We start from the raw sequence: 139,286 nt of genomic DNA on the forward strand, positions 1-139,286 counted from the left end.
AACATGGAAAGGATTTTGAATTCCAGGAATTGTCTTTTTCAATGCAATTTCACTTTGAACTTAGACTTAAAAGCAAAATTTGCTGCCATGCAATAAATGCACTAAATTTTGCAAAAACACCCTCCACAAAAGCAATAATTGCGCACTCTATTCAATATAACAGCAGAAAGGACCTTGCATAAAATCATAATTACACATATAACCTTTATATTTACAAAAAGATCCTTTTTCAAGCAATTAAAGCACATGATGCATAATTTGATTCTAATTACCCTAAATTGGCTATTTAAAAATCTGGGCCGTCACAGACGGCCTCATTGGAATCGATTGTGGTGATCGGCTTGGCCTCTATCCATTTTGTGAACTTGTCAATTGCGACAAGTAAGTGGGTGAACCCTCCTGGTGCCTTCTTCAGTGGCCCGACCATGTCTAGACCCCATACGGCAAATGGCAATGTTATGGGAATGGTCTGAAGGGCTTGGGCTGGCAAGTAGGTTTGTTTTGCGTAAAACTAGCAGCCTTTGCATGCACGAACGATTTCCTCCATGTTGCGCAGTGCCGTTGGCGAGTAGAATCCTTGTCGGAAAGCTTTTCCGACCAGGGAGCGTGGTGCAGCGTGGTGTCCGCAAATCTCGGCGTGTATCTCAAGAAGAAGTTCCTTGCCCTGGGCAATGGGAATGCACTTCATGAGAATGCCAGTTTCAGACGGGCTGCGTTTGTAGAGCTCGACGTCGATGATGGCGAATGTTTTAACTCGTCGGGCTATCCGGCGAGCTGCGTTGCGTTCCTCGGGGAGGACTTCGTGTAGGAGGTAAGCCAGTAGGTCGGATCTCCAATCTATGTTGTATGCCTGGCTTGGGTCGGATTGGCCCGTGGCTAAGCAGAGTGGGGCCTCGGGTGTCTGGTCGGGGGCTGGGTCAGAGGGAGCGTGCTCTGTTTTCTTCGCATGGTCTGTTTCCTCTGCCCATGCCTTGTCTGTGGTCGACGGCTTTTCTCGCGCTAATGGTGCAGCCAAGTCGTTGACGAAAACACCACTGGGCACCGGCTTGCGCTCGGTGGCCATCTTTGCGAGAGCATCTGCGTCGGGATTTTGCTTCTGTGGGATGTGGTGTAGCTCCAGACCCCGGAATTTTCCTTCTAGCTTGCGGACTTTCTGGCAGTATGCATCCAAAAGAGGGCTCTCGCAGTTGGAGTTTTTCATGACCTAGTCGATTACCAGCTTGGAGTCGCCGTAGACATACAGGCGGGTTGCCCCGATGTCGATGGCTATGTGGAGGCCGCTGATGAGCCCCTCATATTCTGCGATGTTGTTGGATGCAGAAAAGTGGAGGCGGACCGCATACTGGAACTTGCCTCCATCTGGGGAGATCAGGACGACCCCGGCCCCCGCGCCGAGTCCCATGACCGACCCGTCAAAATAGAGGGTCCAGTACTCGTGAGAGATTTCTGGGGTCGGAGCTCGAACTTCCGTCCACTCGGCGATGAAGTCGGCCAGGGCCTGAGACTTTATCGCCATACGTGGTACGAACTTGACGTTATAGCCCATTAGCTCGACCGCCCATTTGGAAATCCACCCCATGGAGTCACGGTTGCGAACCACTTCTCCGAGTGGGAATGATGTGATGACTGAGACCTCATGTTCGGTAAAGTAGTGTTGTAGCTTCTTGGCCGCCATGATGACGGCGTAGAGAAGTTTCTGTGTCTGCGGGTACCGTGACTTGGTGTCGATCAGTACTTCGCTGACAAAGTACACGGGGCATTGGACTTTGAGGGCGTGCCCCGGCTCTTCCCTTTCTACTACCAGGGCGGTGCTGACCACATGGTTGGTGGCTGCTAGGTAAAGCAGAAGGGGTTCGCACGAATCTGGTGCGACGAGTACCGGGGGAGAGGATAAGAAGGCCTTGAGGCTGTCGAGGGCTGCCTGTGCCTCCTCTGTCCAAACAAAGGTGTCCAGACAAAGGTGCCTCACTCTCCCAGTCAGGCGATGAACCGACTGAGCGCTGCTAGGCACCCGGTTAACCTCTGGACGCCCTTAATGCCACGGATAGGACCCATGTTGGTGATGCCTGTGATTTTGTCGCGGTTGGCTTCGATGCCACGTTCAGACACCATGTACCCGAGGATTTTCCCTTAGGTACGCCGAAAGTGCATTTCTCGGGGTTCAATTTGGTGTTGAACTTCTTGAGGTTCGCGAACGTGGCGCTCAAGGTGGCGACTAGGTCGTCCGCGCGCGGCGTCTTGACGACAATGTCGTCAACGTAGATGCCCATTGATGCACGGGAGGGGACGTCCGTTGATGCCCTCTCCCGTAGTGTCGCAGGGCCCGCACTTGCGGCGCTGTCCCTCTGTCAGAGAGCCCTGTAGCCTATTTCTACACCGCAAGATAAGGGGAGCAGGCGTCGTGGAGCTTGCACGGGGGCCTGTCTTGACCGGCACGCCTGTCAGGCGAGGCGGCAATCTTGGAGCGCACGGCCCGGGTCGTCTGGGACGGCTCTGACCCAGGGCGTTAGGTCGGGGAGCCTCCACGTGTCCCGGGAGGTCGGGCTCCCAGCCGTGTTAGCTTACCAGCGAAGGCAGCTGCCTACGCTGGTTGGTGAGCCGCACTGCGCCCGGCCCAGGAGATTGGTTGGGCTGTCCCTGCCCGAGTCGAGCTCGTCAGGGATCCCGGGTTTACACCCCCGTCACGTAAAGTTCAAATTTTTTTTTGCAAAAGTTCAAAGCTGTTGCAGTGTGCTTATTTGTTGGTGTGTGCTGGCAGGAATTGGCTTGAAAGAGCAATCATTTTTTCCCATTATTTGCAAAAGTTAATCAAATTGTAGTACGACGAAGACTTATTACGTTGCTTGCTTTCTTTAATTTAAACTACATAGTTAAGCTATCCTTTTTTGTTCTTTGCTCAATCATATAATTTTACACTGTTATGTTATGCAAATTGATGCCTGCGAATCTCAACATGTTTAAATCAGCATGTTCATAAAGTTAAACACTATGTTTTTCCAAATTCTGTATATTGCGTTGAATATTTTTTCTCCCGTAGCAACGCACGGGCATTCTCCTAGTAAGAGTGATAATCTGATGAGCGTCATTCAGTATAATGGTAAAAATGTAAAAACACAGTGGTTTTGCCGCGACGAGGCTGTTGTTTTGGGAAGGGGGGAATTGCGCGCGTACGCCGCTGTCCGCTGACCCGCGTTTAGGGCCGAGCAAGATCTTTTTTAAAGGTAAGGCCTAGCAAGATCTGACCAGGAAACTATTGCGAATGAGGCCCAAAGAAATGATGCTAGAATTACATCTTGGGCCCATATCATTTTGCCCTTCAACACAGTTGGCCCAAATATCCTCTTTGTGTTTTTAGGGCCCCAATTGTGGTGTGAGTGTGATCTTTGCTTTTTTGAGCTGTAACACCCGGTTTATAAAAGAACATAAATCGAGCAATCATATACGTGCCAGGATCAAGTCACACGTATATACAACAGAATGAACAGTATATCATAGCACATATCACGTAAAAGATATAATAAAGCGAATACGAATGTTATTTATTACATTAATGACAAAATGTCTGATACAGCGGAAGCGAAGTACAAAATACGAATAAAGCTCTCCGAAGCTGAAGCAGGGCGCCACAGGGACGTCGACTGGGAGACGAACACCTAGAAGTCCTCGTAGTCCTGGTAGCGCTGGACGAACTCCCTCGTGTCGGCAGGAACTGAGCAGCAGTAGCGTAGCCAAGAGGAAAAAGTAGAGAAGAGGCAAGAGTGAGTACACAACTTGTACTCAACAAGTATAACACAAACTATGAGGCTCTAAGGTTGGCTGACTCAACTGCATTAGCTTTTAAGTGTTGGCAAGATTTTATTAAAGCTATTTACTACGAGTTGATGAATTACCATTAACCCAGTTACATAGTAATTAATCAAATTAAACATGATACTACTGAGATCCAAACCAAAACCAAGCCACCAAGGTAACCCCGAGAGGCACCTCCCTCGTCGGAAGGAGACAACCCCACTAATCAAAAGGAGGATCTGGGCCGCTCATAACCGTGAGCACGGCTAGTATACCAGTTCTACACTCTGCAGAGGTTGCATATCTTTACCCACAAGTCGTGAGCTACGCTAGTTGTTCATCACACTTCCTTAGGTGAGATGACTAGCGACTCACTACGAGGCCTTTACAAAGAATCCCGTTGGTAAGGAGTAACCGCGAGGGTGGATCGGCGACTATGGAGCAGGTCTAGTGGGCGTCAAGACACGAAGCACAGACGAGGCCACTCAGCACAAGGGCCATAGAAGCTTACCGCCCCTGCCCCGCAGGTAAGTTACTCCAAACCAAAAAGATCTAATTATTACGCCAAGTCTATCCCATTCTAGCCTTGTGGTAGCGCTGTTGTCCCAGGTTGTCGCTCTATGAACCGGTCCTTATGGAGAGTGGCCAACCAAGCACTAAGCACCGTGCTGGCCCCCTAAACCATGTTTCTACAAAAACCATATTTTAACGAGACGTGAGCCACCCAAGCACGAAGCACAGAGGGCCACTCTCAGAATTAAGTTCAAGTAAACCATTAATCAAATTAATTTTTTTAAAAAAGGACCAGACTGTGTTGTAGCGCGGCACCTAGCACAACTAACCGAAATGCAACCCAAAGGTATATATAAAGGATATAAAGTGGCTAGGAATGTCCTTATAGGCATACAGTATTAAAATGCAGTATGAAATTGTAATTAAAGGTGATAGGTTGTTCATGTTATACTTGCATTCCTCGTACTGCTCTGGCTGCTGCTCAAACTGCTCCGAAGACGGCTGCTTCGGGTACTGGTACTGGGGCTCCTCAGATGGATCAATGTCTACTCACGAACACATGGCCAAAACAATGCACAAAGATAAGCATACAAGCAAACACTAACAAAAACTAAGAAACAAAACATCAATACATAAAAACAGCACACTAAACAAGTCTAAAACTATTCTACGCGTTACAACGATCGCGTGGACATAAAGAACGCTTAAAACAGAGCTAAAACGCGTAATCTAGGCTAAAAACAAGTTCTAGGGGCTTATTTGTAATAAAAACGGGGTTCCAGGGGCTTTTCTGCTAAAACCGAGGGCCTAAAATGTAAAAACTGGAAAGTTTTAGGGTCTGACATGCAAAAAGGCCTAGCCAGGACGGCGGGTTTTATTATAAAGAAACTCAGGGTGCTAAGTGCTAAAAACAGGGCCTCTGCGTAATTATTTTTTTATACCGATGGACCGCGGGTTAAATCAGTGGAAAACCGGGGGCTCTTTAGAAAATAAGCCAGGCCGAACCGGTAACTTTGGATTACAGCCGTAGGATTCGGATCTGGCGGTTAGGAAACGAGGGGTTATGGATCTAATCGTGGCCGTCCTTCCGAGATCGGGCGGCCAGGGCGGTTCGGGCGTGAGTGCTCTGCACGGCGGAGCGAGGCGAGGGGGGCGCTGGGGTGATGGTGGTGGCTGCGGGTGGAGATTGGGACGCAGGGATCCGCGGGGGGGTTAATTAATGGGTCAGTTTGATCCATGCCACTCCAATTTCTTGAAATTGGATCTCATGTTGAAAATCATACCATTGAGTGGCATGATTTTGAACGTGACACCCAATTTCACGGAGTTGTGGTGGCATGAATCGAATTTTCCCTTAATTAATAGCCGGCAGTGATCCTAGATAGGCGGGCCGCGGATTGGGAGCCAGCGAGGATCGCGGCGAGGAAAGCTCGGACCGGGCCGTTGCTCCGTGGGATTTCCTGGCTCGGGGGAGGAAGCTTCTGGAAGAGGGGATGATGCTCGGGTGAGGCTGGCCGGTAGGCCTGCGAGGCCGGCCGGTCCACGGCGCAGCGGGGAGGAAGGCGGGCTATGGTGGTCCAACGAGCAGAGCAATTCGGGCGCGGGGAGGAAGGAAAGGGGAGAAGACAATGCCGACAGGTGGGCCCGGGGCATCGGTGGGAGGGAGAGCGGGTGCTGGCGGGGTTTGCTGGGCTGCGGGAGAGGGTGCTGGGCTTGGCGTGCGTCGCGGGGGAGCGGGACTGGCTTAAACGGACTGGGCCGGCGCGTCGGGGCAGGCCCGGGAAAGGAGTGGCGCGCACTGGCTTGGGCTCGGGCGAGCGGGCTGGCCGCGCGCGAGTGAGAGGGTTGGGCCGCGGAAAACGATGGGCCGGGTTGAGGTTTGGGCCGAGATCTTGGGTTGAGCTGGGTTTTGGGTTTGGGTTGTTAGGTTGGGTTTTGGGTTCCTTTCCTTTTCTATTTCTTTTCTTTTCTCCTCCTAATTCAAACAAGGTTTGAAATCAAATACAAATTAAACCACACTCGAACAATTAAAGTTATGCACCAGCATGAATGCAACACAAAAATTTTTAAATCTATGATAAAATTTTAATTACTTATAGAACAAAAATTGAATTAAATGCCATACTAAACACAATAAACCTTAGAAATTTAAATAAAGCCAATTAAATTTATTATTAAATGCTGGAATTTAAATTAGGGTGTTACAGGGGGCCAGCACGGTGCTTAGTGCTTGGTTGGCCACTCTCCATAAGGACCGGTTCATAGAGCGACAACCTGGGACAACAGCGCTACCACAAGGCTAGAATGGGATAGACTTGGCGTAATAATTAGATCTTTTTGGTTTGGAGTAACTTACCTGCGGGGCAGGGGCGGTAAGCTTCTATGGCCCTCGTGCTGAGTGGCCTCGTCTGTGCTTCGTGTCTTGACGCCCACTAGACCTGCTCCATAGTCGCCGATCCACCCTCGCGGTTACTCCTTACCAACGGGATTCTTTGTAAAGGCCTCGTAGTGAGTCGCTAGTCATCTCACCAAAGGAAGTGTGACGAACAACTAGCGTAGCTCACGACTTGTGGGTAAAGATGTGCAACCTCTGCAGAGTGTAGAACTGGTATACTAGCCGTGCTCACGGTTATGAGCGGCCCAGATCCTCCTTTTGATTAGTGGGGTTGTCTCCTTCCGACGAGGGAGGTGCCTCTCGGGGTTACCTTGGTGGCTTGGTTTTGGTTTGGATCTCAGTAGTATCATGTTTAATTTGATTAATTACTATGTAACTGGGTTAATGGTAATTCATCAACTCGTAGTAAATAGCTTTAATAAAATCTTGCCAACACTTAAAAGCTAATGCAGTTGAGTCAGCCAACCTTAGAGCCTCATAGTTTGTGTTATACTTGTTGAGTACAAGTTGTGTACTCACTCTTGCCTCTTCTCTACTTTTTCCTCTTGGCTACGCTACTGCTGCTCAGTTCCTGCCGACACGAGGGAGTTCGTCCAGCGCTACCAGGACTACGAGGACTTCTAGGTGTTCGTCTCCCAGTCGACGTCCCTGTGGCGCCCTGCTTCAGCTTCGGAGAGCTTTATTCGTATTTTGTACTTCGCTTCCGCTGTATCAGACATTTTGTCATTAATGTAATAAATAACATTCGTATTCGCTTTATTATATCTTTTACGTGATATGTGCTATGATATAATGTTCATTCTGTTGTATATACGTGTGACTTGATCCTGGCACGTATATGATTGCTCGGTTTATGTTCTTTTATAAACCGGGTGTTACATGAGCTGACAAATGAGCAAACTGAAATGTTCTCTCAATTCACAAGTAGAAAAACACTCCCTTTTCTAATTTGTTGTAGAAAACCCTCACAACTAAAAAAACAAACAATCCAAGGCATGCTATACAGACATGTTGTTGCGAAAAATATTGGGCATGTTTGTTTCCGCTTTTTGCTACGTGTTTGAGCCAAAAACGCGGAATAAACCCGTTGTTGGCGCAAAATCAGGACCGACACACGAGAGCACTAGATCGCGCAGCTCGAGGAGGAGCTCGATGTAGCGCCTCTTGTGTAGGGCGGTCGGTTAGAGGGACTGGTCAGACCGGTCGCCGGGGTGAATCGGCGACTACCGACTAACACTCTCCCGGGAGGGACTCCGTCAGGGCAGGCTCACGCAGGGTTGTTCTAAGATCGGCAGGACACTTAGAACGCCTTCAAACGTCATGGAGACGAAGGAAGAACAGCAGATACGGACGTTGGAAGAGCTGGGGTTTGGAGAATACAAAAAGTAATGCAAAGTAAAGAAAAGTAATATATTGATATGTTTTTGATCGATTGGATACCCTCAATCGGCCGTAACCCTTTATATTTATTGGGAGGGATGGTCTTATCCCATTAGAAGTCGAAACCCTAATTAATTTCATGTCAAAATACAACTCCTAACTCGGACTGGGCAGTCTGGACCGATCTGACTGCCCCTGCCAACTGGTTTGACCGGTCTGGGTCAAATTTTCTCGAAGTCATAACTCTCTCATTCGGACTCCAAATTGGACATTCTATATATGAATTTTGATCTACTCGACAAGAGCTATCCAATGGTGGAGTCTAATTTACATTTTGAACAACTTGGCCAGACCAGTCCGACCGGTTTAAGGGGCCGGTCTGATCGGTTTCCCCAGTTGTGCCAATTTTGGTCGTCAACATATGCCCCATGTTTTTTGGCAAAGCTTGCGTGCCAAAAAATATTCTTTTGGACCAAAATGGTCTAAGGACGATGATAAACATACATCGGCTATATTTTATCCTAAGGGCAATAAATATTATCGGCCATGACTTACTTCAAGTTAAACTGATGATGAAACAACTTGCTTTGGCCGCCATACTTTCTTCATAGTTGCTGATTTCGTTGGCTTAACCTCCACTTATTGCTCTATAAATTCTTTATTGCGCATACGTTGCAGCCTTCGTTTTTGGGTATGAGATAAGCCTGAGGGACACCACCTCGACTGTAAGTATCTTGAATCTTGCTTTGTGTCCATTCTACCCTCCTTGCTGCAATCAAAATTTTTTTCGACTAGATTATTGCTAGCAACAGTCGGTCTTTATGGTGAAGCATGATTTGGATACATAGGAGGATATCGAATGTAATATGATTGCATATGCATTCTACTATAATCCAAGGGCGCATAAAAGTAAGAATAAAACCAGAGAGTAACCGACCCATAATGTGCAGCAACATAATTATATTGATGTGGACAACAAACCAGTTGCTCTTGAAGTTTTGATGATGATCCTATATCCCTGGCTTCAACTGGTTGCTTCTTCTTCTTCTTCTGAGTAGCTCCTTACTTTTCATATTTGGCCAAGAATTCCTTAAAACTCGGCCTTATTTTGCTCTTGTGTAACATCCCAAAAATTCACCAAAGTAATTCACCCACTAAAAATTGTTTCAAAACTTTTTCCATCGCTGAGCTCAAATCCTTCCCACCGAATCCAGCTGTTCCAACATCAGTACCAATTGTCGTCTCCTCCTTGTTTCGCCTTCCCTCGTTCCGCATGGGCGTCGCTTCCCGCCGAAGCCTCTCACGACCGTCGCCGACCGGCCGAATGCCGCGGTGCACGCCTCGCGACCGCCGCCACGAATCTCGCCAACGCCCTCTATTTTCTCTATCTCTTTCTCTCTCTCTCTTTTCCTTTTTCTTTTCCCCTTCTCCTTCTTCCTTCCTCCTCCTCCTTCTTTCTCCACGCACAGCACACAGAGCAACACAGCACAGCACAGCACAGCACAGCACGCCGAGCTACCCATCGACAGCGGCCCTGCTTGCCCCGCCGCGTCCACGCCTCGCTGCAGCCCTGCCCGCCAGCCTCGCCGCCTTGTCGCGCGCGTTGTCAACACCGCCGTCACCTCAGCGCCACCGCATCGACCCCACCTCCATTGGCGAACTGCAGAGCACCACGCGCAGCACGTCGAGGTCAAGCCCCCTCCCCCTGCCCCTCCGCGTCGCTGCAGCTCTGCACGCCTCGTCACGCACGTCGTCAACCCCGCAGTCGCCTCAGCGCCACCGATCCGCCCCCACCTCAATTAACGCCACACGTAGAGCTGCCGGAAGCCGGTCACCGCGCGCCCCCTCCCCTTCGCCTCATCCGGCCTATAAATAGGACCTCCACGCAGCTCACCACCTCCACAACCACCGCCGCCCCTTTTCTGACTTGTTGTAGAAAAACCTCACAACTAAAAAAACAAACAATCCAAGGCATGCTATACAGACATGATGTTGCGAAAAATATTGGGCATGTTTGTTTCCGCTTTTTGCTATGTGTTTGAGCCAAAAACGTGGAATAAACCCGTTGTTGGTGCAAAATCAGAGCCAACACACGAGATGTAACACCCGGTTTATAAAAGAACATAAACCGAGTAATCATATACGTGCCAGGATCAAGTCACACGTATATACAACAGAATGAACAGTATATCATAGCACATATCACGTAAAAAGATATAATAAAGCGAATACGAATGTTATTTATTACAATAATGACAAAAAAATGTCTGATACAGCGGAAGCGAAGTACAAAATACGGTAAAAGCTCTCCGAAGCTGAAACAGGGCGCCACAGGGACGTCGACTGGGAGACGAAGCACCTAGAAGTCCTCGTAGTCCTGGTAGCGCTGGACGAACTCCCTCGTGTCGGCAGGAACTGAGCAGCAGTAGCGTAGCCAAGAGGAAAAAGTAGAGAAGAGGCAAGAGTGAGTACACAGCTTGTACTCAACAAGTATAACACAAACTATGAGGCTCTAGGCTGGCTGACTCAACTGCATTAGCTTTTAAGTGTTGGCAAAATTTTATTTAAAGCTATTTACTACGAGTTGATGAGTTACCATTAACCCAGTTACATAGCAATTAATCAGAATTAATCATACTACTACTGAGAACCAAACCAAGACCAAGCCACCAAGGTAACCCCGAGAAGCACCTCCCTCGTCGGAAGGAGATAACTTCACTAATCAAAAGGAGGATCTGGGCCGCTCATAACCGTGAGCACGGCTAGTATACCAGTTTTACACTCTGCAGAGGTTGCACATCTTTACCCACAAGTCGTGAGCTACGCCAGTTGTTCATCACACTTCCTTCGGTGAGATGGCCAGCGACTCACTACGAGGCCTTTAAAAAGAATCTCGTTGGTAAGGCGTAACCGCGAGAGTTAGGTCGGCGACGATGGGGCCCACCTCCAGGGGTACAAGCACGTAGCACAGACCAAGCCGGAGGAGCAGGGACCATTGAAGCTTACTACTCTTGCCCCGCAGGTAAGTTACTCCAAACCAAAAAGATCTAATTATTACGCCAAGTCTATCCCATTCTAGCCTTGTGGTAGCGCTGTTGTCCCAGGTTGTCGCTCTATGAACCGGTCCTTATGGAGAGTGGCCAACCAGGCAGTAAGCACCGTGCTGGCCCCCTAAACCATGTTTCTAACAAAAGCCAATTTTAACGAGACGTGAGCCACTCAAGCCACACAGAGTGCCACTCTCAGAATTAAATTCAAGTAAACCATTAATCAATTTAATTAAAAAGGACCAAAGTGTGTTATAGCGCAGCAACCTATCACAACTAACCAAAATGCAACCCAAAGGTATATATAAAGGATATAAAGTGGCTAGGAAAGTCCTTAAAGGCATACAGTATTAAAATGCAGTATGAAATTGTAATAAAAAGTGATAGGTTGTTCATGTTATACTTGCCTTCCTCGTACTGCTCTGGCTGCTGCCCAAACTGCTCGGAAGACGGATCTTGGCACTGGTACTGATGCTCCTCCGGTAGCTCAACGTCTACTCACGAGCACGTGGCCAAAAACAAGTCTAGCACAAAACATACAAGCAAACAAAGGCAAACACTAAGAAACAGTACAACAATACAATAAAACAGCAAGAAAAACTAAGTCTAAACTATTCTACTCGTTACAACGATCGCGTGGATATAAAGAACGCTAAAAACAGAGCTAAAACGCGTATTCTAGGCCAAAAACAAGGTTCAGGGGCTTATTTGTAAGAAAACTGAAGTTCCAGGGGGTTTTCTGCTAAAACTGAGGACTAAAACGTAATTAAACTGAAACTCTAGGGTCTAACTCACAAAAAGACCTAACCTGGATGGCGGGTGCTATTTTGAGAAAAGCCAGGGGGTATCTGTTAAAAAAACTGGGCACAGCTGCAATTATTTTTGAACTGCCTAGGACCGCGGGTCGATTTCGGGAAAATGTAGGGTCTCTTTTGCAAAGAGGCCAGGCGAAGGGGTATGTTTAGATCTGATCCGCTGATTCTCGATCCGGCGCCTCAGATCTGAGGGCTTCGGGTTCTAATCATGGACGTCGATCTCGGATCGGGCGGCTGGGTGATTCGCGGGCGACGGCGGCGGCGGAACGCGCCGGCGACTCTGTTTCGCGGCGGCGCGGGTCACTGCTCGCCGGAGTTTGGTGTTTCTGGTGTTCTGGGCTTCAATCTCGAGTGAGGTTTGGCCGGTAAGGGAGTACGCACGACAGCGAACCCTTCTGGGCACTCGAGGGAGCGGGTCAGAGCCCGCGTGTGGCATGCCGCAGTGAAGGGCGGCCCTAGGTCGCCGGTGAGCCGTGCTAACGCGGTTCCAGCCCTATTTGGGTCAGGCTTTGCTACTGGGAGCAACAATGTAGCACGGGGGAACTACCTTGGTGTCTAACACGGCCTATGGCACTGTAGGGCGGCGGTTCAACCACGGCGTGGCGGCCCTGCCCAACAACGGCGAGGTAATCCTCACACGCGCAGAGGGAGGGAGGAAGGGAAAACAAGCTCGGGAAGGTGCCTCACCAACGCGTGGTGCTGCAGGGACGTGCGGGCATCGGAGATCGGCGGTGCAGCGGCGGAAATCCGGCGGTGCAGGCGCGGCTCGACGGGGCTTGCACTTGGGGTTCTCGTGCGCGCGGGGCTGATGTCGTGGAAGGAGAGCGCGATGGAGGTCCTGGACCCGAGGCAGAGCGGCGGAGTCGGCTCGCAGTGGAGGAGGTGCTGCGGAACACCGGTACACGGCAGCGCAGAGGTGCTTCACACAGCGGAGCAAGGCGGCGGGGTGGTCAGAGTGCGGTGGCGGCGATGGCGTGGAAAGGTAGGTGCGCAGGAGGGTCCGCGGCCCAAATTAAAGGGAGCAGGGCGGGGATTGCGGCGCGGAGCAGTGAGAAGGGGATCCCGGCGATCTCGCCGGTCATCCCGGGCGCTGCAGTTGCGCGGAGGGGGAAAGGAAGGGGAAGGAGATCTGACGCTGGGGCCCGGGGTGTCAGGGGCGGAAAGCGGGCCGGCGCGGCGTGGAAGCAGCGTGCGGGGCAGGCCGGGTGCTGAGGGAGTGGTGGAGCAGGCCCGTGCGGCTTGCTGGGCTGGCAGCGGGGAGAAGAAACGGGCCGGGTGGTGAGGGGAGCGTGCCCACTCGGGAGATGGGGCGCCGACGCGTGGGCCGGGGTGCCACTGGAGTGTGGGGCCGCTGGGTCTGTTGGAGGGCGCTAGCGCGAGCGCGTGACGAGGAGAGGGTGAGGCGGACCGTGCGCGAGGCTAGGCTGAGCGAGCGGACTGAGAGCGGGAAAGGGAGGGAGTGGGAGCGGGCTGGGCCAAGGCGGGGTGAGGGAAGAAGTGGGCCGGGTTGCTAGAGGGTTTGGGTTTTGGTTTTGGATTTCCTTTCCTATTTACTATTTTCTTTCCTCTTTTCCATTTTGAGTCTAAAACAAACACACATGTTGGAATTCAAATGCGAATTTGAATTCAAACCACAATCACTCAATTAAAAACCATGCATCAGCATGAATGCACAAACAAGTTAGTGCTAAAATAAATTTTAATTACTTGTGACCCAAAAACTAGATTAAATGCGAGTCTAAACACAAAAATCCTTAGAAAATCGAATAAACCAATTAAATTTATTATTAAAGCTGAAAATTTGAATTAGGGTGTTACAAATCCTACCCCCTTACAGGAATCTCGTCCCGAGATTCTGGGCTGGCTAGCAAAGAGATCAGGATAGGTCTTCATCAACTACTCTTCCTTCTTCTGGCAAGTCCTCCGAAAAGACATCCGGGCATTCAGACACCACGCGAATACCATCCGTGGGTCTAGCCTCCATCTGATGAAGAAAACCAGAAGACTCCGTAGCACTTACTGTCACCTCTTGGTCATCAGATGCTGACAAGTGAATTGTCCGCTGAGCACAATCAATACGGACTCCCCATCTGGTAAGGGTCTCCATGCTCAAAATCACATCTACCCCCAAGGAATCAATGACGATCAAACCAGTGCGGAATTCTGCCCCCCTTATGACAATACTAACTCTGGAGCATATAGAGCATGTGTGTATCTGGCCCCCAGGTGAGGTAACTACCATAGCTGACCTCAGACACGAAACTGGAATACGATGCTGCTCGGCAAATGACTTGGAAATGAAAGAATGAGTAGCACCGGTATCGAAGAGCACCGTAGTTGGATAAGAGTTGACCATGAATGTACCAATAATCACATTAGGAGCCTCGGCCGCTGACTCGACCGTCACGTGGTTCACCTTCCCCTGTCGTGGCGCCCTGGGTTGGGCTGGGCGCCCCTGCTGTCCTGCCTGCCGTGGAGCCTGAGGTGCTGGACAACTTTTAGCATAATGACCTTTCTGCCCGCATTTGTAGCACATGCGGTGGCGGTGAATGGCGCTATTTCGTTGACCTCCCTGTGAACTTATCTTCACATCTTGCATTATTTCTGCTGCTTGCTCTTTGGACTCCTTGCGACCGCGTGGCTGGATCACATTCATAGTGATAGTCAACCCATCAACATAATCATAGAGTGCTTGGTTCCTGACCTGTGTATCTCTAGAGCATTCATGATCCTTTCTCTTCTGGATGGTCTGTAGCTCATCGACCAATGGATTATCGAGGAAAAGGGAATTCTCTACCAGCTGCTCTTGATGAGACCTCTTTCTCTTTGTACCGGAGAACAACCTCTGGTTCCTCCTAGTTGTGGCTTCATCTTCAGTTGCACGAACTTGACGACAAGGAACACCATAGAATTGGCAACACTGGCAAGTTTTCTCACCATCACCCATTGCACTGTCTCCAAGGTCTTTTTGTTCTGCCGACATCTGAGCTGGGGCAAAAGGAAACACAGATGGGTAAGGTCAAGGAAGAGAGGAAAACTCCATTATTTAAGGTTCTATCCTATTTAGATAACACTGCTCAGGCATTACTGCTGATAACTCCAGATAAATGTCACATAAATCCGGGAACTAGGAACTAGAGCATAACTCTTCGGTTTCGTCTGAGAGATTCTCAACTTCTCTTGTACTAGTTGTAGGCCGGGGTGTCACATCCCTACCCCCTTACAGAAACCGACGTCCTCGTCGGTGAATCTTTGGATATCACCTTCTCTTCACGCTATCCTTCTTCTCGACGAGCAAGACAGAAACCCAAGGCATGATAAGGTAGAGAGGATAGAGTGGATGGTTTTACCCCCAACGATCTAACTCATTTTATTAATTAATTAACTTTAACTTAAACTGATTGATTTTTTTTTTTAAACAATGCTTAACTACTAAGCTATGCAATCATTCAAAAATCCAAATCAACCATGTAGCATAATAACAAGCAAACAATTTCACGATTTAGCCGAGTTTAGCAAAAGACTCGACTAACACAATGCGTCGCAGAACGTGCTATCGTTTTATTATAAAAGGGTCACCTAGCTAACACTCATGGTGGTCAGATGACTGATTCAGGCCAAAATCTACGAAAACTATTCTTCAGAGAGAGAAAACAAGGCAAGACGGGTAGAAGTCATAGAAGTCAAGGGGTATAATAGTAAAATAGTTTCAGCAGTCAAGGATTGGTGAGAAGAAGTCCTAAAACTCGACCAGTTCTATCTAGGCTTCGTCCTACAGTCGATACGGCTTTGATACCACTCTGTAACACCCGGTTTATAAAAGAACATAAACCGAGTAATCATATACGTGCCAGGATCAAGTCACACGTATATACAACAGAATGAACAGTATATCATAGCACATATCACGTAAAAAGATATAATAAAGCGAATACGAATGTTATTTATTACAATAATGACAAAAAAATGTCTGATACAGCGGAAGCGAAGTACAAAATACGGTAAAAGCTCTCCGAAGCTGAAACAGGGCGTCACAGGGACGTCGACTGGGAGACGAAGCACCTAGAAGTCCTCGTAGTCCTGGTAGCTCTGGACGAACTCCCTCGTGTCGGCAGGAACTGAGCAGCAGTAGCGTAGCCAAGAGGAAAAAGTAGAGAAGAGGCAAGAGTGAGTACACAGCTTGTACTCAACAAGTATAACACAAACTATGAGGCTCTAGGCTGGCTGACTCAACTGCATTAGCTTTTAAGTGTTGGCAAAATTTTATTTAAAGCTATTTACTACGAGTTGATGAGTTACCATTAACCCAGTTACATAGCAATTAATCAGAATTAATCATACTACTACTGAGAACCAAACCAAGACCAAGCCACCAAGGTAACCCCGAGAAGCACCTCCCTCGTCGGAAGGAGATAACTTCACTAATCAAAAGGAGGATCTGGGCCGCTCATAACCGTGAGCACGGCTAGTATACCAGTTTTACACTCTGCAGAGGTTGCACATCTTTACCCACAAGTCGTGAGCTACGCCAGTTGTTCATCACACTTCCTTCGGTGAGATGGCCAGCGACTCACTACGAGGCCTTTAAAAAGAATCTCGTTGGTAAGGCGTAACCGCGAGAGTTAGGTCGGCGACGATGGGGCCCACCTCCAGGGGTACAAGCACGTAGCACAGACCAAGCCGGAGGAGCAGGGACCATTGAAGCTTACTACTCTTGCCCCGCAGGTAAGTTACTCCAAACCAAAAAGATCTAATTATTACGCCAAGTCTATCCCATTCTAGCCTTGTGGTAGCGCTGTTGTCCCAGGTTGTCGCTCTATGAACCGGTCCTTATGGAGAGTGGCCAACCAGGCAGTAAGCACCGTGCTGGCCCCCTAAACCATGTTTCTAACAAAAGCCAATTTTAACGAGACGTGAGCCACTCAAGCCACACAGAGTGCCACTCTCAGAATTAAATTCAAGTAAACCATTAATCAATTTAATTAAAAAGGACCAAAGTGTGTTATAGCGCAGCAACCTAGCACAACTAACCAAAATGCAACCCAAAGGTATATATAAAGGATATAAAGTGGCTAGGAAAGTCCTTAAAGGCATACAGTATTAAAATGCAGTATGAAATTGTAATAAAAAGTGATAGGTTGTTCATGTTATACTTGCCTTCCTCGTACTGCTCTGGCTGCTGCCCAAACTGCTCGGAAGACGGATCTTGGCACTGGTACTGATGCTCCTCCGGTAGCTCAACGTCTACTCACGAGCACGTGGCCAAAAACAAGTCTAGCACAAAACATACAAGCAAACAAAGGCAAACACTAAGAAACAGTACAACAATACAATAAAACAGCAAGAAAAACTAAGTCTAAACTATTCTACTCGTTACAACGATCGCGTGGATATAAAGAACGCTAAAAACATAGCTAAAACGCGTATTCTAGGCCAAAAACAAGGTTCAGGGGCTTATTTGTAAGAAAACTAAAGTTCCAGGGGGTTTTCTGCTAAAACTGAGGACTAAAACGTAATTAAACTGAAACTCTAGGGTCTAACTCACAAAAAGACCTAACCTGGATGGCGGGTGCTATTTTGAGAAAAGCCAGGGGGTATCTGTTAAAAAAACTGGGCACAGCTGCAATTATTTTTGAACTGCCTAGGACCGCGGGTCGATTTCGGGAAAATGTAGGGTCTCTTTTGCAAAGAGGCCAGGTGAAGGGGTATGTTTAGATCTGATCCGCTGATTCTCGATCCGGCGGCTCAGATCTGAGGGCTTCGGGTTCTAATCATGGACGTCGATCTCGGATCGGGCGGCTGGGTGATTCGCGGGCGACGGCGGCGGCGGAACGCGCCGGCGACTCTGTTTCGCGGCGGCGCGGGTCGCTGCTCGCCGGAGTTTGGTGTTTCTGGTGTTCTGGGCTTCAATCTCGAGTGAGGTTTGGCCGGTAAGGGAGTACGCACGACAGCGAACCCTTCTGGGCACTCGAGGGAGCGGGTCAGAGCCCGCGTGTGGCATGCCGCAGTGAAGGGCGGCCCTAGGTCGCCGGTGAGCCGTGCTAACGCGGTTCCAGCCCTATTTGGGTCAGGCTTTGCTACTGGGAGCAACAATGTAGCACGGGGGAACTACCTTGGTGTCTAACACGGCCTATGGCACTGTAGGGCGGCGGTTCAACCACGGCGTGGCGGCCCTGCCCAACAACGGCGAGGTAATCCTCACACGCGCAGAGGGAGGGAGGAAGGGAAAACAAGCTCGGGAAGGTGCCTCACCAACGCGTGGTGCTGCAGGGACGTGCGGGCATCGGAGATCGGCGGTGCAGCGGCGGAAATCCGGCGGTGCAGGCGCGGCTCGACGGGGCTTGCACTTGGGGTTCTCGTGCGCGCGGGGCTGATGTCGTGGAAGGAGAGCGCGATGGAGGTCCTGGACCCGAGGCAGAGCGGCGGAGTCGGCTCGCAGTGGAGGAGGTGCTGCGGAACACCGGTACACGGCAGCGCAGAGGTGCTTCACACGGCGGAGCAAGGCGGCGGGGTGGTCAGAGTGCGGTGGCGGCGATGGCGTGGAAAGGTAGGTGCGCAGGAGGGTCCGCGGCCCAAATTAAAGGGAGCAGGGCGGGGATTGCGGCGCGGAGCAGTGAGAAGGGGATCCCGGCGATCTCGCCGGTCATCCCGGGCGCTGCAGTTGCGCGGAGGGGGAAAGGAAGGGGAAGGAGATCTGACGCTGGGGCCCGGGGTGTCAGGGGCGGAAAGCGGGCCGGCGCGGCGTGGAAGCAGCGTGCGGGGCAGGCCGGGTGCTGAGGGAGTGGTGGAGCAGGCCCGTGCGGCTTGCTGGGCTGGCAGCGGGGAGAAGAAACGGGCCGGGTGGTGAGGGGAGCGTGCCCACTCGGGAGATGGGGCGCCGACGCGTGGGCCGGGGTGCCACTGGAGTGTGGGGCCGCTGGGTCTGTTGGAGGGCGCTAGCGCGAGCGCGTGACGAGGAGAGGGTGAGGCGGACCGTGCGCGAGGCTAGGCTGAGCGAGCGGACTGAGAGCGGGAAAGGGAGGGAGTGGGAGCGGGCTGGGCCAAGGCGGGGTGAGGGAAGAAGTGGGCCGGGTTGCTAGAGGGTTTGGGTTTTGGTTTTGGATTTCCTTTCCTATTTACTATTTTCTTTCCTCTTTTCCATTTTGAGTCTAAAACAAACACACATGTTGGAATTCAAATGCGAATTTGAATTCAAACCACAATCACTCAATTAAAAACCATGCATCAGCATGAATGCACAAACAAGTTAGTGCTAAAATAAATTTTAATTACTTGTGACCCAAAAACTAGATTAAATGCGAGTCTAAACACAAAAATCCTTAGAAAATCGAATAAACCAATTAAATTTATTATTAAAGCTGAAAATTTGAATTAGGGTGTTACACGAGAGCACTAGATCGCACAGCACGAGGAGCTCGATGTAGCACCTCCTGTGTAGGGCGGTCAGACCGGTCAGAGGGACCGGTCAGACCGGTCGCCAGGGTGAATCGGCGACGACCGACGAACACTCGCCCGGGAGGGACCCCGTCAGAGCAGGGGCACGCAGGGTTGTTCTAAGATCGGCAGGCCACTTAGAACGCCTTCAAATGTCACGGAGACGAAGGAAGAATAGCAGATATGGAGGTGGGAAGAGCTAGGGTTTGGAGAATACAAAAAGTAATGCAAAGTAAAGAAAAGTAATATATTGATATGTTTTTTATGGATTGGATACCCTCACTCGGCCGTAACCCTTTATATTTATAGGGAGGGATGGTCTTATCCCATTAAATGTCGAAACCCTAATTAATTTCATGTCAAAATACAACTCCTAGCTCGGACTGGGCAGTCTGGACCGGTCTGACCACCCCTGCCAACCGGTCTGACCGATCTGGGTCAAATTTTCCCGAAGTCATAACTCTCTCATCCGAACTCCAAATTGGACGTTCTATATATGAATTTTGATCTACTCGACGAGAGCTATCCAATGGTGGAGTCTAATTTACATTTTGAACAACTTGACCAGACCGGTCTGACCGGTTTAAGGGGCCGGTCTGACCGGTTTCCCCAGTCGTGCCAATTTTGGTCGTCAACATATGCCCCCCTGTTTTTTGGCAAAGCTTGCGTGCCAAAAAATATTCTTTTGGACCAAAATTGTCTAAGGACGATGATAAACATACATCGGCCATATTTTGTCCTAAGGGCGATAAATATTATCGGCCATGACTTACTTCAAGTTAAACTGATGATGAAACAACTTGCTTTGGCCGCCATACTTTCTTCATAGTTGCTGATTTCGTTGGCTTAACCTCCACTTGTTGCTCTATGAATTCTTTATTGTGCATACGTTGCAGCCTTCGTTTTTGGGTATGAGATAAGCCTGAGAGACACCACCTCAGCTGTAAGTACCTTGAATCTTGCTTTGTGTCCTTTCTACCCTCCTTGCTGCAACCAAAATTTTTTTCGACCAGATTATTGCTAGCAACAATCGGTCTTTGTGGTGAAGCATGATTTGGATACATAGGAGGATATCGAATGTAACAGGATTGCATATGCATCCTACTATAATCCAAGGGCATATAAAAGTAAGAATAAAACCAGGGAGTAATCGACCCATAATGTGCAGCAACATGATTATTTTGATGTGGACAACAAACCGGTTGCTCTTGAAGTTTTGATGATGATCCTATATCCCTGGCTTCAACTGGTTGCTTCTTCTTCTTCTTCTGAGTAGCTCCTTGCTTTCCATATTTGCCAATAATTCCTTAAAACTCGGTCTTATTTTGCTCTTGTGTAACATCCCAAAAATTCACCAAAGTAATTCACCCGCTAAAAATTGTTTCAAAACTTTTTCCATCGCTGAGCTCAAATCCTTCCCGCCGAATCCAGCTGTTCCAACATCAGTACCAATTTTCGTCTCCTCCTTGTTTCGCCTTCCCTCGTTCCACGTGTGCGTCGCTTCCCGTCGAAGCCTCTCACGACCGTCGCCGACCGGCCGAATACCGCGGCGCACGCGCTCGCGATCGCAGCCGCGAATCTCGCGGACGCCCTCTCTTTTCTCTCTCTTTTTCTCTTCCCTTTTCCTTTTTCTTTTCCCCCTTCTCCTTCTTCCTTCCTCCTCCTCCTTCTTTCTCCACGCATAGCACACAGAGCAACACAGCACAGCACAGCACACCGAGCTACCCATCGACAGCGGCCCTGCTCGCCCCGCCGCGTCCATGCCTCACTGCAGCCCTGCCCGCCAGCCTCGCCGCCTCGTCGCGCGCGTCGTCAACGCCATCGTCGCCTCGTCGCCACTGCATCGACCCTACCTCCATTGGTGAACTGCATAGCACCACGCGCATCACGTCGAGGCCGAGCCCCCTCCCCCTGCGCCCCACGTCGCTGCAGCTTTGCACGCCTCGTCACGTACGTCATCAACCCCGCAGTCGCCTCAGCGCCAAGGGACCGATCAGACCGGTCGCCGGGGTGAATCGGCGACGACCGACGAACACTCGCCTGGGAGGGACCCCATAAGGGCAGGCGCAAGCAGGGTTGTTCTAAGATCGGCAGGCCACTGAGAACGCCTTCAAACATTACCGAGACGAAGGAAGAATAGCAGATACAGAGGTTGGAAGAGCTAGGGTTTGGATAATACAAATATTGATATATTTTTGATTGATTGGATACCATCAATCGGCCATAACCCTTTATATTTATAGGGAGGGATGGTCTTATCCCATTAGGAGTCGAAACCCTAATTAATTTCGTGTCAAAATACAACTCCTAACTCGGATTGGCCAATCCGGACCGGTCTGACCGCCCCTGCCAACCGGTCTGACCGGTCTCGGTCAAATTTTCCCGAAGTCATAACTCTCTCATCCGGACTCTAAATTGGACGTTCTATATATGAATTTTGATCTACTCGACGAGAGATATCAAACGGTGGAGTCTAATTTACATTTTGAACAACTTGACCAGACCAGTCTGACCGGTTTAAGGGGCCGATCTGACCGATTTCCCCAGTCGTGCCAATTTTGGTCGTCAACACCCGTCAAACGGCCGGCGGTTGCCGCGTGTTCGAGAACCACGCATCACATAATAAACGACAGTTGCAAAATCGCGAAAAGCGGGTTTCAAGCCGCGTTCTGCTTGTACACAGCACGCTCCATCATCTAAAAAATCTGCATGCAAATTAAAGGGGTGTTTGGTTACTTAGGTCTTCTTATAAGTCCTAGAAGTCTTACCCCAATAAGTTCTTAGGGAACCAAACACCCCAAGGCTTCTTTGAGGTTTATTAGAAGCCCCCTAGAAGCTCGTAAGAGCAAGTATTATAATGGGCGAAGAGCAGGCTGAGAGTCTACGTGGACGAAGAGAGAGAAGGAGGTGGACGTGTTGCTATCCGCCCGCTCAAGCCGGCTGAGAGGCACTGCATCCACTACTATTGGTTGAGTTAGTGGGACCCGCCACCATCATAGCGCTCATCCCAACCGGCAGTCGGCGCCTCTACTAGCCATGCTCTAAGTCCCTAATAAGGGTTCTTTTTGGGGCTTATTGGCGTGGGCCCCACAAAAAACCTACATGCAAGAGGGATGCAAGAGGGAGACGGAGGGGGAGGGGATAGGGGACAAGTGCTATTAATTACTTAGAAGCTCTTTGAACTAAACACCTTTATAGGCTTCTTAGAAGAGCGACTTATGGAGAAGAGCGACTTCTAAGGCCAGTCTCAATGGGGTTTCATGTAGGGTTTCATGGCATTAAATATTATTATTTTTACTGACGTGGCAAGGAGAGAGAAAGATGAAATTTCATGGGATGTGAGGAGAGTTTCATCACCATGAAACTCATCTGGCACAGTTAATTAATTCGCAGTCTGAATAACTGTGCTCATGAAACTCCCTTTGAGACTGACCTAAGAAGTCTCGAAGAACCAAACACAGCCTAAAATACGAGTACTAACTGTAGTGTCGGTCACCAGTGCGCATGAATGAGCTGCGGGCAGCCAAGCTCGCTCACCCCGTCGTCACCCTGTCAACAGCTGTAGCGCAGCGTCAGCGCGCCCAGCATGCGGCGGCAAGCGCCGGATCACGCTAGCTCCAATCCACGCATGCAGCCTGCCTCCCCTGACCCCTGCGGTCGTCGCAGCAGCCAGCCAGCAGCGGCCGAGCGCGCGCGCCTCCTCGCGCCGCGCGCCGCGCCGCGCCCGCCCACTCGCCGCGCGCGCGCGGCATGCGTCGGCCACGCGTTGCCGCGCCCGCCAATGGCAGCGCGGCCACTCGTCGCGCACGCTCCCTGCCCGCTCGCCACGGCGCGCAGCACATGCCGCGCATGCAGCAGAAAACGATTAAAGAGATCGCTCGCCGGTAGCATCCAAAAGGCGGTCTCGGTTCTCGGGCGGGGAGACGGGGACGCCGATGCGCCCCGCCCCGGCTGGCTACCGGAGCTAGCTAGCTAGGCCCGTGCATGGCTGGGTTCCAGTAGGACGTGTGGAGGGGGGGGGGGGGGCTCCACTTCCACGTGTGGTGGGTCGTGCCCGAGGAGGGAGGAGGGTGAAGGCACCGGCCTTGCGTGTCCGCGGATGCGATACCAGCTGCGCAAGCCCATCATCTATCCAGCCGATCTAGAAGGGGGCAAATACATCTCTTGAAATTTTCGGGCTTCCGTATGCGCTCCCAATTCCCGACAAAACAGTAAAACTGGGATTCATTTGCTAGATGACGGAGGAAGCGAGATGCATTGCATCCAACGACGCATGCAAGCGCTCTTGCATTACCGCACGCCACGTGCTCGACGGCTCAAAGACTGTTCGTCACTAACTTTCATTACATGGAAGGGATGACGCATTCGTCAATCGTCATTGCAGCTATATCTAATAGATTTCTCTGGGAGTTTTTTTTTGTATGCATACTATATAAAGTCTACTATGGTCATCAATACGCGCGGTGATCAACAGCCGGTGTGTGGTGCTGGTTGTGACGGGCAAGGTTACCGTGTGCTACTAGCGCAGGATTTATACAAGTTGGGACTCAAGTTTTCGCTAACTGGAGATCCAGATCGGCCCTATTTGATCGTTCCAGATCAGTATTAAATCTCTTGTTCTGGCCCAGGAGTGAAGCGCTTGCACTTACTGGAGCATATACGAAGCTCGTTGGCGGGCAGTGCCGCAATACTGGCCAATGACACGCCTAGCGGCGCCCTCGCGACCACGCCATCAATGGCCCGCGCGCCAGCCAGCCATCCAGTGCCAGCAGCCCAGCCGGCGGAACGCGCCACGGGGGACGAGGCGCCCGAGGCAGCGCGGCATGGCGAACGCGACGGGCAGCCGAAGCGGCCAAGCGAGCCGCATGCATCGCCCCTCGGCCCTCGCCAGGGGTGAAGACTATGTATCGCCCGCGCTACAAATCCGGTTGCCATTGGCTGAAGGGAATCGTGAGGATTGGCACTTGATTTCGGCACATGTACAGAAGTATGTTCGTCTATAAAAGAGCGACAACGTATTTAGTAATATATTGATTGATACCAGTTCATCTCACAATTTTATAGAAAAATGTGCAGAAAGCAACCACTCGTGGAAGACATACAGATCTGTAACAAAGTCTCGAAGTCTTAGACGTATTTATTTGTTCTTTCCTTTCTTTTATTTTCATTTTTCTTTCCTTTCTAATTCTTTGTGTCTATTTATTTATTCCTTGATTATTATTATTTTTTATTTATTTTTCTTGTGGCGACTAGACTAGTTGATTATTTTGCATTTTCTTGTCTTTTTTATGTTTTGTATTTTTAATTTTCCTTTTCTATTTTCTATTCTTTTTCTATTTTCTATAATCCTTTGATGTATATATCTATGTTCATTTCTGTTTGACTTTATTTATTTTAAATTTTATATGGATATTTATTCATCTGATGGAAACTTATTTTATCATATTCTAAACTAATTTGTTTGAATTTGTAAATTGATTAGTCAGTGTGGGAAATAATTTATTTACTTTATATACTAACACGTAGGTGAGCGACGTATAATCACGTCCGAAAAAAAATAGAAGAAAGAATGGAATTCATGGTGCATACACTTTGTAGATTAAATTACTTGCTCATAAAATTTTCTTTTACTACATAGCTACATTTGTTCTTCACATAAAATTATTCTTTTATGTGTAACTAATTTTTTCACAATGCTAAATTATTTGTTCGCTTTGTCTATTAAATTGTTACTTGATGTTGATTCATTTGTTTATGATATGCATTTTCGGTTATTTATCCTATACAATCAAATGTTCGTGATGTCCAATATTTTGTTCGTAATACATTATTATTTGTTCGTTATGTTTTATTTTAGGAAAAAGTTTAATTTACTCCTCTCAACTATAGCCAAAGTTTGGATAACCCCTAAACTATAACTTGGTTCAATTTACCCCCTAAACTATGTCATTTAGTTTATTTTACCCCATAACACAATTTATCTTTTTTGTTTCTCCTTACACAAGTTGAATTTTAATTTCAAATTTTGTAGGGTAGTAGTGGACATCACAATGCATATTTAGAAAAAGTTTTATAATTTTCCCACATTAGTTTTCATATAATTTTGAACTCCAACAACTAATTTATTATTAAATATCCTAACCTATCAAAATAATGATAAAAAAATATGATTTATTTTTCTAACATGTGTTATGGTGTGTATTATCATGTTGTAAAATTTCAACTTAAAACTCCACCTATGCATAGAGAAATAAAAAGGATAAATTACAGTAGGGGGTAATTTGACCAAATGGGATAGTTTGAGGGGTAAAATGAACCAAAAAATAGTTTAGGGGGTTATCCAGACTTTGGCTATAGTTGAGGGGAGTAATTTAGACTTTTTCCTTTATATTTTATGTTCGTAGAAAATAATGATTTGTTCGTGTTGTTAAAATATTTGTTCCCAGTAGTCGAAATTAATTATTTAGCATTAAAAAATTATTTTTTAAAAATATCGTGGAAACATAGACAAGTGTGGTCTTGTTTTGAAGATCTTGTTATAAAAAAGATAATAGTGCAATTAGAATTTAATTTTAATGCACTGTTTAGGAATTATAAATTTTTTTAGTATAAACTGACTTTGTATATAAACGATATTTTCAATTTTGTCTTCACCTGCATGCATGCATGTGACAAAGGCACTATGCAGAAAAACAGACGAAGTAAAATGCGGTGGGTCTAAAATTTATTAGGTCTAATAGTATGTGCGCTCTCTCAAATCGGGAGGAATTAATCCCGCTTCAGGTAACTGTTGGCCCTAACGCCGCTGAAGTGACGCCTAAGTTCAGTCCCAACCTACACTCTATCATGGAGTTTAAGTCTCTTATTTATTGTGTTTTGCTGATGTAGCAGTATATTTATGGAAGAGAGATGGAGAGAAATCAAGACTCCAAGTCTTATTTAGACTCCAAGTCTTCACGTAAATCAAGAATGAATGTGAGAGAGACAAGTGGGCCATATAAACTAAAGTAACACATTTTGTATTGGAAAGTATAGTTTTTTGTGATGAAGTCTTTGAGCTTTAGACTCTAAATAGAGTCTGAACTGGGACTACCTAGCCGCGTCCCTCGCCACTCGCCTCCCCCCCGTCACCCCGTAGCATCCTCGCCGCCGCCTCCCACTGAACCCACCCAACCCAAGCCGCCCGCCCCTCCAAAGCGCGCGCCCCCGCGACTCGGCTCCGCCTACGTGTCGGCCGCGTCCCCGCGCGGTCGCCCACGTACCCCGCCCCGCCTTCCCACGTGTCCCTCCCTCTGCGCGCGTCCGATTGGCCGCCCCGCCCTTCTTAACCCGCGCTTTCCCCGGGGCCGAACGGGCCCCAACGTGCCGTGCTCCGCTCCGTCTCAGGGTCTCTCTTGTCACTCGAGTGATCGAGTCCACTGACCACTGACCCCGACCCCGACCCTGAGCCCCGTGAGCCCGCCGCAGCGCTGCTCGCCATGGCCATGGTGCAGCCGGCGGACCCGGCCGTCAAGGCCAACGAGATCCTGGCGCGGTTCCGCCCCATCGCGCCCAAGCCCGCACTGGCGGCGGCGGCGTCGCCGGTGGCGCAGGCCGCGGCCGAGGGCGTGGTGGCCGCCAACCGCGTGCTGTGCCAGCTCCAGAGCAGGCCGTGCCGCGCGCGGAAGCGCGGCCGCCCTACCGTCGTGCCGGTGTCCCCGAAATCGCCCGCGCAGCCGGCTGCCAAGCGGAAGAGGGCGGCGGCGCCGTACCCGCCGCTCCGGTGCGCGGCTGCCACCGACGCGGTGGCGACGGCGACGAGGGCGCATGTGTCGGTGGTCGTTCCGGGCAGTGCATGCCTTCCCCTGGCGTCGCTACCGCCGGCGGCCACGGTCGCCGAGGACCTGGTGAAGGTGGCGGCGGAGGAGAGGGACGTGCCCGTGGAGCGCGACCTGCTGCGGAAGCTGCTGGAGCCCAAGGTGATCTCGCCGCGGGCGGTGCGCCCCGTGTGCTCCACCATCCACGTCGAGTGCATCCGCCGCACCGGCGCGACCTGCACCGACGCCGGCCCGAAGACGGCGGCGGAGGTGGAGGCGGAGCTTGAGGCCGACGCGCTCCCGGCGGTGGTCTCCGACTCGGGCAACCGCGTCCGGCTGGTGAACGACGCGTACAAGGAGATGGTGGGGCAGCCTGAGTGCCCGTGGCTCGACGCCGTGGCCGCCGCGTCGAGGAGGATCAGCGGGGAGGTGGCGCTGCAGGTGGACGTGGCAGCTTTGCTGCCGGAGCCCCACGAGGTGCTCACATGCACGGCCAGGATCGAGTGGGAGTACGGCGGGAAGTACACCTCCATCATGGCACCGTGCGACGTCAGCCGTCTGCTCTGTGAGTCCAGGGACTACCTCTTCACCTGGAGGTTCCGCACCGCCGACGCCGACGTATCCGCAGGCCGCCGCTCCGGCGACGGCGAGGCAATCGATAGCTAGGAGAAGTTTGTTCCCGGATCTTGCGTGACGACGCGCTGCGGGGCGCCAAACCAAGTGCACAGGCTAAGCTGCATGTTAAACTAGACCAGCTTTCCTCTTTTGCAAAGTCGATAGAATGTAGACCCAGTTCTGAAATCTGCAGTACATATGAGATGATGACTGGAGAATACAAGGGATAATGTAACTTGTACTTTTGTGAAACTGCTCGGTGTCAATTTCTGCGTGACTTTCCGGTATGATAACGACAGGTTTGCTCATGGGCAACCGAGATTGGTCGCGGCTGGCATTTCATGGGTAGATCGATGGCCTCGTTTGGTTCGCGCTGTGCTATTCCATTTTATAAAAAAAATTCTATGCATGATAGTAAATAAAATTAATTTGCAAAATTTTTTCAGGATGAGTGTAATTTTTCGCGACGAATCTAATGACGGTAATTAATCAATAATTTACTACAATGATGCTACAATAACCATTCTCTAACCGTGCGGCCAAAGGTCTCATTAGATTCTTTAGAGTCACTATCGCTGGGTTCTGAAGTTTTTATAAACTGACTTTATTTGACACCGTAATTAGTGATCAAAATGTCACTATTTACTAGCACACTACAAACCAAACGGGACAGATATAGGCAAAAACAAGTAACAGCGTCATGACATGCTTTACCCTCTGGTTAAATAAAAAGAATCTACTTTCCTCATGATTGCTCCCTAGTTCTTGAGTGTCTTTGGTTATCTTTACTCTGCAGTACACAACCTCTTGTAGAAGTTATTTGCTTCCATCTTATACTTGTTGACGCAAAAGAAAAAAAATCGTGTGTCAACAATACTCCATGACATAACAGCGCTGCAGTACTTTTCAGAAAAAGAAAAAGAAATTATTTAACAAATAAATGGCATGTTGTCTTCTTCCCAATATGACCAACCAGGCAACCACAGGGGATTGAAATACAGGGACATCCTTGAACAAACATTTTGGAATGATATGTATTTTGTTTGATTGCAGCGCATGCTTATTACAAGTTTAATCGAGGCATGTTCTCGCTCTTACTTCACAACGGATACTGATGAAAGCAAAAGCAGTCCAGGAGGAGAACAACATCGTCTGAATGTCAGGCTCACAGTCACAGACTAGAGGTCTAGAGCTCAAGCTTGCTCCGGCTTCGGGGGACCTCTCCACTTGAAGTTCTCTGCGTAAGCCTTGGGCTGCATGGGCGAAAAACAATCCGATTAGTCACAACCAAGCCAATTAAAACGCTACCGACCTGGACGGCAGATATATTAACGCCAAACTTGCTAAATTATACTATTAACACAAAATCACACGTGCCAGGTGTGCAACATGTATCTCAAAGATGACACACACACAAAATGCAACTGGCTAGACAAAAGGTATCTCCTTAGACATCAATGATCAAAATATAATAGAATGAAACAGAGCGAGTGCTAGCAATCTAATCGTTTCTAAAAAGATTTAAATAGATATACTACTTTGAAATTTTCCGAATCTGGTCCAGCACTGGTTAGAAATTAGCTTAATTCTTATATTTCAAACAAAGTTAGTTTAATTCTTGCAACTGTACTACCTTAAACTCACCATAAAGTACAGCTCGCCCCTGGCAGCCGTAACAAAAGCAAAAGTCCAGTCAAACAAAGACTACTGGTAATGAGCCAGTTCCATCACCAGATTGGACCTGCGCCCGTACGGTCACTACAAACCAAAAGCTTGCACGTTGCATCAAATAATTGGATCAGACTTGACCAGCATACTAGGTAGAAGGATTATTGGCTTACTGTCAAACTTTCAGGGTATTCCACACACATGCGGATATAACTTTGATACTCCAATCTTATTTCTGTTTGGCTGTAGCAATTCACTGACTGCTTCTCAATCTAGAGCTTTGCAGAGTTTATCACATTATCAGATGTATTTGTGTTTTGTTGTTGTAATTTGCTCACTACTGGTTATTTCTAGATCCTAGCACAACAGAGTGTCCAACATATACCGCAAATGCCAAAGCAAAAAATAGCTGGGCTTGGGGATAGCAAGTCTAATTCTAAGCAGTACTATATGTAAGAATGCATGCACCATGAAAAAACTGCCAAAACAGCGGTCACATTGCATCAAGCCATCAACAGACACATAGATTCAACCTATATGGCAGCTAGCAGCAACCAGCTTGTCCTTATCCATAACCTGCTAACAAACAATAGGGCTTAAGAGTCGATGTGGATGGTAGACCACTTGCCATTGTTCCTAGTTCACACTTCACACACATTCAATGTATCTACAATATTGATGCCAAATTTGGCTTTTGCCAACCTCTGACTTCTCAATTCTGACAAACATTGAAGGACTCGAACTACTTTTGACCATGCAAAATGTGAACTCAACAAATCAGTCAAGTGCTACCATCATCAGCAGACTCTACCTATTACAAGTATGATGAAGCATACATTGAAAATAACATATACTGCAGTCCCTATGATAGAATATATAGTTGTACGGGTTGGTACTGCACTGAAGCAACAGAAAAAAGAAAGAAAGAAAGATGCCTGTCAACAATATAGAGCTGCAAGATAAGCATTCAAGAAGATGCACCAAGACAAACATTGTAAGATCTATATGCATGGTAAAAGAAAAGCTAACAAAGTCAATTAAGGATATGAGGTGAGACATACAGACCTTCAAAAGAGGTGTATGGCGTTTCCGAACCTGCAAAACAAAGAGGTAATGTAAGTACAGAGTCATGTATTTAAAGGTTCATTTCGAATTATTGGATACTTCAACTATGCCCAAAGGTGAACATATCTAAAAACACACACCAGAAACAGAAATATGACTTCAGCCTGCTTCATAAATAAAATCAAACACTATGAATATTCAACATCAACGCTAAAAGTGCCAGAAGAATTGGAAATTACACAGTAGGTTTTTAGAATGATTATCTCTTACCAATAGAACTTGTATCGAATTATATCCCCCATGGGGGCAATATATAGGTGTATAAGGAAAGAACTCTAGTAAGGTATATGTAAAGGACTCCATATTCCTAATATTATTACCAGGTCATAGTGCCATACATCAAATGAAGCTTTAGTGTTTAATGTTTAAATCTTGAAAAGATAGAACTTTAATATAAGCAGCACAGATACAAAACTACAAGCAAATAATTTGTATTGAAAAACAATTCAAAACTAAATTGAGAAAATAGCTGGTAGTAACATGTTTTGGACTAAATAAAGTTCACACCAGATATTGTCAACAACCTCATGTTCCACTAGCAGACTGAAATCAATATCTACTAGCTATTATTTAGAAATTAACACCACCAACAAAACTCACTATAACTGGAAACCGAAATTATATGCAATGATCACCTTTGAAGTCCATGTCCATCTGTACTTCAATATATGAACCCTGAACTGGTCTAGTTTGTCTACCATCACAATTACGTTGGACACTTAAGCGTCAGAACACTACAATTGCTTCCTCAAATTTTAACTATAAGGTTAAAAAAATGTAAAACCCCAAAGCTAAAAAAGTGCCATTCAAGCCTTGCTTCAACCATTCCAAATAGTTCTGAAGTAGCAGTCCCAAATAGAGCATTCTAATTTTCCAAGCCACCATTATGCCATTATCTATAAGGAAAAACAAGACCCACCACATAATTCCATCCATGTTTTTCAGCAAATGCCTTTGCTGACTCCGCACTGTCGAACGCAAGTCCTGCTTCACCAACATTAGCATATGGATCCCCAGTAGATGTCCACCCCATCAACGGGTTCTCCCACCTATCATGAATTCAAATGGCAATAAATTTGTCAAAAAAGGACAAGGGGGGAAGGGGCTTTTATTGATGAGAGAAGGATAAGACAACTGCAGTAGTTGGCCAATTACTTCATTTGCAGTTGTAAAATTAAGTAAGTTATGATGCTTTCCAAGGAACCTATACAAATATGCATTATATGCGGTCTCTGGACCAGCATCTGGCGCACCGGTCAAGAGGCATGTTGCAGTCACACAATTTTACAGAGATATTACCATATGATGAGCACGAACCCATCATTACATATTTACACCAAACAGACGCTAGTGCTGTAATGCAGTTTCTAAGGGTGAAAATCATCACACATCTATGATTGTACGAGTTTGTGAGTAGTGGGAAACCAAAACCATGGCACTTAACCCCAGAATAATAATAATAGTAATAATAATAATAATAATAATACTCCCTCCAGTCTTTACTACTTGATGTCAGGACACAAAAATATAATGTCAAGGGAAAATGGCTGGAAGGCATAATAAAACAATTCGATTATTGACATATTTCAGAACTGTGTGATGTCACTGAAGTTCCAGTAATTAATAAGAATACCAGAGAGAGAAAGCAAAGCCTCTCCATAACAATTGAAAATTGCAATAAGGTGTTGAGTTGTATAGTAATAGTAGAAAAGTAGCACTAATCTTTGGGTATACTCTCATTCCATCTAGAGGCCATGCAATTTTGTAGTGATAGTGTGATACTAAGTGATTCAAAAAAGGCACTTTAGCAGTACATCAACAATTGGAAGTGGGTAACATGTAACTGTAAGATAAAGGTATTCTGAATCTTATGGGTGCCTGGCCCTGGGTATTAGCACCTATACATTTATAACTAATTACATCAGAATATAAATCGAAGTATGTTTACAGGAGGAGGCTTGTTTTCACTCAATATCTATTAAGGTAGCCGATCTCACAGCGATAAAGCCTTAGATATGATTAATTCAAAGACAACAAAAAGGGATAAAAAAAGCAGAACAAGAAGCATACTTTTGGGTTGACAAAAAGTTAATTTTCCACCTCCCGACTTTGCCTGAACCTTGCTGGGATGCAGTCCTAGCAGGTGAATAAATTACAACCTGACAATTCACAAGGATAAGCTCACCAGTTCTGAACAAAAAAAAAAAGAAAACTGAAACATACACAGTAGCCAAAATGCACATATTATACAAGAACTAAAGCCAGTACACATCAGCAGTTCACACAAATATCTGTTCAAAGTGACCAGACAGCACTGCAGTTCGATCCAAGAAAAAAAAAAGGAAAACGAATCCATGCTTAGTATGGACCAGAATTAACAAAGCATTTTCCAACTAAATTGGAAAATAACAATTTATTGCCTTCTGGAGGGGACGAGAGATTTCCAACTGCTAAGTGCTAACCTACTGTTTGCATTCCGCACACGATGCAACAAATAGGGCCTGGCATGCTTGTCACTTGTCATGCAAAAACATTTAATCCGTAGTATGGGACCAGTGAAATGGGAAAATTGCTTCGATCACCAGTCAATGCTCCAATTACAATAACTGCGGTCATTTATCTCTTATCTGGGTCTCCAGCTTGTGTGATGGTCAGTATATTGATAAAGATTGGAATATTTAGTCTCAAAGTCAATCGAACAAAAACAGTGGTACATAATAAAAGCATGAAACAAAATAGTAATACTTTTTTATTAGAAGATACTAGGCCTGGGCAACAAAATTATAGTGTTCATTAAGTGAACTTCTTCCTATAAGATCGAACTCTGGTTCTGATATTTTATCTCAAGATTGATTTCACAAGCTCAGGTTTGTTGCGTCTTGGTTTAAATGTGTAACTAACCCTGCAGCTATTTTGTACCTATCCTGCTGAAAATTGGACAACAAACATCCACCCAGCATAATCTAAGCTCTGAAGATGTTCACTTTACTGACCCGCACCTGCCCTTTTTCATCACAAATACTTCTAGAAGCATATGCATAAAAACGCAAATTCCTGTCACAAAAGGTCCATGTAGAAAGGAATTGAACTGAGTCGACACCACAGGGAAACCCCCAATCTTCCATACATTCCTTAGGTCGAACTTCAAACCAATCCATAAGAGAACATAAAAAACGATTTCCCATCTCTATCCACTCAAACTCCAACGACAACCAATACATGGATCCCGTCCCAGCGTCCCCCATCTTGAGTCCAAAACATTCCCCAAGGCGCCCGCATCGGTTCAGGCGACTAGCATTTCTCAGACAAAAAACACGAGGGTAATGGATGCTGGGCGTTACCTTACGGCGGAGGTGCTCCTCGGGGATGCCGGAGACCATCCCGATCTCCCCCGGTTTGATCTCGACCAGGGCGTCGGAGGCCTCCGCGGAGACCATCCGCACCGGCGCCGGCGAGAGGAGCGCGCGGCCGAGGGAAGGGAGGCTCCGCCGGAGCGGGGCGGCCATCTCGTCGGAGCCGTACACCGTAGAGGAGGTGGAGGGGAAAGGAGGAGGCAGAGGAGAGGCGGCCTGCGAGTCAGCGATCTGGTCGGGTCGAGAGAATGAGGACGGAAAGGGTTTGGTCTTGGGCCTTTTAGCCCAGAGTTGTTGGATATTGGGCTCGCCCAATACAGTACACTGGGCTATGCCTTTGAGAATAGAAAAAAGTCTTATTTACCTCCTTCGAGTATAGGTCGAGTTTAGGTTTCCACCTTGAACTCGAAAACCGGATATTTTGCCTCCTCGAACTTGCAAAACCAGAAATGAGACCTCTCTGGGTGGTTTTCTCAGTGGTTTTCCTTTTTTCCTTTTATATTTATTTTGGATGAATCTTTGAAAAATCATAGTAAATCACAATAAAATCGTAAAAAGTAAAACTAAATTTTGTTGGACTCCAAAAGATTAGATCTATGCATTGAATATATTGTAAGATATAGTTGAGTAAAAAAATTATTTTTAATTTTAAATATATAATTTTTCTACAATTAATTGATATCTACATCTTTATTGGTCCAATTAGGGTGAAATTTTTATGGAGAGCTAGTAATTATATTCTTAATCTGCAGTAAAAATTTCATGATCATTGGATCATTTATTATTGACAAACTGAAGAGTCTGGTATAGCTTGGAATTAAACTCTTCAATTTATAACTTAGGCATACAAGAGTATGAAATTTTTACTATAGATCAATAATTTAATTATTAGACCACCATAAAAATTTCACCATAATTGGACCACATAAAATGTAGATATGAATTAATTATAGAAAAAGTATATATCTAAAATTAAAATTATTTTTTTAGTAAATTATATCATATCATATATTTATTTGCATAGATCTACTCATGTGGAGTCCAACAAAATTTATTTTCTATTTTGTGATTTTTTTGTTATTTACTATGATTTTTCAAAGATTTATCCAAGTTAAACATAAAAAAAGGAAAACAACTAAGAAAAACCACCTAGGGATGTCATATGTTCAGTTTCGCGAGTTCGAGGAGGTAAAATATCTTGTTTTCGAGTTCAAGGTGGAAACGTAAACTCGATCTATAGTTTAAGAAGGTACATGAGACTTTTTCCTTGAGAATATGTCATGCCTGTGGTGTTGGGCCGGTGGGAAAGTGGATGTGGATGACATTTTTAATGCGGGGGGATCATTTGGGCCCTGGCTAATAGTGTATCCAGTCACGAATAAGTAACGATAACACAGTGCCAAAACTAAAATTTTCACCACTCTTTTTTGTTAAGTATGAATGGACCACGTAGCAGAAGTGAACCACGGTCCAAATATTCAAACTTAATGTCATAAGAAGTGATTTGGAAATAAAGAAAGGGTAGACTTCAGACAAATAAAAGCGTCACTTATTTGCAATAGAGCAGTGGATTTCTCATTTCTGGACCTTGCATGGCCACTAGTTTGACAAGCAATTGTTTATAGTTTTTCTGCACACACATATGATGTATTGCTGCCACGCAGTCTACCTGCTAGTCAGTCCAATTTTTTTATAAAAAAAAAACCTAGTCACTGCAAAAAAAAAAAAAAAGAAGAAGCGACACAACCTTATCTGCATACACTCTTCGCTCGTGAGTCACCGAGTCCTGCGGACACACAGTCCGTCGAGAAGAAGGTTTGAAACAATCAAATCCGCCCTGAGCTGCAAGAAACCGGAACCGTCCTAATCATCAATTTGTTGCAATCGGCGGGCTCACCGAATTCCATTTTAATCAAAATGGCAGGATCCATCAGCCACCTCAGCCCTCGTCAGGGGCAGAGCCTAGTAGAGGCACCCCCCTTGCCTCGGTAGAATTTCCCTATGTTACTTGTGAATTATCATAGTCATTTGTATTTTGTCATATATGACCAATTATATCTATAATATATTGCATATATAACCGTTATTTCTGAACTGTTGAATTGAATTTCACTTGCTTTCTGAAATCGGCCCCCTACAATTACTCAATTAGCTTCATCCTCCGCCACTGGCCCATGCTAATCGAGATCCTAGCCTCGTTTTCTCGCGGGTCGCAGGCAGATGCAAGCCGACGTGACAGTCTCGCCAACTCGATCGATCGCCCAGTGATTTTTCCCTGCGTGTTGCGTACTTGCACACGCAGACACGCTAATCCGTAGGCTGTAGCCGCCATCATTCTTCAGTTACTGTCACCGCTTCCGTGCGAGGTTTCCGACTGTTCTTCAGACAGACAATTTTTCATCCTATACACGTCACGGAAACGACAGGATTCGTTAGCCTAACCGCAACGGAAATCCAGATCGCTGATTTCAGCTCAGGAACTCGATCGAGATCTTGTTCACACATGTTCCATGTGTTCCATTTGACCTGACGCCGAGGCCACATGGAAGAGCCACACACGCGCTTTCGACCCGTTCAAACACACACGGATTTGCGAGGCGTGATGATTTAACTAAGCCGGGGCTAGCTCAGAGTCCACGCCTTGGGCAGCAATCAAACCTTGGCTGGCTGCAGGTCAACAGCATCCTAAATCCTAAACCTGTGCATGAGCAGAAAATTTAGGTGAGTAGTCACTGGCCAGCACCGCCGTTGGGAAATCGTGAAAGTGATGCTGCGCCCTCGTGCCACTCGTGAAATAAACCAGTGTGGCCAATCAGTGGCTACTTCGGCTAAATGCAAGTTGGGGCAGTTTTGTCCTGACAACCATTTAATTTTGGATCCGTGCTTCATCTCACTGATCTTGTACTGAGACTAAAGACCGTACGCATTACTATACCTAAACACACAGACTCACCTTACATACAAATACCGCAGAATATAATTTCAAATCCAGGCTGTTAGGTTCTCCAACTCAATACGTCCGTGGTGATTTTATTAATCTCAAGGTATATGCTGGCTCAATCTCTCTAATAAAATACTAATAGAGATAGAATATAGTATGTGTCTTGTTGAAAACAAATTCAAATCATCAGCAATTGAGCATCCAGTCGGTTGGATGAGTTCGATGGGTGACCAATAGTAAGAAGTTAACGGTACAAAGAGATGCACGCCTTGGTCTGCTTGGGCAAGGCAGAATCATAAGAGACTCGTCATATAGCTAGGTCACGCTCCTGGAAAATTCCTGCATATGCTAATGAAAACAACGAATTCACCAAGTCAAACGTGGAAAACAAGCCATGGAAGTGAATTGAATAGTGTTTGGGCCCTCCACGGTTGACCAAGCAAGATCTGCCGAGCGGCTATCATCACGCGGCCGGGTCGCCCCAGAGACCGGACGAGCGACTCAGCACGGATGGCAAGGCGTGACGAAACCACAAGCAGCTGCTCAATCTTGCTGTGCTGCACCAACGGCCGGCCTCTTTATAAAAAGTCTCGGTCGCCCCTGACACGGCGAGTCGTAAACTGTATGCGAGAAATGTTGTTCTGCGGCACGGGTAGCTTCAGGGACGTCGACAAGGAGGAGGGCGCCGGCGGGAAGCCGGACGCCGCGGCGAAGGCGAAGAAGGCGGGCGGCAAGACCAAGGGGAAGGACAACCCCTACGCTTCGCGGGGGCTGCACAAGTTCTCCACCGTCCTGTCCGAGCTCGAGTCCAAGAAGGAGAAGATCCTGCAGCGCGTCGGCTCGGATGTCGACGCCGGCCACATCATGGTCCGGTTCGTGCAGTCCGAGGCCAAGGGCTGGGTGCCCATCGTCGTCAAGCTCCCGCACGAGGAGGAGCAGGCTGCCGACGCCAAGAAGAGGCAGAGCAAGCCGACCTCGCGGTCGTCGACGCCGCCCACGGAGCCTGCCAACCCCAAGGAAGACCCCGCTAAGGCCGCCCACGTTGCCGCCGCGGCGGTGGCGCCGCCGACGAAGGCAGCTGTGCCGGCGAAGAAGAGTAAGGCCAGCGGCGTGAGGTGGTCCTGGGCCTGGGAAAGGAAGGTGAGGCCGTGCCACTACTGGCCGCTGGTCATGGCGCTGCTGCTGCTAAGCCTCGTGGTGTTCGGGAGGGTGTTCTCCATCTGCTGCACCTCCATTTGGTGGTATCTCTTGCCGGTCTTGAGCGGGGAGGGAGCCCTGGGCGCGACGGGATCGCCGGCGCTGAAGGTCCGCAAGGATGTTGTCAACAAGACCGGCGACAAACTCGCTGTGGCGCTGCCTCCGCATGGCAAGAAGAACAGTTCTGGTGCTGCTCATGAGATGATTTCACCAAGAAGCCATGCACATCGAAAGAAGGGGTGATTTGCAGGGATGTCTTGTGCTGTATAGTTTGTAAATTTTGTGTAGTTGGGTGGCTAGAAAGATCAATTTTTCCAGGTTATCTTTCATCCTTTTTTAGAGTTGATTTACCTTTTTTTCGTGCCTGTAAAAATATGTAAATTAGCCCCTTCTTCGTGTGGCTACCCCCACAAAGTGTTCATAAAGGGTCATTCGGAGTAAATTTCAAATAACTCTTGATACCACATCATGGATATCCCACAAAGTTCAGCCTGCTCTTATCTCGATCATCTTTGTATGAATTCTGATTCATTCAGATCATAACAGTATGTCTCTTTTGCCGTGGACATATTGTCCTTTTTTCCACTCATTCGCCTGCCGTTGTACGCATGATCCATCTAAGAAGAACTTCTAGATTTTTTGCAACACTGCATGTGCGGGAAGAAGGGCGCGTGAAAAAAAAAGTCAGGCATGTGTACTTCTAGATGCTTGGAAGTTGGAAATATACAACCTGGTTGACATTCTAGACGAGAAGATTCAAAGCAAGTCGATGGATATGCACCTGCCACATCTGCACCGTTATTCCACGAGACACGTTCTCGACACCAATCCCAAATTATAGACTTCAGTGGGAACCTATTGCAGACAGGGATCTTAGCCTTGCGTCAGAGAAAACATCTCATCCTCTACACACGAAAGAGGTTATCCGAACCAGAGACTGCAGTTCTGGTATCTAGAAAGCTCCACCTGTGGGCTGTGGCTGTACCCTATCTGCCGTTAAGAGCGCACGTGTAGGCTTATCCATCCCAATTCTTATTTCTTATCATTCAATACTCTGAACTCAGATGCAATTGTCACTGATCAAGGAGCATGGGCTGCGCCACCGGTCCTCAATCTATCAAATTCTTAGACAAGAAAAAACTGTTGTGTTTTGTTGCGCTCTCTGCCCTCTGGGTATTAACCAGCACAATACTGATAGTCATAACTACAGATCAGTAACTATCAGAATGATTTTTCTGTTAGGTTAATTGACAATGAAAGGAGGAAAAAAAAGAAATCTGAGAATGAAGCAATACAATGGTACAGAACAGCCGTTTCCCTCTCCTCATGGAATAACAGTGTTGCTCATACCATACTCTTGCGTCATCAATCCTGAATCAAAACGAAGGGAAACAGCATGTTAAAAACTTTTGAGAACATAGAGACAAAAGGAATAAATACATCATATTTGAAATGAAACCCAATGAAATTGGCAAGATAAACTTCAAACAACGATGCCTAGCATCAGGATATATTGACCAAGAATTTGAAATGAAAGTATTTTACAGACAATTAACAGAGCAGGTGGTGATTTTACTAGAACCATGAAAAGTTAGACCGACAGATAAATTTGGCAGCTACCAACTACCATGCACACAATGTTTCGCTGAAGCAGACAACACATACCACAGAAGACTAGAGACTTTAAATAGAAGACTTGATCTGGTGACTTACCCTAAATCTCTTCCTATGATCTGACTCGATTCGGGAAGTGTAATGTTTCTTCCGGCCATGAACTGATGCTGATGCATCCCTCTCACCTAACCTGCTATGAGCAGGCTCATACTGAGCAATACGGAAGAAACCTTCGCGGTCCCAGGTCACGTCATAGTCTACTTTCAACCGTGATCCTTCCTTCAGAAACAGACTAAAGATCTCAATATATTTCCAAAAATACAGAATACAAACGATCATTAGATGTCTTGAATCAATTCTAAAAAGAAACAGTATTGCAAACATGTAGGTCACTTTAAGTGTTCTAGAAAAGTGAAGTTATCACTTTAAATGCGTGCCAAGGTAGAATGAAATTTGTTCCTTCAAAAGGCTCTCAGATAACACTTGCTAGAGCTGTATATGCAAGGAAATGAGCAGTTCCTGACAACTGTTGCAGATGTCAATCATCATACAAATACTTCTAACCAATGGTTACAATAGGTATAAGCATTTTTGAGCTTCTTGTGCCGTGATATCCATCCTTGGCTAATTTAAGATATCTGTACTCTAATTAGTACATGCTACTATGGCTCACTAGCTTTTCAGTTTATGCAGTACAAAGATAGGCATTTTCAAGATCATGAAATGGTTCTCCACAGGGTTCACCAGACATAAAGTAACAAAGGTAGATAATATCTAGCACTATTTGAGAAGGTTATGTGATTAATGTCACGCATGAGAAGTTGAGAACTTGAGAAGGGCACATGCCATGAAACATCCACACAAAATCACTGCTGGTAGACAACTGTAAACTGCTAATCAATCCTTATGGAATGATGAATCAACTTAGGTACCACAAATAAAATGGTGAAGCAAATGTTGCCAATTTGTCATATTGCTACATTATGTCCCCTAATAAGAAGGAAGCATTGAAAAATGATAGATAACTGAAAAAAAATTACCTTCTCTAAAGAACGTCCACATAACGCCTTCATTGCATCATGGAAGTCATCGTAGTTCTCAAATTGCACCCAAACTTTGCAATTGAGTCCAGATATGAGCTCCTTAGTAGAGACATCTTCTTTTGCTTCTAACTCATCATCATTTGCAATATTTAGGGTCCTGTCATTTGGATGGAAGAGTGTTGCAAGAAAGTACTAGGCCAAATAAGTACATGGACAGTAAAATGTACTGCAGAATCTAGTATTAACAGAGAAAAAATTATCATAGTACCTTGAGGGCTATTAAAGAAAAAGCTCTACGGATACAAAGTACCTTCAACGTTAGTAAGGGAAAAAAATTATATGAATACAGATACTAATGAAATATGAAGATCGAAGGATCTCAGTACCATAGCTTCAATGAAGCCAAATCACAGGAAATCATTTTGTGAAGGGCAAGCTTGTCAGCTTATTGAGAAGTAATATACTAATTGAGCTGTTTCTGTAATTTCTTTTCTAATTATGATCTAGAAATATGCTTCATAAATGATTATAATCATCACAAATTTATATTTGCTGATGTACATGTGAAGTATCATACTACCAGTACCACTGTATAGAAAACAATATGTGAAAATGAACTAACACTAACACATTGAGGAAGCTACCTGCTAAACTTAGATATCCTATGCGTATCAATTCAGTAGCACTGTGCACTTTTCTGGATAACATAAGACACATGAGAATAATGTTGTTCTACAAACAAAAGAAGAAGCTGTTGAGACGGACAAAATTGAATCGAATAAGGAGTAACGGCGTTTTAGATTTCTATAAGAGGCCAAATGCAGATCATGTCCATTTAGTTTTGATGCCTTCAGGCTTTGGCAGCTTCCATTTTTTATATCACTAATTCATTTGATCTGTAGCCTATTGACAAAAAAAAACAAGAACTAGATAAACAGTGAAAACGCAGGCACTGAATTATGAGCCAAACAAACTCAGAGAACACCAAAACCCACCTTATTTTACCAAGTGCTGAGAAAATTGTGTGCGTGACCAGCGTAGATGGCTTGGATGATACTCTTATTTCTGCAAACCACCTGGACGGCACACCACGGACAACAATCGTGTCCGGCCTTTTTGCTATCTTCCTCACCGGGTTCCCTGATACCAGCAAATGTCAATCCCAACTCCACCTAGCAGGGAATACCAAAGAAATACAACACAGGAACCAGTTCATACTGCTATTGAGTAGCTCGGAGGAGTAGAAATTCTCCCACGATTTCTTCATCACCCTGAAGTCATCGGACGGCGGGATCTCGACTGTCATCCGGAACTTGACTCCCTCCAGGTTGAGCTCGATGCCTTCGAGCTTCTCGACCAGGGAGCTCCGCCACTCGATGTACTTCTCCTCCTCCTGTTCCGCGGTCATCCCATCGGCCTCGCCATCGCCCTTGCGGGGGCGGAGGAAGGAGAGGTCGCGGACGTGGAGGACGCCAGATGCAACAGGTTCCTCGCGGCGACGCTTCTGGAGGTCGGGGAGGCGGTGCACGGAGAGGTCGGAGTCAGGGAGGAGCGGGAGCGAGAGAGGCGGGTCGCGAAGGAAGGCGAGGAGTGCGGACTTGAGCTGCCACTCGTCGAGGGGGCGGACGGTGAGGTCGGCGCGGAAGAAGGTGAGAAGAAGCTTGAGGCGCGGCGAGAGAGAAAGCCCGCTCGGGAGGAGCAGCGGTTCAGTCGCCCGGAGCGCCGCGGCGGCGGGCATGGCGGCGTGGCGGGTCGCGGCGGCGCCTGCCGGTCTGGGGTTTTGAGTACGGCTTCCGGGCTGGGTAGACGGGACTTGACCGAGGAGGTCGGAGGGGATGGTCCGATGGTGGCAAGATCTAAAATCAACGCTCATGATTTGAACCAGCGCAGACATAATCAAAGCCAAAGTTAGCGAGACTGTTCCTAATTGAAGTAAATAGTATTATACTTCAATTAGGAATTTATTGGTCCAAGGATGAGTTGGACGAGCACTATGAGAGTGTCTTGGTTCATTCATGTTTACTCACATAGTTTGGGTAGGTTCCTTATATTGGAGCATCAAGAATTGAGTCTCTTTGATTCAGCACATACATTTTTGGCTAATTGCATAGATCTAAGGTTTCAAAACATCACTCACCTGACCGAAAATGAGATGCGAATTATGTATCATATGACAATATTAAAAAAATGAAGTATGAGTGATGCTATTTAACTCATGTTTGATTTTTTTTATTTTTTTAGGCAAGAAAGCATGGCTGACTGCTCTATTTCATCTCCTACCCCGACCAGGCCATATTCCAACCAATTTTTTCTTTTTAATAACTTTTATGTCATTTTCTGATAAATATTTTTCAGAGAAAAAATTTAAAGGGAAAAGATTTGAGGCAAATGCAAAAAAAATTAATAAGAAAAATTTGAAAGGGAAAGATATGAGAAAAAAAATTGAAGAAAAACAGTCGCATAAAAAAGTTCAAGGTAAAAAGGTTTTTGTAAAAAGATCCATCAAAACAAGAAAAAAGTAATCTTGGGAGCTCACCGTCACCGCCCGCTGCTGCCACCCCGCCGTCGGCCCACCGCTGTGCCTCCCTATTGCCTCCTCGCCGCCAACCTGCCACCATGCATCCCCACCGTCGCCCTGCCGCGCCTCCCCACCACAATGGTATTCGGCTGATCTGATGAATAGTATTTGGCTGATAGAATGAATAGTATTATGTGAGAGTAAATAAGCCGAAACAAGCCGTGACAAGCCGAGAACCGATCAGCCGAACAGGCTCAATCGCCGCGCTCCACCCAGCCATCACCTCCGCTCCTAAGTCCCAGCGGCACGCACAAGAAAGGGAGTGAAGCGAAAGGGGAAGCGGAAGGAGTGAAGCGAAAGGGGAAAAGAAAAAAAGAAAGAAAAAGTTGTGAAGTGTGGAGTAGAAGTCGGACCGAGCGTAAGTTTCCGGACCCGTCTTCTTAAACCTTCAACGCATGATCCACCCGCACACATTAGGGATGGAACCATGGCTCGTTGTCTCTTTGTCATCTGATGACACAGATAATGTTCTACAAAACTGTAGAAAATAAGGCCTTGTTTGGTTCCAACTAAGTCACTTGCTTATAAGCTGAAATGTGAAAAAAAGTGATTTATTTTGCCAAACAGTACTAACTTATTAAGTCATCGGACTTATAAGCAATAAGTTGGTACACCCTTGTTTAAAACTTATAAGTCACCCTCTTCCCCCCTTTTCCGCATGGGACCCACACATTTTCTGCGTGGGACCCACACCCGACCCTATCGGCACCACGCGCCCTCGCACCCCTCGCTCCCCATCTCGTCGCCGCCACCGCTTCTCGCCCCAGATTCGGCCGCCGCGCGCCGCTCTCGGATCCGCCACCGCTCCTCGCCCTAGATCCGGACGCCGCGCGCTGCGCGAGCTCGAATCTGCGCGCGCGAAGGCGAAGGAGGGCGAGCGGATCCGTGTCGGAGGAGGCACAAGCTTGGGGGCGGTGCAGCGCGGCTCGCCAGCACCCAGGAGGCGGTGTGGGAGCGGCACGACACGGCGTGGGGAGAGAGAGAATGGTTTGAGAGGGAGGGAGGGTGCGGATTCGACCACCGCTCGCCAGTGGAGGGCCGCGGCGAGGAGGCGGAGGTCGTAGCCCTTCGGCCGCTCAGCCGGTGGAGGGGCACGGCGAGAAGGCAGAGGCTGAAGCTCCTCGGCCGCTACGCCGGTGGAATGAGAGAGAAGAGGGGGCCGGCGGATGGACCTGGAGGGAGGGATTCAGGAAAGCTCATAAGTTACATACAACCAAACGTACTAAACTTATAAGCCATTGAATTTTAGTCAGCTGACTTAAAAGTCACCTGCCTTATAGAACCAAAGAGGATCTAACTACTCCGTATTATGCATTGTCATCTACGGAGCTGACACCTCCACCACCCTGCCGTTGTCCCCAGCGGCTCCGCTCCCACTGGCCACTGCCGGCCTCACACTAACCAACTTCATCTTCTGTCGTCCACACCACACCGATGTCGTCCACTTGGAAAAAAAATTCGGTGGAGATGGTATGCAACTAGGCTTCCGTGCATACCGTCCTCCGATGTCGTACGCGTGGAGAGGCCTTCCATCCGACGATTGCTAAGAATCTAGCTCCCACATGTTTGGAGGAAGCTGCATGCATCGGCTCCTAGCCTCCTACGAAGCGTGAGAACACGACTCGGCTCCTGACCAACGATCCTTCTAGCAATCGACTTCCATAACCGACCGAGAAAAATATCATTCAACTGACTGAGGGTTTGCAAACGCATCTGCTATCGCACAACTGCGTCGGTGCCAGCGGCGCGGCAACGCAACTGCTCCGATGGCACGGCGACGTCCGGCCGTGCGTCCGCGCAACTGCTCCGATCCTCTTCATCATGCTCCAATTGTTGCGCTGGATTCTACTTGCGACACTGTTTAGCTTGGACCCTGAATTATTCAGAACGACGCGTTGGTTTTCTGAAGAATCCGACCATGAACGAAAAGCAGCGAGTACTACTCCCTCTTGATCAGCAGGTTGCAAACTCAACCTCCACAGACTGAAGAATTCAAGCTGCTGCAACAAGAACATCTCCATGTGCTCCCTCCTCCCTTAGAATCTTTGCATTTTCTGCTGAAATTTCTTCGTTCTCTGAAGAATCTTGAGACTGAAGAATCTTGAGACGAGACGAGGCGCTGCTAGCCACACGCGGCGCAGGGAGCTAGCTTTGCGGGGAGGCTGCCATGTCGCCGGCGCTCAACTGCGGCCACCCCAAGAACCACCGCGCTCACGCCGGAGGCCGTCAGCACGCAAACTGGCACCTACCTCCATCGCTTCATGTGGCTCGACGATGACGAGGTCGAGCCGAGCGAGGATGGCTGCCGTGCGAAAGCCTGAAGCCGAGGCGCTATAAGCCCAGATGCGGAGCCCTCCCGAAGACACCGTAGGATCTCCAGTGGACGACATCGGAGGACGGTATGCCCGGAAGCCTGGTTGCATACCGTCTCCACCGAATTTTTTTCCGTCCACTTTCCCTTGGCTCGCCGCTCTGCTCGCCTTCTCCGTTGCTCCTCCAGCTTCTGACAGACCCGTTTTAAACCATGGAGTAGAGAATAGAGACACTGGTTCGGTAGACTCTGACGCTCTCTGCACTGGCATCCGTTACCCATCCGCTACGCTTGCTTAGCGTACGTTTTTAATGGGAAAAACGCCGCAGCGGGATACGCCAAAGCGGCCGCTACCATAGCGAACGAGTTTCTCTCCGCCAAATGTAGCGATGTAGCGGGCGTCCGCTACGCCGGGCGCGGCCCCACCATGTCTCCGCTCGCGCCTCGACCTGGACCACCCGCCGCACCCGGGCCTCCGCTTGCCGCGCACGTGTCGTCCTGCCGCCCGCCGGGAGGAAGAGAGAGTAGGAAAGGGGACAGAGAGAGGATGGCCGCGGCGGAGAAGATGAGGTAGGCGGCGGTCGGCGACGATGGCGAGGCTACCGCCGCACAGAGGAAGTTGCCGGAGTGGAAAAGGAAGGGGAGCCGCCGCGCCTCGCGCGAGCTTCCGCCGCCACCCCGAGGCTGGAGCCCCTGCCCCCGCCGCCACCGCAGCTGGCGCCCGCGCGAGCTGGAGCTCCGCCGCTGCGGCCGGCGCGCGCGGAGGGTGCAACGGCCCGTCGCGCATGGGAGGGAGGGGGAAGGAGGAGCAGAGCCTCCTGGCGCGCTCGGAGGAGCAGAGCCGTCCTGCCCGCCGCCCGCTGCAGCACCATGGAGGTCGACCTCCGCCGCTCCAGCTGCTCACCGCCCGCGAGCGCACGCCCCCACCGCGGCCGCCCCTGTGCGCGCTTGCCCGCCGCCCACGCACGTGCTCGCTGGCCGTGGCCGCTCGCTCGCCGGCTGCGGCCGCACGCCGCAGCAGCATGGAGGTCGACCTCCGCCGCCCCCGCTACTCGCTGCCCGCGTGCGCGCATGCCCCGCCGTGGCCGCGGCCGCTCGACTTCCGTGCGGAGCACGGTGGGAGGCCGAGGGGAGAGAGGAGGGGCGCCGGCTGGGGAGGATCCTTCCAGCTTGCCTCCGCGCGCGGTCGAGGAAGGGAGGCTGAGGGAGGGCGCGGACGCCGCCGCGCCGGAGTGGAGCTGGGGGCGCATGCCGAGGGGCAGAGGAAGAGAGGAGAGAGGGGGCGGAGAGGGAGAAGGGGGGCGTCAGTGGGTAAAAAAAGTAAAAAAAATCTGACATGTGGGTTCCGTGGCTGGTAGTTGGTATAGAGGAGAGATATAGAGGATGAATGGCTGCGGGAGAACTGGATATAGAGAAGAGAATCTGGATGACCAGGACGGAATATTCTATTTAGAGTATGACGAGTGCGGACAGCCTTAGGCTCTCTGCACTGGCATCCGTTACCCATCTGCTACGCTTGCTTAGCGCACGTTTTTAACGGGAAAAAACGCCGCAGCGGGATACGCCAAAGCAGCCGCTATCATAGCGAACGAGTTTCTCTCCGCCAAATGTAGCGATGTAGCAAGCGTCCGCTACGCCGAGCGCGGCCCCACCATGTCTCCGCTCGCGCCTCAACCCGGACCACCCACCGCACCCGGGCCTCCGCTCGCCGCGCACACGCCGTCGTGCCGCCCGCCGGGAGGAAGAGAGAGTAGGAAAGGGGACAGAGAGAGGATGGCCGCGGTGGAGAAGATGAGGTAGGCGGCGGTCGGCGACGATGGCGAGGCTACCGCCGCACAGAGGAAGCCGCCGGAGTGGAAAAGGAAGGGGAGCCACCGCGCCTCGCGCGAGCTTCCGCCGCCACCCCGAGGCCACCAACGCCCCTCACGGCCTTCCGACACCGCCTCGCGCCCGAGGCCGGAGCCCCTGCCCCCGCCGCCACCGCAGCTGGCGCCCGCGCGAGCTGGAGCTCCGCCGCCGCGGGCGGCGCGCGTGGAGGGAGCAGCGGCCCAGCGTGCATGGGAGGGTGGGGGAGGAGGAGCAGAGCCGCCACGGCGCATGTGGAGGAGCAGAGCCGCCCGGCCCGCCGCTCACTGCAGCACCATGGAGGTCGACCTCCGCCGCCCCCGCTGCTTGCCGCCCTCCCGCGCGCACGCCCCCACCGCGGCCGCCCCCGCGCGCGCTTGCCCGCCGCCCACGCACGCGCTCGCCGGCCGTGGCCGCTCGCCCGCCGGTCGCGGCCGCACGCCGCAGCAGGATGGAGGTCGACCTCCGCCGCCCCCGCCGCGGCCGCGCGCGCCGCCCGCGTGCCGCCAGCCGAACTCTGCGGATCTCGACTTCCGCGCGGAGCACGGTGGGAGGCCGGGGGGAGAGCGGAGGGGCGCCGGCCGGGGAGGATCCTTCCTGCTTGCCTCCACGTGCGGTCGAGGGAGAGAGGCCGAGGGAGGGCGCGGACGCCGCCGCGCCGGAGCGGAGCTGGGGGCGCATGCCGAGGGGCAGAGGAAGAGAGGAGAGAGGGGGCGGAGAGGGAGAAGGGGGGCGTCGGTGGGTAAAAAAAGTAAAAAAAAATTCTGACATGTGGGTTCTGTGGCTGGTAGTTGGTATAGAGGAGAGATATAGAGGATGGATGGCTGCGGGAGAACTGGATATAGAGAAGAGAATCTGGATGACCATGACAGAATATTCTATTTAGAGAATGAATTTAGAGTATGACGAGTGCGGACAGTCTTAACCCCGCCGGCCCACCCCCAAACAGTCAAACACGAAGGACGAGCTCACTGGTGGTTCATGTTCATCCCTCGAAGTTCTCTCAAATTTTAGGCGCCTAGATTTTAGACAGCCAGGACGCCCGATCATACTAAAGTTTTTTAATGTTAACTAAAATTTAGCCTACCATATTAACACTCCTGTTTGGATAGACTAGTGCTAAAATTTAGCACTTAGAAACAAACATCCTCAAATTTGAAATTTTAATGGTGGCTTTCGTATCAGGCAACAAAATGACGAAGACCCATTCATCGAAAAAGTGCAGGCACAAGCACAATATCTACTTGGTGAACTCAATGGCCCATGTGTTGGCGTAGATGTAGGTCGCCTTGATGCCCTTGAACCCGACGCCGCGGACGAGCTCCTCGAACTCCCTTTCATACCGCTCCTTGCCGCCGGGGTTGTGCGCGAGCATGATCATGTCGGCGTGGAACATGACCTGCGTCTTGGGTATGGCCTCTGGGTTCTTGGGCAGGATGCACTCGACGACGATCACCTTGCCGTGTGCCGGCAGCGCGTCGTAGCAGTTCTTGAGCAACGTCGCGCAGTGGGCGTCGCTCCAGTCGTGGAGGATCCACTTCATGAAGACGGCGTCGCCGGAGGGCACCGACTTGAACATGTCGCCGCCGACGTGCTCCACGCCCGGGAACGGTGGTGGCGCGTCGGAGATGACGTGGGGGAGGTCGAAGTTGATCCCCTTGATGTGCGGGTAGCGGGAGGTGATGGCATGGATGGTGGCGCCGACGCCACCCCCGACGTCGACGAGGGTGCCGATGCCCTCGAAGCCGGTGTAGGATTCTAGAAGCTTCTTGGTGATGATGACGGAGTTGTTCTTCATGCCCTCGTTGAAGACGCGGTTGAAGCGCGGGTCCGTGCCGTGGTATTCGAACGCCGACATGCCGTACGCCTTGTTGAACGCGATGCCGCCCTCCAGCACTGCGTCCTTCAAATAGTACCTGACACAGGAATTGTTCGAGAATTTTTTTTTGTCAAGGCGTGAAATTAACAAGTTGGTTTATGAGCGCGTGGAAAATTGAAAGCAAAGCAGCTGATCACCGACCAGCTCTCCATTAGGACCTTGTCCTGGTTCATGAGAGCGAGCGCGGCCATGGAAACGCCGTCCTCGTTGGGCGTGAGCCACTTGCACACCGGCGCGGCGCCGTACCGCCGCGACAGCTTGCCGTCCTCCCCCTCCTCCACCTGGCACCTCACCACGTCGTAGGAGGCCAGCAGCCGCAGCATGCGGTCCACCATGGCCGGCGCGTCGGGGTTCTTGGGCGCGACGGGCAGCCGCGCCACCACCTCCTCGGGTGCCAGCGTCGCGGCGGGGCCTCCTCCCGCAGTCTTACGGGCGGCCTCCAGGACGTCGAGCAGGCCCAGCTCGATGGCGCTCTTGAGCGTCATGGGGAGGATGGACGACGACGCCAGCTGCAACGCGTACAGACACGCCTCCTCGTCCGCTACTGCGGCCATGTCGGCGGTGGCGGTCCCCATGGCCGGCCGGTTCGATGGCCGCGAGCTGCCGGCGACGGTGAGAGGACCGAGTGGCTAGCAGCGATCGATGGAAGTAGTTACCGAGAAAACTGGAGGTTTTCTTAGAACGGGTTGCACTCCGCACCTTGCATCTACATGCAAAACTAACGCTTATAATGAACAATCGTCTACATGCATAGTAATGTAGAATTTGACCACTTCTCCCATACGATTTTTTTTTTGTTTCGCTCAAATATCCTAATAAGTTGCTGACCAGGGGGGAGACGAAGAAGGGGGTGGAGAATTGGAGATGGCAGAGGACTAGAGGAGACGAAGTTTTTGGATTTACAACGAAAGTGAATAAACAGGTGGCATGATTTGGTTGCAGCATATGCAAATATATAATTTTTTTTTGCAAAACATAACAAGATTTCCTTTCATTCTCTACTAGAATGCTTTGGGAAAATTGGAATATTGCAGGGACCATAGACTGATGGACACGAAGATTCTACAACCCTGCTCCATGGTGGACAACCTGACCCGTGAGGACATGTACCGCAAGGTGTGTAGCAAGAAGTCAGGGTGATATTGTGAATCTGATTAGTTGAGTGCTAAAATCAGGGCTATACCGACAAATCCGTAGACCCTGTGTGAAACTATGAACTAGGGCCCTTGGCCCTTGCTTGCACTTTGCGGCTTACCTTCTCAATCAAACTGACGCCGGCAAACACAGCCACTGCACCAGCTAGGGCGCCAGGCCACGCGAGTGGAACGCCTGGGTGCTGCGGCATGCGAGTGCCTAGCGAAATTGGGAAGGCGGAAGTGCAAACATCGCGACTCGCCTCATGCCTGGCGAGCGGTGACGGCAGAAGCGAAAACGATCGCGCTACGATATGTGAATTGGAAAGAAACACAACGATCGAGCGCATGTTTCCTCTTTTGTGACATATTTGGGCCACAGTTTGTTTCGCATTGGGCTAAAAAACAATTAAAATAAAACCTACAATATAACTATACCTAATATACTGGGTCCCTAAAATTTGGGGATCCAGTGCGGTCGCATGGGCCTAAAAACGGACTTGCCTAAAATCTGCCCAACCAAAATTTAGATAAACCTAGAAAATTTGGCACTCGTTTAGTTGGAATCTAAAAGTAACCCACCTAACTAAAGTGTTATTCTAAAATTACCAAGATTTTCGTAAAAAAAAAGATTATCATGCCCACGTTTTGTTACGCTTACATTTTAATGGGAATGTATCTAGTGCAAACCATGGCCTTTGTGAAAACTCGTGCAAACCACAGCAAAAAAATCGTTTAAATTTACCAAAAAATCACACATGTAGATGATATGATGATACACAATCTTGTAAAATATCTTGTCCAAACTCGACTTTGTTTGTGAGATATAAAAATAACAAATTTCTAATAAAAATAACAAATTTCAAATCAGAAAGCTGTCCAGATGATTTGTTAGAAATTTGTTATTTTTATATCTCACAAATAAAGTCGAGTTTGGACAAGATATTTTATAAGATTGTGTATCATCATATCATCTACATGTGTGATTGTTTTGGTGAATTTAGATGACTTTTTTGCCGTGGTTTGCACGAATTTTTACGAAGTTGTGGTTTGCACCAGATATGTTTTACATTTTAATAGCCAGCCAAGCAGGCTCTTCCCGCATCTCGTATGTCAACAGCAAAATCCATGTATGCTAATGTTTCCTGAACATCCTATTGTGGGTGGGGCAACGACGCTCATCGATGCGATTTCCATTTCCCTTATTCCAAGTGAGTCAATATACCCCATCCTCGAGCACGCGTGCTCCCCCAATTGTACACTCACACAGCAAGAAGCAGCAGCAGCTGCTGCAGCAGCGTAGCCAGCCCTAGTAGTGACACACGTCGGGTTCATCGCCCTTTGCTCTGGCATGCTCGCTTCAGCGGCACAGGCGGGTCCGACAGCGCGCCGGCGACGATCTGGTCGAACACGAACTTGTTGGCGGCCTCGGTGAAGTGCACGCCGTCCCAGCTCACCCTCTTGGAGGGCACCTCGCAGGAATTCCCAACCATCACCCACGTCCCGTTCACCTGCTTCTTCCCGCCGCAGCCGATGCTCAGGTCGAAGTTGTACCGGCCGCCATGGCCGCAGCAGGCCAGCAGAGGGTCGTTAAAGCCTGCATAACATATTTACATACAACACCAGCAGATGAGGTTTCCACGAGCCCAATGTTCAGAGGCTATGCACTGGTTTTGTTTATCGGCCGGGGCGATGGCGCCTTACCGAGCTTCTTGGCCTCGCTGATCAGCTTGTACTTGGCGGTGTACACGTCGACGTAGGTGAACGCGGCATCAGGGTGCGTCTTCCGGAGGCTCGCCACGGTCTCCTTCAGCCTGAGGTTGAAGAGCTGCGCGACCTTGTTGTAGGTGACGGAGCAGCCGGCGCCGTCCATGGGAGCCGCGAGGTCAGGACGGTGGAGCAGCGCGTAGGGCAGGCAGCCGAGCGGCCCCGTGTTATGGATCCAGAAGTACCTTCCTCCGCGTGCGTACACAAACTGCATGTTTGCATAGATTCAAGTAATTAACATTTAGCAGAGAGCATCCATGTACAGGTGTGTGGGCGACCTCTGTCAAACAGCAATGAATGCAATTCAGTTTGTGGTTCGTGTTCTGAGAGCTGCAATGCACCTGGATTATAGATGTGAGCCTCTCCATCAGATCAGGGATTATGGCTTCGACTTCTGCAGTGCTGTTGTTAACAAAGTAGCTCGAGGTGATGTCGTTCTGGCCAATGTCGAAGGTGTAAAGAGCCTGGGAGAAGTATTCTGCCCTTGGCAGGAGCTCCCTGTAGATACCGCCTACATGTAGTTAACTGGATCAGAAATGCTAATGTTTCCTTAAAAAAAGGCTATACAAGAAAGAAAAGATTATTGAGTTTGAAATGGTACCTTCGTTGTTATAGACGTATTCGCTTCTGTTGATGAATTGCTCAAATTCCCAGGACTGCACGTCCAAGGAAATGGGGCTGAAACCAGAGAGGAGCAGCGATGTATTCTGCCGTCTGATTGACGAGCCGGCTGTCGCAAAATTGGCTCCCTGTGTGAAGTTGCTTCCGATAGAGTTGAGGTACGCACTGAGGTGAGGTATTCCCAGGCTTTCAGCTGCATTTGCAAACAAAAAGGATAAATAGCATAGCGAGCAGTGTCATTTTTCCATTTGATAAATGGTAACTGTCTCAACACTTTCAGTTTAAGCATATAGTATGGCTGAAAGCCTGAAACTCCGTAATCAGTAAGTGCCAGTTAGTAACCACATATCATGAATCACAAAAAACCTGATGTTACTAATTGCCACTCCTCACAAGTTGTGATGTACATCAATTTGGCCAAAACACTTCAAGTTGTCAAAAGATTGAGCACAAACATACACTGTGTGCTCATATTCCAGTGCTGTTTCCCCCAACCATAGGACTATACCAAAAGAAAAAAAAAGGCTACTGTCACCCTTTATCCTTCAACTCTGATCAGAATCTTTAAAGTGAAGCATCCATATTTGATATTCCTCCACTGCAACCCAAATCCGATTCCCCGATCATTCCCCATTCGTGCCAGTTTGCCCCCACTATATTTCGACGTACCTATCTGAATAAGGCTTATTTAGATCCCAAAATGCAAAATGCAAAAAATTTATAAATCGCTTGCATGGTGTACTAAATGTAGTCAAAAAATAAATCGCATTACACAAATGGACTGTAAATCGCGAGACGAATCTAATGAGCCTAACTATGACGTGATTAGGCACTAAATTGCTACATTAATGCTACAGTAAATATGCTCTAATGATAGATTAATTAGGCTCATTAGATTCGTCTCGTTGTTTATAGACGAGATCTGTAATTAGTTTTGTGATTAGTCTACATTTAATACTTCAAATATTAAAGATTCCTTTTCAAAAACGCAAAAATGCAAAGAGATCTAAACACACCCAAGCTAATGCTTCTTTCTGTCCTTACCCAAAATCAGCATCCCAAAAGTTGTAAAACCCAAGGAATACCGACATTCCCATTCTCGTTGTGCAGATCAACAGGAGATCTCCACTGAATGTATCTCCCAACAGCATGTCAGCGCCACTCGACCGTAAGCTGAAGATGCTTTACGCGAATCACTGAACTTTTTGTCAGATTGTTTGGGATAAAACTAAGATCGTGTCAGCACGCAGCTATAAACAATGATCCCCGCGCGTTCACGTGTTGGATGGAGACGGGGATGGGAATCATCATTGCCCTAAGCACGGCTGCACACCCTGACATGTATGAGCTCGAATAGAGAGGCACCGCCACGGCCATGCCGGCCCAGGTCTGGGAACCCGTCGTTTCAGGGTCAGGGTTGGCTTGGCTGCTTCTACATGGAGTTCGTGACCAACATGGGTTGGCGTGAGGGATCAAGCAGCAATCTTTGTCTGTTTGCTTCGTCGTCGTCGTGTTCCAGCGGTGAGGAGGAACAGATAAGATCGGAACGCGATAATTTGATGTACTAAAGTTACTGCTATGCAAATATGCAATGCATGAACATTTTCTTTCCACAATTTTCTCTCCAATTGCACGAAGGGCGGCCGGACGAATTAACACCGCATTTACTGGTCCCGGCAAGTGAGGGCGGTAGGTTCTGGTTGGCTGTATGGGTCGATGGGTCCCGGAGCGCAGCGTGCAATCATGAAGGAGAGGCGAGTACGTGAAAAGTAAGGAGTGCACGGTAAAAACACGCGCGCACAGCGCGGAGAGCCGGAGACCATGACCATGGGTCCATGGCGGCGGGTTCCGCAGCTCCTGTCAGCCGGCTGCCAGCCACTAGGTCGCCGAACGGTTCGAGCCTTCGGGGGAGCCGGTGAACGTGCACGTACCGATGAAGTCGATGACGAGGCGGCCGTCGCAGTAGCGGCCGGCGGGCATGCCGAAGAAGGTGCGGCCGTTGGGCGGCGGCGCGGCGCCGAAGAGCGACGAGAGGCCGCCGGTGTCGGAGTTGGAGTCGCCGAAGTTGAAGATGGCGGGGAAGTGGCAGTCCCCGCCGCCCGCGCCCGCGGCCCCGGAGGCCCGCGGCGCCAGCGCCAGCGCGAGCGCGAGCAGCAGCAGCGCGGCTGTCCTAGCCGCCCCGGTAGCGGCCGTGGCCGTGGCCATTTCCCCTCGTTTCTTTGCGCGCGCGTGCTGTGTGAGATAGCGAGAGCGAGAGTGAGGGCTGGGGCGCGGGTGGCGGTGGCGCAGCGGTGGGGCGAGTAGGAAGTAGGGTTGGCAACAGCTATCCGAAATTTGATGGGTTTTTACTCTATTAAGGTACGGGTCTAATCACTTTTCAACCCGCGGATATGCTAACGAGTCAAAAGTTAGATTCATCAGGTTTGCGGGCACGGGTTTGGAACTGTACAACCCGAACCCATGAACCCATGAGTTTTTTTTACCCGAGTCAATAGTCATATTAGCATGTATGCAAGCCCATTTCATAGCCCAATTTGCATCCCAATTCAGCCTGATCCAATGCGAATATATAAGAGACACCAGCCATCCCAAACCCTAAACCTCATCCATTTCCTCCCACGGTCCCACCCCCCCCAACAGCCGCTTGCCCCCAGGCCCTTAGAGCAAGTATTATGAGGGGTGTTGAGCCGGCTGGGTTCCTACGTGGCTGGAGAGAGAGAGCATGAGAGAGAGTGTGCGGGCGGCTGCCGAAATGCCCGCAGTGAGCCGGCGAAATCAGAAATCCTCTCACTGCCAGGCATTAAATACTAGTGGACTCCACCCCATGCATGGTGACCTGGCACCGCTCTCAGCCGGCTGCCGACGAATTCTATAAACCATGCTCTTACAACGGCGCGGCGCCCCTCTGGCGACCTAGCCCCACCCCCTCTGGGGCTCCATGTTTAGATCTTTACTCATAAATACTGTAAACAAAAAAACATCACATCAAATATTTTTACACATGCATGTAGTACTAAATAAAGTCTATTTATAAAACTTTTTGCATGGATGGGCGGTAAATCGCGAGACGAATCTGATGAGCCTACTTAATTCATAATTTGCAACAGTGATGTTACAGTAATCATCTGCTAATTATAAATTAATTAGCATCATTAGATTCGTCTCGCGATTTACAACCCATCTATATAAAAAAAATTAAATAAACTTCATTTAGTACTTTAAATTAACAAGATTCTATCGCAAATTTTTTTTGCGTTGTAACTAAACACGGCCTCACTTGCGTGCGTCTGCACGCTACTGCTGCAGGCAGCAGACTGCAGCCCTTGCAACGACGGCGGCGCGGGCACCGCTAGTTTACGGTTAACCGTAGGGAGAGGATCCCTACGGTCGATCTCGACCGTTATGTTTTTTTCCGTTTTAGGTAAACTTTTCTCGTTTTCTGATTAAAAAAATAAGAAAAAAAACACAGAAAAAATTTGAAGGGCGAAAAGTCAGAAAAAAAACAAAGGAAAAAAATTTGGAGGGTGGAAAAATTTATTGGCAGAAAAAAAATTTCTTGAAAAATTTTGGAGTTAGAAAAAAATTGAAAGAGAAAATTTTACAAAATCAATTGAAAAAAATTTGAAGAGGAATACTTTTACATCCAAAAATAAAAAACTCGAATAAAAATTTTTTTGTTAATTTTTTTGTATCAAACAAATAAAAAAAAGAAAAAAATATCGGCCCCTCCGTTCCCCGCCGCCGCCCCACATCCACCGCGTCGCCTCGCCGCCGGCCCCGCCGCGCCGCGCCTCCCCGTCGCCGCTCCGCCCCAAGGCAGGCCCGCCGCCGCCCTGTCGCTGCTCCGCCCCGAGGCGGCCCTGCCGCCGCGCCTCCCTGCCGCCACCATGGATCTGGCCTGGGGGAAGGGAAGGGGAAGGGGGCTCGCCGCCGCCCCGTCGCTGCTCCGCCCCGAAGCGGAACCGCCGCCGCGCCTCCCTGCCGCCACCATGTATCTGGCCTGGGGGAGGAAGGGGGAAGGGAAGGGGGAGGGGGCCCGCCGCCGCGCCTCCCCGCTGCCGCCCCGGTGCTGCTCCACCCCGAGGCGGGCCCGCCACCGCGCCTCCCCGCTGCCGCCATGGATCTGATCTAGGGGAAGGAAGGAGAAGGGAAGGGGGCGGGGGCGGGGGAAGGGGATGGGAGAGGCGCGGTCGCCATGGGGAGCGGAGCTCCCACGGCCGGAGCCGAGATCCAGGAGAAAAAGGAAGAGAGAGAGAAGAGAGCCGGGGCGGAGAGCTCAGCGGAGAGAGAGTGAGTGGGGTCCATCACGTGGGTCGGTCGTCGACCGTGAGTTGTTGAGTTTACGGTCACCCGCAGATTCATCATCGCGCGGCGGCGCCCCCCTGGCGGCCTGACCCCCTCCCGGCCTCCCTCGCTCGCGTGCGTCTGCACGCTGCTGCAGCAGGCAACAGGCAGCAGGCTGCAGCCCGTGCGACGGGCCCCCGCTCTCGCATCGCAGGGCTCGCATCTCGCCGTGCGCCGCCCGCTCGCAGGCCATCCTCCCTCTGCTGCGTCGATTTTCCGGAAACTGGTTCTACGGTTGACCGCGTGGTCGACACAACTGCTGCCCGTGCACGTGGGGGGCTGGTGGGCCACGCACGGCAGCTCCCTTCACGCCTCCCAGTTTCACTTTTTTTCCATCTTTCCTTTTCCATTCCGCCTTTTCTATTTCTTTTTTTCTTTTTAAATTTTGCTGAATTTTCTTTTGCTAACTTTTGTGTGTTACATTTTTTCCTTGAAAAATTTTTTGTTCCAGTTTTTTTGTTTCTTGGATTTTTTTTGTCTTGAAATTTTGTGTTCAAACTTTTATCTCCAAGTTTTTCTAAAAAAACTTTTATCTCCAAGTTCTCTACTTGAGATTCTTTTGCTCGGATTTTTTAGCTACAGAATTTTTTCATATAGAAAATTTTTCAGATGTTTCTTTCAAAAATTTGTCGCAAAATATTCTCATTCACTTTTATGGAATTTTTATATTTAGAATTTTTCTCTATCATATTTTTATACAAAACTAATCAACAAAATTTTCATTGCATAAAATTGTTATATATTTGTTTGATATATGCTGATATATTGTTTGAGTGGAGCAGGAGAACGAGACGACTAGGCTTAGACTAGGTGAGAGGTGACGTGAGGGGCAGTGGCCTGTCAGCCTAGGCTCTGTGTGCGCTCTTGTGACGTCAATGATTAGGCGGATGCTACAAGCAGAAAAAAAGATGGCTGAGTGGCACGCTGTCTGAAAATCGACTGTACGAAAGCCAAAGTTACGGGCGATCGTAAAATAGTCTCGCCCGTCGATTTTTGGTTTGTTCGATGACCGCAGTGTCATGTTTTGTTAACGGGCACGGGCGACCCGTGGGCGACCCGAGACCCGACGGGCATGGGTCTGGGCTTCAAAATGAATCTGTGATGGGCATGGGTATTTTAGCGGGTCTAATTCCAGCGTCACAGGCACAGGTAGGTGGGCAAAATACGACGGGTCTGTGACCGTTGCCAACCCTAGTAGCAAGCACTGATCCGTGCATAGAGATATGGGCTGGGCAGTGGGCACGCACGCGGTGCCCTGCCTGCTACTGCTAGACAGCGACAACCGATAGAGCGGGCGGGCGGCGCGAGCACGGTGGGACGAGATGGCGTGACATGACGGCGCGCCGCGCTTGCCTTGTCCGGGCCGGTGTGCCGCGCGCTGGTTCCTGGTGCTGGTGGAACACACGATATTGCGCGCTCACTGGCGCGGTGCGAGGCTGCAAGCCGTGCTCCTGCGGCGCGGGGCTTTCGTCCATGGGCCTGCGTCCTGCGACCGGGACACCCGGCTCCACCGAGTAGTAGCGGAGATTCTAGGACAGCCAGTCGACACGTATACCCACCTCTGGATGAGCATCGCAGAGACTAGGCCGTGTTTAGTTCCTGCCGTGTAATCGCAAAAAATTTTTGTGACGGAATCTTACTAATTTGAAGTACTAAATTAAGTTTATTTACAAAACTTTTTTGCACATATGTGTTGTAAATCGCGAGACGAATCTAATGATGCTAATTAATCTATGATTAATCAATAATTAGCGGATGGTTACTGTAGCACCACTGTTACAAATTATGGATTAAGTAGGCTCATTAGATTCGTCTCGCGATTTACAGCACATCTATGCAAAAAGTTTTGTAAATAGACTTCATTTAGTATTTTAAATTAGCAAGATTCCTTCGTAAAATTTTGTATTTTTGCGTTTACGGGGGTGGGAACTAAACAGAGCCTAAACGCTGTGGCCTGAGCTCGCGAAAGGGGAAACCGAATGCTACCATGGCTGTGTTTAGTTCTAAAATTTTTCTCTCCAAACTTCACTTTTCATCTATCATATCAAATCATTTACCTCATGCATGGAGTATTAAATGTAGGTAAATAAAAAAACTAATTGCATAGTTTTGATGTACACGACGAGACGAATTTTTTGAGCCTAGTTAGATCATGGTAGGACAACAATTACCACAAAAAAATGAAAACTGCTACATTGTGCTACAGTGTGCGGTGTAACATTTTTTATCACTATTTTACGGATCTAAACACAGCCCATCTTGTTGTTGGGAGGCTTGGATCTGACGGCAACCAGAAGCAGAAGCAGAAGCAGAAACTATGATTGGGCTGCGCACTACTAGCTAGCCTGAGTCCAGCCCTGGAACCACCATGCGAGCATCAATGGTGCAGTATGCCGCAAAGTAAAAGGGGAAAAATACGGTGGCATGTTATCATTTTTTTTAGCACATCACAAGAGCTTTAATAATTAATAGGGGTTACAATCGTTCTGGATAGCTTCCTCTAGCCTAGTCGGGAAGCAGTCCGACCAAAAGAACTCAGGATTTGACTCCGTGGGCAAGCTTGCACATACATGAGCCGCCACGTTGCCTTCCCTGTTTACATGCAAGAGTTTGAAACTGCTGAAACCCCTACCTAGCTCTCGGATCTCCTGCCAGAGTCCTGAAATGACGTTGCGACCGCCGTCTTCAGAACGTAGTAGATTTACCAACACCAAGTTATCTACCTCCAGGATAACATTTGCATGTCCTTGCACTCCAGCTAGCTGCAAGCCATCTCGTGCTGCCAATGCTTCCCCAGAGCGTCAGGGATATGCGAGTATAAACGAGCTGCTGCTGAAAGAAGGCGACCATCCGAGTCTCTGATCACAACGCCCCCTGTCCCGGTCGCGGAAGATACATGGAAGGCCGAATTAGTGTTCACCTTGATCCAATTCTCCTGCGGTTTGGCCCAGCGGCCCGGCACCCTTGTCGGTTTAACTGCAGGAACTTCAAGGCACAGGAGGTCCTCCACCATGGAAGCCACATGTCTTACTGCCGCACCCGGACTCCAACGTGTTCTCCCATGACGCCGCGCATTCCGTCATCCAGAAAACTTTCGGTGAAGTGGCTGTCACGGGATAGATCGGTAGCATTGTGTTTGTCTCTTCAATACGCCTGGATCCTGTTAATTGTTACCGGTCGATCAGACGTGTTGTTTAGTGTTTGGGGCATTTCTAGGCCATGAAATGAAAGTGATGGTTACCGGTGCAGGAAAACTGAGTGTAGATGAGAGAGAAATATTTATTTTAGAGGATAGAAATAGAGTACCATAAGTGCGTACAGTCTTAGAACTAGAAAGATCTTCTCCTTTTTTTTATACATGCTGAACTTGCAAAGTTTCTTGCTTATTGCTTTGTGCAATCTAAACGGTCTGCACTGTTTAGCAAAGTCCCTTGCTACTGTTACAGCTTTGGAAACGCCCGCTTTTCTCATGGTATTATAATACAAAGTCTCTTTTTATTGTTTGAATATTGTAATTGCTATTAGGAGATTTTTGGATCTACAGACTAATTTTTATCTGGATCACATCAGATGTTTTGATGTCAATTAGATGGACTAAATATAAGCTAGCTATAAACTAATTGCATAAGCTGGGATTAATTCACGATATGAATCGATTGAGTCTATTAAGGGCTGTTTGATTGCTGACCACAGCTCGCCACATCCTCATATGTGGCGGCCACAACCGTGGCGGTGAAAATGGGCGCCACAAACTGTGGCGAGAAATACGTTGGCTAATCAATAGAAAAAGTTGTGGCTGCCTCGTTCTACGAACCAACCAAACAATTGTGTTAGTTTTATGACGCCGCCACAAGTGTGGCGTGGCAAGTTGCACCCACCAACCAAACAACTCCTTAATCTATCATTAGCACATATTTATTATACTATAGCACATAACATGATTAATTTATGGACCAATGAGACTCAATGGAATTTATCGCCTCGCAAATTAGCCTCCATTTATGCAATTGATTTTCTAATTAATTTATATTTAATATTTCTAATTACTATCCAAACCTCCTATGTTATGGGACTAAAGTTTAGTCCGGAAGAAACAAACACCCCTATTTCGGTTTGACTTGGTTCTGCACTCTTGTTTTCACATAGGGTGTAGACTGTAGACATGTTGCCTCACCCTTAAAAAGGAGATGTATTCTTACTTCTCGAGGGAACGTTAACAATGTATTCCTTGTTTTTTCTTATAAAAAAATATTTCCAGGTTGATTTGTGGATTTTTGTTTGTGTTTCAATTTCATTGCAATGTCTAAATTCACCATTGGTTGTCTGCTAGGCCTAAATTATGGCCCTGTTTGGTTCGACGTGGCCATTCTAGAGTTCCTAGCGTGCACGTTTTTCGAGAGAAAAATCTCGCATGCATAGAGTACTAAATGAAGTCTATTTGCAAAACTTTTTTAGGGATGGATGCAATTTTTTTTGACGAATCTAATGACAGTAATTAATCGACGATTAGCTACAGTAATACTACAGTAACCATCCCCAAATCACGCGGTCAAAAAACTCATTAGAATCTTCAGGGTTCCTAGCGCGGGGTTCTGAAGTTGGTTTTGTAAACTAATTTTGTTTGACACCGTAATTAGTAGTCAAAGTGCGTTCTAGCCTATTTCTATACTATAAAAGTTGAAACAATTGAAACCCTTTCTCACCAAAGTTAGGCCCACCATACCCCACATGGAGGCCCCACTTGTCAGGCCAAAAGGCTTGACGAAAGGGAAGGGGAGATTGGTTTCGTCAATATTTTCCTCCAAAATCCTATTACTTTTTACACCAGCAATTTCCTATACCCACTTCTTGTACCCACATATTACTTTCTTTTAGCACACACATACTTTTCTTTGCACATATATTGGCCCATAATTCACGTCATTTTTTTTCTTTTGGAAGGATAATAATTGATATCATTGTTTATGGAAGGAAAAGAAAGAAGTGTATTAACGTATTACTTTTCTTTAGTATACGTATACTTTCCTTTGCACATACGTTAAACCATAATTCACATTAATTTTTCTTTTGAAAAGATAATAGTTGACATCATTATTTATAAAAGGAAAAGAAAGACGTGTATTATTTTTAGAAGAAAAATAAATGGCATTGTTGCTTGATGGTTTTGGAAGGATATTAATTGGCATCATTGTTTCATGGAAGGAAAATAAAGATGTTTATTATTTTTGGAAAAAAATAAATAGCATCATTGCTTGATGGAAGAAAAATTAAATATTATCATTGCACGATTTTGGAATGATATTAATTGACATCATCATTTTATAGAAGGAAAAGAAAGATGTGTATCATTTTTGGAAAGAAAATAAATAACATCATTGCTTACCTAGCATCTGACCGAGTGTCTCAACTCAATTTCGGATAGGCCACGAGATTGATGTCATAATTTGACATTTTGACTAGAGCACTAATTAAGGACGAACGGGCACCAAAATTTCACTTAATTTCATCCAGGTTTAAATCATCTTTAAATATTCAAACAAAGCATCTACACCATTAACGAATGGATCTTATGTATATGAAATCATTGCAGTGAATATTGCATCTTATGCTTAAGATGCAAATGTATGGAGATTTGACGAAAAGGGGTGGAGTCCTATTTTTTAATAGATGGAAAATGTTTCCACCCAAAAGTTTTATTTTTTTTCACCAAAAATTTTAACATACCCACCTCTTCTATCCGTAGATATCTTCCTATATTGTTCGCACGCGGCCGGAACACATGCATGGCGCTGATGATGGAGCTTGATTTGTTTTCTTTCCTTATGCACACGCACACCGTGTATGTTTGGCACTGTTCGGCTGCGCTGATCTTTTTTTGTCTGATTTACTGTAGCTACAGTACCAATGTAGCTGCAGTACTAGTACAGTATGTGCTCACACGCGTAATCGAGTTTATATCACGTGTATTTGCTACAGTAATCAGCCGCTGCAGTAACCAGCCGCTACAGTTTACATCCTCTCACAAAAACCAGCTGCTACAGTAAACAGCCGGGGCAAAACCACCAGCCGAAGAGGCTGGATGATACGCGCTTGATTTAAGGAGAAAGGAAACATGCATGGCCCAAGAGATAGAGAGAGGCAGGTGTGCGCTGCAAATGGAATAGAAAATAGAGAGAAAGGAAACTTGCATGGCGCACAGGATACATGTTTGGAAGCAAAACATATTCACGACACACGTCTCCCTTCCACCGGCGCCCACATCTGTCAATCAGCAATTCAGTACACGGCTTCCACGACACACACATATCCCATTGTTGTTCTGGGCACCGGCGGCCCTTGCCACCGGCACCCTCTGCTCCCCATCAGCACCTGTCGATATGTTGGCCACCGTTGTCCCTGACCACCGACGTCCTTATTGTAGGATCAAAAATATGGCCAGAGAGGGTGAATAGGTGATTTAAAATTTAAAATACTAAGACCGTTCATAGTGGAGGGAGCAAATGAAGGAGCAAATACGCTGTTTGACACTGTAGATGTACTGTTTGACACTGTAGACAGAGAGGGTGTGGGAAACGAGGAGGGAGCAAATTTGCTCTTGCTCCCTCTGCTGTGGTCAGCCTTAGTAATAAAAACATTTAATTAGTAATAAAAAAAACCCTACGTCATGTAACTACTAACTCTAAGAAAAACCAAACAGGGCCTATAGTCCGCCAGTTAGGGACCGTGCCATGGTTCAGCCGAACAATATCCGGAGTCCATCCAAACGGGTAACGTGACAAATAGGAGGGAACGCCCGCCACACGCTCCCCGAGCTCGGCGTCGCCAGGGCCCAGGGCCAAATGGCGGCACCCTCCGCCCCCTTGCTCCGCTCCCACCCCCACCGCCGAGCGCTCTTCCCCTCATCTCAGCGCCACCGTTCCGCGGCAGCGGCCGCCTCCTCCCTGCTTGGGTTCCCTCCCCGCAAACCCGCCTCCTCCCGCAGGCTCCCCTACACCGCGGTGCGGTCCTCCTCCACCGCCTCACCCTCGGCACCGGTAGAAGAGGCGGCAGCGGCCCCGACAGGCGATGCGGACGAGCAGGAACGGGTGGTGCTCCCCACCAACGAGTCCTCTGACCGCCTGCTGCGCATCCGGCACACCGTATTGTTTCTACCCATTCTCTCCCTCCGTTACAGTGCTTGAACTGGCATAATCGCGCACTTAATTTGGTCTCAATTTTCATCAAAACCCAGCCAATCCGTTTCCTGTACAATTTCGTGTCTCATTAAAAGTATGAATATGTAAGTGTCTTGCACAATTGCTGCTGTAGTGCGCCCATGTGATGGCCATGGCTGTCCAGAAGCTGTTCCCCAACTCCAAGGTGACCATAGGTCCCTGGATAGACAATGGATTCTACTATGACTTCGACATGGAGCCATTGACGGATAAAGACCTAAAGAAGATCAAGAAGGAGATGGTGAGCCTGCATTTCTAGCCTGAGCACGAGTGAATTGAACGGAAATGTCAAGTATTTGATATGTCACTGTGGACTTTGGTGTGTTGATAGGATCGGATCATCCGACGAAATCTCCCATTGGTGAGGGAGGAAGTGTCCCGGGAAGAAGCTCAGAAGAGGATTGAAGCACTCAACGAGCCCTACAAGTTGGAGATTTTGGAGAGCATTAAGGAAGAACCTATCACAATATATCATATTGGTTAGTGTGCTGCTGTTCAATTTGTGTCAGGGGCTACTAACTCGTATGATGCTTAATATCAGTAGTGATTGGTTTATTCTAACGTATATTGATAATATCTGCTGTGTCATGTAGGAGAAGAGTGGTGGGATCTCTGTGCCGGGCCTCATGTGGAGTCTACTGGAAAAATAGACAGAAAGGCTGTTGAGCTTGAGTCTGTTGCTGGTGCTTACTGGAGAGGTGATGAGAAAAACCAAATGCTACAAAGAATATATGGGACTGCATGGGAGAATGAAGATCAGTTGAAGGCTTACATCCACTTTAAGGAGGAGGCCAAGCGCCGAGATCATCGGCGACTGGGTCAGGACCTTGATTTGTTCTCTATACAGGTATATAATCTTGCGTCTGTCATTTCTGATAAAGCATATGATTGTAAATTCTTACTGGTGATTCATTAGTGATCACAAGCCTCAATCCTTCCACCAACCTAGAATGATATGAGATTTTGTGTTTTGTTGCTCTTCAACCCTTAACTTTCTGATGGTTTCTGTGTAGCTTTCATGCATTGGATATATATAAATAAAACGTGGTGTACAAGATCTAGTCTAGAATATCAGAATGGCTTTTTTTTTCTCGACCGTGCCTGAGCACGTTTTTCATTAAGAGGATATCAGAATGGCTCATTGATGCTTTTTTTTTAAACAACTTCATTTGATCGCAGTTCTGCAGTAGCCAACATGTATTGTTGTTTTGTTCATATCGTTCACTATTAGTTCCAATTCCAACACCATATCGTCCATGTCCTTGGTTTAACTTTACTACTCTATGACATAGGTATCCAGATTTGACTTATCAATATGGCTTGCATACTACGCATAAATGGTACATTTTTGTTAATAGTGATTCTTGCCTATGTATATTTTAATATTTACCAGGAAGATGCTGGTGGTGGTTTAGTATTTTGGCATCCAAAAGGCGCTATCATCAGGCACATTTTAGAAGACTCATGGAAACATATTCATTTGCAATATGGTTATGATCTGCTGTACACTCCTCATGTTGCAAAGGCCGATCTTTGGAAAATCAGTGGACATATAGATTTCTATAAAGAGAATATGTACAACCAAATGGATGTTGAAGATGAGATGTATCAACTGCGGCCAATGAATTGTCCTTACCACATTTTGGTATACAAGAGAAAACTACATTCATACAGGGATTTTCCCATCAGAGTGGCAGAGCTAGGAACTGTCTATAGATATGAGCTATCTGGTAGTCTGCACGGGTTATTCCGTGTAAGAGGGTTTACACAGGTCTTTCCCTTCTTCTAGTTCCCTCATACCACCAATTTATTTCTGATGGAATCATGATCTTTTCATACTTTTAGTTTTTTTTTTTGTTTCAGTCACATTTTTCCTTTTTGAATGACAAATGCTTTAAATGCTGTTGTGCATTTTTCTTCCCCATCCTCTATACTACATTTTGGGCCTTTTTTATTCTTTTTTGTGTGCTAAGATATACATTAGATGCAACTAACCGTCCATGTGACATATCGTTTTTTCTAGAAAATACAGCAGAGATTCTGACACCCAAGTTCTTTCTGTTCCTTTTAATATCCTTAAGTTATGGAATATGGATACTCTACTCCATTACATTTTGCTAAGAACCATAGCACTAAATGGGTGCTACTAGTTTTACTTTACCACTATGTTATAAGGTTCAAAACTGCTCTTGGTATTGTTTTTAATGTCTGTTTATGTAGGATGATGCGCACATATTTTGTCTGGAGGACCAGATACAAGATGAAATCAGAGGTGTTCTTGATCTAACTGAGCAAATACTAGGACAATTTGGCTTTAGATATTATGAGATAAATCTTTCAACCAGGCCAGAGAAATCTGTTGGCAGTGATGACATATGGGAAAAAGCAACAGTTGCTCTGACGAACGCGTTAGATGATAAAGGCTGGGAATACAAAGTTGATGAAGGTGGAGGTGCCTTTTATGGTCCAAAAATTGATCTAAAAATTGAGGACGCTCTTGGAAGGAAATGGCAGTGTTCCACTGTGCAGGTAAGTTATATATTTTTCTTTGCATAAGAAGAGGTACCCAAATTATTCGAACGAAAAAAATAGGATACACTAACTCTCTATTTTCATATATGTTATAGGTTGATTTCAATCTGCCTCGACGGTTTGACATTACTTATGTCGATTCAAATAGTGAGAAAAAGCGACCTATCATGATTCATAGAGCTGTCCTTGGGTCTTTGGAACGCTTCTTTGGTGTCCTGATTGAACACTACGCTGGTGATTTTCCACTTTGGCTTGCACCAACTCAAGCACGTATTCTACCTGTGACAGACAATGAGGTTTGATTCGTCTGCTTTGCATTACCATTTCCCTTCACCTTATGTTAAAATTGAAAGCATATGTTCTGTGATATTCTGGATTACATAAAACATGGAGTAAAAAGGCATCATGAACAACTCAGCACAAGGTATCAGATCCATTCTTGGCTGATTTCATGTAGGAGCGTATAAAAAAGTATTTAAAACAAGCACCCTTGATTGGGAGAAGTCCTGATTCTTTTTTGTCTATTGTACAACCCCTCTTCCTTATTTTTTTTTCGAATCGAGGCGAACCCCATTTCCATTGCAAACGGAAATACCAATATCTGATACAGAATGGAGGTAGAATAAGCAAAAGGAAAGGGGTGACGGGGAGGGTTCACAGAGAGAGACATCTGAATTTTGACATTCAAAATCCAGATGCTCAGAACCGAGTTCCGTCAGGGCTTTAGGGTTCCTAAAGCATGCCTCCAAAGTAGCAGCATTATTACAGACGTCAAGACAAGTTCACACGACAGAAAAGGCGCCACTGCGCAACGAGAACCCAGCCGCAGGGCAGGCCTGAACAAAAGACTGCAGGAGATAGGACTAAACAGAGCGAGAAACTAAAGTACGATCGTTGTCTTCTTCTTCAGACGAGTTATCTTGGGGGGCCGGCAAGCAGATCAACGGACCCCTCTTCCTTAATATTATTTAGATAAGATGTTTTCCCTTAGTATTATTTATGAAATCATGACATCTTGGTTTCATACTTTCAGTTGCAATACTGTAATGAGGTGGCCTCAGAACTGAAATCAAGAGGGTTCCGTGTTGAAGTTTGTCATGGAGAGCGCCTACCGAAGCTAATAAGGAATGCTGAAACACAGAAGGTGCCACTCATGGCAGTTGTTGGTCCTAAAGAAGTTCAGGCCAGGACCCTAACTATTAGGTCCAGGCACAATGGGGAGATCGGTGTGATGCCTGTCGATGAATTCATCACCAGACTTCAGCTTGCTGTCGCGAACAAATCTTCGTTATAAATCCTTTGATCCGCTAAGTTTCAGTCCATATTGTAGAGCATTAGATCCTCTGCACATAGACCTGTTCCCTCAGAAAATAGCAGCTGAGGTCTGGAGACTGCAGGAGCAGATCAACCATTTTTATGCATAGTTGTCACCACAGGTTCACAGCATCTCTCCTACAAAAATCCAACATACTATACTCTGTAAATATTTACTGAAAGGGATGCTTAGTTAACACATCCAGGTCGTGATCATTGGCCACGAGTATCATTGCTTGGTCCGCCACCATCTGATGACGGTGGTGCTATTTTTCATGCAATTCTTTTACAGCTTGGCCATCCTCGACTTCAAGGATTACACACTTCAAAGACCTACAGTATGTTTGGAATAAAAAATGCCAAAAAATGACATGGCGGAGCAATGATGCTCTGAAGTCTGAAGTATGCATCGTTCTTCAAAATGCATTTTGGATTTATGGAAAAAGGTCCACTGACATGTCTTGTTTGTTCATAGCCTCTGGCATCATATGCCCAAGGCCCAAGCACACATAAGTTGGTGATGGGATATTGAGATCGATGTCCAAACCTTTCAATCTTTGTGAGTGCAGCTAGGGGAATATGTGGGTCAGCTACAGCATAAAAGCAAAGAGAACCTCTAAAGCTTGCATTAAGATAGTGTTAAGAAACATGCACTACTACAGAATACATCATCGCCAACGCCCCATCACCGCCGGTTTGTTTCGAACCGGCGGTGATAGTATATCACCGCCGGTTTCAAATGGACCCGGCGGTGATGCTCTCGACAGCATCACCGCCGGGTCGTAATACGAACCGGCGGTGATACGTAAGCATCACCGCCGGGTTGTAATACGACCCGGCGGTGATGTGTTCTCCATCTATTTTTTTTTCATTCTCCCCTCCCTCACTCTGTCTCCGGTATTTTTTTCCTCCTCCCTCGTGGCGCCGCCCTCCTCCCCATTCCCATTCCTCCTCCCGCGCCCTCCCATGGCGGCGGCGCCGGCCCTCCGCCCCCTCCTCCTCCCTCGTCCTGCGCCCTCCCATGGCAGCGGCGGCTTGCCCTCCGCCCAATCCTCCCTCCTCCCACGCCCTCTCATGGCGGCAGCGCCCGGCCCTCCGCCCCCTCCTCCTCCCTCCACCCTCCTCCCGCCCCCTCCCGTAGCGGTGGCGGTGGCGGAGGCCTGCGCGGCGGCCATGGCGGTCGGATCCGTGCAGGGCATGGCGGATCTGCAGCGGCTCCTCCCCAACCTCGGTGCCGGTGCTGCTCCTCCCCAACCCTCGGGCCGGCGCTGCTCCTCCCCAACCTCGGCGCCGACGCTGCTCGTCCCCAACCTCGGCGCCGACGCTGCTCCTCCCCAACCCTCGGGCCGGCGCTGCTCCTCCCCAACCTCGGCGCCGGCGCTGCTCCTCCCCGACGTCGGGCCAGCGCATCTCCTCCCCAACCTCGGCGCCGACGCTGCTCCTCCCCAACCCTCGGGCCGGCGCTGCTCCTCCCCAACCTCGGCGCCGGCGCTGCTCCTCCCCGACGTCGGACCAGCGCATCTCCTCCCCAACCTCGGCACCGACACACTCTTCCCTGAGCTCCTCCCTGACCTTGAGCAGGTATATAAGTTCATGGATTGACAAAAGAATAGCGAGTCACTGAAATTGGTTGCAGATTGGTAGAATAATAGCATGTTACTGAAACTTTGGTTGCAGATTGGTAGAATAATAGCATGTTACTGAAACTTTGGTTGCAGATTGGTAGAATAATAGCATGTTACTGAAACTAGTGTTCGTGGATTGACAAAACCTAGTCTGAACCTATGAGCATTTGTCCATGCCTCGTATCGGTTGTGTTACTATGAGCATCTGTCTGTGCCCATGATGCTGTTTCTGATACTGTATATGATCTTTTCCCTGCCTATAATTTTTCTTATGTTACTCCTGAGCATTGCTTGTTTTCATATCTGAGGTGTTGGGCAATATGCTATGAAGGAATTTTACTTGCTATTAGCTAGTCAAATATAAGGCTTGGGTAGGAGGCTACCTGTGTCTGCGCTAAGGTATCTCAGGTACATGCTAGAACTTCATGTAATTGTGCTTTGTTGAAATTTATTATTTCAGGATTCAGAGAATTTTTTCCCCTGCAGGACAAAGTTCTTCTGTATGACCACCAAGTTCACATTTCCTATTAGCAAACAAATGGTTTCAATGATCGTAGCTAATCTTTTAGGAAGAAATGGGCTTCAGATTGTTTGGTGCTGCTGATTAGAGCTTGGAGCTGTTGCTGCCTTCTCTTGTGTGCAAATACAACACATTGCAAAGATTGGTTTGCCTTTCCTGCTTTCCTGCTTTGCAAAAGTCACAAGTGCCTATTCATTACTTAGTAGCAGTTTGTTGTAGTGGAATGGAATGATTACATTTTGTAACCTACATGATTGATTTAAGTAGAAAACATCTTTACATCTTCGATCCAGTGATTCTTTGAGATATAGTATCATTGTTGTCATTGTGCCTTGCTTGCTTTTTTTATGTTTAAGTAATTCAGTTAAGCTAATAACTGAATCTGCTTGTTCTTGCTGCTATAATTATATATTATATATGTTGTACAAATGATGCAATATTATTATATGAAAATATTTTTTTTGATGGGAAAAAAGTCTTCACCGCCGGTTCGTGTATTCAACCGGCGGTGTTGATGTCCCCATCACCAACGGTTCCAGATACGAACCGGCGGTGTTGATGTCCCCATCACCAACGGTTCTGGAACCGGCGGTGATGGCCCCGCTATCACCAACGACTTAAATCCAACGGTACCCAGAACCGTTGGTGATGGACTTTACGAACCGGCGGTGATAGGGGTGGCTGTAGTAGTGATGAAATCCATGCCACCAACCAATTAGACATATCTTATAGCTGAAGGAACTTGATTCTAACTATTGAGCTCATATCGCCACCAATCTTTTTCCTGTGAGAAGGAATGTGATTATTCAGGTCAATATTATTTTTAATACGATTAGCATTCACATTTTTGCCCATAGTGTATTGCAACCTTTTTGTCGTAGGCCGACGATCAAAGGGAAGTGAGCAGGGGGTAGAAAGAAGGATGAAGTGTTCTCCCCAGTTAAAAAGGCAAGTGTTCAGCTATTCAGAGTTCATAGTCCAGAAATGTGAAACAATCAAACGTGCACTGACGTTGATTGTGATGATTACCCAAAAGAACTTTGCATGAAATAATTGGCCGATAATATCTTCGATTTGCCTGATTGAAAGAACCAAAAAGCATGGACAGGTCCAACGAAGCCCAGCAATTAAAGGCAAAGCTGCTCTCAGTGGTCAGATCTAGGAATCTAGCCTATATATACGCTGCCACTACTGCAATCAGCGACCAAACACACACAAGAACTCGAGTATCGCAGTCTCGCACGTTTCAGTTCAGGAGCGGGTGTTCAGTCTGCAGCGCCAGGGGTTTATTAGTTATTACTCGCTCATTCACGCGCAGCAGCCATCGCTTTCGCCACTCCATGCTCTCACTGTTCGTTGCGCTGGCCACGCTGGTGGCCGCCGCTCGGGCTCAGCTGTCGCCGACGTTCTACGCCTCGTCGTGCCCCGCCGCGCTCGTCACCATCAAGACCGCCGTGAGGGCGGCCGTGCTGCTGGACCGGCGCACGGCCGCCTCCCTGCTCCGGCTCCACTTCCACGACTGCTTCGTGCAGGCAAGTCCAGTTCTATGTTGATCGCAATGCTCGGCTCGGCATGTGCCATGGCGGTCCGGGTGTACAAATCTTTGTGAACACGTCACGTCACGAGCTGTGCGTGCCTGTCTGTCTGTATGTTCCAGGGTTGCGACGCGTCCGTTCTGCTCGACGACACGGGCAACTTCACCGGCGAGAAGGGCGCGGGCCCGAACGCGGGGTCCCTGAGGCGGTTCGGCGTCATCGACACCATCAAGCCCTTTAATCAACATAGCACCATTTATGCCATTTCAAATGATTTTGGTGATCGAATGACAACACAATCAATGGGACTAATGGTTTTGTTAAGTGAACATTTCTAAATTCCAGAGATGAAGTAAAAAGGTCATGCAAAACAAAACACGAAGAAATAACTAAAAAAATGCTGATTTGGACGAGTTCTGCAGAAATCTGTAGCACCGGAAGAACCGATGCCTAAGCATCGGTGCATCCGATGGTTGTCGGAAGATCCGACGCCCTGGTTTTGGCACAAATTTGTGCGCCTCTGGAGATCAAGTAGAGAAAGAAGTGAAGCACCGGATGAACCGACGGTGTCAAAATAAGCATCGGTGCATTCAGTGTACCATGTTCCAGAGACGATATCAAGCGCACAAGAGCCAAGTCTTCAGCACCGGTTGAACCGGTGGGGCGTCGGAGCAAGGCGTCGGTGCAATGACGTCAGCAGAAGAGAAAGGTCCAACGGCTAGTCAAGTTGTTGTAAGAGACCAGTTGAACCGATGCCCCGTGATCGGATGAACCGATGGCTCTGCAGACTTGTCAGGAAAGTCCAACGGCTAGTCCAGTTGCTGAGAGAGACCGGATGTTCCGATGCCATATGGTCGGATGTTCCGATGCTTACGCAGAAAACTGGCCAACGGCGACAAACGGCTAGTTCGACTTGGAGGCATATATATATGAGCTCCCCGGCCATTTGAAGTTTGCTGGAGTCCCAAGACATCTCATACACACCCAAAAACACCTCCAAGCCACACAAGAGCTCATTGATCATATCCTTAGGTTTTAGCACTAGCTTTGTGAGTGTAAAGTACTAGATTAGCTCTTGAGTGAGTGATCAACCAAGGTTTAAATCCTTGTCCTGTGGTTCTAGAGTGAACCATCCTTGTATCTTGGTGCGCCGGCCATCCTTAGAGCTTTGGTGGCTCGCCGGCAAGTCAACGACCCTCCGGCTTGGTGTGGAGAGGCGTCGATGACATTGTGCGGGGGACGAAGACCCCTCCTTCATGGGCAATCTCCCTTAGTGAAGATCGGCATCAAGGTGACCGTGATTGTGTTCACGGAAGAGACTTGATTGCCGGAAAGCGATACTCTTAGTGAGTGCTTTAACAACGTGGACGTAGGGGCGCCTTTGTGGCAAACCGAATCACAGGATAAATCCTCGTGTCGAGAGTTCGCTTCCTCTCATCCCTCTCCCTTAGCTTCCGTATTTCATATTGCAACTTGTGTGCCTTTACTTTCTTAGTGTAGTATCTTGCTAGGATTGGCTATATGTTGCAAAACTCTTTTGGGATGAGGGTTTCACACTAAGGTGAATTGCACATCTAGATAGCTTGTGTTAGTTTAAATTTTGTGCAAACTAGTTGGACCCATAAATTAAGTTTTTAATAGTGCCTAATTCACCTTCTCCCCTTCTTAGGCTAGAGCACCCGATCACTTTCACTTTCAGCCCTGTTGGAGGCGCTGTGCCGCGCACCGTGTCGTGCGCCGACATCCTCGCCGTCGCCGCCCGTGACTCTGTCGTCGCGGTATGTTCGACCGTCCCAATCATGCAACCTCCGAGAGAACTCCAGTGAACTGTGAACTTGACAATGCTGGAACGTTGCGTGCGCAGCTTGGAGGGCCATCGTGGACGGTGGCGCTCGGCAGGAGGGACTCCACCTCTGCGAGACTCTCCACCGCCAACACCGACCTCCCCTCGCCGGCGTCCAGCCTGAGTACCCTGATCGCCGCATTCGCCAGGAAAGGCCTGAGCAGCACCGACATGGTCGCTCTGTCTGGTGCGTTCCTCACCGATCAATACATCACTGTCTCATCACCAAAGCGCATGAGCTGTCCTGGCATGGTCACCGACACGACCATGCAACTAACAATTCCCTGTGCCTCAAAAAGCGACGGCAGTGAGTTTGGCACCCTGCACAGCGTACTGGTTGCCGACATGCGAGCGTCACATTCTTGCAGGAGCCCACACGATGGGGCAGGCGCAGTGTCAGAACTACCGGGCCAGGATCTACAACGACACCGACATCGACGCTGCCTTCGCGGCGTCGCTGAGGGCCGGCTGCCCGGCCACCGGCGGCGGGGCGCGGGGGCGCGCCGCTCGACGCGTCCACGCCGAACGCGTTCGACAACGCGTACTATGGCAACCTGGTCGCGCAGCGGGGGCTGCTGCACTCCGACCAGGAGCTGTTCAACGGCGGCTCGACGGACGGCCTGGTCAGGAGCTACGCGGCCAGCCCGGCGCGGTTCAGTAGCGACTTCGCGGCGGCCATGGTGAGGATGGGCGGCATTGGCGTCCTGACAGGGAGCAGCGGGCAGGTCCGCCGCAACTGCCGGAGAGTGAACTAGCTTGCTGAAACGTTTGCAGAATGGCATTTCCATCCGAGTATCATCAACTGCAAATTTTGGATGTGGGGTGTGCGTGAACTTCTTTTTTTATTTTACCGTATGATAATTGAACTGCAAATTTCTGTGAAATTCTTTCCCTCCAAAGTGGGGCATGGCTTGGCTTTGTGTGAGAAGGTGTGTATTTAGTTCGAAAAAAAAGAAACACAAAAAGTTGCGGCAACAAATCGTGAGCTCATGGATTTGACAACTAATTCCTTTGATAAATAAAACCAGGAAAATGAAAAACAAATTAATTAATACTGCTGCGCCAACCGCTAATATAGATTCCTGCAAAATTTATTACGTGGAATCAAATAATTCTATGTACTCTGTTTGGAATATAAATTGTGTTACTCTTTAGAAATAAATAAATTCAAAAAATTTCTCATAAACCGTAACATATTTTAGAGAAGAAAATGGTAAGTAAAGACTTCTTAATGGCCGACCATATTTTGATATGAACGCACGGTCTCATATATCCATGGGAACCGTTTACGGAGAAGTAATTTATTTCTACTGCCCTCTCTTTAAAAAAGGTGTAGTTCTCGAACTGGCTGTCAAATTCAAATTCTGATTGTATTGAATTTCTTTTAAACCTTCGAAGACGTCACTTGTATATATTTTGATAATATTTTTTAAATACACATAAATTACTTACATAGATAAGAAAAATACCAGCGTGAATTAGTAAAAATGTTAAATTAACTTGCTAAAGTCACCTATCACAGATCATGCAAATAAACCTCCACCTATCCCGACACAATTGTTTGCTATTATCATCTAATCATATCATCCAATTATCTTCTAAATATCAACCCCAATGCGAACTTAACTAAGGGTGTGTTTAGTTAGTGAAAAAATTTGGGTTTTGGTACTGTAGCATATTTCGTTATTACTTGACAAATAATATCCAATTATGGACTAATTAGGTTTAAAAGATTCAGCTCATGCTAATCAGTTAGACTGTGTAATTAGTTATTTTTTCAACTGCATGTAATGTTCAATGCATGTGTCCGAAGATTCGATGTGATGGATACTGTGCAAAATTATTTGGGAACTAAACAGGACCTAAATAAACTCAAATGACATGGAAAGAAAAGATTTGACAGCATGGCAACACCAGAACCCCCGTTTGGTTCAGTTGCGCTACTCGCGCTACAAAAAGAATCTTACATGCATGAAGTAATAAACGAAGTTTATTTGCAAACTTTTTTATGGTTGGGTGTAATTTTTCGCGACGAATCTAATGATGATAATTAATCGATAATTGACTACAGTAATACTACAACAACCAACTTATAATCGTGTGGTCAATGACCTCATTAGATTCGTCTCATGAAATAGCGCAGGAATTGTGGAGTTAGTTTTATAAACTGTCTAATTATTCATCAAAGTTAATCGATTTTCCTGGGTCAGAAGCCCATGACCATGACGAAGGGGAAAAAGTCTACATGACCCCCTGAACTATACTGTCAGTACACTTAACCCCCCGAACTCAAAAACCGGATGTTTAACCCCCTAAACTTTGGAAAACCGGACGAAACACCCCCTGAGCGGTTTTGGATGGTGGTTTTGCCACCGTGGAAGCCATGTCAGCGCCACCTAGATGCAAACGTGGCGCGGGGCCCACACGTCAGTGCCCATATCTCATCTACTGTCTGTCGTCCCTCTCGGTGGCTCTCGTCGCCCTTTCCCGTGCCCCTAGCCGCAGGACGCCGCTCCTCCGACGCCGCTGCTTCCTGCGCCGCCACCGCTCCTCGAGCTCCGCCGCGCCCGTTCCTCGAGCGAGCAGAAGCTCACTCCCGCCGCCGCCCACGCCGGCCTGGCCATAGGCGGGGGAGGGCCTCGCCGCGGCGGGGCGCGAAGCAGGGGCCGCGGGCGGGCGTGCTCCACCCGCGCGCGCCGGCCTGGCGTGCCTTCTCCACCTCCCCGGCGGCGTCGCCTCGGCGCAGCAGGAGGGGCGCGGGCCTCGCGGGCGGAGGGAGCAGAGGGAGAACGAGGGAGGAGGGGGGCGAGCTCCACTGCCGTCGACCTCAGAAAGAGGGGCGCGGGCCTTGCGGGCGGAGGGAGCAGAGGGAGAACGAGGGAGGAAGGGGGCGGCGCCCCGCGCGGGCGTCCACGGCGAGCTCGGCCGCCGCCCCGCGCGAGCGTCCATGGCGAGCCGTGCCGAGCTCAGCCGCCGGCCCGCGCCGTGGCCCTGCGCCGGCCGAGCTTGAGCTCCAAGAGGGTCAGCTCCATGCTTCGCCACCGAGGCCGGCGCGCGCGCGAGCTCCAGCTCCGGCGACCGGCGTGCGAGGGAGCGGAGGGGCGAGGAGCAGAGGAAGGGCAGTCGAAGCACGGGAGGGAGGGCCAGGCGGGTGGCGATGCGGACGAGGGGTTGCGCCGACACGCTGCCTCCCTCCAGCCCAAGCCAGCTCACCGCCTCGCGCCGCCCTCGGCCGGCCCGCCGCCTCACACCGGCGCCATCGGAGCTGCCCGGCGCACCGCCTCCCTCCAGCCCCGGCCAGCTCACCGCCTCACGCCGCCCCCGGCCGGCCCGCCGCCTCGCGCCGCCCCAGCTGGAGCTGCCCAACGCGCCACCTCCCTCCAGCACGGCCCCCCGCCGGCTCACCGCCTCGCGTCGTTCCCGGCCGGCCCGCTGCCTCGCACCGCCCGAGACCGAGGTTGCGTCGGCGAGCCGCCTCGTCCATCGAAGGACAAGGCAGGAAGGGAAAAGTAGAGATGGGCACTGATGTGTGGGCCCCGCGCCACGTTTGCATCTAGGTGGCGCTGACATGGCTTCCACGGTGGCAAAACCACCATCCAAAACCGCTCAGGGGGTGTTTCGTCCGGTTTTCCAAAGTTTAGGGGGTTAAACATCTGGTTTTTGAATTCGGGGGGTTAAGTGTACTGACAGTATAGTTCAGAGGGTCACGTAGACTTTTTCCTGACGAAGGTCAAACAGCCGCCGCCGCCGCCACACCAGCTCGTGTGAAACCCCTCGAACCCCAACCTCTCGCACGGGGCCCACCATTGGCAGTCCTAAAGCCTACCAGCGGCAGCGAGCAGGGCTGCCCTGGAAGGCAACCGGCGCGTCCGATCCGCTGCCCTCTACCTCCCGAATCCAGAGGGGAAGCGCGATCGAGCCGGGGACGGGACGACCAGCGAGGCAGCCACCCGGCCACCCCCCTCAATTTCCGCAGCCCCGCCGCCCCCTCCCTCCTCTCACCTCCCTCGCCCCCCAAACCGCTCTCCCTCTCCCCCCAAATTCCAATCCGCAACCAAACCCCACCTCACTCAAAACCCCCGCCGCCGCTCCCTTCCGCGAGCCCCCATGGCCGCGGCCGTCAAGGTGAGTGACGGGGCCCATCGTTCCTGTCGGATTTCTGATGCGCATGCGCGCGGTGCTGATTCGGTGTTGGTTTTCGTGGTGTGCGTGTTCGTGTCGGCGCGGCGATGCAGGAGGCGAAGGTGCTGATGGTCGGGGCGGGAGGAATTGGCTGCGAGCTGCTCAAGACGCTCGCGCTCTCCGGATTCAGTGACATACACATCGTAAGTACCTGCTGCTCGCTTCCTCACTGTTTGTTGCTGTTCGACTCTGCGGGTCTAGGGTTGCTGCCTTGCTCGGCTCGGCCCAGGCTTTCGCGTTACCTCTGTAGATGGCGGCACAGCGGCTGGCTGGTGTCGTACCCGCCTGGTAGTGGGATCTGTAATAGGGATAGCGTTGACTCAGAGCTGAGAAGTGACCGTATACTGTTTAATCCACAAGCTGGCAATCTGCTGCACCACTGGAGTACATACCGTAGTGCTGGGGAGTGTACTCTTACTTGCAGCTGTGCTTGCTGGGGGCTGTATTGCCTTTTAGGTCACTCCTTGTTAGAATAATGCTAGCGGTCTTGCTCTTAACAAGCTCATCCTTTCCTGTCCTGGTGCTTATGTTTTTTTAAGTTCAGGAAAGTTTCAGTTGTTACATTAATTCTGTTTTGTTCAATGTATTTTATAAGCAGTTTATTTATGAATGGACACATTCTAGTCCTTGTACAGGCAACTAAACTGCACGAATCAATGTGTTTAAAATGGTCAAGTGCCCATGAGTATTATTTGTGCAGCTGTCTAGGAATCTTGTTATTGTTATTTTCTTGGTCGAACAAAATTTGTGATACGACTTATAAAAAAGCTATTCCGCAGCCAACAAAACTTACTGCATTTGGCTCTTGGCATAGAACCAGGTGGGAAAGTGATTCCGAATTTGTCCCCATCCCCATCCCAAAAAACAGCATCCATTTTTTTTGTCAAAATAAACTTTGCCTTAAATTAATTTTGGCATAACACAGGGTGATAAAATGAGTACTCATTCATTCTCCTGCATCTGTTCATTTTCCTCGTTTCTCTGCCATCTATCATATTGGCTACTATTATGGATTTATCGCCTTCTTAACTCCGACAGATTGGTAAGTATGCCTTTGTGAAGGTCATGTTCCCTTATTGCCGATGGAACTAATAAATCTGACTCTTTCCTCTCAGATGGTACACCCAAATAATTTAATCTTTCTCTGCAGATTGACCTGGACACAATTGAAGTTAGCAATCTGAATAGACAATTTTTGTTTCGGCAGAGTCATGTTGGGCAGTCAAAAGCCAAAGTAAGTTGCCTATATGATTAGTGTAACAGTGTAATTTCTGTAATAGCTTTGTTGTCTTCACCTGGTACTTATTCTTTTTCCTCATGCTGTTTTATCCCATTGGTCTTGCCAGGTTGCTAGAGATGCTGTTTTGAAATTTAGGCCAAATATAAATATAACACCATACCATGCAAATGTGAAGGATTCTAAATTCAATGTTGAATTCTTCAAGCAATTTAATGTGGTTCTGAATGGTCTTGATAACTTGGATGCTAGACGCCATGTTAATCGCCTTTGCCTTGCTGCTGAAGTTCCTTTGGTTGAAAGTGGTACTACTGGTTTTTTGGGACAGGTGAGGAGTCCGTATACTACAGTTAACTTGTGCTAGAACTTACAGCTTTATTTCATATTATTTTAGTATGTATGTGGTTTTAATTTGTACAAATGACACCTTTTGTACATATCAAATATTCAAGTATCTTGTTACATCTGCCAGTACCACTTATTGTTATGGGTTCTGGTTATGTGTCCTTTTCTTTGTGCATGTTAGAGTATATTAGGGATATCTCTATATTAGGTAGATTAGGATTGTATCCGTATCCTACCAGATCTGTAGGAGAGGCTTCTTGCCCTCTAAGTCATGTACCCCTATATATTCAGCCCCAAGGCTCAGGCTAATACAATCCATCAATTACGCATCTCTATTCTCTCCTACAGTGCACAGCAGTTTAGAATTGTTACCATATAGCATGTTTTGTCAGTGACACGGCCATAATGTTTATTACATGTGTTCATCTTTCTGCCTTAGTATACAAGTGTGAAGTTGTTGTTTGATTATAAATAAAATAATAGGAAAACATGAAGGATATAACATGAAAGAGAAGGATGTACCATTTAGTCATTGCATCTTAGTATACATATAATACGTTTCCTGCTGTATTCTAACTTTACTAAAGGTACTTTTGTTATTACATAATCATTCTTAACTGTGCCAAAGATATGCCACTAATGTTGATTAAATCAATACACCCTCCTTATTACTTGTTACCGCTCATATATTGCAGGTTACTGTTCACGTCAAGGGTAAAACAGAATGCTATGAATGCCAGCCTAAACCTGTCCCGAAATCATATCCTGTCTGCACAATTACAAGCACACCATCAAAGGTTACTTACTTTTCTTTTTCTTATTTGTTTCTTTTGTTGGACTGACTACTATGTTGTATATCCTCTCTCTTTTTTTGTTTTCATGTATTCATGCAAGACAATTTTCTAACATGTAGATTTTGTTAGTGAACATCTCGTGGAATGCAGTTTTCAGTAACATTGATAAATATAGGAAGGAGTATTTATGGCATAGTTTGCAGATGTTAAAAATGCTTATTCCCCCATATTTATAGATATTTAAGTAAGTTAAATGGAAGCTGGAAAGAGAATTCAATTGAATGGTTCTATTGGATTTAGTTGGACATGACTTGTCATGTTGCATGTCTCAGAATTGAAAAAAATGATCTGTATGCGTGAAAATGTGCATTACTCTTACAGGCATCACATATTTTGTTTTGTCATCTCTTTTTTTCCCGATTGTTTTGTCATCTCTAATGTGACTAAATTTTAAATGTCAGCCTGTTTGCCTGGTGACTTTGATAAGACCTTTGTGCATTTACAGTTTGTGTTATTGTGCATTGTACAAGAAAATCTGATTGGTTCTCAATTTTAGCATTAATGAGATTCCATCTCCTTGCAGTTTGTGCACTGCATTGTTTGGGCGAAGGACCTGCTTTTTGCAAAACTATTTGGTGATAAAACCCAGGATAATGATCTTAATGTGCGCTCAAATGATGATAGCAGTTCAAAAACTGATGTTTTTGAAAGGAATGTAGATGAAGATCTCCTGCAATATGCCAAGAGGATATATGATCATGTATTTGGCTACAACATTGAAACTGCCTTAGCTAATGAGGAAACTTGGAAAAATCGGAAAAAGCCAGACCCAATATACATCAGAGATGCATTGCCAGAAGACACTGTTCAGCGAAATGGTTCCTCTCGGGACCACAAGAATGAGGAGCACGAACCATCTGCTATGGTGTCCCTAGGTCTTAGAAATCCACAAGAGATATGGAGTCTTGCTGACAATTCAAGAGTATTCTTGGAGGCTCTGAAATTAATTTTTGAGAAAAGAGAGAAGGTCTGTATTCATTCTAGTTCAATGACATCGAGTTTTTCTTTATAAATAAACTATTTCAGATTTTTCTATTTTTTGTCTCAGGAAATAGGGAACCTTATTTTCGACAAGGATGACCAATTGGCTGTTGAGTTTGTTACTGCTGCAGCTAATATCAGAGCTTCCTCTTTTGGAATACCACCGCATAGCCTTTTTGAAGCTAAAGGTGTTGCTGGAAACATAGTCCATGCTGTGGCAACTACCAATGCCATAATAGCTGGTCTAATTGTCATTGAAGCAATTAAAGTGCTAAAGGGTGATTATCAGAACTATAGGTAAACTGCATTCGTAATCTGTCATATTGTTTTTTGCACCAATAATTTCTACCTTAAATATTGCTGTTCATTCCAAAGTGCGTGCTTTCTGTTTATGTTAGCTTCAGAAGAGTTATGTTGTGAAATTTCTAGACAATTTGAACTTGTTTTCTTTCTCATTATAATGTTATTTGTTTCATTTAGTTGCTTAATTGTTTGGGGCTTGGGTAAAATAAAAGTATTGTAACTTGACATTTCGTACTTTACAGAATGACATATTGTCTTGAACAACCATCAAGGAAGATGCTCTTGATGCCTGTAGAACCTTTTGAACCTAATAAATCGTGCTATGTCTGCTCTGAGGTATTTACGCCTTTCTAGATTTGTTATTATCACATTTATCTGTTTCTTCGTCACTGACATGAACAAAAACTGAATGCAACAGACCCCACTTATTCTGGAGGTTAATACTAAGACAACAAAGCTCCGGGAAGTCATTGACAAAGTTATCAAAAGCAAACTTGGAATGAACCTTCCTTTAGTAATGGTTGGTGCCACACTTGTTTTTGAGGATGGTGAAGGTTTGGAGTCGGATGAGGCTGCAAATTATGCTTTAAACCTCGAAAAGGTACTGTTCAAGCCAAGTGATTGATATGCCCTGTGGCATGTATTAATAAAGTTTTCTTTCTTTTTCTTTAGAAGTTTGCAACCCTTAGTTTTGTTCTTAAGTTAGTTTTCTTTTTATTTGCAGCCTTTAGTTGTGTTTATGACCATTGTAATTGATACATTATTGCAGGTCTTGGCGGAACTTCCAGCTCCAGTTGTAAATGATACAAAGCTTACGGTCGAGGATTTCCAGCAGGAGCTTAAATGCAGCATCAACATCAAACACAGGTTCCTTTTTTTGTGCCCTTTCTATTGACCATGCATCCTATAATTTCCATCGGTTCCATTTTTTAAAGATCTTGTTGCCTTCTCTGTGTATATTGCACTCTTTTAAAGAAATTTGAGCTACATCTCTTATTATGTAACTTGTTGCCTTATTTGACTAATCAATAAAGAAACCTCTTATGCCAGATATGTAACTGAGATATATCTACTTGACGGCAAAATTACTTTATATGCTTTATATACAAAGGTGGAACTGTATGTTGTAAACTGTACATTTGCACGTGCACTTATATTCATTTATTTAATGGCCATTGCAGGGATGAGTTCGATGAGGAGAAAGAGCCTGATGGAATGGTTCTTTCTGGGTGGTCCGGTCCAGTGGATAAGCAAATTACCAGTAATGGTGATAAAAGATTGGTTCCATCTTCATCCAGTGCAGATGACGTTGATAGTACAGCTGATGATTTATCAGTGAAACCTGGAATGAAGCGCAAGCTGAATGAAATCCTAGAGTCGCAGGAAAATTTTGATGCCCTCCAAAATAAATCTGATGTTGGTTCCAGTAGCGCACAAGTCGTTGAAGATGATGATGATGACATAGTTATGCTCGATGAGGACCCGAAGCAAGGCAAGAAAAAGAGATTGCAATAGCAACTCCAGAGATAACAGCTTTTGACTCGCGGCGTCATGGCTAACACATTATTTGATCATGACATCTTTTGTAACTTACCTATGCGGTGATGTGCTAGGCTGATGGTGTTGAGGTATTGGTAACAATGCCCGGATGCTTTTTTGGCCTTTTAGATGCTGTCTTGTAGGATTGTAATTTGTAGTGTTTAGGCACATGAGCAACTAATGCTGTTCTGACAGCCTGCTGCAAGATAGCAGTTATCTCATGAGCCTAAAGTTCCTTCGTTGGTGATGATTTTTGTTCAGTTAGGTTGACCTGTTAAACCACTAAGGTTTCATTCTGAAACCACTACGGTTATATTCCCTGGGTCTGGATGTCCGTTCTGATCCTGTAATATTTTTTAGAGATTTTTAGCGCCAGTGAGGCAGTGACCTGCGAGAATAAACTTTGAAGTGGTTCAGAAGTCATCTCGCTCTTCGTTTTCTGTTCAGCTTCTTGTTAGAAGATATCGGATTGATCATGCCTCTTTTTTTTTTCGAATTAGGCATCTTTTAATGAAATACGCTCGTTCTAGTCTAGTAGACGGTAGACCACAACCAATTCAAAAATAATGTCAGTGGAAGTCAGAAATCAGAATGATGCGTCATCTTGCAGATAATAAAAGCACAAATTTAGTTTCCGTCCCACACTGTCATTCAGTGCAATTATACAAGTTCTGCCCCCAAGAACAAGCTACAACAGGAAATCGGCATTTAACTTTGGTGGCCAGGGACCACGTTAGAGAAGCCTCATCCATCAAAATCGGCATCCCTAGAACGGGAAGACGATCCATCTGCATAAAAGAGTCCAAAACTCTTGACGCCCGATTCCAACTGGTTCAAACTTGAACGCATCTCACGCAGACCAACAGGAAATAATGAAGAAATTCATCAATGCAGAAAAATCCGAACCAACTTCCGGCCGCCGCCGGACTTCTGGATCCCGTTCAAGAGCGAGGCGCCCCTCAGGTGGCAGACGAGCGCGCAGAACGCGACCCCGAGCAGGAACGTAGCGAGCCGCCGGAGTCCGCCGCGTCGCGCCCTCCGCCCCCTCCCCATTACCTCGGCCCAGACGCCGAGCGCCTGCCCCAGGCCGGAAGCGTTCCAGGCCTCCGCGAGCGCCGCGAGCCTGTCACCGCCAAGCGCCAGGGAGAGCGCGACCACCGCGAGGTCCTCGGCCGGCGTCTTCCTCCTCCTACCAAACCTGAACCACCCGCCGCCGCCGGGGAGCACGACAGTGAGGGGGCGCGGTCGGGGTAGAAGGCGGCGGAGGGAGGTGGAAACGAGGCGGCGCACGGGCTTCGGCGGGAATGCGATTGGCTTGGGCTTCGCGCGGCGGCGGCTGCGGCCGCCGCCGTGGGCGGCGCCACAGTTGCAGCTGATGGCGGTGGAGACAGGGTCGGCGAGGGAGAGGCGCGGGGGTCCGAGGATCTGGGGTTGGAGCATCGTGTGAGCGCGCGGCGATGGATGGGTGGAGCGAGGCCAAGCCGCCAAGGCTGTAACCGTCTGGTGTTTTCCCGGTGGCCAATGCGCCGCAGAGGGGCTGAGAGAGGAAGAGGCTGCTTTCAAATTCGCATCCGTACGAACGCGTCGATTTTATAGGGAACAATTCAATTCCTGCGAAATTCGAGGATTTTTTATGATTCCTAAACGGGGCTAAAGAACCTCCATTATTGCATCTGGCATTGCTCAGGGCCATCCAGCCAATCAAATTGAGGATTGCTTGCTTGGGTGGAATTTGGACGGCTAGAACATTTGCCTGGTCCAGAACACCACCAATCCACCATGCTCGTAGATGCTCCAGGAAAGCTTGGGTGAACTTTCAAAAAGAAAAAAAAAGAAAGGCTTAAAAAGGGTACCAATAGCACATTTCTGCAGCCTTGATTAAAGTGCAAAACATCAAAAAATTGGCATGAAAATTCATTGATGAGCAATGTTCCGAACATCAGTATAAGAGACTAATTCTCAGTTCTCTACAATCGATCAAATACAGTTACGAAAAACATGTAATGTTTTTGGGTCACAAGAAATATGAATGGAGAACTTCAAAACAACAAAGAAATATGACTGGTGAATCATCACTGGGGTGAAACAGCCTGACATATGTGGTGGGGAGCCTCAGCTTTGTACGCTTCAACTTTCTAGCTGTGGCGCGAAAACAACAAATGGATGAAAAAAACGTCATGTTTGTTAAACTTATTGTGTAAGGGAGCATGATGCTCGTTGTCCTTTGTGCAATGCACATCTCTTCCTCCCTTCGATTGGCTTATTCATACAAGGTGAACCGTCTGGTGTACGGGCGCCACATGTACACGGCCATCCTGAGCTTCTGGAAAACGAAGCACCAGCGACCTCTATACCACTGTCTTGCACACATACTTTTCTTCCTGCAATTGGCACCATTTTGCAGGACCCATTATCTGCCACTGCTCCACAGATAGGCGTTGCATGATCTCTCATTCTTGTCTGAGATCCTGACCCTCTTGGTGCGTGCGTGCTTGCTGATTTCTTCTGTGCCTTGAGCAGCTCAAACCATATTCTTCCAGAAGGCTGCGGCTCCTGGGACTCAGGTTCAGCAAGGGAAGCCTTCTCTTCACAGATACAAGCATCCTGGGAGGCATCATGTGTTCCATCTTCTGTAGGAGCTTCTCTAGTTTTCACCTCTTCTGCTTTGATGCTATTGCTTTGTCTTAGAGATTCCTCCACAGTTACAGAGATATTTTTGGGCAATATTTCACTTTCTTGTGCTCGATCTGAGTTGTCCAAATCTTCAGTTAGGTGAGGTATGGATTCAATAACCTCTTGTGTTCTATCCAAGTTGTCCAAAGCTTCAGTTAGGCGAGGTATTGGAATCTCAGCTTGGCAAGGGTAGCTAGTAGATGAGCTTTTAGGGCTGCCTTTGACTCTTCTTCCTTTGTGTGAGCTGCATCTCTTTCTTCCTTCAACTGGGTGCTCCAGGCAAGAAGAACCATCTTCTAGCACCACTCCACAAAAAGAGTTAGATTCTTGTATTGGTACAGTTCTCCGTTTTGTGACATCAATCTTTTTTACTTTGTGCCCTTCGGACCTCCTTCTATGTGCCTGTCTGTTACCACAAGGAATACCAGATATTTTCTTCGAGGGAATATCAATTGCCTCGCCTCCACTGTCTTCTGAGTTAACTAGCTGAGGCCTGAAACCAACAAATGTACGAACTCTTGGGAGCATACTTTTCATAATGCCAGGCGAGGTGTTAACTGACCCACTTCCCTTTATCTTTATACCCGCTTTTACTCCAAATATATCTTGTTTCATGTGGCGTACTCTGCTAAGTAGAGATGATCTATGGCTGGCGGCTCCCTGTTCTAACTTGAGCAGTATTTCTTCACGACGGCAAGCACCATTCTGAAGCTTGTTCCATGCGTAATCAAATACCCTCAGCAACAGTGCCTCAGTCTTCTCAGCTTCTTGTTTATTATCCATCTATTTGATTCCAATAGTAGAAAAGAAAGATAAGAATGAAAAATGTTAATGCATTCAGAGAATATGAAATTACGATGTTAACAGCTACAGATGAAAAGGGCAACTGAAAATCCGTAACTGATCCTTTCTCTGTGTTTTTTTAAAAGCGACTAAAGAAATATTGAGGGATTTCCCTACGTCCATTAGAGTGATGGAAGAGGAACCGAATCATCTTGATCCTAAGTCTAAATCTTACACCGTTTTAGTTACAAGATGCCATGATACAAATATTACATCCAAGTACAGTTCCATGAACAAGTGAATTGGAATTAGGTAGTCGCTTTGTGGAACTGCATAGTGATATTGTCAACTGAAGTTAAATGCAATTCTGAATGTAATACCGGAGTAAGCAGTGAAGGTAAGACTAGAAACCTTTAGGAGGAAGTATTGTTATTACTGTATATAAAAACAAGCTAAGATTATGAGCACCAAACCCAACTAACAATTCAAGGGTAGAACTAGAATGATTATTAAAAACTGAAGCCAAGTGTACATTCAGCAATAAACAATGTGCAATGAATATAAAGAGCAAACATATTCTTTATCACTTCGAAACATGTTAATGTTGCAAAGTTTATCAGAAGAATTTGAGGAAATTATAAACCACATTTAATTATAGACACAATGTTATTTTATCAGCAGAACATCTAATGCTAACTATGGATCAGAGGCTACTCAACTATTGTGGACATTTAAATCATAGACATCCTTGCAGTTCAGAAAACTTCAAACCAGATTCTCGTTCAGAATTCAGACACAATTGGCATGTTAATGTATTTCGTACAATACTAGTAACAGTTCACCCACCCAAAATCGAAGAAAGGGAAAGGATCACCAAGAGCACTCACCAGTGCACACCGAAACACTATGGAATAGCCTCTGGAGAACACTTCTGTGAACAATCCAGGCCCCGCAGCCGCAGTGACCACATTCGCCTCATCTTTACCAGCAGAGCCTAGCGAATTCCCAGTGTCCAGATGCGACCCCGAGCGGCCATACTGCTGCAGCCTCGCCCTGACGCTGTCGGCCTGCCCGAGGTACACCACGACGACGCCTCGCGAATCACGCCTCCGGGCCCTGGCGCCCTCGTCGGACGCGCCGGCGACACCCAGCTCGTAGAGACCGGGGAAGTTGTCAGGGAGGTTCCGGATGCGGTACCTCTGGACCCCCTCCTTGCCGGCGGAGTGGTCCTCCCAGTCCGACGGCCCGACCAGAACCTGGAAATGGGAGAAGTCAGAGCTTGAAGCGCAGATCGGATACGAATCAGAACCCAAGATGTTCCGGCTGGGCACCGAAATTCGATGCGAGATGGCAAATAGGCAGGCGCCGTGAGCCAGATCCTGTGGAGCGCGCATCGTCTGCTCGGCCAGCTCGTGGCGGCGACAGGAGCAGACAGAGGAAGAGGAGGGTGAGCGCGCACCTTCAATGGGGAGAAGAGGGAGTCGTGCTTGGTGCGGGGGCAGTCCTCCCGCTTCAGCCTGGTGGTTACGGCGGGGGCGGGGGCGGCGGCCGCAGGCATCGCTCGGCCGGGCCTGCTCCCACGGTGGACCGGGAGGGTGTCGGGATCCCCTCAGGCCTCAGCGCCGCCGCTGCCGCGCCGCCGGCAGTCCGGCATCGCCGCCGGGAGCGGGCTCGTGACGTGTTTTGAAAATCCCGGGCTCCTTGGTTGGACTGCGCGGGCCGTGCGTGCACGGGCGTGGGTCGGACCTGAGCCGAGCCCGGGCTTTGATGAACCACGAGCGCGCTTGTGGTTTTGGTGGGACCACCAGTTTTATCTGACGAACAGCTGGGCAGCGCGTGAGCCGTTGGATGGACGATCCACTGTCCAGATTAAATGCGGTGGAAAACATGACATTTTTCGTTATGAACCGTTGAGTTGTCAATTTGACAATGTCAAGCAGTACTATCCCTCTTTTTTTTAAAAAAAACTCTTGGTGTGCTTCCATTGTCATCAAGATTCGTGAAAATTGATAAATCCTCTAGACTTTTGACCCTAGGCTTATGTTTTATGGGTAGGTATGACAAGAAATAGATGGGGCGATAAAGTGTTTGAATGATAGAAGATAGCTAAAGTTGACGATGCCTTTGGTTAGAATGGGCAAACTCTGAACCTCAAGTAGTTTCAGTTCCTAAATCTGATGATTGTGGGTTGAATCATTGTGCAAACAATGCATGGTAATATATTGATTCACGATAATTAACCACTAAATGTGAGCAAGTGAGAGGAGCGATATAAGATACAACATTATAACAAAATGGCAGGGGCCAAAAGGGCCACAAGTGAGAGAGGGTGGGCAGCTGGGTACTCCGTTCCACAATGCAACTCTCGCTTCCCAAAAAGTCAAATAATTACAAGTTTAACTAAATTTATACAAATAATATTAACATATATGTTACAAAATACATATCATTAGATTAATCACGCAATTATTTCTGTACTAAATCTATTTGAAGACATAAGTGTTAGCAAACTTTTATATAAATTTAGTCAAACTTAAAATTGTTTGACTCATCGGGAAGCAAGAGTTGCAATCTTTTTATGTGACGGAGGGAGTACTAAAGTTGATGTTGCACGTAATGTGTTGTGACCATTTAACGAAGTACATCTTTTATGGAGGAGAAATCTTAAATTTGATGATATATGTCATTTTGTAATGGAGAGTCTAAACAGTGGCTTGGATTTGTCATTCTATCAATTGGTTTAAGTTTTGGCATTTGTCGCTGAATCTAAATGTATATTCTTACGCCAGCAGTACGAGTTTTTTTTTCCTTTAGTTTCGGTGGTAGAAAATCGTGCCATAAGCCCATAACCGTGGTAGTTCTATTTCGAAGCACATGGTCTAGCTAGCAGAACCATTCCATCCAAGTCTGGCAAGCAGGGCAGGCCATTGCTTGCATTTCGAGAACACAATGTACGGTAGCTGCGACGGGAAAATGCAGCCTAACCCTAGAGTACAATCTACCATAGGATTGTTATGTACAGTCGCTGATGAAAATGTACAGACACGAAGCGCCCCGTGTCACATGATCATCTCGTCGGCTAGGCAGCAACAGCACACCGCCATGACGCTGCATCACACGGCAAGAAGAAACGGTGTCGCCATCAGAACAGCAGTAATAATGCCGCATCCCTTTTCTCATGATCAGCAGCAAGAAATTGACCAATGAGATGAGGCCGCAGCGCAGCTCGAGCTTACAATCCGACCACGAAGCCGCGCTTGGCCGCCGGAGGCTCCGGGGGATCTCGCGACGGCGCCGCCGCCGCCGCCGCCGGAGGCGTCATCGGGCCCGCAGATCCTGCAGGTAGCGCAAAGCCGCAAACGCAACGCGATCAGGTGAACGGAGACAGGTGCGCGGACAGGAGACATATTATTGCCGTTGGAGCTCGATCGATTCAGAGCACGTACTGCTGCTCGCCGACGGCGACCTGCTCGCGGACGGCGACCTGCCCGCGGACGGCGACGAGGACGGCCCTTCCCCTTGTGCTCCGTCGCGATAGGAGGTGTTCCTTTGCAGCATGCTCGTTCCGCGCGCCGTCGCTCGCGGCTGGCCGGGCTGGGGAGTTTCGGAGGCGAGAAGAGTTTCTAAACGGAGACAGAGGAAGACAAAATGGGTCTCTGTCTCTATCTGTCCAATGGCCAATGCGGCAGCCCAAAAAAGGCAGGGCGAGCGATGATGCTCGGCAACGATCACGAACGTAACAAAGCTGTTACGTTTCACCCGGCTGTCACTGCCTCTCTCCCTTTTTTTTTTTTGGGTTGCTCTTAGCTGTAGCCGGCGCAGCCCTTTCTGTCATGCCTACCAGCGGCGCCAGCTTTGCAATCCATCTATTCTCAGGCAGGCGGCGCGGTGGCATGGCACGTACTGGCACGGTGCCACCTGCCTGTCGTTGTTTGGTTTCCCAGGAACGCGCGGGAGGCAGGCGAACACACCCATCCAACCAATCGCCCGGACAAAAGGAAAAGGGAAAATTGGCTGTGTAGCATGGAAAGATGTCGACTTTAGTAAAATATTATTAAAAATATCAGGTTCCGTAAAATACCACTGAAAATTGAAAACGTTACCTGAATCTATCATTCTGTCACGATAAGAGAAAACGACGTCTAACTGCCGTCCAGGTCGTCCCGTCTCCATGCTAGCTGGCCCGTTGGAGTGTCCCCTCAAAAGAGAAGACTTAAAAGTGATATAATATCAGTCCCAGGAGGCTGATAACACTTTTATTACATCAGATGGTACATCACCGTACAACTCTACGCGGAAGTGGGCAGTGAAGCGCCACTATCGCGAGGATAACAACTAACATCCACACAACGATATTAACTACGAAGAGTGGGTCATCAGAGTATTGCGCCATACGGATCTTCCTGCGGGTGACCCTATCCACAGGCAAGGTTGGGTGCAGGACAGAACCTCTACTCAACGTCTTCGGGAACGAAGTCTGGATCTTCCTCTGTAAAAATTAAGAATGGGGTGAGTACAAACGTAATCAACAAGTTTAACCACACCTACGGAGGGGGTATAAACAGAATATAATGCATAGGGTAAGTCAAGGAGAAGGCTAGGGTTTTTTTGCGGAAAGCAAATTTTTATGCAGGGGTTCATTTGAAAGAAAGGATTTTCAAAGCAAGTTTTTCCTTGTACTGGGTAACACGTAGTGTTGACCCACACAAAATCCAAGTTTTAAGCTGCTACCGGACTCCTCATCCACCGTAGCACACGGCACAATTGCCGGACACTTTTCCAAAACAACTCACGCCAACCCATCCAATCCCAGTGTAACGAACATGGCACCATTGATGCCATTTCGAGTGATTTTGGTGATCGAATGACAACACAACACTTGGACTAATATGATTGTTAAGATGATCATTCTCAGGCTTTTAGGTTCAAGTGATGACAAAGAGAAAGAGAAGATAGGCGTAGCAAGGCCCGATGGACTGCCCCTACGGGGGTTCCGCCAGGGCATCGGAGCATCCGATGGTAGTCGGAAGAACCGACGCCTTGATACTTTGGTGCAGAAGGGAATCGAAGCCAAGTCATCCTATAGGCACCGGTTGAACCGACGGTCCAAAATAGGGCATCGGTGCAATGGCCGTCCTTTGTACCAGAGACGATGTCAAGTGCCCAGAAGAAGTTTCTTCAGCACCGGTTCAACCGACGGTGCATCGGTGCATACCACCGGTGTAATGACGTCAGCATCCAGGAGAAGATTCTTTCAGCACCGGTTGAACCGGTGAGGCATCGGTGCATTGCATCGGTTCAACCGGTGGTCTCTGCGTCAGCTGTCAGGACTTCAACGGCTACTTCATGTTGTGAGTGACCGGATGAACCGACGCTACCCTGCCAAGAGGCATCGGTTCTTCCGGTGGTAGCAGATTTTCAGCTGACCGTTGGAGCAACGGCTACAAGACTTGGTGGCCTATATATACGCCTCACCCCGGCCATTTGAAGTGTGCTGGAGTTGCTGAACATCCCAAACACACCCAAGAACATCTCCAACCACCATAGAGCTTCATTGTACATCATATAGGCTTAAGCACACTTGTGAGAGTGCTTAGTGCTTGTTTAGGGATTAGTTCTTGCGAGAGCTCCCTTGAGAGAAGTCTTGCTGCGGCAAGCAACTTGTGATCTGTCGTGTGACCCTCCGTCTTGGTGTGGAGTGGCAACGACACTTTGTGCGGGGGAAGAGGAGGCCCCCTCCTTGGTGGAGAAGCTCCGTAGTGGATTTTGGCCGGGTGACCGAGAGAGACGGTGGCGGTGCTCTAGACTCGGTGTCTTGTGCGCACTTGCCTTTGCTTGCCGGCATCGCCTTGGTGGCGTAGTGCAAGACGGTGATCGGAAGAGCCTCGGTGTCCCGTGGACGTAGGCGTTTGTGCCGAACCACGTTACATGACCGTGTCTACTCGGGAGTTTGCATCCCTCTTGCACTTATCTCTTTACTTACCTTATTACGTTTCCGCATTTACTCTTTCTTGTGTGCCTTTACTTTCCTAGTTAATTTGATTAGGATTGGCTATAGGTTGCAAGTTTTTAGGGGTAAGTAGAGAGTTGCATAGATAAACCTTAGTCATAACTAGCATGTGTAGGACGTGTTAGGTTTATCGTTTGCAAGTAGATTGAGCCCTAGGTTAAAAAGCGATTAGCGACCCTATTCACCCCCTCCCCCTCTAGGGTCGGACACTCCGGTGATCCTTACACCCAGAAGAAACACTAGTTATGTGACCACACCGTAACTCGCCCAATACCGTGGGCACGGCTATTCGAATATATTCTTACTCTGCAGAGGTGTACAACTTTACCCACAAGTGGGGCACCACAGCACGATCACCTTAGTGTCGGTGCAGATCCCAACAAAGCCATTACCCACCTTAGCTAGACCTGACTAACTACCACGGGATCTACCAAGGGGTCATCGACCTATCACCGAGGTATAACCGGGGCATAAGTCACACAGAACATATCCCTTCTCTTTGGTCACCCGTTGCTCTCAGCTCTCCTGATGGCTATCAGACTAACTAGTGGGGTTTATGCTAAGCCATTGCTCATTCAACGGTCGAGTGGTTTGCACGATAGTGGAGTTAGGTGAGATGACACACCAACTCGGTCCTTAGTTGTGACAAGATGGATATCTCCCTTCCTTGCTCTACCACTCGGGTATGAGCACACCATTTGACAATTCACACAGAAGTGCCATCCATCCCGTCTATACTCATCTTTTGAAAAATTCACATTTTCCCTTCCCACAAACACTCACGCATTTTCTTTATAAAACAAGTTGTATCGTGTTTAAGGTCCTAAACGTTCTAGCAGCGATTAACATCCAAACACATCACATTCAGACATTAATCTAAGTGGTCAAGGAATGGTTATAACAAATCAAGGGGTGGCTATCCAACCATATTTTCAGCAGACAAAACATATGTAGTTTTGTAAAACAGGCTAATGGGTTGTGTTTATAAAACTGTGATAAAATATGCATCAAAAGGCGGGATTGAACTTGCCGTCTTCAAAGCCTTCCGGGAAGTCCTGATCGGGGTGCTGTCCTTCGGCTTCGGGGTCGTGGAACTGGTTCTCGTTCACTTGCTCGCCGTACCGCTCGTCGACGGGTTCTCCCTCGTTCACACCGTGATCTACGACGTAAACAAACAAACACCCAATTAAGAAAAAGAAATAAAGATTTTATCGTGGAGCTCGAATTGGAAACAATTAAGATATGGAGATAGAAGTAATATTTTTGGGTGGTTTCCTAATGGCATGGCCAAAACTATGTTAGAAATGGCGTGGTAAAGTTTCAGGTCGATCGGAAATTGTTTGGGGCATGAAATGATAAGTTACAGAGAGGTTTAGGGGTTAAATAAGGAGTCAGGGACCTGTTTGTAATTATTTTTGAGGAGATAGGGGCTTGATTGGTATTTTAGAAAATACTAGGGTTATTATGAAAAAGGTCAGGGGTTTATTTAGAAATATGTTTATATGGGGGAAGGATTTATTTTGGAATATAATAAAGGAGAGGATTTATTTTACAAAAGTATTAGAGAGGTGGGAGGTTTCTTAACAGAACAGAGAAAAGGCAGGGGGTTTTGTGCAAAAGTGCCTGTCTTCTTCCTCCCCTTTCCCGTGGAACAGGGGAGGGGGCGGTGCTCCGGCGGCGGCCTGGGGCTCGACAGCGCTTCGGGAGGAGGGGAAAAGGAAGAGGGCGACACGGGGAGTGGATTCCCGACCGCGGCTCGAGCGGAGGTGGCTCGTGGGGGCTTGGCCACGGCGGCGGGTGGCGGCGGTCGACGGCGACCGTGGCGACGCCACTGCGGAGCTTGGCGGCAACCCGGAGCTGGGGAAAAGGGGAAGGGAGGCAAGGGGGTCCTATCCCCTACCTTGGCTCGGGCTGGGGCGCAGCGAGGAGGGGGCTCCGCGGTGGCCGGCATCCTGGAGGCGGCGGCAATGGCGGTGGCGGTGCTAGGGGGCTGGAGAGGGAGCTAGGAGCGGCGATGGAGGCCGTGGGGGAGATGAGCTGCGCGGGAAGCCTATTTGTAGGCGGAGTAAGGCGTGGGGGAGCGCTACGGCCGGCCGGTGAGCTCTAGGTCGAGCTTTAATGGCAGCGGGTCCGGTGGTGGCACTGTGCTGTGCGGGCGTCGAGGCGAGCAGGGGAGGCGGTGGTGCGTAGCGGGGAGGGCGGTAGCTGGGAAGGTGCTCGGCGCAGGGGAGGTCGATGCGCGGCGGCCGTGCGAGCTCTGCTCGCAGCGTGCGCGAGCGCCGAGGCGGTGGCGCTGTGCCGTGCGGTGCGGCGAGTGGTGGGACGGGTGAGCAGTTGCGGCGCTGTTGCTTGGCGACGGGCGGCGCGGCGACTGCACGTGGGAGCAGGGGCCTGGCGCGCGCGGGCGGGGCCGGGAGTAGAGGCGAGCGGGACCAGGGGCGGCGTCGAGCCGCGAGCGGCGAGCAGCGAGCGGCACGGCGGGTGGCTCGGCCACGTGGTGCACGCGCGGGGGCGTGCGCGTGGGCAGCAAGCGCGTGGGGTCGGCCGGGAGCGGACATCAAGCGCGAGGAAGAAAGGAGAGAGGGAGAGGGAAAAAGAAAAAAGGAAAAAAGAAAAGAAAAGAAAAGAAAAGGGGAGGGAAAAAGAAAAAGAAAAAGAGAGGGAGAGAAATAGAGAGAGATCGCGCCGGCGTCGATCGCGGCGACGATCGCGACTGCACGGGCACGCGCGCTGGTCGGGCGTGACGCGCGGGACAAGAGCGAACAGGGAGACGGGACAGCGATGGATTCGGATGTCGGGACCGTTTTTTTGGGAGATTGGGAGATCGGGCGGAAAAATGATTTAAGCTCAACGATGACAATAATTTTGAAACATTTTAGCGCGTGAGTTATCTTGGTGAATTTTTGGGATGTTACACCCGTGGGAGCTAGCGAGGTCGCCTTGTTGCTGCCGACCACCGCTCGCCCCTTCGCTTTGCATCGTCGCGAGCTTCCTTCGATTTTGCGCCCGCGGATGCTGCCTCCGGCCACCCTCCAAAATGACCCACGGCCCTAAATCCCCAAGACCAGGAGATCCCGCGGCGGCCTGTCACCATGGAGGACGGTGAGGACGAATCACACTAGCAACAACTTTAATGGCTACAGCTCAAGCACTTGCACCGGCCCTCCGCTTTGCAAGCTGTCCCAGGGTGGCGGTGAGCTGTCACGGGCGTGCTCCGGGGCCGCCACGCGCGGCCTCACGAGGAGGATGATGACAGGTGCCGCCTCGACGCCGACGGGGACCGCGCCGCTGGCTTGCCCCTGCCGCCGCCCTTGCTCCGCTTCCCGACGTCCCTCGCCGGCACCGACAGGCGCTGCATAGTGGCGCGTCGGAGTGCACCGAGCGCCGGCCCGAGGAGGCGGCCGCGGCCCCGCTGGTGCAGTCCACGAATATGTGGACTAGAGATGCGCTCCGGGTGCGGCGGCGGCGGCGCGGGAGGCCTTCGACCGTGGGTTGCTCGTAGGTGCAGGGGTTGCAGAAGCACGAGAAGGCGCGGCACTTCCGGCTGGGGGGGAGGAGTCGGCGCCGGCCCGGGCGAGGCTGACGAAGGCTGGGGCCGCGCTGGCGTTGGCGCCGGCGCCGGCAGACGTGGTGTTGGTGGTGCAGCAGGAGCGCGTCAGGATCTGCGCGAGCTGCTGGTTTAGGCGGCCCGACGCGCAGGCGCGGCGGCGGCCCAGCGGCCAGGGGCAGGCGCAGTGCGCCTGTCGGGCAGGCGCGGCCCTCCCGCAGCAGCACCCGCGACGCGGCGGTGGCCTCCTCTGCCAGCGCGCGAAAATGGGGATTGGCGGCGACGGAAGCGCGCGCGAGCAAGAGCGCCGTCCGCTTCGTCTCAGCCTGCTCGCGACACTGTCCGCGCCGGCGGCGGGGTGTGCCTACTCGCGATACCGTCCACGCGCCGAGGCCTAGCACCTCGCCCCTGTCGCCGCGACGGCATCCGCGTGCTCCGGCCATGGGCCCTGCTCGCGACGGCGTTCGCGCCGGCGGCGGGGCGCGCCTGCTCGCGACGGCATCTGTGTGCTCCATGTTCCTCGCGCGCGGAGGCCGTGTCGCTCGTTGTTGCGTTAGAGGCGGCGCCATTCTTCCCCACGGGGGCCACGTTCTGCCTTCTCCAGCGCCGGTCTGTGGAAGAAGACGATGGCTTGATTGACTTAACTGACAGAGTGCTACATTCGGGTAACGTTCGAACTTTCAGTGGTATTTTACGGAGCCAGAGGCTTTTAATGATATTTTACTAAAATCGTCATCTTGCGATGCTACACAACCAATTTTACCAAAGGAAAATCCTCGCGCTGGCGGCGCTTGTCGTGGCCTGCGTTCCCTCCGCGTGCGGCGCCACCGGCCGCGGCCAGGCAGGCGGCCACGTACGCGGCGCGGCGCGGTTGCGGGTTGCCTCGTCGCGCTTCGCCGTGCGTTCCTCCGCTGTCTTATGCGGGGAAGGGGAGAGGAAGCGGCCGCTGCTGCTCTCGCCGGCCGGCCATTTCCGTCGCGCCGTGGGTGCGGCACTGCGGCGCATGTGAGAGCATGGGCCCGGGCTCGGCTGAGCTTGGCGGCCAGAAAGGCTAGCCGTTTTCCCACCCGCTTGCTTAATCAGGTGAGCTAGTGGAGTGCTGGACTGTCGTGCTCACCGACGGACGGGGGCCCGGTCCAAGACGTGTTGTCTTTTTGGCAGGTGAATTGAATCCTCGCGTGTCAAATATGAGGGCGACTCGGGGTCTACCGTTCTAACGGTATAGCAGTTGGGTTCAGTCCGGAGTTTCCAATGGCACGTTTCTTCAGAAAGTTTCAAGAAAGTTCTAGGCTTTTAACTAGACAAGTTCTGGGTGGGAGTCGGGGGTTTTGGAAAAATCTCAGTTTTCGGAGGAGTTTCAAACACGAACATGGGAAAGGCGAACAGTAGGTTTCAGACCGACTTCCTGAGAAGATATACTTTGGGATTTTTCACCCAGGGTTGGAATGTGAAATTTCGACGTGTTTTGCAACAAAAGAATTCAAGAGAGTGTTAGAGGATCGAAGAAGTCAAGCAAGCTTCAAGGGAATTTGAACGAAGTACCGGAGAAATGAAAGCAGAAACGAAAAGGAGAGGTCCACAATGGTCTGCGTATGCCTCCCGTCCCTTGATAGCTTCTTGAAATGAAAGCTCAAGAACCAGCACGAGCAGAGAACATAGTCACGCGACATCACGATGGGATGCTGCCCCGCCACGACCCTCTTCTGCCGCTCGATCACTGAGATCCGACAGCTTTGTCCGACATGCCGAGGCCTTTGCCCATCGATTCGCCGGACTCAAAGCGATCGGTAGAGATCATGCGGCGTCAAAGCGCAAGGTGCGCGAGTTTGGCTTCGTGATTCGTGCGGCAATGGTTCGCCCCCAACGCGACAAAGTGCAAGCCAGTCTCGTCGAATTTTTGGTACTCGAAGGGATCTTGTTCGCATCGCATCGAAGTTTTCCCAAGATTTTGTTCCGGTTTCCGACCATGGATTTACACGCAAACACGAGCAGATGGCACGAATCCTTGAAGAAGAACTGTAGTATCTGCTACTATGATAGTAATTCACAATTCAGACTGTCGAGTTTTTCTTGCGCCGTACAAAGCAAAGCACGCGTGCAGAGCCTTGCATGTCCCTCTCCGGACAGATGCTTATTCCTCTCCTAGAAATTGAATTTCTACAAGGTGATAGCTGATTCACAAACACACACGGGGGCTCGGATAGGTACAGTTGGGGTTCGTGCAACAGGTCAGGTCAGCATCGGCGACGCATCCGATCCTCACAACTTCCTGCTGCTCTCGAGCCTGGTGTACCCGAGGATGCAGTTGGCGTAGGCAACGTTCCGGAGCGCCTTGCCGTGCCACCTGCCGACGGTGGCGGCGCCGGACCGGAGCGCCTTGAGCAGGCAGTCCGCCGTCTTCACCACGCTCTGGACGCCCTTGGGCAGGGACAGGTAGGGCGCGTTGAAGAGGTGGAACTCGAGCGACGCCGCGGCGGCGGCGGCGGCGGAGGCCTGCTGCTGCTGCTGGCGCGGGTGCCGCGGCGACGAGGCCATGAGCATCCGGCCGACCTGGCGCGCGAAGCCGGCGCCCAGGGAGTGGCCGCAGACGCACACGTTCTCGGAGCCGAACCTGTCGATGGTGGCCCGGAGCGCCTGCAGGGCGCGGGAGAGGCGCGCGGAGCCGCGGAGGCTGTTCCGGGCCAGGAGGCGGAGCTCGTCCTCGACGTCGCGGCGGATGGTGGGCGCGCGCAGCAGGGTGCCCCGGAACGCGACGACGGCGCTCGGGGCGCCGCTGGGGCTCGGCCGGCCGGCGGCGTCGACGTGGTGGTCCCGCTCGAAGATGGCCCCGAACACGGAGCCGTCGCGCTCGTCCACCAGCTCATGCGCCAGGCGGTACTGGAACGGCTTCCACCACTGCTGCGCCACCGCCGCCGCGTCCCGGCGCTCCTGCCGCTCCAGCTCCAGCAGGTACACCGCCTCGATCAGGTAGGCCATCACCATGCGCCGGTAGTCGTCGTCCCTCCTGCGACAACGAACACGCGTCGATCAGCACGGGCATTCCTTCTATCCATCAGCAAGAATCAAACACGCAGCAGGTAACCAGAGATCGATCGATCGATCCGATCGCGTTGGGATCGAGCACTCACCAGCTCGTGTTGGTGAGCTCTCTCCAAGTAGCAGTCGAGCAGGACAAGCTCGCTTGCTGCGCCATTGCCATGGCCACCAAGCTAGAATCAGTAACCACTGCACCACTCTTCTCCTTAACGCTGATCTCCCTGTGCCTCTGTGCCTTGCAGCTGCCGCTGGTGTCGTAGGGAAGGCCTGGCAGGGGAGGCCGGCAATATATACCCCGAGGCGGGGGTGGCGCAGGATCACGCCGAATTTGCTTAGCTAGTGGGGCAAAGCTTTGCGCTTTTTTTTCTTTAATGGCGGGGAGGATGGATGGCAGCTGCCCGGGGTGGGTAGTCGCCTCCAGCCTGCAAAGGTGGCGGCTCGCCGGACGGACGGACCACGGGGATGCGCGCTTTTGGGGAGCATATATTCGCCCCGGCTGGACATGGCGACCTGCCGGACCACGCGACGCGATGCACGGTGCCGGATCCGAGACACGGGAGGAGCAGAGCTCGCCCGTCCTCGGACGATGGTGACGGGACTAAGGAACGAATCGTTCCGGGCCTGCGAGGCTGGCCGTGGGCGGATGACAGGTCGGGCATGCAGCGGGTTAAGCGGCCGTGTCCCCGGCCCGGCGATGGTGCGGCGGGGACAGCTTGACGGCAGGAGCGCAGGAGGGGTATCTGCCTGCCGGGTGGCGGGTGCTGGATAGCTAGCTAGCCGCAGCTTGATCGCAAGGCGGCCGGTGGCGTGATGGCGTCACGCAACGGCAAGCGCGCGCGGGACGGCCGGACGGGGAGGGCAGTACGGCGGGCGGCGGCGGCGGGTGGTGAGCTGGTGCGGGGTGGTTAGCTGCCGCGGTGATCTGCTGGCGAGGTGGGGGCAGCGGCGTGGTGTGCCATTCGGGCACGTTTTGCACTAGTACGTAATTAATCGGGGGAATTTGCTCGCCGCGAGCGTGGTAAACCGACGTACGCCCCCGGCTGCTAATCGGGGGAATCGGTGCGCCGTAATCCTTGTTTAATCCGGTATTAGTTGGCTCCGCGTGTTGATTCGTTCACACTGACGCGGCACTTTTCGACGCTAATTATTTGATCACAGTGGATGTGGACGTGCGTGAACCGTGCTCCGGGCGTGATCTGTTGGGCGAGCCAAACTGGGCCCTCGGCAGGACCCGCCGCGGTGGGACCCCAGGGATTCATCGGTCCCGACTCACGATCACGCATAGTTTTTTTTTTGAACGGACGATCACGCATATATTGAGCTCGTTGGTGGCCCGGTCGTTCTGCGCTTAGTCCTAGGGTTTCACCCTATCAAACTAAAAGTAAAAGAATTTTAAACTGAGAGGCTTCTTTTGTTTAGCGTAACTTGGAGAGCTCTCCTGATTTCGAAGCAGAGAAAAATGTAGGAATTAAAAGAAAAGAAAAAAGGCACGAAATCCAATTCTGGATGCAGCAGGCGATGCTTTTCCGATATGGTGGCCCCTTTAGTTAGCTAAAATTTTACAATAGTATCCATCATATAGAATCTTCGGATATATGTATGAAGCATTAAATACAGTACTAATTACACAGTTTAACTGATTCGCACGAGCTGAATTTTTTAAGCCTAATTAGTTCATAATTGGATATTATATGTCAAGTAACAACAAATTGTGCTACAGTACCAAAATTCAATTTTTTTCACCAACTAAACATAAGTACTTGGCTTTTCCGCGTGACAAATCTAGCTCCAGCAAGCTTTGGTTTTAATTGTTTACAATTTCTGGGAACTCGAGTTGGGCAGCAAGCTTTGGCTTCCGGTGATGATATCGGGTGGACAGGACGGCGAGGCAATAATGGCACCAGCCGCACCACACTGCTCTGGTTTGTATGGATTAAGATTAGTATTATAGGAGGCTATAATCTGACTGAATGATGATGTGGAGGAGAGAAAAGGAGAGAGAGGGGAAGTAGGCTGTAAGCTTACAGCTGGTTTCGACACAAGAATCAAGAAACTTTGAGAGAGATAGATATACTATATATTATTGATGAAGAATTAAACCACTATACGAGTAGGTTAAAAAGACTAAATTTTTTTTTACAGCTAGCAGGCTAAATTATTAGCCTTACTCTTATGCTGGCTGGAGAGGGTAAGCGGCAGGGGCGTCATGATTGTAAGCTTGTAGCATTAGCAGAGGCGGAAGCCGTATGGTGGTGGTTTATCTGAGGGTGGCGATTGAGACGGGAGGGATGATGGCTCCAGTTTCAGCTATCATCTCTTTTTCTGGTTTATAGTGAAGAAATATTCAAGACTGGAGTATTCAGCTACCAAATATTTAGCTATCATCTCTTTATCCTTTCTGCTGGAATGAAAAGGAGAGAATATGCTTTTCTAAATTGATAATCTTTGATGTACACGCAAGATGATCATATCTGAAACTAAAGGATTATGTGGGATTTATCTTTCTTTTTCGCAAGGGGGTTTTATGCATCTTCACCAGCACCCAGCCAGGGATCATTGTTCTGACCATATAAACGCACTCCTGATTGTAGCCTTGACGAAAGCACTAACTACTACGACGAGAATTGCTCTACATAGCGATAACCATCTGTTCTACACATACAAATGACGAGCGGTGGAATTTGGAATTGGAATAGTCCGCTAGTTCAACTCGGACAGTCTTGGTCGACATAGAGGTCTTGTTTAGATCCCAAAGTTTTACACCAAAAAACATCACATCGAATGTTTGGACACATGCATTGAGCACTAAATAAAATCTATTTGTAAAACTTTTGCACAGATGGGCTGTAAATCGCGAGATGAATCTAATGAGCCTACTTAATTCATGATTTGCAACAGTGATGCTATAGTAACCATCCACTAATTATGAATTAATCATGAATTAATTAGGCTCATTAGATTCGTCTCGCGATTTACAACCCATCCCTATAAAAAGTTTTGTAAATATACTTTATTTAGTGCTCCGAAATAGTAAGATTTTCTTCCAAAAATTTACGCCAAAATGATCTTCAGACACATGCATGTAGCATTAAATGCAGTTGAAAAAAATAACTACTACACAGTTCAACGGGAAACGATCAGATGAATTTTTTAAACTTAATTAGTATATAATTAAATATTAATTACCAAATAACAACGATTACTCAAACCTAAAATTTTTCATGAACTAAACACAACACACCCAGAAACGCACAAGGGGCCGAGCCAGACACATGCCAATCCTCGATCTGGCGGATGGGATGGGACGCTGCCATGCCACGTGGAATGAAGTAGCTGCAGTTGCACGGCGGGTTGCTGTTGCCACTTGTGCTACTACTAGTACTATTCATTGCCTCGGCCGGTCGGCCCTCGTGTCACGACTCGGCCCGCGTGACCATGCCTGCTGGCCCGGCTCCGGCTTCGCTTGGCGGCTGCTGACGCAAGCGGCGGCGAGCCGGTGACGTTTGTGCCACCGATCGTTGGGGCGCTTCGTGCATGGCCCATCACTGTGTGCCTGCCTGTGAGCGCGGTGTCCTGCGTCTGCGTGAAATGCTGACCAAGGCCTGTTTCCGGAAAATGGAAAGACGAAGGCCAATACAGAGAGACCTAAAGACAACGAAAGGGGATGCCGCGGCGCACGCGTGTTGATTCGCGGCGAAGATATTTGCGAGCCGTGCGTCTCACGCGCGCTCTCAGGCCTTGATGAGCACGTTTTTTACACTGATCAGGGGGATTTACCCACTAACACTCTACTCCGGGTCTTGTTTTTACACTAATCGGGGAATCTGTTCGCTTGCATTGGCTTGACTCTTGTCAATCCGTTGTTTTCACCGCGTGTTGTCCGTTCTAGCTAGTGGATGCCACGCTTTCCTCTCTTTGCCTCTCTTTTTTTTCCTACCTAAAAAAGGAATTGGAAAGACTTGGAAATTAGGTCGCAAGACGCCAAGACCCGAGTTCCTTTTGTTGTACGATTGGCCGAGGCAATAACATGGGGCCGAGCCGGGTCTTGTAGGAAAGAATAGGATGGCTGTTGCTTTAGGGTAGACCTTGTTACTGCTTGTTAGGCACCCCCGGCCTTTCGACCAACCTGCAGGTTGCTGGCCTCAAACCGAAAATACACATGCGTGATGCATATTTAGCAACACTTCAGTGGATTAAAGTCTCAGGAAAGAAGACTCCACTGGATTAAATTACAGTTTAAGAGGCTGAACAGTGAACAGACGCATCCTAGGTGAAGTTGAGGGACACTATACAGAGTAGATGTCTTTTTCTTTCATGCTATAATTAAGTAGACCATATTTTGGATATAGTAGCTCGCTTCTGAACATCACTAGCTAGTTGGTCCTGATGATTGTATTAAATAATAACCTGATCACAAATCTAGTAACTGCGATCTTGTAACCCAAGATAAGCTTGTTTATTTTGGTGGCTCTCAAGCTCACTGTTCTGTTCTGCTAGTGAGAGCGTTCTCGTTCACGACGTCAATCTCCTGATCGGATAACTGAAGAAGAATCGTTTCACCATCTGATGTCTTTTGTGCTCAGGTGGTAAGGAAGAATCAGTCTGTCTGAACGTATGAAATGGTTGGGCGTGATGTTGGTGACATATGGGAGTCAAGTAGTCCCTGGAAATGCCTTATCCGATGAGATCTAAGACTGAAGAAAAATTAACAGGGACGCGCAGCAAACAAGATGCATGGTAGAAAAGCAGGTCTAGCTAGAAGCCAGTAGGAAGGACCGGATACTCGTGTAAGCTAGGCTAGGACAAAGGAGAGGTAGAATCATCTAGTAGACAGCTACTTCGAAGCGCTGGAAAGGGAGAGAGCGAACAATTAAAAGTTGAGATCCATGTCAAGTAGTTCGTTCCCGTTTATCATCGTCAAATGTGTAGAGTGCAGTGATAATATTATTTTTTGCGGGGAATATGTGAAGGGGAACATTGGCGATGCTTTGGTCTAGGATAAGATGGCCCAGCTCCAATTCCATAAACAATTGATAAAACAACAAGGGTTTGATGAAAATTGTGTGGCCGCGTCATCCTGGCTGTATCAATAATGGCCATGATCTTGCTTTCAGTTAATATAACCAACGGCTATATATATATATATATATATATATATATATATATATATATATATATATATATATATATATATATATATATATATATATATATATATATATATATATTCCACCAATATGCATACACCATTTTAATATGTTATGTGTCATGTAATTATGTTAAACTACATTTGACTATTTAAAGACGTTGGGTAGATATACCTACCTCTGTGTCTGTGGGAGTCAGTCACACGCTTACCGCCTCCAGTTCTCCAAGACTCCACTAGCTCTTCCCGTCAAGAAGTGGTAGCTTGGACACGGTCAGTGGTGGACGATTGCGAAGAAGGGCCGAAGCGGCAGGTACATCATCTTTTTTTTTCCCTCCGGGAAAGTTTGGCACTTTATTTGGTTAGCTATATAATATCTAAAATAAAGAATAAAGTATTTTCTAAAAACTAAAAGAAAACTGCGACATCACTTATTTCTACACGAGCAGAACACGAGCAGAAAATTGACTACTACATTGTAAATGGATGCTTACTTTTTTTCCTTTCCCCAAAAGTTGATTACTCAATGGAGCTGGTACGTGGAAATTGATCCGCAAAAATGGAACATCACCTCTAGCCGCGCAAGCAGCCTCTCCAGAAAGCAAAATTCTTGTGCAACTGAGATATGATAGAGAATTTGCATGACAACCACATGATAGAGAAAAGTGAAGAAAACTGGGGAAAGCAAAAGGGTAAAAATGCAGCAGCACTACATTATTTGGGCCCGGGGGGCATATCACAGCTTAAAAGGCTTGTTTGGATAGGGGTCCAACCTCCAGCGTAAACTCTGTCCTTTCGGCTTGACTGGGACGTTAATTTTTTACGTCCGTCTGATAGGCTGCAAATTTAATTTATTTTCCATAACTGCACGCGTATAATAATATTTACCTTTCTTTTTTTATTTTGTTGCTACAAGGTGTAAAAAATAACCACAACAACAACATGGCCTTTTTTCCTAAAAAAGTTGGGGTAGGCTAGAGATGAAACCCGAAAAAAATAAGTTCAAGGTTCAGGCACATTGATAGCTAGTCTCCAAGCGCTCCTATCCAAAGCTATCTCTTTAGAGATATTCCAATCCTTAAGATCTCTCTTAACCGACTCATCCCACGTAAGCTATCTCTTTAGAGATATTCCAATCCTTAAGGTCTCTCTTAACCGACTCATCCCATGTCATTTTAGGTCTACCTCTGCCCCTCTTTACATTATTGACCCGCTCAAGAACCCCATTACGCACAGGCGCCTCAGGAGGCCTTCGTTGGACATGTCCAAACCATCTCAGCCGATGCTGGGTAAATTTCTCCTCAATTGGTCCCACCCCGACCCTATCCCGAATAACTTCGTTCCAGACTCTATCCCTCCTTGTGTGCCCGCAAAACCACCGCAACATCCGCATCTCTGCTACACTCAGTTGCTGGACATGTCGCCTTTTTGTAAGCCAACATTCAGCACCGTATAACATCGCCGGACGAATTGCTATCCTATAGAATTTGCCTTTTAGCTTTTGTGGCGCCCTCTTGTCACAAAGAATGCCAGAAATTTACCGCCATTTCAACCAGCCAGCTGAAATTCTATGCCTAACATCTTCATCAATGTCGCCATCCTTTTATAGCACTGATCCTAAATACCAAAAGGTATCATTCTGGACCACCACTTGCCCATCTAGACTAACGTCTCCTCCTTCATGCCTAGTCGCGCTGAAATCACACATCATGTACTCAGTCTTGGTCCTACTAAGTCTGAACCCTTTCGACTCTAACGTGCGTCTCCACAGCTCTAACTTCCTATTAACCCCTGCCCTACTCTCGTCAGTTTATCAGTGTAAAATACAAAAGACTTCTGTCTTTTCAGTTTATCTTTTCGGGCAATATCTAGAAACATTAACAGAACTGTACAACAACTAATTCAGCTGATAGCTATTGGCTTTGTCATTCTGGTATACTGTTAGAAGTAAACTGTGATCGGGAGGGGGGGAAACGAAAAATAAAAACTAATTGGCTTTTATATTTCTCGGGTGAGATGTTCTGGAATGTGCTGGCTGGAAGATGTCAAATGACGATGGCGCAAGGGATCTCCTGGATGCCATCGGTGAATCAGAAAGCAAAGGCTCGTAAACAGAGCTCTTATTCTTGACTGGTATTGTGGAACTCGATACCATATTATCTTTGTCTGACCTCAGTTGAGACTCCAGATTCACAAGGGTGTACATTGGGCCCCGTGAGCGCTCGGCCTTCTGAAGAATGTTGATAGCGCTAGGTCTGTATGTATATCTGAAATACTTCAGAGCTAATACAGGACCCATTCCAACTCCACTGATCAGCTGGAAAAATGACATCTTATGATCACAATTGAATGGGTGCGACGTTTTATAAAACCAAGCAAAAACATATAAAGAAGCTTACCACCAGTGTTATCCAGTATGATGGTTGTCTGCAAAGGCGAAACATGATTGTGTACATTCCTGAAGCTGGTATACTGCTGATGAAGAAGTTGATGACATAGAAGGCAATGAAGTTTCCCCATATGGCCAGGAGTTGGACAAAAGTGAAGGAACTGAAAGTGAAAAGACAAGTAAGAACCAGTCTGACAAAATTTGTAGCAGATCTAAGTTAGGACAGTAACGATCTAAGTTTTCCTAATTCATACTTCATCTCCAATGTCACAACAAATGCCTGCAGCCAAATGCTTCCTGAGAGTGCAACCATTGACAGCTCCTCCATATCACTTTTCTCATTCGCATATGCATGAATGGTTATCAAGAAAATAATGATTGCCTGCAATAACAAAGGAAAAGAGAACACTACATTAACCGCATGAAAACAAACATACGAATTCAACTTCCTTCAAACTACTTAGTTACTGTCTTTGATGGGTCATCTGCTTAAGTATAGGTCAACGTATACATAATGGATTTCACCGAGATTTTAAGGAAAGGCTACAGCAGAAAACCAGTAGTGTATGAGGCACGCGTACACTTTTTAAAATGGAAGTGCGAGGAACATGTAGGTAGCTCCAGGGTTCATGAGCTAAATCCAAGGTTCTGGATATCAGAAACCAGGCCTAAGGCAATATTCTAGAATCAACTGTTCTCTGCTTTTTACTAATCCAATTTGTTATCAAGTTTTTTTTTAAAATTCTGATGTTTCAGTAGTATTTAACAAGCAATACATAATTTCAGCACAACATCTTGAGCCCTTCTAGTGAAAATGCAGAGACTGCCATTTACAGACCATGAGTAAAGTGGGTAATACTATAGAACACAGAACTTACATGATACAATGATCGACCAAACCAACCAGCAAAAGTACTTGGATTGAGAAGCCTACAAGAATATTCAAATTACTGAAGGAAATTCAAACTGTAGCAAAATAAAATTTATCTAGGATAATAAACGCAAAAGAGATACGGGCCGTTAACACAACATGCAAGGGGTATAATTTACCTTCCAGCTTGACAGTAAAGTAATATCTCTGGGTTTTGCATCACTGTCTTTTCAGATAAATCCTTGTCCAGGACGGTAGTTAAAACAGGAATGCTTGTGTAGAAAACATTATAAGCCATCAAACTAACCGAGTTGAATAAACTAGTTCCAGCAATGCCTGAAAGAAAAGAAAAACTGCATGCACAGAATATGAGAACATTAAGAAAAAGCCGTGCACACTATATAGTTGTCCAACTACAATAATAGAAGAACTAAAGTTGTATGACTTACAGTATCTGAATAAAGCAAATTAACAATGACTTATAGAAAGAATACTGCGAAAGAAATGCAGTTCGATTGTAAGAGTATCGCCCATGGACAAGAATCAGCCTTTTTAGAAACCTGAACTCTGCCAAGTAGAAGCAGAAGTGTGAAAAGTTGTCAGAAAGGTTGTAAACTTGCATGGTATTAAGTATTAACTAGTCCAATGTTTAATTAAACTATTGTAGAATCTAGACGGAAACAGACAGGATGTGAATTCACATGAAATTCATGACAAAACCACATCTAGGGAACTATATGTGAAATATTAAGTAGCAATACAAAATGAGATCTCAGGTATGCAAATTTATTAGGTACTAGTTGTTAAGGCCCATAGTGTAAGGCCCATGTGGCCCATATTATCTTCTCCTATATATCTACAAGTCCTATGGCTGTGCTCACTCTCTCTCTCTGTCTGGGATGGCTCTCTCACTTCGATCTTTAATGTAAGTTACATGGCACCAGAGCTTAGGGTTTCGATCTGAGCCACCACCCTTCCCGTCGCTGCGCTGCCTCGTCCTCATCCTTCGCCGCCTGTCGCGGCCTCGCCCGTCGCCCGTCGCGTCGCGGCACCTTGCCGCCGGTGGATTTCCGCGCCGTCCTCTCCCATCCGCGCCGTTCGCGCGGATCTCCACCGCCGCCCGCAGCACGTCGCTGCCGCCGGCCGCCGTCCACTCCGTCCGCGGCCGCCCGCGCGCCGTCCGCGGCCACCTCCACTTCCGCCTCCGCCTCGTCTCCGCTCGCAGATCCACCTGTTGCGGCTCTGCTGGAGGCGGGTCTTCACTTCGCGGCCATCCTCATCCCCGTCCGTCCGCCCTCCTGATGCCCTGCGGCTTCCTGCCGCCATCCGCCCGTCTGTCTCTGCTGCTCTGCCTCTGGGCAAAGCTCTGCTCTGCTCCTGCTGCATCTCGTCTGGTATTTGGTCTCTGTTTCTTGTGCTACTCCTTGTTGATTTGATCAGTGGTAGCACACTTCAACATGTCTCAGATCAATGCTATAGTCATCAATATCATTTTAGATGGTCAAAACTATCCTGAATGGTCCTTTTCTGTTGAAACTGCACTGAGGGGCTATGGTTTACTTTCCCACTTGACTGATGACAAACCCGTGCTTAACAATGATGGTAGTAATGCCGCTGCTGTTAAGGACTGGGAGATTAATGATGGGAAAGTCATGGCTGCTATGGTCAGTAGTACTAAACAAACCATGATTATGAGCCTTCGTAAGTTTAAAACAGCCAAGGGCATTTGGAACAGTTTGAAGGAGCGTTATGTTCAGGACAGTGGTGCCCTCTTACACACGCTCATGCAGCAAACTCATGTCATTGAGCAAAATGACATGTCTATTGATGAGTATTACACTGCATTTGATCGACTGATGGGTGCCTTGACCTCCATGGTACCCGAATGCACCGCTAATCCGTGTCCAGCACATCAGTTCATTGAGAAGTTTCTTACATATAGATTCGTTATGGGTGTTCGAGCTGAGTACGATTCTCTTCGTACACGACTGCTTCAGGGTTCTTCTACTCTCACTATGTCACAGGCCTTGTCTGACTTACTTGCAGAAGAGACCCATCTTAAGTCTATGTCTATTGCTCCTGGTTCAGGCTCTCACAGTGTGTTGGCTGCTTCCCAGAGGTTTGGCGGACGCAAGGCTTCATCTTTAGAGCCTTGTAAACATTGTGGCAAGACCAATCACAGTTCAGATTATTGTTTTGCTCACTATCCGCAGAAGTTGGCAGACTTCCGTGCTCGTCGTGCTGCTCGTGGCCGTGATACTGGTTCCACTCCTAGAGGCTCGGTGTCTGTTGCCGCTGCCTCATCTGCTGCTGCTCCATCACCATCTTGGGTTCTTGACTCAGGGGCTTCCTTTCATGTGACCTCCGATCAGTCAGAGTTAGCTTCTTGCAAGACAGTCGTTGATGGTGCTTCAGTTCAGACAGCTGATGGTACATCTTGTCATATTACTCATCAGGGTTCAATTTGCAATTCTCGTTTTTCTGTACCCAATATTTCTTTTGTACCTCAGCTGTCTATGAATCTTCTCTCAGTAGGACAAATTGCAGACCATAATTGCTTTGTTGGATTTGATGACTCATCATGTTTTGTTCAGGATCGTCGGAGCGGAGCTGTGATTGGGACTGGTCGTCGCCGTAGAGGTGCTCCTAGCCTCTACCTTTTGGACACTTTGCATCTTCCTTCATCCACCGTGGCTCCGCCTCCTGTGTCTTTCGCTGCATCGGTCTCTACTGCGTCTTTTGCCCAATGGCATCATCGTCTTGGTCACCTCTGTGGATCTCGTTTGTCCACCTTAGTAAAGTCAGGATGTTTAGGCCATACATCTGTCGAGTCTAGTTTTCATTGTAAGGGTTGCAAACTTGGAAAACAAATACAACTTCCATATCCATCTAGTGTTTCTCATTCTAGTAGACCTTTTGATCTTGTTCATTCTGATGTATGGGGCCCAACTCCTTTTGTTTCAAAGGGTGGTCATAAATATTATGTCATTTTTATTGATGATCACTCTCGTTATACTTGGATCTATTTAATGAAACATCGCTCTGAGTTGCACTCCATTTATGAGTCTTTTGTTTGCATGATTCACACTCAGTTCTCTGCTCCTATCAAAGTGTTTCGTTCCGACTCTGGTGGTGAATATTTATCTGATACTTTTCGTCAGTTTTTGGCTTCGGAGGGTACTCTTGCTCAGCTTTCTTGTCCTGGCGCTCATGCTCAGAATGGTGTTGCTGAACGCAAACATCGCCATCTTATAGAGACGGCTCGCACCCTTTTGATATCTTTTGTTCCTTCTCATTTTTGGGGCGAAGCTGTTTCCACTGCAGTTTATCTCATTAATAGACAGCCGTCCTCCAAGCTCGCCGGTAAATGTCCTGGGGAAGTACTTTTTGGTACTCCTCCGAGATATGACCATCTTCGAGTTTTTGGTTGTACATGCTATGTCTTACTTGCACCTCGCGAGCGGACTAAACTGACTGCACAATCTGTTGAGTGTGTTTTTCTAGGTTATAGTCCTGAGCATAAAGGATATAGGTGTTATGATCCTTCTTCTCGCCGCATTCGTATTTCTCGTGATGTTAGCTTTGCGGAAAATCGTCCTTTCTTTTACAGTTCTTCTACCCACTCTTCATATTCTCCCATAGAGTCTACCTCCTTTATGTGCCTTCCTCCAATTTCACCCACTACTAATGCTCCTGTGACACCACCATCCACTGTCCCATTCACTACACCATCATCCTCTTCAACTATCCCTCCTATTCCTATTTCCATCTCACCACCTTCACATACCTCACCTTCTCCTGCTCCTGCTCCTTCCCATTCTTTTTCTAAACCACCTATCACCCAAGTCTACATTCGCCGTTCTAGCACTACCACCTCGGCCAGTCCTGATGCTCCTGCTGTTGATGATTCTACTAATGTTGATGAGTCACATACGGTTCATGTTGCTCCTGATCTGTTACAGGATGGTCAAAGATACAATCTACGAGATCGCACCATGTTTGGGTATCCTCGTGCTAATGTTGTTGTTGGCGAACCATCCACTTATCAGGAAGCTTCTCTCATTCCAGAGTGGCAACTTGCTATGTCTGAGGAGTTGGCTGCCCTTGATCGTACTGGCACTTGGGATATTGTTCCTTTACCGTCACAGGTTGTGCCTATTACATCCAAGTGGGTCTTCAAAATTAAAACCAAATCTGATGGATCTATTGAGCGATATAAAGCACGCCTTGTGGCTAGAGGCTTCCAACAGACCCAAGGTCGCGATTATGATGAAACCTTTGCTCCAGTCGCACACATGACTACTGTTCGTACTCTGATTGCTGTGGCTGCTTCTTCTTCCTGGACTATCTCTCAGATGGATGTCAAGAACGCTTTTCTTCATGGTGATTTGCATGAAGAAGTTTATATGCATCCCCCACCTGGTGTTGATGCTCCTTCTGGATATGTTTGTCGTCTTCGTCGAGCCTTGTATGGTTTGAAGCAGGCCCCCCGTTCTTGGTTTGAGAGATTTGCTTCTGTTATCAGGGATGCTGGTTTCTCTTCTAGTGAGCATGACCCTGCTTTATTTATTCATCTCTCTCCACAAGGACGTACTCTAGTCTTGTTATATGTTGATGACATGCTGATTACAGGTGACGATCCGGAGCATATTTCTCATGTGAAGAAGCAACTCAGTGAGCAATTTCAGATGTCAGACTTGGGTCCTCTCAGTTATTTCTTAGGGATTGAGGTTTTGCAATCTACAAAGGGCTACTATCTTTCTCAATCTAAGTACATACTAGATCTTGTTGCTCGTTCTGGACTTAGTGATCACCGCAGAGCTGCGACACCTATGGAACTTAACTTGAAACTTCGTCCTAGTGATGGTAAACCTTTGGAGGATCCCTCTCGATATAGGCATATTGTTGGTAGCCTTGTCTATCTCACTGTTACTAGACCTGATATTGCTCATGCAGTTCATATCTTGAGTCAGTTTGTCAGTGCTCCTACCTCGGTTCATTATGGCCATTTACTTCGTGTGCTGAGATACCTAAGGGGGACATCTTCTCAATGTTTGTTCTATGCTCGTGATAGTCCACTTCACCTTCATGCCTATTCAGACGCCACTTGGGCGAGTGACCCCATCAATCGTCATTCGGTTACGGGCTATTGTATTTTTCTTGGTTCTTCTCCTATTGCGTGGAAGTCCAAGAAGCAGGCAGCTGTATCCCGGTCTAGTACAGAGGCAGAGCTTCGAGCTCTGGCCACCACTACTTCGGAGATTATATGGTTGCGATGGTTGTTAGCTGACTTTGGTATCTCTTGTGATGGTCTCACGCCTCTTCTCTGTGATAATACTAGCGCCATACAGATTGCACATGATCCTGTGAAGCATGAACTCACAAAGCATATTGGTGTTGATGCCTCGTTCACTCGGTCTCATTGTCATCAGAAAACAATTGACCTTCAGTATGTGCCCTCGGAACTGCAAGTGGCAGATTTCTTCACAAAGGCACAAACTCAAGAACAACATTGGTTTAACATGCTCAAACTCAATGCTTCAGATCCTCCGCTTCCACCTTGAGTTTGAAGGGGGGTGTTAAGGCCCATAGTGTAAGGCCCATGTGGCCCATATTATCTTCTCCTATATATCTACAAGTCCTATGGCTGTGCTCACTCTCTCTCTCTGGGATGGCTCTCTCACTTCGATCTTTAATGTAAGTTACACTAGTGACCTTGACCTTGAACATTCAACTGCAAAAATTTGGATTTTCTCCACCCTGGACCTCTTGAGTCTACTTTGATAGTAGCTTGGTAGATGCTCCATCTGATTCACAATATTTTTCTTAAGCCCATAGTGTGCACAAACCAGTTGAGCACTAAACCTTAGAAAAAAGATCATGAAAATGACCGCATATTTTCTTAGCTAACATGCTACAAGCCTACAACCACTCAATATTTCTCAGGGTATAGTAGGGGTCAAGGGCGGAAAACTGGAAATATCAAACTACATGATCATCTCAATGGAGTTGGACAACATTATAAGATGATGTTTCCACAGAAAATGGACATATATTTGAATTCACAGCTTAATTTACATGTGAAGCCTCAGAAACTGAACACATATTGGTATATCTTAAGTTTTGAGCAAATGGAAATGTTTGTATCCACTTGTTTGAAGCTGATAAAACTTAGTCAATACCGTATAGTCATTGGTAGAATTACCTGAGGCTCCCCTCTTTTTCTAGAAGGAATACAGCAGTCTGACTAGCTGATCCTTTTTTCCTTTCTTTTTTTTTTGGTTGAGTGGAGACAATTAATTACTGGTTAGTACAGTCATATTTAATTTCACAATCTACAAGTGAAACTTTCAATCCCCTGAAAACCTAGTAGAAAATCCACACAAGTAATCACCCAACCATGGTCGGAGGGAGTCAAACTGTGGGTGTCTGCCAAAGAGCTGAGATGTCACAATTGGGCTATGCAACAACATTTGCTTTGAGTTTGAATTTGGTATTCCCGGACTCTCCTATATACTTTAACAGAGACAAAAATGATTCACTTATAACTGGTTTGAAGATGGTTGTGCGCACAGAAGTAACTAAATAGAGTTGACATACCAAAGAATTAAAGAAGATATTTTGCAACAAAAGCATGAGGACAAAGAACAGCAATACTATCAAAACTATCTGATATACACAAACCATGACGTGTAAATCTTATAAATATAAGATGTAGTGCACATAGAATAGTGGAAGCCGAAGAAAAATATTCAAAAAGGTTAAGTACTTACTGCCAATGCTATAGTCAGCAGCCCTTGCAGCTTGAAGACCTTCCCTACCACTAATTCCTACACCAATGTCAGCCTGCTGTATCATCCTTACATCATTTCCACCATCACCGATAGCCAACGTTCGATAGTCACATGATTTTAGAAGCTTCACTAGCTACGGAAAAAGAGTATTAAGATCAGTACAAATACAAGGAGAAACAGAGTAGCACAAAAGATTAGAAGAGAACAAAGGCCCAATTAGAACTTTTATGGGCATCAAATTAGCTTTTGCCAGATCATTATGTATACATGTGTTCAATTAAAAAGCAATCTACCACACTTTTTACAAGCTCCTTATATAGACTCAAGTATACAGGTGTCCGACAGTTTTAAAAAAGTATACAGGTGTCCGATTAAAAAACACATTTCTATCTTGCTATTTTAGTATTACAAAACTAAATTGTATTTTAAACTTATTCTATTCATACAAATAACTGATGCTGATCGATATATTTGGCTCAAGCAAGAAAAGAAAGCCGGTCATAAAGAATCACCTGTGCTTTCTGTGACGGTGTAACACGGCAGCATAATGCAGTTTTTGAAAGAACCGCTAGTTCAGTAAAAGCTTCAGTATAGTGTGTCAGAATAATCTCTAGTGCCCAGCCATCCACTACAAAAGCTAACTCCTGTTCCAAGCAAATACAAAAATATTTCGAGTCAAGATACAAACTTTCTTCAAGGTGTTGATATTGCCATAAACACAGTCATCTTAATATTACATATATTTAAATAGGCCCATGGACCAACTGGCCACTGAACAATTGCAAATGGCTCATTTTGATCATGATATTTGAAAAGGGTTAAGCAACTCATTCAGGAAACTTGTCTTTTCCCTCTCAAGGCCACTGCGTTGGGATCAGAAAGGTAGCTTGGCAAGAAACCAACAGGACGTCCTGTAGCAGATGAGGAAGTAGCAGTGGCAGGGAGTAGTTCAGATAGGAGAGGAGCCAATGGTGGCGCAGATTCACAACCATACTAAAAATTTGGTGTCTGGACAAGAGTTGAAGCAATGGTATCAAGAACAGCCAAAGCTCAGTAGACCACCTGCAAGTAATTGTGAGTAATCAAGGTCAACATGCCACAGGCCAGTGATGTAGCAGAGATGGGTAATCCCCCTTTCAATATAGCTAAAGATGTGCTTCTTCATCACCCAGTGAGAGGTTCTGTTGCAGTTGCCTGTGCCTCGTTCCAGCAGGTGATGGGCTTAGAAGAGAGGGTGTTTTAATCGTCTTCCATGGTTGAGTTACATTACCAAATAATATAGCCCCCCCCCCACCCCCCCACAAAAAAAGCACATAGTTTAGGGTCTGTTTGGCCTTCCACATACTTAAGAGACCAAAATGAGACATTTACAAATCAGGGTGGAGGCAGGGGCATAATCCCTCTTAACGAACCTTAGGCTCTGATGACGTTATCCGCATGGTAAGCAGAACTCTTTCCAAGCTTCTAGCAACTTCATCTTGAGTTCTCCCATTGATATGCAAGAGCTGCCCTTTAGGTTCTACAGGCAAGAAATAAAAGTTAAAATCGTATTTAATTCATTTCCCCTGATCAAGAAAAAAAATCATGTACTTTTGATGAGCTACTCAGCTGACAGTCTGACACTGGTTTTCTTAGTCCCTCTCCGGATGTACTTTTGAGTAGTTAAGCCCACATACCCAAATTAGTATGATCAAAACTCTTTCTATGCATTCAAGTTTGTTCATGATTATATTTACTTCTGTCATTTTTTCAGTTTAAAAAGGGTTAACATTTTAACACAATAAACTTCTTTAGAACTCTGGAGTCCCTCATTCAAAAAGGAAAAAAGCATAAAACCACAAGATATGTTTCCTTTTCACTTTGCCGCGCAAATCGCATTTTTTTACAATAACACCCCCACAAAGTGAATACAGAATAGGCACCTGAGTTGAAAGAGTTCCTGGAACTACAGTGGAGTAAAGATGTAAAACCTGGTTTATAGAAACACAAATACCTGAAGAAATTAAGTTGCACAAAAGAGCAATTTGAATAGCAGTGTTTTGTTTATCGCCAGTTAACATCCAGAAGTTGATTCCTGACTGCCTCAGTATTTCAATAGTTTCTGGTACCCCATCCTATGAACAGATCCAAATATAAGGACCAGTGAACACAAAAAAGAAGAATGCTGAGTTGTTACATGAGATGAAAGCAAAGCAAAAAGTAGAACCTGGAGGCGATCTTCTATTGCGCTCACACCTAGAATCTCCAGGCTATGTTCTAATTTTTGGCAAACCTCAGCAACTCTCCACTGAGCAAAGCAAATATCGAGGAATTATTTTTTGTGAAATTTTTCAGGAATGATTAAGAAAATATGATAATTACCTCCCTGTCAATCAATGCACTATTGGCCTCCTTAAATGACCGAGACCATTCAGTGTACTCCTCTGATTCCAGCTCACGCCATCCCAAGCAGAGTGTGCGCAACCCCAATTGAGCATATTTGTCAACCGCATCAACAAATGTCTTTGTCTGCTGTCCTGAAAATTAATTATCATGAGATTCTCAGGTCAAACACAATTCAGTAATTGAGTTGCATCAACAAAGTTTCTATGTTCTACTTTGTGAAGACCCACAGCCAAACTCTCAAACAGAAGAAACAGCTTAAGTAAAGAGTGAATTAAATTTATGCCACAAGATATGAAGAAAGTACATAAATGCCAGATTTCAAAATATATAAAGGATATGAGAAAATTCTACAATCAATAATTGAGGCGATTACCGGAATAAGCACAAGGAAGCATTGCCTCATCAGCGCCTTTGGACAAGAGAAAAATCTTGCCACTCTGACAATCCAAAACGACAACAGACATTCTTTTCCGATCAGATGTGAACTCAAGAATGTCAAGTATCTCATATCGCATCACTCGCCGGTTGAAGTGAATTTCTGCTTAAGTAGATGTCTAGTTATTTAGCAAATACAACCATGTGAAACGAAACGAAACAACCAAATTTAGGAGTCATAAAACCTACCTGCATTATTTCCGTTTTTGCTGACAAGAACCATATGTAAATTTGCTGCCGCATTAACAAGAGCATCCTCATCCTGGGACTGAGCTTTATACAAAACTGATCCGCTAGGACTGGAAGAAGTAGCCCAAAGGACAAGAATAAATGATAATAAGAATGAACACAAGATGTGGGGTGAAACTGTCAGATGGATGAAGATCTAACCTTTTTATAGGAATTACTGTATTGCAGAGTGTCATGACTGTCAAAAATTTGATGACATGAGGAGAATTATTGGCGATAGCATTCAGTAGTTCAACATCTAAACAGGGAAACCAATTAGTCAACATAAATATGAACTTGCAACAGTATTAGGTTCTAATAAGTGGAAGTGGTTAACATGGCTAGCAAAAGTGGAAGTGGTTAACATGGCTTACAGATTTAGAAGAAAATCTTGTAAGAAGAACAATGAAAGCTAGCAAAAGAGAGGCTATTTTTTTGTGTGACCATGCTGTGACAAGATTAATGCTTTCGAAAGATGAAAGCTGGCAAGGAAGGTGGCAGAACCCACAATACGATCGTGTTCTGAGAAATTAATGAGAAAGCACAAAACGATCCTAGCATGTGCAAGTATTAACAGCAGATTCAGGAAGAAAAGAGTTAACTGAATATCAGATACAACCTCTCAGTGCATCTCCACATTCATTCCCATAAAAGGTACCCCCAACGCAGCACCTTCTGAAGATCATCTTATTCTCAGTCAATGTTCCAGTTTTATCTGTCAAAATATATTCAACCTGCCCCAAGTCTTCACTAATTGCTGTGCTGAAAATTATTGTGAGATGGTAGATTTAGCAAAGGAAAAAGGCAATTGTCCATCTGCTTATCAATAGAAATATGCATGGTTACTTACTTTGCTGCATGGGCAGGTGTGTCATTTTCCAGGTCATACATATCCTCATCCCAATCTATGAACTTTGCATATAGACTTTTAACAAAGTCCAAAGAAACCTACAAGACATAAAAAAAACTTACATGTGAGCAGTGAGAGCTTCATATGGTATGAATAAAAATTAGTGTATCTACCACCCAATGTTTCCTTCTAGCATTGCGACGCGACATTGCGTACTGAAGAAAAGAGAAACATGTAGCATCGCTACATGCAGAAGGAAACTAAAATGGAGAGCCTTCACAGCATACAGGATGTGATGCAGAGCACAGACCACAGAACTATGCTAAAACAAACAAGGGCTTCAATATTTTTTAGTGGAAAACAGTTTACAATGATGTATATGGAGGCTGCAGTTGGTAGACCAGAGGAACCGGACATCCAGAAACTACAACCTGCCGGTGCATATGGAACCATGCAAATGCAATTATGCAATTGCGAGAAGTTTTTTTTTTGCACCAATTAAATGGTAACCGCCACATGATTGCAACACCATATTGTGGAGAGGTTGATGATTGAAATATATGCCAACAAGTTGTCAGAGAAATAGTTGTGCCATCATTTGAGAAGTGGAGTAATATCAAAACTCGAAAATCATGTGAATCAAAAGCCTCAGACATACCTTTATTGAAATGGGAATCATAATAGAACACAATAGTTCAAACCTCAGAGGTATAACCAGAATCTGATACCATGGTTCGTTGTCATCATACTTAACATACCATTGCTACAAGACAGGAAGACGAATGGATGATCAGCAAAATATAGATGGACCAAAAGAACAGTATGGCCATGTATAATTCAGCTAACAGATGCAAGTATGTTGGGTTGGGAATATTACAGAACTCATTGAGCATGTTGGGAATATTACTTGGACTTCAGGCCACAAGGAAAGGAGTTGTTGTGTATGCTTTCTTTGGGCGTCAATATCAGCGCAAGAAGAAGGGCCAGGCGTCCAACAGTAGTTAGGCTTTTGGTTGCCTAAGATATTTAGAGATATAGTTGGTTTGTTTCAGGTTGTTAGGGGGCTCGATATATAAGAGACCCAATGCAGTAATAGGAGGCAAGGAAGAAGTAGTAGATTCAATCTCAGAGCCTCCAGCGTGAGGGAGAGATATCTGTCTACCTCAACCTGTATCATCTGAATAATATAGCCATATCAGGAGTAGAGCATAGCTCAGTTGGTGAGAGATGCGAGTGCACACACCCAACACTAAAAACTCTTCACCTCTGATTTGGGTGTTTATTTTTCTATCTTTTGTCCCTCCAAAGTGACCCCATCTTTTTATTACTTACAAATCCTAAAATGGCAAAAAAATGAACTTTTGAAAAGAGATTCGTATTAAAGTCTTGACATTTACATCTTGCAATATTTTATCTTTGCAAGTAACCAGTGCACTAGTAACAGTGAAGCTAACATGTAGGACATGGTAAGAAAATTTACAAGGAAAACTACCTTGCGAGCCTCTATGTCCTTCCAAACATTGCCTGCAGCCCCAAGAACGACAACGACTGTAAGTTGAAATAAGAATATGGCGCCAGTAAGCTTATCGATCATTGCATCCATAGCAGTTAGCTTGGGTTCTGGGACACCCCTACTCATTCCCAACTTAGTTTCATTGCCTGGAAAGTGGAGATTGCATCGATAATCAGTCTTCTGGTAAAGTTGAAGTTTAAAATAAATCCATGTATCAAAATATGATTCATATGTAGAAAGGACAATATTGAAAACAAATTTTGCCACTTATTTGCAAATTATAATAACACCATCAAAACTAGATTTACAGGAGGTATGGGAACAGAAAGATCTACTAATAATGTGTCATATCATACATAAATGTTGTAAGGCTAAACATAAGATCTTAATAGAAGACCTCAAACTATTTTAATTCGTGCAATCAAGGTGCTAAAGTGCAATATCATTGAGTTCAGCCCCTTGACTTTTCATCGACAATGAAGCCCTTTAAGTTCAGTTTTGTTGAATAAGCATCACTGGCTCAAATCAATACCCATCTCGTAGTAATTAGATATATCTGTGGAAATGGTTTAATTGGACAGTTTTAGTAGCGGAGGGGCAAAATTGAACGATATCGAATAATAAGATCTGGACGACCTTATGCGTTTAGGAATTTATTCGTGAGTTAGTAGCTCACATAAATGCAGTCCTCTTAAACCTGTTGAGCTGCCAGGTTATTGCACTTCTGCATATAAGGTAAAATGCACACCCTTTTCGGAAGGTGATGAAGATCTAGACACTGACCAAGCGCCCATCCACAAGAATGCTAAAATATAAGGTAATCCAAATCCAGGTTGTCAGCTTAATCAACATTGTCAACAGCAGCCTAGTTTGCACTGATATTGATACAACATTTCACTAACATTCCAGAAAAAGTGGTCATTTTCCATGATTTTTGTAGGATGGCCCCATTCCTCACCTTTTCTATTAGCCTTGTTTTGTTACACGAAATTAAACGAAGATCCTAATAGTGTGTGAACAAGTTACCTGTATAAACCGCTACTCCACAAGCCCATTCTGTATTTCTCAAGTAGCATGACTGTAGCAATGTGTTGTTGATAGTCAATGGACAGATGTCATTATCAATAAATGGAGGAAACAGGCGGATGTTTGCATCAAATCTTCGTATGTCTTTATCTGGTATCGGGCACTCGATCACACCCTGTTTAGTTAAGTCATATAGGTAACAAAAAGTTAAATGAAAGAATACCACACTGGGGTTTCCCAGCTTTTTTGCTCAAGGGAAAAGTCAAATGAAAGCATAACAGTAAAAAAGAAAGAAAAAGAAAATAAATTATCTAACCTTTATTCTGTGCAACTGCTCAAACTCCAGCCCTACACAGGGTGGTGGACTTACTCTTGTCTTCAAATCAGTTTCACCATCAAGAGCAGCTGTCTACAAAAAAAAATATAGAATTCAAGAATGGGATGACAATATATATACAATCTGTAAAGCACTAACTCGGGACAACAATAAACTCAACAGCATGTCCCATGTAAGGAGAAAAGAACTCAATGTAACAAAAAAAACTCATTGCCAACAACGATTATTTTGGTAACAATGTTTCATTAGTTAGGTTATGACATTAAAAAATTCGAACTTGAACTACAAAAAATACAAGCAATTTTATTGCATCAGTATTTGGCCTGAAAATGAAAAGGACATCTTTATTGGAAACTTATATCGAATGTAGTTTCAAACTGTTCAATCGACAGGTGGGATACAACTTGAGCTATCTCTTTGGTGCTAGAAAGATAACTATTTTAGCATAAAGGCAAATGAGATCAACTCAGATGTGGAGTTTAGTTCAATAGCTCCACAATGAAACGAATAATATTTTCCTATCCAAACAAAACTAAGTAATATAAACTAACTCATATTGAACATAAGGGAATATCTTAACACCCTCTATAACAACAGTCAAGCTAAGGGATTCCAACCACAGTGCATTACTAATGTGGAGATTTCAATGTATGGTTTATGAAAACACAATGGGATCACTAAAAGAAATAATCCATGAGCTGAAGACTTGAAGTTGCCCACGACCTAAATGCAGTTCAAAGTTTAGCCACATGGCCAATATAGCAAAAGTTATCACCTGAGCAAACCATGCATATATGACTGAAAACACACAGAAGGTGTGTTGAGGGGTGCTGCATCTATTTACCTCAATGTGACAAAGGCCTTGTGGTTCAGATGTTCCCAACAAAACAAGATCACATGGTACTTCTTCATTCTCTCGAACCCAAACTATGTTACCAACACAGATATCTTGAGCTTGAATCTATGTTTGCAGAAATTGGAGAGTTATTTATAGGTTCAAAGTTCTCACAACTGTCAAAAGAAAAGGGACATACTGAAAGTACAGTGGCAATTATTAGATCTCAATAGTGTCCTTGGAGGTAAAAGCTACACAACTAACTGAAGCAAACTCTCACAACAAATATTGTAATAGGAATAATGCCTCAAATGGATTATTGGCCATGAGTAGCAAAGTGGTTATATGATTTAGCTATGAATGCCTAAAACAAGAAGGTTATGTGGATATAGTTTGCATTTTACTTTTCAGATACAGACACACTTCTGATTTTCGCTATCATTTCAAATTAAATGCTTAACGGCATATCTGAAAAGCCCAAAGGTATGCACATTGCGAAATGATAGAACATGGAATAGGAACATACATGTTTCCGGGCACCATTCTTTACAACCCACACTTCTTTTTCATTCGCTTGTTTGTCTGAAATATACCTGTTGTAATCATCCCATGCCTCTTTGGTTGCGGAAACTGCAAAGATAATTATAAGTGGGCCCCAGGTGCTTGCAGGATTTACAGGAGTGATAAGTGACCATAGTTGTAGACAAGCTATCAGTAAAAAATATTGATTCATGAAGCGCCTGAAACATTAAAAGATGCATGAGTAACTCTTCCATTCTTACCAATCAACTTATGCAATTACACCAAGGTCTAACATGCTCGCAATCATGTGGTTTTTAAGTCAAAGGAATACAATTTATATCTATAGCGAATTAGCGATTGCTCCCCAGTGAAAAGTGACCATAATTGTAATTACCATAAACCCTAGTGAAAAACTAGTGATGGTTTTGGGTGTGGGGGATCAAACTATGACTGGCCAACCAAAAAGATGCAATTTGGCAGCATGGAGCATTCTTTTACATGGAAAATGTCTAACAAATGTAACATCCTTTGTTCAAAATTCAGTAGGAAAGAAGCATTGTAGCAGCACTAAGCATCAACAGTGTTGCCAACACAAACTCAGGTATCCCAGTCAAACATGGTTGGAGGGAATAATTTCACATGCTCGGCAAAAAAAAATGATATGGGAATTTTCTTCATACATACTATTTTCTAAGGGTAAGATACTAAGATAACATCCGCATTACTAAAATCTAAGTAGAATGTTGAAGTGGCACAGCTAAAAAAAGATCGAAGAACTTATCCTATCACCTGTCAAAACCTATTGCATGCAGCAGTAACAAAGGGTCAAGCAAAAGACTGCATTTATAATATCAACTACACCCTAGCAAGCCTGACAACTCCTCTCCATCACCCACAGACTCCCGAAGTCTGCCACCCACTTCCCCTCACTTGCAAAGTACATGTCTTTCTCTGTTTCTCAGCCAGGAGAGTACATGTGCATCCCAGTGTGTCAAAAGGGTAAAATGAATTCAGTTATCAATGCTGAGCATCCATATATATGAAAAACAAATAAAGTACTAAACTTATGTGCACAAACAGATATGAGAAATAACAGGGGCTGAAGACTGCCCAGCTCAATATTTATAAACTAAAGAAAATTATCAGGGCACACCTCAACAGACAGCAGCAAACTCATCTGAAATACACAGACAACCAAAAGAGACAATTCCACTATTTCAGTTGACAAACGATATCAGCTACGCACACCACCAGAGTTCTACCAATTGAATGTTGTATTCTGAAGAGGTAACTAAAACATGCGGACAAGTTGATTATCACAGTTCTTGTCACCAGGCTTTCCATGTATAACTGTGCCAACATACTTTCATTCAAAACATTGAATAAATACAACTAGTCACAAACCTGAATTGTTCCCATAGATTTTTCGGCAAGAAGTTCAATAGGCTGTACTTTGTATTAGAAATACGATTGTCACAGTAGTCATTCTGGTAAGACTCGTCATTTATGTAGACAAAACGCTTCATTCCCAAAAAAAAACCATGCACGCTATGGTAATCTCTTCAGCTTGATTGTCCAGGTGAGATAAGCTGAGCAAAATCCTGGTTAGAAATATATGTCAGCAAAAGAAACGGCAGCCAAATAGGAGCCACATGTGAATCGACATATTTAGGCTACCAACTATTGTTGAAACGTCAAGTATGCAATGTGATACAATTAATATGTATTTCTTTCAGTTTCAACGAACTGGGACTACGAATGATAATACACCAAAAAATATTACAAAATCTGATATGGCAATGCCTTGCGAAGTATATATTATATTTTCTACAAAATTGAAAATTCTACATCATTTAATAAACACCTGGAAAAAAAACACGAGCTGCACAAGAAACCTATAGGATTCTGTCTACTGGAAGAAATGGATACTGGAGTCATTCGGTGAATAATATGTTGATGCACCCTGATGACTGGCAATTCGAAACATGTGTGTGCATAGAAAACTAGTAAAAGTGCCAAACAAGCCACAAGCAAATGGTACGTACGGAGCATGATATAATGCATTGAGATTGTGTTCTGAGTGACTGAGTCCGCATAACCAATGCATCAAGGACTCCAACTAGAACCACATGTAAACCTTAAAAGCTCAAGTAAAACTTCGTGGTTTGTTTAAATCGATCTCGGTTGCTGACGACTGAAGGACCACTACCACGATCAAGCGCCTCCGCTCACATCCACACGTGCGCTCGACGGCTCGAGCGAGAGGATCTCGGTGGGTTCGCGCAGATCAGGCGAGAGGGGAGGAAGCCGCGAGCATCTCACCTACAGCGGCGGGGAGGTGGCGGGAGTGGTCCGGAGGAGGAGGCGGGTTCGCAACGACAGTCCCCTCCCGGATCTAGGCGTCGGCGGGTGCAGAGGACGGCGCCGGCGATTCCCCCAAGCGGCAGCTAGTCGGGGTCACGGCGAGAAGAAGATCGACAGAAATGCTTGGTCCCGACGGGTCAAGGGTAAACCGTTTACTAGACCGTTTGCACCTACGGGTTGAACCCGAAAACTGCTTCGACCCGCTAGCAGCCCCAACCCATGCGCACGCGTCTAATTCCAAAGGCCCACATCCAGCCCAAGTGCCGAATGGTATTAGGCCTAAAGGCTTAGATGGGCCTGGCCGTGCGATCGTGAGCTGCGGAACGAATGCATTTTGCCGCCCGGCCCAAACCACCCACACATTCCTCACTTCAGCGTGGCATTTGCCCAAATGGCAGGGTTGCAGTTGCAGTCTCTGCAGACATGTTGTGAAAGTTTCTCACACAACATTTTCCTATCAGGTGTGCTAATCCCAGATGATTTCCAGCTGCTGTTCTACATGACCACCGTTTCAGAGACAAGACATGCAGCAGAACAGTTTCAGAGAACATGCACTAGCACTACATACGTTAAGACACCTGCCAAAGGATTCTTTGTGCAAATAAAGCTACTGACGGGTGTTAGGTAGGACATGGGAACGGACAGGGTTTCTTGGCCAAGCGAATGAATCCACTGGAGAAAGTTCTGCAAACACCTCCACATGTCTCGCGCACTGCAGCTGATGGCTCTTCCCATGCAATGCAACTGTTGCCGACTCGCCTACGAAACCATCCTACTTTTTTTTTACAGGTAATACAGTAGGCAGCAGGATCCACACCAAAGCGTGACAACTTACAGACAGCACACTGAAAGAGAAGCACCCCTGCTCGCTGACTGAACCCTGTTGTCGGAACGGATGGGGCTGGTAGACCGGCGCTGCTGAATTTCTCGTTGCGGTGAAGGTATTCAGAGATCACCGGATCAGTATCGCAGGCATGGCGCACCAGTCACCGGCCATATGGAGGATTGGAGGCGTTCCCATGGGAAGCACCAGGCAAGACCTGTGTTTTGTTTGGTTATCCGTAGACGACAGAAATGAGCTGCGAATGGAAAGCGTATGTATGGTCTGGACGTCTGGTATTCTTTTTGCTCCTCTTCTGTCCTTTTCTAGGTCACTGTTCCTGGATCTTGTCTGCCTACAATGGGGATGCATATAATTGCATACGTATAGGACTCGTCCTGCAGGTGGGATGGCAATGAATGGGTGATGAAAAAGCAGCCGAATCCAGTATTTTTTTAATATTGTTGTTTGGGTAGGGTATAATAATAATCCATAAGAAATTGTTTGTTTTGGGTTGGTGATGAACTGATGATGAGTGGGGGAATTCATGCTTGCGTCGCAGTGCAGTGGGAACGAAAAGCTTCAGTTGCAGATATATTGCAAAGCACGTGGATCGCAGATCGTTTGGGATCAGATCAGACGATAGTGCAGCACGATCAGCGACCCTACGCTACGCCTGCCACCTAGGGACCGCCTGATGAATCGAACACAATGATTTCACATGAAACAAATTCGTCCCTGCAAACATCGAAATCATTTCCTGCACCCTAAGCAGGGTCATGGCACTCGGTTTCAGGACATTTTTATTTTTTTTTCAATTCAATAGACGTTTACCCTGCACTGCACCTATCCCGGGTCCAGTATTTCCAGTCCAGCTCGCCACGAGGACTGACGCGTCGGCCGGCAAATCGGAAGGAAACGGGCGGTGGCGCGAGCAACAGTGAGTCAGTGACATCTCGTCAAGAATAATAGGGCGGCATGCAGAGCTGGGGCACGTGTGATCCGGCGACGACGGCGATGCCGATGGGACGAAAGAGGCTGGGCAAAGCGAAGCGACCAATTGCCGCGCTCCCATGGATGGCATCATGGGCGGCAGGGTGGAGCGCCGAAGCGGGGGCATGGTCCGGTCCGGTCAGGTCAGGGTGTTGTAGCATCAGCACGCAGCGCCGAGCTGGATCTCACTCGCCGCCTCACTGCGAGTGCGTGTGGCGTGGCTAGCTTGGCAGGCGTGGCCCATCTTCTAGATCTCGGGCCAGGGCACGACGGAGAGCAGAGCAGAGGAAAATGGAGTGGACGTTGTCCCATTTCTCGCCAGGACACGCGATCGTTAGGGCGTCCGCAGTGGTCCGGCGATTTGGAGGAGAGAGAGGAGGGCGGCAGACGCTCGGGAAGAGTGCGCGTGAGAGCGAGCTCTCTCGGCGAGCGTCCAAGTTAGTGATGAGTTCGTCGCTAGTTACCACTGTGCAGCCACTGTTTACCGATTAAAAGAATCAAATCGCCAACCAAATCGTCAACCGCTGCGGATGCCCTTACCCAGGCACCCATCCTTTGGGCTGCTGGTTACACGAACACGACGCTGCTGGGTACACGAACACGACACGCCGCGCCGGCAACCAACTTTTGCTCGCCGCGCCGGCAAACAAAAAGGCGACGCGTCTCGGCTCGTCGCCAGCCACCACGCCATAATGCGCGCGGGCGGCGCTTTTGCCCGCACGGCCGCGGGTCTCCAGCCGGCGGCCGGAGGGCGGAAAGCGGGGCGCGGATGGTGTCGTTGAACGAACCTCGGGGGGGGGGGGGGGGGGGGCGGAGGGCAAGCTAGGGGCGTGCCCGCGTGGGTGCGCGATCGCTTCGGGCGCCGGGACAAGCGCGCGGCGATGATGGTGTCGCCGTACTTTGGTCGCCGCGGCGCGGTTCGAAACAAGAGGCTCCCCCCCGGCGTGCGTCGACCGGAAAATAGGAGCCAGAGCGGCCGGCCAGCATCGATCGGCGCGGCGGTGGTTGGACCGCACCGCGCCGCAGGGAAAGCGCCCCGGCCCGTTTCTGGACGCAGCCCCGGGTGAAGGCCGGATCCGCTCGTGAGATCCTCGCCATGATTGGGGCCGCAAAGCTTTAGCGAGTCGCATTTGGCTAGCGTGTGAGTGCGCGTTGATTGGCGTTTCGCTCCTTTTTTTTTGGGGGTAATGGCGTTTCGCTCCTTGATAAGACAACAGTTGCTGCAACAGTTGCTACAAACCTTTCCTGTCCAAAAGAAGAAAAAAAACTGTGACGGCCTTTTCTCGATCGTGGCATCGAGACTATGCAGAGGCTCGGAGCGTAATAATGATTGGATGGGAAAATTCTGTTTGCTGGGTGTCATATATACTTAAGGGCGGTAAAGGGTCTAAGATTTTGAATTAAAAAATCTAAAAACCGGGCTATAAAAAACTTGGACTCTAATTTTATATAATTTTGAATTAAATAATTTAAAGATTTTGTTGGGCTGTCACGTCTGCAGCCTCACGAGATCCGGGACAGTGCACACTGCAGTACCCCATGCGTAAGCTGAATACGGATCGGAATCAGACACAACTGCGAGGCGAGCTCTTTTGTTTTAGAAAAAAAATGGGGGAGGGGGAGGAAAACAGTTACAGAGCTGTGGGCAAACAAAACCCCTCGGTGCTATAGATGTTAGGGCAGTCTCAACCCTTCAATTTAGTTGGTTTCCATGGCATTAAATATAGTGCCACATAAGTAAAAAACTGAGTTGGCATGGGAGTTAATAAGGAGAGAAGAAAAAAACATGAAGAAACTAGGTCTCATACAAAAAATCATATCTACACAAAAACCAAGACAAAAGAAGAAGTGATTGGAGAGAGAAAAGAGAAAGAAAAAATATGATTGGATAGCAGTTTATTTTGAAGAAACCATCTATTAGATATGTAATTTTTATGAGTAGTATCTATATAATATAGTAAGTATAGAAACTACTGTCTTGGATTGGGATTGCTCTTATGCGAGGCGCAGAGCTTCTTGCGAAGAGATCCAACCCAAACGGGAAAAGGAGACAAGAGCGGCAATGATTTGCGCATCGCGTAGCTCACTAGCTCGGTATGATACGACCGATAATCTATGCCGGCCAGACAGGCAGACACAAGCTGCAGACGACTGGCATGCCTTATGAGTTTATGACGTGGCCCGGATTAGAACAGGGAGCAGAATGGAAATCCGGTCATGTCGGGTTGGGGGTTCAAAAAATTTTCTACGCTACTCGTCACCTCAAATCTTTAAACACATGCATGAGACATTAAACGCAGTTGAAAAAATAATTAATTACATAATCTAACTGATTATCATGAGATGAATCTTTTAAATCTAATTAGTTTATGATTGTACATTATTTATCAAGTAACAACGAAATATGCTACAGTATCAAAACCCAAACTTTTTCACCAACTAAACACACCCTTAGTATCTGAATGATCTTTGGTCATGTCCCACTAATACCTGACAGGGCAGATGACGGTTAAGATAGAACCTGGGACACACATGTATATCTGGACGCGATCGAGTATCCGGATGAACGAGCGTTTATGGGACTGATCCGTAGTCATTTTCTGCAAGAAAGAGCCAATGGCTGGATCTGAGTCTGATATAGATACGGATTACTACCCTCGCTCCCTGCAGCGAATCTATGGCACCCGATTCTTTTCAGGGCAATTTACGTCTCCCACTCTCAGCTCAAGGGGAGACGACGACGGAACTTGAGAACCGGCACGGGCACGGTCAGTCCACAGTCCCCGGCCCAGCTCTCCTCTCCCTTTCAAGTTTCAAAGCCCTCATGAAGCGAAACCATCATGGCGCGCTGCCGGCCTGCCCCGCCCAGCTCCAGCGCCCCTGAGTCTCCGATGCACAGCAGCAACACCCGGCCTCACACACACACAAACACACACTCAACATCCCAGTCAGTGCACACCTGACCTACCTAACCGCGCAGGTGGAGCCATCCACCTCCGGCCACTGCACGAGCCGATGGAAATTAGGTAAAGCGGTGGGGATAGCGATAGGGCCGCGCCGCAACAGCTGCGGCGGCAGGGCGGACTGCCCGCGCGGCAGCGCCCGGGGCGAAGGAGACAGCGGCGACCGGCGAGCATGAACGGACGGCCAGGAGCAGGCAGTAGCAAAGCATTGCGCGGCCGAGCGCCGGCCGGCCGGCCGGCCGGACAAGCGCGTCTTTCGGCCTTCCAAAAGCAGCGGAACGGGCCGAAACCTCTCTCTTTTTTAAACTGCAATTTGCACTGGTGATGCTTTGCAAGCTACTAGTTTTAAAAAAATACAAAAAATGTCTGTGAATCTACGAACTTTCTCCGAAATCCTCAAAAGGAGGCGGCGAAATACGCGTGCGGAGACGGCCGGGGGGGCCGCTGGGCTGCGGTGGTGATGATGGCCTGGTGCCGGACCGGACTGCTGGTGGCCAGCACCGCGTGCGCGCTGTGCTCCAGGCCGCCCCGCTTTTTGCCGCCGGCCTCCTCTTTCTTTAGCCGGGCGCCTGCCTGCCGCCGCCTCGTGCCTGGGCGTATTCGACCACCGGGCGACCGGCTCCTGCCGCTCGCTGCGTGCGTGGTGGATGATGAGCAGGAGATGTCGTGGCATCGTTCCCGTCGCGTCGATGCTGAGGGCGACGGGAAGGGAATTTTCTCTCTCTCTCCGTCGTCGCGCCCGGCGCCGGATGATGCCTGCCAAATCCTCCAAGGTTGGCGTCGTCGTTCTCCCAGGATTGTTGAGACGGCCCTGTACATGTTTAGATATGTGCTGGCACCTTCTCATCGTTTCTTTCCTGAAAGTTGGAACCAACGACCACATGTAAAGTGAAATAGTAGTGATATTATCTCGCGAGATACCGATTGGGCGTTGTCAATGTATGGTGCGTGTTTGCTAGCCGCCTAGTGCCACCTGAAAGTGATCGGGTGCTCTAACCTAAGAGGGGGAGGGGGTGAATTAGGCACTAATAAAAACTTAGACCTATGGCTCCAACTAGTTTGCACAAAACTTAAACTAAAACATGCTATCAATATGTGCAACTAGGTTGTTCTAGTGTAAAACCCCTATCCCAAAAGAGTTTAGCAACCTATAGCCTTTCCTATCAAGAAACTATTCTATGAAAGTAAAGGCATACAAATTACTAGAAGAAATGCGGAAGCTTAAAGAGCGGGATAGGAGATAGCAAACTCTTGACGCGGGTGTTTATCCCGTGGTTCGGTTAGCCACAAAGGCACACCTACATCCACGTTGTTGTAGCACTCACTAAGAGTATTGCTACTCGGCCACCAAGTCTCTTCCGTGAACACAATCACGGTCACCTTGGCCCCGGGTTCCACTAAGGAGCTTCTCCACAAAGGATGGGGGTCTCCACGTCCCCCGCACAAAGGTGTCGTCGCCGCTCCACACCAAGTTGGAGGGTCGATGACGTTGCCGGCGAGCTCCACGCTCCAAGGTGCCGGCGCACCAAGCTCTTGTTTTGGTTCACTAATGAACCACAGCACAAAGGCTCTAAGCCTTGCAAACTCACTCACTAAGAGCTAATCCTTTACACAACACTCTCAAAGTGTGCTAAGGGCTAAGGATATGATCTTGATGCTTTTGTATGGCTTGGAGATGTTCTTGGGTGTGTGTGGGATGTCCAGCAACTCCAGCAAGCTTCAAATGGCCGGGGTGAGGCGTATATATAGGCCACCAAGTCTTGTAGCCGTTGCTCCAACGGTTAGCTGAAAATCTGCGTACCACCGGAAGAACCGATGCCTCTTGGCAGGGTAGCGTCGGTTCATCCGGTCACTCATAACACGAAGTAGCCGTTGGACTCCTGATGGCTGACGCAGAGACCACCGGTTGAACCGATGCTTTGCACCGATGCCTCACCGGTTCAACCGGTGCTGAAGGAATCTTCTCCTGGACGCTGACGTCATTACACCGGTGGTATGCACCGATGCACCGTCGGTTGAACCGGTGCTGAAGAAACTTCTTCTGGGCACTTGACATCGTCTCTGGTACAAAGGACGGCCATTGCACCGATGCCCTATTTTAGACCGTCGGTTCAACCGGTGCCTATAGGCTGACTTGGCTTCGATTCCCTTCTGCACCAAAGTATCAAGGCGTCGGTTCTTCCGACTACCATCGGATGCTCCGATGCCCTGGCGTCGGTTCTTCCGGTACTCCTGAATCGAAGAGCTTTCAGGGCGCTGCCCTGAGACCCGCGAGGGGCGGCTCCCCCTCGACCCCCGTCCGCTAACCGGGTAGCGGAACCCCCGTAGGGGCAGTCCATCGGGCCTTGCTACGCCTATCTTCTCTTTCTCTTTGTCATCACTTGAACCTAAAAGCCTGAGAATGATCATCTTAACAATCATATTAGTCCAAGTGTTGTGTTGTCATTCGATCACCAAAATCACTCGAAATGGCATCAATGGTGCCATGTTCGTTACACCACCTGACATCTATCCATTTCATAAAATCTATCCCAGTGATTTTTCTGACAATTGCCGTGTGTCTTTGTGGATAACGGACAGTAACAATGCATCTATTAATCTCTCATCTTACCATGAATATTGAGAAGAACACATTTACCAATAAATAAGTAGTGGAGTAATACCAATCACGTATTCACGTGCGCAATTAACAGTGATTTACGTGGAAAACATCATGAGGTGAGGAGTAAAAATCACGGGCCAACTTGTCCACTCCAAACCTTCACTACAATCAACATTATAGGGGCTCCATTCTAGAACATCTAGAGGATAAACAGAAAAGTTATATATCATGTCCCCTTCGATAATTAGTTCATATGTTATCATACTCTATTATTGTGTTGTGGTCGTATGAATTTGGTGGACATGCTCAAACTACCACCAATGTTATCACCATAGTGGTCTGTTGCTCTACTCATAACCAATCCCTGAACCAACTGGCCGGAACTAAACCTCCGATCAGGCTTGAGGGTGATTGGTTTAGAGCTATCAAATTGAGTACTTGCTTCTCCGTATTGTCTCTAAACTTCCACTATAATCAACAACAGGTACAGAGACTCCATTCTAGAACATCTAGAGGATAACTTAGCAAATATATAGACACACACACACACACCATGATGCAAAACTTAGCATCAATAATATGAACCACAAACACAAGAGTATGATAATACAGAACTGACCAACGATGGGTAGAAATTGGTGAAAATTAGCACGATCCTAATTCTGCCAACTTTAGTAGGTTAGGTTTATAGGAAAAATAATGGAGGAGCCGAAAGGCTCTAAATGGCTAGGCGATCGATCAATGATCAATTGATCATGCACTTGTATACCTCCACAATCCACATGACAATATATCATACATAGTAGAGCCGATGAATCACTCTGCTACTAGGTCTGCAACTGTAATCTTTCATGCGTCGTCGAGTAGCTTTCATGTCAAATCAGTGTCTCCGTCTCCCTTTCTTAATTGTACTCCTTGTTTATTCATGCCGGTCCATTCTCGTAACAGAAATCAACCAACGTTTGCAGGTCACTAATCCAGTACACACTGTCACGAATGCAGACAGTCTCTCAGTTCCTTAGCTTGAGAAGCAAATCAAGCCATCACACATAAAAAAGAAAATGAACATATCTGGTGGAAACCGTAATTTTTGTGAAAATTCGTGTAAACCATGACAAAAAAGTCGCCTAAATTCACCAAAAAAAGCGCATATGTAGATAATATGATAATACACAACCTTGTAAAATATCTTGTCCAAACTCGACTTTGTTTGTGAGATATAAAAATAACAAATTTCTATCAAATCATTTGGACACCTTTCTGGCTTGAAATTTGTTATTATTATATCTCACAAACGAAGCTGAGTTTGGACAAAATATTTTATAAGGTTGTGTATCATCAATATGTGTAAATTTTGTAGTGAATTTAGATGACTTTTTTTATCGTGATTTGCACGGGTTTTCATGAAGACTCAAAAAGAAAACGCAAAAGCAAACAGCAGGCCGGGGTAGTAAGATCGAGATGGCCAGATGGGAACGAAAGCAAAGGCAAAAAGGCGGCCACACCCACTGCGCTGCGCCACCCAGATACCCAGTAAAGAAGCCGTCCACTCCAATCCGAACCATTCCTTCGTCCCCCCCCCCCCCCCCCCCCCCCCTCCGGCCTCCCCCTCCCTCATCGATCCGGCCAAAAGCGAAGCAAAGCAGAGCATATTTCTCCAGCATCGGTCTCGCCAAAAGAGCAGCGGAACTGGAACTGGGGATCGAGGAGGCACCAAGAAAGCGAGCCGAGCGCATCACGCAGGGCTCCCCTTTTCTCGCTCAAAAAGAATAGATCACTCCCTCTCTCTATCTATCGTAGCTAGCCGCACTTGGAATTGGATCGCACTGGCTGCCACTCGCGCAATCCACTCTCGCTCATAGCCAGCCATAGCCTGGCATCTTAGCTATAACTGGCTGCTAGCTAGCCTCCTCTTCCTCCTCGTCCAGCCTGCTACCCTTCCCGGTTCTCAGTTCTCACCGCGTTGCCATTAAAAACCCCTTGCCTTGCTTGTTACCACGGCGACCTCGAGCATGCGCACGCTTCATGTGGCCGCCTCGCCGCAGTAGCAGCTTACATGGATACGCTGTTTAGGTTGGTTAGCCTCCAAGCCTCCGAGCAGCAGCAGCAGTCGGCGTCCTACAACTCGAGGAGCACCACGTCGAGCGGCTCCAGGTCGTCGTCGCACCAGACCAACGCCTCCTACAACTACTACTACCACAGCAACAGCAGCGGCGGCGGCGGGCAGTACTACTACGGCCAGCAGCACCAGCAGTACTACCTGGAGCCGTACCAGCAAGAAGAATGCGGCAACGCCCACCACCTTTACATGGATGAAGACTTCTCATCGTCGTCCTCGTCGAGGCAGCACTTCCACTCGCACGGTGCGGCGGTGCAGCCGCCGACGTCGTCCGTGGCCACGGCGCCGACGCCCCCGCTGTCCACGTCGTCCACGGCCGCGGGGGCGGCGCACGCGTTGTTCGAGGCGGCGGACCTGTCGTTCCCGCCCGACCTCAACCTCGACTTCTCGTCCCCGGCGTCGTCCTCCGGCGGGGGCGCGGCGTCGTCGGCGGCGCTCGGGGGTGGTGGCGGCGGGAGGTGGGCGAGCCAGCTGCTGCTGGAGTGCGCCCGGGCGGTGGCGGCGCGGGACAGCCAGCGCGTGCAGCAGCTGATGTGGATGCTCAACGAGCTGGCGTCGCCGTACGGGGACGTCGAGCAGAAGCTGGCCAACTACTTCCTCCCGGGGCTCTTCGCGCGGCTCACGGCGTCCGGGCCGCGGACGCTGCGCACGCTCGCGGCGGCGTCCGACCGGAACACGTCGTTCGACTCCACGCGGCGCACGGCGCTGCGGTTCCAGGAGCTCAGCCCGTGGTCGTCCTTCGGGCACGTGGCCGCCAACGGCGCCATCCTGGAGTCGTTCCTGGAGGCCGCCGCGGCGTCGTCGGAGCCGCAGCGGTTCCACATCCTCGACCTCAGCAACACGTTCTGCACGCAGTGGCCGACGCTGCTCGAGGCGCTCGCCACGCGATCCGCCGACGACACGCCGCACCTGTCCATCACCACCGTGGTGTCGGCCGCGCCGTCCGCGCCGACGGCCGCCGTGCAGCGCGTGATGCGGGAGATCGGCCAGCGGATGGAGAAGTTCGCGCGGCTCATGGGCGTGCCCTTCAGCTTCCGCGCCGTGCACCACGCCGGGGACCTCGCGGAGCTCGACCTCGACGCGCTCGACCTGCGCGACGGCGGCGCCACCACCGCGGTCGCCGTCAACTGCGTCAACTCGCTGCGCGGCGTGGTGCCGGGCGGTGCCCGCCGGAGAGACGCGTTCACCTCGTCCCTCCGGCGCCTCGACCCGCGGGTCGTCACCGTCGTCGAGGAGGAGGCCGATCTCGTGGCTTCCGACCCTGGCGCATCCGAGGAACAAGACGGCGACACGGAGGCGGCCTTCTTGAAGGTGTTCGGCGAGGGCTTGCGGTTCTTCTCGGCTTACATGGACTCTCTGGAGGAGAGCTTCCCCAAGACAAGCAACGAGCGGCTGGCATTGGAGAGGGGAGCCGGACGTGCCATCGTGGACCTGGTCTCGTGCCCGGCGTCGGAGTCCATGGAGCGGCGGGAGACGGCGGCGTCATGGGCACGCCGCATGCGGTCGGCCGGGTTCTCTCCGGTGGCATTCAGCGAGGACGTCGCCGACGACGTGCGGTCACTGCTCCGCCGGTACCGGGAGGGTTGGTCGATGCGGGACGCCTGTTTAGACGACTCGGCACCCGGAGCAGGTGTCTTCCTCGCGTGGAAGGAGCAGCCTCTCGTGTGGGCAAGCGCGTGGAGGCCATGATCGAGATCGATCGAGGATCGGATCTCATCGACGCAAATGCAAGCTCGGTGAGTATGTACGTGGCATGAATGATGATCAAGCAGCATGAGCAGGGAGAGGCAAGGGCGCTGCCATACCTAGGCATCCAGCGTTGATGCATCGATCGATGATCCCTGCATCGGATCTCGATCGCGCACGTGTGCATGGGTATGGCTTGCTCGATCTCTCTCCTTGCTCGTCTTGAAAACTGATCGAATGGGGAATGGTTCGGCTCGCACATGTAGGGTTTTCAATTGAAGCAGCGTAAGCGTAGGGATTGCTCACGTACACATTGGTTGCAGCGAGGTGAAAGAGGAGGGGGTACGGCCGGTGTCGTCGATAGTTTTAGGTCTTAGACTTGATCTATTTCAAATTTGAATCATCGATCGCCACAAGTTCTTGGCGTGATGATTTCGATTTTCTTGCTTCTTTTCTCTCCCATTCCTCTGTGTGTTTCTTCTTGCATTGTAAGCCCAACAACTTTCTTCCCTTTGGACGGAATTACGTGCATGGTTTTTGTCATACGCCGTCTCGTGTAGCTTATATAGCTACGTACTAGATTCTTGCAAAGATTGATGCTTGCATTGCATGGTTGTTGCGATGTTGCTTCCTGTCTCGTTGATGGGAGCTAAGGCCTAAGGGTGTTAGGACAGACATTTGCACGGCCTACTACTTTTGGTTACCAGTACCAATATCAAGCAGGACTGCAAGAAGCACTAAACTAGTATACTGAATAGTCAAATGAGATGGCTAGACTACTCCCTATTTATATAAAAAGGATAGAGTGCTCTCTATATTTTTCCGGAGTTACATATTTCATTATTGGAGCTCCTCCTTTTTTTCTATTTGAAATGATCAAATTAAGAAATGTCAGGACCGACCGTTTCAGACTGGTCAAAGAAGTTTATGTCATACATTTTACCTGATCCACAAGAGTATGATTAGATCAACACTTTGAGGATCTATGCGAGATCAGGTATACAGTAAATATATACTTGCTATTTCAAAAAAAAAAACGGCAAAAAGCTAAAATACCCCTCATCCGAATAGGCCGGAGCGTATATGTCTTTTCGTATAATAGTTAGCTTCAGTTCTCATAGAAAATGGACTAGTATGTTTTTTTAAAGTTAGTTCCTTTCCATGAAATAATTTAAAAGTTAGTGTGACAAATGGCATTATGTTGCTTCAGCAGATGATCTAGCTGGATAGGGGACCGTCTATTACTTCGTTTTTCAGAATGTCTCTAGTGATGAAATAGAGCAGCAGCAGCAGCAGCTAATAATTTGGAGCAGTCCATATCATTCAGTGCACTCCAAGAAGCCGGATGAAATTGGTTGTGTCATTTGCAAGCTAGCTCTGATCGACCTTTTATGAGACCTGCTGGAAACGACCGGCGCCGGCCTGTCGTTGACATATTGGTTTAATTAACTAGTAGATCAGCTTTGATGCTGTGCTATAAGACGCAGATCTGGAGTTGTTACAGCTTGCGACATATATATAGTAGTGGTGGGGAGTGAGAGTGATCGACAGCTAGCGATCAGCTAGCATATATGATGGCATCATCAAACTCATAATTAACTGCAGGCTGATGAACATACAGGACCGGATGTTGATCGGAATTAGAGGGTTAGGTGATGGGGTGATATCATTTGTCACACTTGCGGTTGATTTTATGTCGTGGTCTGTTTGACGAGCAGTCCCGATCGATGGCTATCTAGCCTGCAATTTGCATGTATATATATATAGGTGCAATGACAGCAGACTAATTGTAAAAACTGAAACATGCAGCTAGCAGAAACGTCACGGCGTAGAAAGTCTTTGAGGAACTGAAATGGCAACGCACAGCATATGACCAGCCCTAGCTATAGCTAGCCGGCGTGGTGGCCTCCGATGAAGAAGGAGATCCTCCGTCCCAGCGTGCACCTGCAAATTTCTGGACACCAACGACGACTAATCCCAGCGAGATTTCATGTGTGCGCGCGGCTGCTGCAATCTGCTGCAACAACTGCCGGCCGGTAGCGCGCGGCACGGGCAAACACGGGTCGTTATCGTGTGGGCGGGCGGCTGAAGTGGCTTTAGTAGCTTTCAGCACGGGTGAGGCTGATCGAGGCCAGGGCTCGGCGCTCGCGGCTGGACGGCCGGACGGGGGAGCGGAGGAGAGCGGACGAGGGGAGGGGGGAGGCGCATCTGGCGGCGAGGGGTGGAGGAATCTAGCAAACCAAGGTGGGCTTGGACCGATCGCCTGGCCGGCCGCTGGCTGGCTAGTGGTAGTGGATGGAGGAGGCTGCGCGGCCTACGCGCGGACGGCCGGGCCGGGGGCCGGGCCCCCCCACGGACGCCACACGATAGAACGCGCCCTTTTCCGCCGCGTTTCTCCCGGGGAATCATTACGCGCGCCGACCCGATCGACCCCCCGTTCGCCCGGCCGCCGGCGACTCGTCTCCATCTCCCGCCTGCCATGCTTCCTCCTCCCGCTCCCCACGCCACGCATCGATCGGCCGGCGCCGTCGCTGTCTACCGCGAGGCGCCGATCGAGCCCCCCGCGAAGCACGTGCTGACGTGCAGTCCCCGGCTAGCTGCACGTGCCGTGTGCGAAGATTAACTTTGGGTAATCGTAACTGCCTGGGCCGTGGCCCTCAAACTTTGGTTGCTATTCAATTCTGTTTCTGCTCATCATCAGAAGCATTACTGGATAGGAACTAGCCGGCCAGCTTGGATACGTTTGTTTATTTTCCCAGCTGATTGGCTAGGAGTATATCGCTGGCGACGATGGCCTCATCCTGTACGTCAGTCAATGCAACCATATACCGTATATGCCGTATGATTGAAGGGTTGCTTGTCGCTATATACGCCTATACCTATCATCCTCCTACAAAAATTTCCTCAGCCGGCAGAATCGGCCATGGCCATGTAAGTACACTGCAGTCTTGCAGAAATATAATTGGCTTGCAAGTATAGTCAACTAACTGTGCAGAGGTCTTTGCTAATTACTATGTTCAGCACAAGGGGTGCCATTTTTTTTAAAAAAAATAGTGGCAAGTAGGACTTGGCACATGTATGAGAAAGGCTTCCGCTTTCTCGATCGCGTGTGTGGGTCAAAGTGTCAAACTG

At 47.9% G+C, this 139,286-nt stretch overlaps 13 protein-coding genes, 1 long non-coding RNA gene and 1 pseudogene across 18 annotated transcripts; 7 read left to right on the forward strand and 8 right to left on the reverse strand.

Moving 5' to 3' along the window:
• The first annotated feature begins 26,743 nt into the window (after positions 1-26,743).
• On the forward strand, positions 26,744-28,014 carry LOC120658584. The gene has a single exon (XM_039936850.1). The coding sequence runs from the start codon at positions 26,852-26,854 to the stop codon at positions 27,833-27,835; it is 984 nt and encodes a 327-aa protein (XP_039792784.1). The 5' UTR covers positions 26,744-26,851; the 3' UTR covers positions 27,836-28,014.
• A 698-nt stretch (positions 28,015-28,712) lies between these two features.
• LOC120658634 (NADH dehydrogenase [ubiquinone] iron-sulfur protein 4, mitochondrial-like) lies at positions 28,713-34,198 on the reverse strand. Its single transcript, XM_039936906.1, has 5 exons — positions 33,919-34,198; positions 32,648-32,736; positions 31,497-31,626; positions 30,518-30,547; positions 28,713-29,037 (listed from the first exon to the last, which is right to left on the reverse strand). Exons 1-5 carry the CDS (start codon positions 34,081-34,083, stop codon positions 28,978-28,980), a joined length of 474 nt encoding a protein of 157 aa, XP_039792840.1. The 5' UTR covers positions 34,084-34,198; the 3' UTR covers positions 28,713-28,977.
• Positions 34,199-37,450: 3,252 nt separating this feature from the next.
• On the forward strand, positions 37,451-38,532 carry LOC120658601. Its single transcript, XM_039936873.1, has one exon. It carries the CDS (start codon positions 37,496-37,498, stop codon positions 38,309-38,311), a length of 816 nt encoding a protein of 271 aa, XP_039792807.1. The 5' UTR covers positions 37,451-37,495; the 3' UTR covers positions 38,312-38,532.
• Positions 38,533-39,123: 591 nt separating this feature from the next.
• On the reverse strand, positions 39,124-42,542 carry LOC120658565 (A-kinase anchor protein 17A-like). 2 transcript variants are annotated; one of them, XM_039936830.1, is made up of 5 exons: positions 41,944-42,539; positions 41,721-41,865; positions 40,723-40,882; positions 39,782-39,961; positions 39,124-39,439 (listed from the first exon to the last, which is right to left on the reverse strand). In XM_039936830.1, exons 1-5 carry the CDS (start codon positions 42,461-42,463, stop codon positions 39,434-39,436), a joined length of 1,011 nt encoding a protein of 336 aa, XP_039792764.1. In that variant the 5' UTR covers positions 42,464-42,539; the 3' UTR covers positions 39,124-39,433. The 2 variants fall into 2 exon arrangements, with proteins under 2 accessions (XP_039792764.1, XP_039792765.1); XM_039936831.1 differs by lacking the exon at positions 39,124-39,439 and having other exon boundaries at positions 39,788-39,957; positions 41,944-42,542.
• A 6,105-nt stretch (positions 42,543-48,647) lies between these two features.
• On the reverse strand, positions 48,648-49,913 carry LOC120658570 (caffeic acid 3-O-methyltransferase-like). The gene is made up of 2 exons (XM_039936835.1): positions 49,480-49,913; positions 48,648-49,375 (listed from the first exon to the last, which is right to left on the reverse strand). The coding sequence occupies exons 1-2, from the start codon at positions 49,911-49,913 to the stop codon at positions 48,700-48,702; spliced, it is 1,110 nt and encodes a 369-aa protein (XP_039792769.1). The 3' UTR covers positions 48,648-48,699.
• A 1,671-nt stretch (positions 49,914-51,584) lies between these two features.
• LOC120658563 (GDSL esterase/lipase ACHE) lies at positions 51,585-55,145 on the reverse strand. Its single transcript, XM_039936828.1, has 5 exons — positions 54,791-55,145; positions 52,840-53,052; positions 52,580-52,749; positions 52,176-52,446; positions 51,585-52,068 (listed from the first exon to the last, which is right to left on the reverse strand). The coding sequence occupies exons 1-5, from the start codon at positions 55,062-55,064 to the stop codon at positions 51,803-51,805; spliced, it is 1,194 nt and encodes a 397-aa protein (XP_039792762.1). The 5' UTR covers positions 55,065-55,145; the 3' UTR covers positions 51,585-51,802.
• Positions 55,146-63,982: 8,837 nt separating this feature from the next.
• LOC120658522 (threonine--tRNA ligase, chloroplastic/mitochondrial 2-like) lies at positions 63,983-68,495 on the forward strand. Its single transcript, XM_039936775.1, has 8 exons — positions 63,983-64,342; positions 64,512-64,658; positions 64,749-64,896; positions 65,011-65,264; positions 65,811-66,188; positions 66,638-66,946; positions 67,045-67,245; positions 67,983-68,495. Exons 1-8 carry the CDS (start codon positions 64,043-64,045, stop codon positions 68,241-68,243), a joined length of 1,998 nt encoding a protein of 665 aa, XP_039792709.1. The 5' UTR covers positions 63,983-64,042; the 3' UTR covers positions 68,244-68,495.
• A 1,631-nt stretch (positions 68,496-70,126) lies between these two features.
• LOC120658662 lies at positions 70,127-70,716 on the forward strand. The gene is made up of 2 exons (XR_005668799.1): positions 70,127-70,296; positions 70,375-70,716. It is a non-coding gene; the product is annotated as an uncharacterized LOC120658662 (long non-coding RNA).
• A 390-nt stretch (positions 70,717-71,106) lies between these two features.
• On the forward strand, positions 71,107-74,669 carry LOC120658646 (annotated as a pseudogene).
• Positions 74,670-77,641: 2,972 nt separating this feature from the next.
• On the forward strand, positions 77,642-83,572 carry LOC120658527 (SUMO-activating enzyme subunit 2-like). Its single transcript, XM_039936784.1, has 11 exons — positions 77,642-77,911; positions 78,022-78,111; positions 79,119-79,202; positions 79,315-79,533; positions 80,246-80,347; positions 80,928-81,371; positions 81,453-81,682; positions 81,931-82,024; positions 82,107-82,289; positions 82,458-82,555; positions 82,870-83,572. Exons 1-11 carry the CDS (start codon positions 77,894-77,896, stop codon positions 83,201-83,203), a joined length of 1,896 nt encoding a protein of 631 aa, XP_039792718.1. The 5' UTR covers positions 77,642-77,893; the 3' UTR covers positions 83,204-83,572.
• A 237-nt stretch (positions 83,573-83,809) lies between these two features.
• On the reverse strand, positions 83,810-84,800 carry LOC120658621. The gene has a single exon (XM_039936893.1). The coding sequence runs from the start codon at positions 84,665-84,667 to the stop codon at positions 84,113-84,115; it is 555 nt and encodes a 184-aa protein (XP_039792827.1). The 5' UTR covers positions 84,668-84,800; the 3' UTR covers positions 83,810-84,112.
• A 320-nt stretch (positions 84,801-85,120) lies between these two features.
• On the reverse strand, positions 85,121-88,403 carry LOC120658535 (protein EFFECTOR OF TRANSCRIPTION 2-like). Its single transcript, XM_039936793.1, has 3 exons — positions 88,143-88,403; positions 87,571-87,939; positions 85,121-86,683 (listed from the first exon to the last, which is right to left on the reverse strand). Exons 1-3 carry the CDS (start codon positions 88,239-88,241, stop codon positions 85,418-85,420), a joined length of 1,734 nt encoding a protein of 577 aa, XP_039792727.1. The 5' UTR covers positions 88,242-88,403; the 3' UTR covers positions 85,121-85,417.
• Positions 88,404-98,245: 9,842 nt separating this feature from the next.
• On the reverse strand, positions 98,246-99,715 carry LOC120658600 (GDSL esterase/lipase At4g10955-like). Its single transcript, XM_039936872.1, has 2 exons — positions 99,369-99,715; positions 98,246-99,244 (listed from the first exon to the last, which is right to left on the reverse strand). The coding sequence occupies exons 1-2, from the start codon at positions 99,437-99,439 to the stop codon at positions 98,500-98,502; spliced, it is 816 nt and encodes a 271-aa protein (XP_039792806.1). The 5' UTR covers positions 99,440-99,715; the 3' UTR covers positions 98,246-98,499.
• Positions 99,716-106,246: 6,531 nt separating this feature from the next.
• On the reverse strand, positions 106,247-125,102 carry LOC120658508 (phospholipid-transporting ATPase 2-like). Of its 2 annotated transcripts, XM_039936757.1 has the most exons (25): positions 124,930-125,102; positions 124,012-124,208; positions 122,612-122,825; positions 122,095-122,211; positions 121,230-121,322; positions 120,914-121,088; positions 119,867-120,033; positions 119,033-119,137; positions 118,375-118,472; positions 118,144-118,286; positions 117,687-117,783; positions 117,486-117,595; positions 117,235-117,399; positions 116,838-116,992; positions 116,683-116,763; positions 116,470-116,590; positions 115,889-115,995; positions 114,989-115,120; positions 114,456-114,609; positions 108,132-108,249; positions 107,862-108,035; positions 107,690-107,741; positions 107,066-107,193; positions 106,822-106,972; positions 106,247-106,739 (listed from the first exon to the last, which is right to left on the reverse strand). In XM_039936757.1, the coding sequence occupies exons 2-25, from the start codon at positions 124,131-124,133 to the stop codon at positions 106,410-106,412; spliced, it is 3,309 nt and encodes a 1,102-aa protein (XP_039792691.1). In that variant the 5' UTR covers positions 124,134-124,208; positions 124,930-125,102; the 3' UTR covers positions 106,247-106,409. The 2 variants fall into 2 exon arrangements, with proteins under 2 accessions (XP_039792691.1, XP_039792692.1); XM_039936758.1 differs by lacking the exons at positions 124,012-124,208; positions 124,930-125,102 and adding an exon at positions 123,761-123,874.
• Positions 125,103-133,944: 8,842 nt separating this feature from the next.
• On the forward strand, positions 133,945-138,338 carry LOC120658533 (protein SHORT-ROOT 1). 3 transcript variants are annotated; one of them, XM_039936791.1, is made up of 2 exons: positions 133,945-136,204; positions 137,964-138,338. In XM_039936791.1, the coding sequence occupies exon 1, from the start codon at positions 134,406-134,408 to the stop codon at positions 136,155-136,157; it is 1,752 nt and encodes a 583-aa protein (XP_039792725.1). In that variant the 5' UTR covers positions 133,945-134,405; the 3' UTR covers positions 136,158-136,204; positions 137,964-138,338. The 3 variants fall into 3 exon arrangements, with proteins under 3 accessions (XP_039792725.1, XP_039792726.1, XP_039792724.1); XM_039936792.1 differs by lacking the exon at positions 137,964-138,338 and adding an exon at positions 137,368-137,528; XM_039936790.1 differs by lacking the exon at positions 137,964-138,338 and having other exon boundaries at positions 133,945-134,336; positions 134,370-136,699.
• Positions 138,339-139,286: the final 948 nt, after the last annotated feature.

This window comes from Panicum virgatum, chromosome 2N, assembly GCF_016808335.1.
Source record: "Panicum virgatum strain AP13 chromosome 2N, P.virgatum_v5, whole genome shotgun sequence".
Lineage (NCBI taxonomy): Eukaryota > Viridiplantae > Streptophyta > Magnoliopsida > Poales > Poaceae > Panicum > Panicum virgatum.

Bases quoted from the DNA above. Each gene is read 5' to 3' on its own strand.
- LOC120658565 (XM_039936830.1), bottom strand. From the start codon at position 42,463: ATGCCCGCCGCCGCGGCGCTCCGGGCGACTGAACCGCTGCTCCTCCCG. The intron at 41,866-41,943 runs GTATGAACTGGT...TGCTGGTATCAG, and splicing joins CTCCGAGCTACTCAATAGCA to GGAACCCGGTGAGGAAGATA. The intron at 40,883-41,720 runs GTGGGTTTTGGT...TCCAAATGACAG, and splicing joins TCAGCACTTGGTAAAATAAG to GACCCTAAATATTGCAAATG.
- LOC120658600 (XM_039936872.1), bottom strand. From the start codon at position 99,439: ATGGCAATGGCGCAGCAAGCGAGCTTGTCCTGCTCGACTGCTACTTGG. The intron at 99,245-99,368 runs GTGAGTGCTCGA...TCGTTGTCGCAG, and splicing joins GAGCTCACCAACACGAGCTG to GAGGGACGACGACTACCGGC.
- LOC120658563 (XM_039936828.1), bottom strand. From the start codon at position 55,064: ATGGCCACGGCCACGGCCGCTACCGGGGCGGCTAGGACAGCCGCGCTG. The intron at 53,053-54,790 runs GTACGTGCACGT...TTGCAAATGCAG, and splicing joins CCTCGTCATCGACTTCATCG to CTGAAAGCCTGGGAATACCT. The intron at 52,069-52,175 runs GTAAGGCGCCAT...TATGTTATGCAG, and splicing joins CAGCGAGGCCAAGAAGCTCG to GCTTTAACGACCCTCTGCTG.
- LOC120658535 (XM_039936793.1), bottom strand. From the start codon at position 88,241: ATGCCTGCGGCCGCCGCCCCCGCCCCCGCCGTAACCACCAGGCTGAAG. The intron at 87,940-88,142 runs GTGCGCGCTCAC...TCCCATTTCCAG, and splicing joins CCCTCTTCTCCCCATTGAAG to GTTCTGGTCGGGCCGTCGGA. The intron at 86,684-87,570 runs GTGAGTGCTCTT...GGAATCAAATAG, and splicing joins TAGTGTTTCGGTGTGCACTG to ATGGATAATAAACAAGAAGC.
- LOC120658634 (XM_039936906.1), bottom strand. From the start codon at position 34,083: ATGGCCGCCCCGCTCCGGCGGAGCCTCCCTTCCCTCGGCCGCGCGCTC. The intron at 31,627-32,647 runs GTATGCTTCTTG...AATTCATGATAG, and splicing joins AACTTTTTGTCAACCCAAAA to GTGGGAGAACCCGTTGATGG. The intron at 29,038-30,517 runs GTCTGTATGTCT...TCGCCCATGCAG, and splicing joins GCCATACACCTCTTTTGAAG to CCCAAGGCTTACGCAGAGAA.
- LOC120658527 (XM_039936784.1), top strand. The intron at 82,025-82,106 runs GTATTTACGCCT...TGAATGCAACAG, and splicing joins CGTGCTATGTCTGCTCTGAG to ACCCCACTTATTCTGGAGGT. The intron at 82,290-82,457 runs GTACTGTTCAAG...ACATTATTGCAG, and splicing joins ATGCTTTAAACCTCGAAAAG to GTCTTGGCGGAACTTCCAGC.
- LOC120658533 (XM_039936791.1), top strand. From the start codon at position 134,406: ATGGATACGCTGTTTAGGTTGGTTAGCCTCCAAGCCTCCGAGCAGCAG.
- LOC120658584 (XM_039936850.1), top strand. From the start codon at position 26,852: ATGGCCATGGTGCAGCCGGCGGACCCGGCCGTCAAGGCCAACGAGATC.
- LOC120658570 (XM_039936835.1), bottom strand. From the start codon at position 49,913: ATGGGGACCGCCACCGCCGACATGGCCGCAGTAGCGGACGAGGAGGCG. The intron at 49,376-49,479 runs GTCGGTGATCAG...TTCCTGTGTCAG, and splicing joins AAGGTCCTAATGGAGAGCTG to GTACTATTTGAAGGACGCAG.
- LOC120658601 (XM_039936873.1), top strand. From the start codon at position 37,496: ATGCGAGAAATGTTGTTCTGCGGCACGGGTAGCTTCAGGGACGTCGAC.
- LOC120658508 (XM_039936757.1), bottom strand. From the start codon at position 124,133: ATGAAGCGTTTTGTCTACATAAATGACGAGTCTTACCAGAATGACTAC. The intron at 120,034-120,913 runs GTAACTTGTTCA...TCCACTTTCCAG, and splicing joins TGGAGTAGCGGTTTATACAG to GCAATGAAACTAAGTTGGGA. The intron at 118,287-118,374 runs GTAAGTAACCAT...AATAATTTTCAG, and splicing joins ACACCTGCCCATGCAGCAAA to CACAGCAATTAGTGAAGACT.
- LOC120658621 (XM_039936893.1), bottom strand. From the start codon at position 84,667: ATGCTCCAACCCCAGATCCTCGGACCCCCGCGCCTCTCCCTCGCCGAC.
- LOC120658522 (XM_039936775.1), top strand. From the start codon at position 64,043: ATGGCGGCACCCTCCGCCCCCTTGCTCCGCTCCCACCCCCACCGCCGA. The intron at 64,897-65,010 runs GTTAGTGTGCTG...TGTGTCATGTAG, and splicing joins TATCACAATATATCATATTG to GAGAAGAGTGGTGGGATCTC. The intron at 65,265-65,810 runs GTATATAATCTT...AATATTTACCAG, and splicing joins TTGATTTGTTCTCTATACAG to GAAGATGCTGGTGGTGGTTT.